Raw genomic sequence first — 144,179 nt, 5'->3', positions numbered from 1 at the left:
GAGTGTATTGGCTCATTGAAATGGCTGTTGTGTTAAAGCTGGTCTGCCTGCTTGGCCCCTGGGCTTGTGTGTGTGTGTGTGTGTGTGTGTGTGTGTGTGTGTGTGTGTGTGTGTGTGTCTGTGGGGGTTTGGAAAAAGCCAGGGGTGGTAACCTCTATATTAGTGAACAGCTGTAGTTCAGACGTGTGAAATTAGATGTAGAAATTATAATAAAATGTGACACCTTCTCCTTTCTCTCTCTCCTCTCTCTTTCTCTCCTCCCTCTCTCTCTCTCTCTTAGGTGAGAAGCCCTATAAGTGCTCATGGGAGGGCTGTGAATGGCGTTTTGCCCGCAGTGACGAGTTGACACGACACTACCGCAAACACACCGGAGCGAAGCCATTCAAGTGCAACCACTGTGACAGGTAAACATACACACTGTGCAAAAACAGTGACAGACATACGGTATACTTTACACTTACAGGACAATGATGTCCCTTATCTGTCAGTGACCTGCGTTCAACCTGCATGTCCCAACAATAAAAACAAACTAAAACAAATAGGTATCTTCTGGCAGGGTACAACATTAGCACTGTCTACCATCCAACTGAAAACAATGGTTATCTATTCAGTAATGGGTCAAATCTGAACATTCACCAGCCATTTGGCTGTTTTGTCAAATAATTGATACAGGACATCGGAAGGGGTTTCAGGTCAGCCAGTGCATCACTATTTGTTTTTGTCAACATGTCACAAATACAACCACAACTTGACACAGTAGAAACAGTACAGGTGTAATTAATCTAAATAACAATGGCTGAATTCCATTTAGCTGCTTCAGTTTCAGAATCAGAATCGGGTTTATAGCCAAGCAAGTTTTCACACATATGATGAAATTTCACATTAGGAAATAATCTAAATAAACACCTTAGTGACAAAGTACTGCAAATGAGTGAGTCTGAAGTTTAGAAGCGACGTGATCATTTTCTTAAAGATACTTTCCTCCTTCAGCGGGAGGAGCTCAGGTGAGATCTTATCTGGGCTCCTGGATGATAAAGGTTCAGGACCGTAGCTTATAGTGTAGTCAATTTAATGATAAGGAATGTTATTATCGCAGAGTAAGTTAGTTCCTAATGGATTCACATTATGTGGCAGCCACAGGAATGCATTCAAGATGAGCCTTATTTTCTTTCTGTTCAGAAATAGATTGGAAAATTACTGTTTTTCAAGTCATGTCATGTGGCCAATGGTGGAAGATTTTAGTCACTGATCCTGTGTCAGTTCATTATACCAACTTATTTCTGACCCAGTTTGACCTCAGTGGGGTGTGTGTTTGGAAACCAAACCAATTCTGCCGGTGGTTCAGGGAGTCAACTGGGTTGGCGATTCGATCCCCACCTCCTCCTGTCCACATGTGGAAGTGTCTTGAGCAAGAACCCCAATTTACTCTCGATGGTCAGGCCAGCACCTTGCGTGGTCAAGGTCGCCGCCATGAGTGTGTGACAGAGAGGCAAAACTGTAAAGCTCTTTGGATAAAAGCGCTATATCAATGCATTTGCCATTCAAATCATCTCAGTTTGGTCCTCGAGGTAGAATGTGTGGTCGTGTTTATGTGTGTGTTGGTGTATGTGTATGTGTGTGCCTACTCGTGCCCCTGTGCTGGCAGTTAAATGGATTCTGGCTATTGGCAGGCTGGTCGCAGCTAATTGAGTGGCACCAGATGCCAGCTCCACTTTAACATACACTCTCTCTGTATGTGTGTGTGCCTGCACTACCTTTCTGATGAACAACACACACACACACACACACACACACACACACACACACTTTTGCCCTAGAGACAGTGTAATTGGCTGTTGTGGGTTCCCTCTAGTTTGGGTTTTAGACATAAAACCCTCCAGAAACCCGCTGGAAGCTTCTAATCCTGGCTGAGAGCTGGGACTGTATTAGCTCCTTTTTGGCACACACACACAAACAGTATGTAGAGACACAACACACACACACACACACACACACACACGCAGAACACAAAGACGTTTAGATGCAGAGTCATATTGACACACACGAAGTTCAGACGTAACAACGACCCACTTGGACACACAATGACACAGACATAAGCTGTGTCACAATTGAAGTCTACATAGAGTATTGAAGTGGGATTGAAGTTATTTTGGGTGTTCAGTGCTTCTGAGGAAAAGGTCCTGTTCATTGTCTGAATGTGACGAAACTCTCCTGATAGAATAATCAAAATGTCAAAGGTGTTGACCTACGCTAGCGGCGCTGGTTGGTCAGTCGTTCGACCCACCACTTTTAGCCCAGACTGAATTTGTATTAAGTAAGTAAGTATTGGATTGATTCCTTTGAAATTTTTTACTTTTGAACTTTGCCGATCCCCACCATCATAAGCTCAAAGTTTCAATTAGTCCGATACTTTGGTTTATTCATCAAACAGTTTGGTTTTAATACAATGCGAAATACCATCTCACAGAGCGCTAGTGTGACTGCAGACACCAAGCAGTTGCGCATTGCTCTTTGCCGCATGATGGCTCAACTTTTTCAACTGGTTGCCATGCCTCGCGGTGTGACCACGGCAACCACTGAAACTATAGAGAGGGTAGTAGCAGATTTTACAGATATTTGAGTTCCCTAAATTATTCAGCACTTCATCAGCAGAGAATAGAGGTACTGGAGCAATATCATCTTCAAAGTTTATCCCGTCTGGGACAATAAACAACGTTTAGTTACCAAAACTTGCAATATTAATTGTGTCATTTTGCGAAACGTTTCCTCTTCTTTAAGCTACAACCCGCTCTATTTATCTGCGTAATGAGATTACAGTAGATGAATAGCAGCTGCCTGTGGAGTACAGACGGTAGACGGAGGTAGACGGCGGTGGCGCTGAGCCCTGCTGCCGCCGATCCAAAGTACAGAACGCCAATGTTGCCGCGGCAACCGCTCACTCTCTGAAAGCACCTTCAATATCGTTTTCACATTTCCAGTATTTCCTCCAAGGTTTTTTGATTTTCAAATTACAAGGTGGATGGAAACATGCTTAACATAGCCAGGATGCACCTCAGTCTGTACAGCAACACACACACACACACACACACACACACACACACATCTGTGGTGGGTGGAGCCCACCAAATATTACCATGAGAATGGCAAAAAGTGGCAGCCATGGAGAGGTTAACATTAGATAGAATGTTCAATCTGACACAATTTCTCCTGGGGAAACACACACACACACACACACACACACACACACACACACACACACACACGCACGGCAGTCTGTCATTAATCCTGCCTAATCAAGCGGGGACCCCCTGATGTTTCCATGGAGCTGGAAGAAGGAGGATGAGGAGGCGGACAAAAAGTGAGGAGGAGAAGGGAGAGTTTAGAGGAGGAGAAGAGGAGGATGAGAAGGAGGGGTCTGTGGTGGTGGGGGGTGGGGGGGGTGGGGGGAGTCGGCGTGGTACCAGCTGGTCTGGCTGCTCCACACCCCCAACAGTGACACAGTAACTGGCATGACCATCTGTCCAGCCCACACACACACACACACACACACACACACACACACACACACACACAGATTGATGAAGGTGTACAGTAGGTACCACACCACATGGCCAGCCAAAGGTTAAGGGGAAACACTAGACCACAGACAACAGAGGTGAGAGCAAAGTTCAACTGTACACTCACACCATGTTCACAGTAATGCTTTGAAATCTGAAAATGTACATGTGAAAGGGGGTTCTGTCCACACTTTGTGTACGCAACTAATGTTCTAAAAACTCACTGTCCACACTGAAAGAGCAGGAAACGCAGCTGAATCTCTCAGCAGCATCCTTTAGGCTGATGATGTCACTTTGTACGAGTGAACATCGACATATACAGAATCCGTCCGCACGTAGCACAGCAGGACTTTTAATTTCACAAAACTTCAGGCGTGTGGTCAGAGCTCTGCTTTAAGCTGATTGGCTTGTCAGTTAAACTTGTGAGGACAATTTCTATGCTCAAGTTGAACATTATCAACTGGTTTCTATGCAATTCTCCCAGCTCAGTGTGAAGCTGCTGCCTAATTACTGTACTCTGAATGAGGTTTCCTGCAGCATCTGAAGACTGACATTAAGAGAATGGATCACAGTGGAAGCATCTGAGAGACAGCACGTTTCGCTGCAGCGTGACAAACTTTCTATTGTGCTTTCGTTTTTCAGCTCTGTCTACATGTATCTGGAAAGAACAACAGCCTGCCTAAACACACACACACACACACACACACACACACATAGATTGCTTTGACTAATTAATAATGAATAAAGCCTCTGGCAAATTGAATTTTTAATTTCTCATTTTATTCTCGCCCACATTTTGTTTTGCCTCTCCTTTAGTCATATCATTTGTGGTTCATTTTATTGTGGATGTTCAGCTTTAATGCCCTCACAATAGTGTAATAAAATTAAAATACTCATGACATTGCAGTGTGTATATTAAACATCACCAGCACCTGGTTTTATGTCCCTCTCTCTCACACCAGGTGCAGTCACTGCTGAGTTAAATGACCCGGCATCAGAAAGTACTGCCAGCCTGTCTGCATTAGTGTCCGTGTTCACAATGCATATCTAATTAGTTTCTTCAATAGTACTCTACTCGGAGCTTGAGAGCCACGGAGGTCTGGCTGTGATTTATGGCCGTGTTTGAGTCGTATTTAGGAAATCACTGAGCTTCAATTCCAAGTCCTCTCGTCTGGGTTTTCACTGCTGTGACATAATGAAGTAGGACTACAGAAATTCGCTGTACATTTAAAATGAACTGGTTGAAAATCTCTGTAGTTCTCTGTATTACTGAATTTGTGTGTTAAGTCGTGAGTCATCTCTTATTCTGCCAATCTCTCTGTCTGGCTTCATGTTGAAATAATACTTTCAGTTGGCTATGCTATATCCAGTTAAATGTCTTTATACAGTGCCTGACATGGGCCAATAATCAGAGCTACTGAGTGCCAGCACTTAAGATTTTTGCCTACAAGTACCCTTACTTCTTACTGCGTATTACCACCTCCTGGTGAGTTTACCTATGCACCCCTAAACACCCCTGTAACACTTTTTTCCCCAACCTACCCTACCTCTGGTTTGCTCGTGTTGGTTTGGTTGGTTAGGTTTCGGCATGAGGAATGAGAGGGTTTGGGGTAAAACATGTCAGAGCCAATCAAAGCCAGCGTAATTGAATCTCTATGTACACATAACTAGCTTAACGATGAGAAAATAACACTGAAAATGGCCTTGTCAAAATGGATAAAAACACCAAAAGTGTTGGTTAGGGTTGTGCTGAATTAGGATGCTGGCATTTGGTATTCGGTCCAATTCAGGCACTGAAAATCAATGCCATAGCCATAGCAACTGTTTTTAAAAAGACATATCTATTGGAATTACTACTACTAATATTCAAACTTTATTAACTGTTTAATTTCTATTTAAACCAAAAGGCTAGCGTAGCGTGTACTGTTGTATGTTCAGTATTTTCAACAAATATTAGCTAGTTAGCTTAAGTGGCTAACATTGGCTGCTGTGCCTCGCAGGGTACTGACCAACAAACAGAATGCCAACTGTGCATCAACACTGAAGTTTACACCACCTTCAAAACACTGCAGCAATGTAATCAAACCAGAGCACATGGTGGATAGTTCAGGGGCCTTGGGACTGACAAGAATTCCCAGCAAATACCCAGAGCCAGGGAGTATTTCAGTGGGCCTAGCAGTGTGGAGCATTCCCAGCAAACTCACAAGAGCCAATGTATAGTGCAGGGGGGGGCAGGAATTGTGGAGCATTTCCAGCAAATACACATTGCTGGTGGGAAGTTCAAGGGGCCTGAGATTATGGAGAGTTCCCAAGAAATCCAGTGGGTATTTCAGGGGGGCTGGGAATTTTTCCCATTCACAGCTAATATACAGAGCCAATGGCATTCATCAGTAACTGTAGCTTGATACAGTACATTGTGGTTATTTTGTGCAAACCTCCCAATAGAATAGGACAATTGAGCATTTGCATGTCTGCCCATCGTTCATTTATGTAAGCTGTTTTGTCTTTTATTTGTTCTGCTGCGTCCTGTTTTTTTGCTGCTGCACTGACACAGTTTCCACACATTAATAAAGTTTCATCTTCACATTTCCTGTCTCTGATTTCCTATATTTTTCATGCATATTTGGGATATTTATGACACAGTTTCTCTGTTTGTCTCTGCAGGTGTTTCTCTCGGTCAGACCACCTGGCCCTGCACATGAAGAGGCACATCTGAGGGCAAAAAGAAAAGGAGTGGGAGAGGGAAAGAAGCAAGAGGAGAGAGAGGAGGAGGAGAGGTAGGAGGAGAGAGGGATGGGCAGTCGAGCTACCAACCACCCGCCTCGTTCACCCCGTCTATAAACCAGTCGGCGGCCATGACGCCTGCAGGGCAGCGCATCCATCTGAGAGGGCCATGAAGATCAAACGGACTGACGGCCTTCTCATTGGAGACGGGGATTGGAGGAAAACGAGGAGTAGCTAGATTGTTGTTTTTCTTTAAAATTACACACTCACACACTCGCAATAGTGAACACACCTGTCTTTGAATGCATCATCCCGGTGAACCCCGGCTGCTCTCACGTGGCTCTGGGGGCTTGGACACTGCCAAACCAACATATACTTAACTCACTTAATGAAACATTACGCCGCCTTTTTTCTTTCTCTGTATTCAGTGTGTTTAAACCATAAAGTCACTTTGGGTGAGGAGATAGTTCAGTGGGGAAACTTTAAATATCCATATAGTCAGTTGTTAGTGCTTTACCGGCTTTTGAAATCAAATACTCAACTTTTTTCTTTGTTTTTTACTGTTTCTCATATACGGAACATAAGAAACCATCATCTGCCGCAGTCAGCTTCAGTAATCTATGTGAAGAAAACAACAATGCCAGATCTGCAGGAGAGTGACTGTACAGATTGATTCTAGCATAGCTGACAATCGAACCCAGGGCCCGGACGCTGGGTGTTTTGGTGCACCCATGGGACCTCGGTCAGCGAGGTGCTGCTACAGCTCCCAGGCTCTCCTCCAGTGGGTGTTTGCATCTCTCACCTTCACTGAGACGCCTGCCGCCTCCGCAGGCCATCTGACAGAAATGCGCAGCGACACTTTCTTCCCTTTTTTTCTACTTAGAGGACGATAATTCTTCTTATTGTTGTTATTACAAAGAATGACACTTTGTTATTTTCTCTCTTGGAGAAAATGTCTTAAAACTCACTGAATTTTGTTTGAGAGAAAAAAAACTGAGAATCTAAGATGACTTCAACAGAATGTGTGGGATGAGAAGGAGAGCGTTGTTGGTCTTTTAAATCCCCATGTGCACCGGCTGTGCTTCTGCAGTCTGCAAGCAACCAGTGGATGAACAAAACAAAAAAACCGAATCATACCAACTCTCAGAAAAGGGATTTGTATTTTTTTGGACTATAATGAAAGCAGAGAGCGGAGAGGTCTTCAGTTTTTTGTGCTGCTCTTTCTGCCCTGCGATTCACTCCAGCTGAAAAACAAAACCCTTGCATGACCCTCCGTGGTCTCGCGCTCTACCGGAGTCAGGCGGAGGACTCGCTAAAAACTGGAAACCTGTTTTCTCTTGTTTTTTGGTTGTTTTTTTTTGCTTTTTGTTGATTCCAAAAGTCATCCTGGAGCGTTTTCACAGACTCACGGATCCCATCTCCCTGGCAGCACTGCGGGGAAAGAACGGAGGCCGGAGAGCTGCTTTTTGGTTATTCACGTGGGACTTAACGACGCCAGCCAACCTTTGTGTGGTGGCGCTGAACAGACACGGTCACATTGGCCCGGTCAAAATTTGCCTGTTTCATATCCATTGACTGCACTGACTTTTTTTCAATGTTATCTGTGCTTTTTTTTCTACAGCGAAAAAAAGAACACAAAGAAAAAAAATCATAAAAAGACTTGAAAACACAAAAACAATTCTGTCTCGCTCTACACATTGTATACAGAACAAGCACACATACTCCGTCAACACGCATATACACACACACACACACACACACACACAGACTTACACTGCAGTTTTTTGCTCACGGCTCCTCTTGAGATAAGACTAATAAGATTTAGGAAAATAATTATTAAACTAATGAACAGAGTTGGAAAACAAAACACTGCATGGCAGGCTTTATTGCAAACACACACACCAGCTCATGTGCGCACACACACACACACACACACACACACACACAGACATACACACACACACACACTCTTCCTGGAATTATATGTTCTGCTCCCAGATCTTTTTTCACAGTAGGAATTTAGCAACTGTTGTTTAGTAGAAGAATATCTTAGCTCTCGGCTGGAGGTAACAAACGATTCCAAATCCTTTGAAGTGAGAAATCAGCTTGTTCTCAGTTCCAACAATCACCCACATATCCCTCGCTACAGTTGGTGCCTCTCATTTAATCAGCGTTTTTACTTCAGAGACTCTGCTTACATTGTTGGTTACAATTGATGGAATAAGCCCCTGTTTTCATCAAAAATAAATAGAAGTAAAACAGTTGCACCAGGTCTTTTATCAAAACCCACAACATTGTTGAAAACATGTTGATAATCCACAGAGACCCTTCAATCCTGCCTATTATGTACAGTACATTTGAATGTCCTCAAGATGAATTAGATAGCAACCAGAAGCATCAACCCAGCAGGTTCCTTAGAAATCTGGTAAATCAGCTTTCCAATCATGCAAAAGTGCTGGAAGAACGACTGAAACTTTGGAGAAAATCTGGTTTTTAGGTAAACTGTCATTGGGATCACAAGCTCCTCAGACTTTTTTTTATGTTTTATGTCCGCGTAACTGCGTCCATTGCTGAAGCTTCCATTTCATAAGATAAAGCAAATCAACTTAAAGGTATCCTGTGATATTTTAGGCAATTGAGTTTTCATTTGGTTTATATTGTGAACACACACATTTATGTGTGAGCACACACAATACACATTCCTGCCATCGGTTTCCCGGTATTCCCGCTGATTAAGAGTTGGCGGCAGTAATGTGCAGAGAAGCGTAGGAAGAAGAAGACTGCTAGCTATAGCCAACAAGCGAGTAAACAATGCAGCATTTGAAATATTTCAGGAAATTGGCTTTGCTGATGTTTCATGAGGGAGGAAATACATTTTTTGGACCTTTTGGTGTGAGTTTACTAAAAGCAAACATAACTTTGTTTACAAGAAAACTCCAGAGGGTACCTTTAAAATCAGCTTCACCGCATCTGGCTAATGAAAGTCAAACTTCAATCTTTTAAGAAATACTCACATCCCAACATAACTTTCTTTTAGTAGAGACTTGCACAACGTCTAGGTTGACAAAAATGTCTCGGAAAATGATTTCCATTAGCATGAATAGGAACCCAAGTAAAAGGCTCTTAGCCACTGTACATTTAAAGTAATATTGTATATTTTGTTCTTATGGTCCAGTTACACCAGCATTTATGTTGGCGATATGTTGCACAGAATTCATTGGATTTTGACAGAAAAGTCACAGAAGATTTTTGCCAAATTTAACTTTGACTAAGATGAATACATTTTTATGCCAAAGGCTGGTGCGATGATGCTAACAGTTGTGTGCTAACTTGCTGGCTAGTAATTCAGCTTGCAAACAAAAAAGTAAAAAGCAATGTCGTTCTGCCACTTCTTATGGGCATGTGTTCAAAAACACAATAAGGTTGGTTAAATCACTTGCGGGGTTTTCAAAGATACACTTAACGTTTGAATTCTAATGTGAAAAATGATACATGAGAGGTGAAAACTGGGGCGAGCGCATATCTACAACGCCTGCTTCCTTTGTTCAATGGTTGCAGAAAAAATAAACTTGCCTTGCAATCAGGGCATTACTGATACCGCCAACACCAACACTGACACCGCTGCTCCATCCGCCCACCACCCCCCTATATGCCCCGTAGCACATGCAAGGAGTCTAATACTCACTGCTGCTGACTGGTGCGGCTGGGTGAGGGTGCAGGGATCCTGAAGCTGGCGGGGGATTTCACATCCCAGCATGCCCAGTCATCATGCCAGTCGGCCTTGCCAACCTTAATTAGGTGAAACGGTGAAAACATTCCCCTTCAAGAGGGTTTATGGTGCAGCTTCGAACAATCGATACCAAAAACCTCCAGCGTGGAACTGCCCTTTAGCCATGGGCAGAGTCTCCCCGGTCAGGAGAGATCAGCGGGAGACCGCCTCCATATGAGGTCTCTGTATCCAGCGGCAGCTTTCTCTACTAACTCTATCTTTCTGCTAAATGTGACGTAAAGCAACCCATGTTTGGGATGAATCCAGTGTTTCACTTTTGATTTAATTTCATTGTTAGGTTTCTGTTACAAAAGCTGTGTTGATGGTTGTTTTCTTCAGCTTGGATGATGCAAAGTCATGCCAAAATGTTGAGACATGCAATGGGATGTAGAAAGAGCCCTCCTAAACAGGACGTACAATCATAGAGGGATGGGGATCGTAGCACTTTTGTGAGGCTTTTGATGGCATGAATGTGTATATATGTGTGTGTATGTGTCCCCATTAGGCATACTGTGAGGGAAGCAGTGATTCAGCAAAGTGGTTGATAACTGATTTTTAACTGTTGAACACGTGTGCAACCATGTGGGACAAATGTTGTTTGGTACATTTGCTGTTGGAAAATGCTTTTAATCCAAGCAATGGCTGACAGTGTTTATTAGGTTTTTTTATGTAGACCCTTCATTCTTACATTGATTCATTCATTCATATAAGTCATGGAGCTTGATGACTTGAGTCAAAGAGATGCAGAACTTGCACTTTGTATTAAAGCGCACTAATATCCAACTCCTCTCTGCCAGATTAGTTGTAATGACAGTTTTCTGAAGGACATTTAGGGCCCAATATTATTTGTGTTTCTCTTCCCAAAAATCTCAGAATCTATAAAAAGTATTTGTTCAGATTATTAAAAATATCTGGATAAATCAGATCCTTGAAAAAACATTTGCGCCATAAACACTGTAGTTTAACCATTTTATACTTGGTTAAAGGTAGTCAGATGCATAATGAGCAGCTCATTAGCATTTTGTCCCCATTTGTCTTGTCACTTTGTATTACCTCATTTTCTGCTAATCCCACGAGAGGACCTAATTTACGGAAAACTGACAGGATGAGTGTCTTCTTGATCAGCTTCTTTAAAAAATCATGGTATTTTTAGATACAAATCAATAAACAATGAAAATGATGAGCCTTAAGTACACTCTAAAACGAATGTGTTACATTCAGCACATTTCTGTGTTGTTTTTAGGAACGCATTAAAAACAGTGTGCCCAAAACTACACAGATACACCAAGATTTCAATACCATTTAAAGTTTTTAAATGTAAAGTTAAAACTGTAGTGCTGGCCAGCATGCAACAAACACAACTCACAGTTCTTCACCTCTTTAATTGAAACCCTCCTGACATCGAGCAGACCTCAAACTTCAGATACAATTTCACATTCAGTTCCCTTCATGTCTCGCAGCCTGCTGAAGCAGGTTTTCTGTCACAGTGTTGCTCCAGGTCTCCTGTCGTCTCTCAGGCTCCTCCAGGCCAGCTACCTGCTGTCCCACAGCTCTGATTAGCATTAGCACTATCGGGTCCTCTTCTCTAGTTGCAGCTCAGCTAATGAGATAGCTCTGAGTCACAGGGAAACCGAGTGGTCTGGAGAAAAAAACAACAGGGACCTTGAGCCGGACCGATTCCAGCGCTCTGTACCCAGTGGACAGATTTGATGTTGAACAAACAGAAGATCCCGTTAGCATAGAGAAATGCCAGGAGACAGTGAGATATTTGTCAAAGAGCCTAAGCTGTGATGAAAAAAAGGATTTAAAAAATCATTTACCCACATGAATATCCAAATCATTAAATCAGCCCTTGCATTTTATCTCATGGATTACAGATTAAATAAATTACCATTTATCTGCAAAGTCCCAACCCTCCCTTTTCCTTCACAGCTAAAGTGCCATTCTTGTTTCCCTCCATCCCTCCATCCTCACCCCATCTCTCCCTCTCTGTCCACAGCAGTTGTCCATGCACTATCAGCTGCAGGAATGCTGAATGCACACTTTACACATTTTGCCCAAAGATTTGCATATTTGCAAGTTAACTGCTGTGAATGTAGTAGATGTAGAGGAAAGAGCGGCGAGGCAGAGACGCAGAAAAGGATTAGTGGATGGAAGGTGGAAGGAGAGGGATTGTTTTTCTTACATGATCGTCCCATTAAATCTTAATTACCGGTATGCTCCGACTCTTCATGCTTCATAACATTCTCAGTCTCTTGTCTACTGTCAGCTGGAGCCGAACTCATTACTCACAAATGTAAAATAATGTTCTCATGGTCTTATAGGGTGCCCAGTATAGTGGCGCTAGCAGCTTAAGCAGGAGTGAAGAAGCTTTAGTTTAAGTTAGCTTCTTAGCACACTGAAAATAGCACTGTCAATTCTCATATTTCAAAGTTAAAGGTGGGCTGGAGTCTCTGGAAATGTTAAAGAGTAGACTGTGGAAACCTATGTTACATCACCAACTTCGAATAAAACCATTCCCATACATCAAATGGTCACTGTTCATTGAAAATCCAGAAGAGTTCTGTAGTTTGGGGGTCACTAAAGGCACTTTCACACTGGCAGGGTTGTCCAAATCTGGGATTGGTTTGCCTAAAAACTCCAAAGTCAGATGCAGAAGCAGAAATTGCACCCAAATCCACCCAAATAATGTGCTGTCTGAAATCACTGCCTGATGAACTGAAGTACGATTCGGGGGCAGTAGTTTGTACCCAAAAAGGAGAAATTTGTATGCATGCATGTCATGACAACATTATTACTGTTGCAGTATAGTGCAACAGGAACTGTTGAGCTTTGGTAAGGGATTTATGCAAACATACCACAGATTATGGGCTTGTTGCACCAAATTTGCAACATCCGAGCTGCAATTTGCAAAGGTAGACCATTTCCTCTCACGTACATTTGCCATTTGTAATTGACCATCATTTATAAAATGGAGAACTGCAATCGGTGTTTTAGCACTGCTCACAAATTGCTTCTGTGAAACGGACAAGTGTGACAGGAGACCAGAAGGGTTAGGAGAAGAAAGGCAAACAAACTCATCTTTGGACTCAAACCAACAAACCCAGTGTGAAAACTGCCTTTAGACATCGTCCCCAGGAAGTTGTTTGCACACAGTCCTTTGATGGACCAGGCTTTAGTCTCCACAGTTTTCCACCATATCACCCTGAAGAAGGATTGTCACTTTAGGCAGCTTTTGTAAATAGCGTGAGATCTTACATACAGACCGCTCTGTGTGAAATTAACTGTACGTGGCGACAGCACCGTCTCAGACATTTCAGCGTTTCTATAGATCTGCTTTAGTTCTTGCAAACATTGCACTACATGATCATACTTAGCTATTGCACTCTCCATGTGCACGCACTGCTAGCATAGTCTGTTGGAGCACTCTGTCAAATATCCACTTAACATTTGTTACACGTCCAGGATGCACTTTGCCACCAAGAACCATTTACTACAGGTCCACTCATGATAGATCAGAGTGACATATCAACTTAAACCTCCAGTGAAATGCCTTTTTCATCACCGTTATTCCGGGGGAATGTGTTGTACTTTAAACATTCAGTCATGCTGTGACTTGGTTAAACTTTCTTGGTAATCAGTGGCATCCCGGAGTGACTCTGTCTGTCTGTAACTACTGTGTTTGTCCATGCTTGATGTGTCAGTATATAAGAGATTCACAGATCTTTACCCCTCTCCTTGTGTGTATATTTCACCTCACCCACACCAAACCCTCTCCACGAAAACCACAACCGTCAGAGCCCTCTGGGGCCAACTATAGTCTTCAGATATCCAGCTGTACTAGGAAGTATTCTCAAGAGCTATGCAGCTTGGGAGCTCCAAGCAGTTCTTTGGTGAGACTGCAATAACCTTTCCACCTTGCCAGCTAAATGTCCTCGGTACAGTTTGTTTAAGTTCAGTCGACCCATCCTTGTAGGTGCTTTTCCATCTCTGTCAGTTTATCTGCTCAGTTAGACCCTAATGCCTGACGCAGAGTTTGGCCAGATGTTCCCCCTCTCAGTATGTGGAAAAAAGATTGGTATCCAAAAATGTTTGTTTTTGGTACATAACTCCATAAAACAGTACTGCATCATATCAAAGGAAATCAACAAACTTAGTGATCGAATGTGGCATTCAATTTTTTGTCAATTAACTTAAAGGAAGGTATCGAAGATCACCGGCTGGCCAAATGTGTTATTTCTGTCACATTTTTTTTTCAAATTTTATGATCCTCAACAAGTAAAAAAGAAAATATTCAGAATGTGTTGCTAACTAACCATTACAATTACAGAAAATGTCTTTTATACCATAAAGTCTTTTTGACAGTTGAAGTATCAAAAACTCATGACAATGTAGAAACCGAAGAATCCCTGATACTGTCAATCAACGTCGCTTTGGTCCTCAGACCTTCATAAGTGACTATTTACGGGATTCTTTTGTTTAAATTCTTACTTAAAATTTAAATTCAGTCCTCCTTATTGGTTGTGACCACATGTTGCTGCTCACCAGCTGTTTTTCAGAGATCGAGGACACGTTGAAGAAGACACAGAACAACTTTAAATGTCTCCTTCAGGTTCAAGTGCCAAACAAACGTTTTAAGGTAATTTTGGTGAAATTTGACATTTAGAAATGTGCATGATGCTAATCTTGCTTGCCTAAGTGGATGTTGTTATAAAGCTGTATTAAATGGAGAACCCATCTCCAAAATCTCTGCTAAGCATTTGGTGAGTTACATATGATCATAATCAATAAGATGGATGGCCTAAATAAGCCATATTAAAAGGAATTACATTTTGGTGCCAATCATCCTGCCACATACTGGGAAAAGTGACCAATCCAGTGTCACCATTTAGCAAAAGCTGTATTTTAGCACCTTTATATCATCCAGGGTGTGTACAAGGTGAGCTCAAAGCATAATTGTTAAAGGATCACAACTAAATATTTCCTGGGATGAGTTGAAATGTAGACGAAAGAGAAAACAGCAGATGTGTTTTACGTCTCATCTGTCCTACAGGGGCTCTGTTACCGTTCATATCAACCTTCAGTCCATAAACCTTCACTCCACACCCGCCTTCCTCTCCTCTGTCACCGTCACTTCTGTTGAGTTTTTTATTTTATTTTTATTTTGAGTTCTCTTGTTTTACTTACAATTTTTTGCTGTACAAAGTGTTTAAAATATTATTTGTATTATATGATGTTAGTATGGTAATGTTCTTTATTAAGGAAGAAGAAAATTTATTTTTGTTACTGGTCTGTTTCATAATTCTTTTCTAAATTGGTATTGTAAGATATCTATGCAAGAACTGTTAAGTGGAGCATTTTTATTTAAGAATGTAATATGTGTAATAAATGGTAGAATCTGGTCATGGCTTTGTTGTATTTTGTTCCATTTGAGGTTAATTAGAATAACCTAATTGGAAATGTTGCTAAGCTCTAGTACATTAACTTGTCCAAGTTTGCTCTGCAGGCGATGTCTAAATGTGCTGCAAAACACATTTATGTTTAAAGGTCCAGTGTGTAGGATTTAGTGATGTGCAGAATGCAACTCACTCACTACACCCTCCCTTTCCGAGCACAAAGGAAGAAACTACGATGGCAGCGAAAAGTGCAAAAAACGCCCCTATCTAGACCCAGTGTCCCTTCTGGACTACTATAGAAAAATGGCAATTCAACTTGGTGGGCTCCAAAAATTTATTTAAAGTACATCTGTGGAATTAAAGTTACATAAAGGAAAATTCTACCTAAAAAACATCTATCTTTATTTTCATCTCAAGCACAAAAAAACGAACGAATATGCGAACATGGATTTATTTTCAGAACTGTCACATTTTACATCCCACTTGAGTTTACAGGCTTTCACTTTAAACAGGGCAGGCAGAAAACTCTGAACATAACCTTCTAAAATGACTGAAATCACCCCTGTATGGACACCCAGATGACTTTAATTATGAGTAACATGGTAGCACATTATTCTTTCATAATGGCCATTTAAGGCAGATGGACACATCCTGTCCAGCCGCTGGCAAGAGCACAGACGTACGGAGAAGCAGCGTCACATTACTACAACAGGAAGCCTCATATTCTCAACACTGCTGGTAATTTAGGTCTTTATTACAGATTAAAACAATCTCATGAATATCTATCGCTCTCCCCTGCCTGCAAATGGCTTCTCCTCGGCTGCTTAAAGTGTCCTGGTCTTTAATTAGAGCTAACTTGTCACTGACATACAAACCAATGACATGCAGACTAAATGAGGTAATCAAATAATTAATGGCTAATTGGGGATCAATTAAGCAGAAGTAAGGGAGCTCATATACAGCGTATCTGCTCTGTGAGTTTGTCCTCTTACATAGAAATTGCTAATTAGCTAATTAAAAGGGACCAAATTGTGATTGTATTTCTCTGGAAGGACAGACTTGATATTCATTCCTCAGATTTAAATTATCTTAAATGGTCACTTGGCTTTTCTGTAAATACAGACTTTGCATTTGCACACATGCTTGTATTTTCTTTGCTTACAGAGTGTTTAAGGTGCCAGATGAAGACATTTCAGCAAAGCCAACGCAGAGGATTATTATCATTTCTCAGCAGTGGGCTGTGTTGGCTAGAAAATGGGAATTCACAATGATGATTAGTGTGGGCATTTTGAAGTTTTGCAGGCTTATTCAGTCCTTGTCAGAGGTAGAGAAGGAAGGCGAGTGAGCTGTTTATAATCTTATTCAGCAGCATTAGCCTGTGTAGTGTTGGTAAGTGTTTACAGAAACAGCAACCATCAGCTTTCCTTAACAGCAGAAATACACAGAATTGTGGTGAATTGCTCCATGGCATATTCTATACTTATCTCCCAGAAGGACCATGTCAGCTCATTTGGGTGACTCTTCGACCGCACTGTCCATTGCCACCTACCCGTATAATGCTGCTTTGTACCAAAAGAGGAAAAATATCATGACAGCTGTGTGAAGAACAAAAGCAACTCTAAAATTATTCTTGATGGCTGAAAAAATAAAATAAATCCAGCAGCTAATTTAATGCAATAGCTGTGTTCCCACTACTACTTTAAAGGACTGAATTTACCAACCCTAAAATAAGATGAGACCATCAATATTAGACAATTCTGAAAAAACCCTGGATTAGAGTCATTTTAATGTTCAGAGGCAATGTTTGCTTTCTTGTTTTCTACAAATGGCAACTACTGCAAAAACTGCAGTACTGATTTCTTTATTTTTGGCTACTTGCGGACCTAAACACAACACCATTACCATTACCTTTTGAGTTGGCATGGCAAACTTGTTAGCAAACAGTTGCTTATTTACACATCCAGCGGTTACAGAGCAACATTAGCACAGATTTAAAGTCGTGTGTGTGTGTGTGTGTGTGTGTGTGTGTGTGTGTGTGTGTGTGTCCAATAGTCACTCTCTTTTAGCTCTGTTTTTGGTCTCCACCAACTCCTGATTAAAATATCTGTCTCTTAAGCTGCTAAATGCTCCACTATGTTCATCAGCCAGTGTATGTGTGCTGTTTGTGCCGGGCAGGTAGTGAACAGTGGGTGAGTATTTTTGCTGAAAACAGCAGCCTGCTGCAGCAAACATTAATGAGAGCGGTGAGAGTGAACTAAACAGTAAAGTCGCAGCGGGAGAGCTAAACAATCACTTTAAAGCTTCATAAAGCCGAGGAAGCTGCGGCCCTGTAGGCCCATAGTCACATTGTCGATCGATTATAGCTGCTTTAAGGTTAGGGAAAGATTGTGGTTATAGCAAATTAAGTATGGTTAATGTATGGTTTAGGTTAGGCAACTAAAAGCTTGGTTTAGGTTAAAGACAGCTCACATACAATAAAAACATGAATGTTAATTGCGGGTCTGTGACAAGAGGTGAACTCCAGTCTCCTACGTGAAAGTCAAACACACTGCACCATCTACCACCACGACCTCAACACCTCTACTTTCTGCTTCACTTCATAAAGGGCACATTACTTCTTCCATCGGCACTGGACATAAATCATGTGGCACGAAATCCTCCCATTCCAAGGGTTACTCGGCTGGTTGTACCATAGCCTCGCTGCAGTGTTGCAGAAGTGTACATCACTGTTGGGTTAACCATTAGAGGTCAGTCAAACAATGCTGTTAAGCCTCGTGTTACAGTAAGTTATCCTTCTAGGTTATTAGCCACAAAACAGCTACAGTTAGTGTGCAGTTGTAACTTACAGTGTGTGAGCAATGAGGAGGAAGACTTCTTCTCACCTCTAACGTGACCAGGTGTAATTCATACCTTTGGATTATAAGGGTGACTCCCCAGACACACCTCGCTGGTTTGGCTTCCATGCGAAGCCCATATGCTGTCTTTTGTTATTGCTTCATCGATGTCCGGTAGCCCGCCTCAAAATGTGTCACTTTTTATCCTTTTAGAAAGTGCTCTGCTGAATGTGTACTGCTTTAGATTGGTTTACAATTGTTGTACCACATTTCAAGTAGTCTCCTACAGAAACAGACAACTGCATCCAGAAAGTGAAACAAGTCTGTCGGCTCGAAAGGTAAAATAATGTAAAACATAAATGGGGTCTATGTTTAATTCTAAACAATGTTAGTGGGATTTAGAATTCAGAGACGTTTGGTTTATTATAAGCTGTGGAAGGTGTGTACTCGTTTTGGTTTTTCTTTTGTAGCGACTTAGCAAAGTATCTCATCAATCTGAGCTGTGTGAGTGCGCCGCAGTCTGCCCAAACACACTGATCTAAAAATATAAAGGTACATGCGCAACCTCACAGCCGCCCTCACACTCACACACACACTCACACACACACACACACACACACACACACACACACACACACACACAAACCTCCACTACCTGCTTGTCTTCCTAAATATTATTTTAGCAGTGAAGCTTTACAGCCTCCTTGTTTCAACAAAAAGACAGAACCAGATTGTAAATTTACTAGTGGGTGTCTGGGTGGATCAGTTTTCATTTGTTCATACACAAACCAAGAAACTGATTTGGAAAGCATCCCTTTTTTTGGAACGCATCTGACCCTGAGTTTGATGAGATTTCATGTCTGCTCAGTTCAGTGGGCCAGGATGTGTTTTGCGTAGCTTAGCAACAAAATGAAGAGTTGAAAGAAAAGAGGAAAAAGTATACCTTCCAACAACTTACATGACAGTCAAGCTTTGTTCACCATTTGGGCTTTGATCAGGGTTAGGAATAAGTCTAAACCTGGCAACCCCATTATGAGGGCAGGACTTTGAGATGTTGCCTGCAGTCACTGCATCCAGCAACTATTGGTCAACAAATAGCTCCAAGTGCTGTTGCTGGATTTATACTTGATGCAGGAGGTTGATGGCAGTTTAGTGAGAGTGTAAAGCTTTACCAATACATTTTAACATGATGGAACTACATCGGTACGCTGACCCCTGGATTGATCTAAACCTACCATAAACCGGTCAATGGTCCGGTTCTAAAGTTAAGAAATGGTTGACTGAGGCAAAAGCACGCAAGACACAGATAAATGATTAATTATTATTAAACACTTTCCAGCAACAACTTAGCAATAGTTCATGTTATTTAATTGACTTTGTAATACAGACTAACAGTGATAAGGAGAAGATAATTAAGTATTTCTTAATACTGTGTTCATGTTTGTTTTACTCTCAACAATGTCCACCATCAGAAACATCATCTACACCATAACCCCTTAATAATGCACAACCATATATTCATCTGTACTGCTTATAAAACCCACAATGTGTTCTCCTGAAGTGAAATATGAAAGATGGAATAAGTAAATCAGACAATTTGGAGTTGTTGACAGAGATGAACTTGCGTAGTTTCTTTGTGCTGGCTCTTGAACTAGACTAAACACGTCTTGGACTGAACGTGCAGAGATGAAACTGATATCCATCTCATCTGACTGGAGAAGAATCATAACAGCAGCACTCCCAAGAATTTTCCTTTCAGCCTAAGTGTACACATTAGTTACTTGAAAATTGATGTCTACTCAGAAAATTTGCTGTATGAAAGTGTCCGTGCTTAGTTGCTTAGACAATAAATATTCAGTTTGAGTCCATTTGGATTTGACCCCCCCGTGAAGCTTTGGCGATCCCTAGTGGGTTGGGAACCACTGAACTAGGCTATCTGGACTGGATAAACATTTATCTGCAACAAAGTCTCATTTATTTGCCTGTAAAAGTGAATGTGCCAGAAATGTACTTTCTATGGATTCTAAACACTAATGATGATGATGGATCATTTATTAACCCTTTATAGATCAACAATATGAATGAATAAATACACAAAAAACATTTGGGTTGCTAAATTGTGGGCCCGCATAAATGCAAGAGACTGGGGTTTTTAGTTATTTAACAGTGAGACGTCCTTCCATATGCAGTTATGAAAGTTAGATAATAACTTACTAACGTAAAATATTAATAAATGTCTTTCGACCAGATGCTCTGCAGCCAGAAGCTTATGAATCCTTTATAAATATGCTATTCCTTCTTGTTTGTTTTAGTGCTCTTGTGATTGTGTGTTTGTGGTGAATAAAGGAACTGTGAGCTCGCACTGTGTTGCTCTTGGACAGGTGTGTTTCTCTGCTGTTGGATTCCCGATGTTTTGGGCCGTTTCGGGCTGCCAAACTCAATACAGCTCCCGCCAGCTTCTGGAGGTGGGAACCCTGATTAGTTGTGACTCTGTCTTCCTGAGTTTCAAACACCAGCGTCATGATGGAGTCAGTGTTGATAGCGTTTGCCTGCTTGATCTTCTGAGCCAGGTTTTTTTCCAGTCTTGCAAAAATAGCTCTAATGTTTCACCATAAAATTGTCCTTTAGATTTGTGCCACATTTTTTCTGTGTATGTACGACTGCTGGCATATATATATATAGCACTGTTAACTGAGCAGAAAAAAAGGCACAAAAAAAAAGGCACAAGAACTTCCCTGGCAGCTTAGTCTGCAGAGGTCAAAGGTCAAAAGTCTGGACTCCCGGGCGTCACTGTAGCAGAGAGAAGTGGTCTGTGTAAATTCTGTCTTTACATGTTCAGATAGATGAACTAATTACAGCGAGTGTCTGCGGAGGTCCACAGACAATCAAGTCTTTAGCTTATCTGCTGCTTACAGCCACTCAGGAGGTCAAACACACATTAGCCCACTATCACAGCTAATCTCTGTCTCCCTGTCAGTCTCTGCTTTCTCCTCACTCCACTTCAGTAGCTCTGCACACACATACCCAGTGCATGCATACCTACCGAAGTAACCAGGTTGTGGTCGGCTTGCTGCGATAAACCGATTTTTTAAACATCAAGTACATTAGAAAACGTCTTTGAGAAAAGTTAACACAGGTATTTCTGATGGATTTCTTCTCCATGTAGACACATAAGCAGGTTTTTAAGGGGTTTTTCATGTGCACAAAGCTGGGCTCAGACTACGGGAGTTAGGCTTTTTTCTGTCTAATCTCAAACATGCACACACGACAAGATTTGAAAATAATGGTAAATGGTAATGGTCTAACCTGATCTGATGAGGAAGCAGAGTTACAGAAAATGGAGAGTGCTTTCTGGATGAGAAAATGGTTGGACAGACAATCTGTCAACAATACCATACTAGCTAACATAAGCCTTAAGGGCTAAAAAGTTTACCGCTGTTTTACAACACCTTTCATTCACTTCTGTACTGATATATTCATCCAGATTTTAACTTGAAAATTATCAGGGCGGCCCTGATGAGTCTGTGAGCATGCCGGGAGTTTTAAGACAGGATCCGTTGACCTCTCATATTACCAGAAAATAGGCTGAACATCGGTGCCAACCTAGGTCCCGGACCAGATTTTGTCCTGCAGTTGTCAGGAGAGGTAAATGTAAAGGAGATCGGCCCAAAACTCCTGTAGTCTGAACCCGAATTTAGAGGAATTACCTCTGTGTAACATTTTGGGAATAAAATAGAACAATGATTACTCAAAAAAATTAAATTCTAAAATAATTACACCCAAAGAATTATTCAAACCAAAAGTAAAGGTTTAAAAAGGTTTCCACAGATAATAAGAAAACTATCATTTACAAAGTGCATATAACCTGTGGGCTCTTTCACTTCAGAGCCTGTCCTCTCACAGCTACATCAGTCCAAATGATCCCACCAAAAAGTTCTCAGTGTTATCTCACTAATACATTTATAATTAGCCAACCTTGCTTAAAGAAGAAGTTGCAATGTTATGAGAATAAAGTTGTCATTTCCAGTAAAGGTCATGATGTTGCAAAAATAGATTTTATAATAAAAAAAAAAATAAAGAGACTTCATATGTTAAGAATAAGCTGATAGTAATGATGTTGTAGATTAGTGAACATATGAATACATTTTTTACCTCAAAATGAACCTAAAAAAGCTACTCATCATAAGTTATAGCGTTGTGTAGTGTAGGGGGCACAGGAGAAATCTGTTTACTGACCAACTGCATTTTAACTATAACTGAAAATCATTCCACTGCAGAGGCTTGCTCTTATAATGTCAACATACAATCACACAGCCTTTTTTTGGCCAGGCCCTCCCTGCATTATGTCCCTACTGACACTCTGTATAAACATCACATAAAATACAGTGGGGTATTTCCTTGCGGTGTTCAGAGCTCAAATATTAGAATTGAAATGTAATCAGGTAACAGAACAGCTTTATCAGTGATCGAGGAATCGCCCGCTTTGTGTAGACGATGAACGCTGCATGTTCTGCTTATCACAGAGAGTCAAATATCGAACAGTGATGTTTGTACCTTCGTCTCCCTCTGTCTCAGTCAGAGCTTCTGCCGTTTGGTTGACTTTATCACCGGCTGTACTGTAAAGCTTTAAATTATTCAGTGCATGCACAGATCGAGAGAAAGAGAGAGGGAGAGGGGGGGAGAGACATTATCTTTGACAGCGGCCTCTATTTCTCTCCTCTTCCGCCTCACTGCACATCAGTTCAGACAGTGTTTACCAGAATAAACCCTGTCCCCCTTTTTCCTCTTTGCTTTCCTGTGGATGCTCTCTCTTTTCCTTGTTTGCTCTGGAGTTACGTTACTGGACAGTGTTAAAGTTCCTGATCCTGATCCACATAGTATAGTGAACCATTCATAATAATAATGTTGATACAACCACAAGACTGGTACACACCTCTGCCTTACTCACCTTAAATGGGGTTTTCTGAAGTTGGGTACTTATTATCCTCAGCATCTGATTCACTGTATTATTTTTACCTTGCAATTTTAAAATTTCAAGTCTCCAAACTGTACACTGCTACCACAGAATTTAAAAACACCACTTTGCCTTGCTTGAAAATACTGTGTGTGGTCTTATTTCAACTCTAGGCAACATTCAAAGAAATCAAATGTTGTTTACTGCCTTATATTGTTTTCTAAAGTGTTCTTATTTAATTTTTTTTTTCATTAGTGTTGCCTTGTAGTATCCTATAATGTGTCTTCTATAATTTCCTATTGTTATATAGTCCATCCATCAATTTTCTGCCACTTATCCAGGACCTTGTCGAGGTGGCAGCAGGCTAAGCAAGGTAGTCCAGACATCCCTCTCCTCAGTAGGGTTGCATCAGTATGAAGATCGGTCTTGGAAAATATCATGGTATAGCGGTTTACACAATCATTATTATTATCATCATCAGTTACAATGACCCTTAAAGTCCAGGTGAAATAAAACATTTAATTTTAACCCTTTAAGGTTGCAGCCTCAGTTATATTGTACCCCTATTTAAGAATGAATGGCAAAAAATGTACAAAAACTCAATTATTTGTATTTCTATGTCAAAATCCGATCATTTTGTCTTCCTGTAAAACAAAATGTGACGCCTGCGTACATAAGGAGCTAACCGATTTCAACCAACAATATCAGGACATTCACTCGTCAATGAATCTTCAACTTTTAGCGACACAGAGCGAAGATTCTTTAGTTAGCTAGCTAGCAACAGCATGATTGATTACTGTTACCCTACAACTGGATCACATTTTATTTAAAAAAATAAACTACGCTAACTGCTAATGTAACTGCCTCTGTTCACAGAGCTAATAGGTCCAGGGGACATAACACACAGTCCTATTGGCTACTATTGGTCCCTCCCTAGGTGCCTGATTTTACAGGAAATACATAAATCTGATTCACTGAAATAAATAAATAAATAACACTAAATCAGTAGAACTCAAGACCATAGATAAGTAAATGTAGTCAGCAATAAAAATAATAAAGTGTTGCCAAATGTTCTGTAGTCTAGTGTTTTCTGTAATGTCCTAAAGTGTCCTATAGTGCCCCACGTATTGTATCAAAAACTGAACTCTAACTGGATCATCAGCCAAAGAAAAGTCACTAAAATGCAGACAAACTGACTGATTCTCACTCAGAAGCCTCTAGTTTCACACCAGCAGTACAGCAGTGGGAGCCAGGCATTAGCAAACTTTGCTGATGTCTTAAAAGATACCTGAGGTCAGTGTCTGACTCATGACTTCGGTTTTCTTGTCCTAATGGACTCTGCTCTAGCAGCCTCATTATAGCTGCAAAGGTTAGGGATCAAAATGTTATCACAACCCAAAGGAATAATGGCCAACAAATTTTCCTTTAATCAAAAAGCTATCGACGCTCCTCAGATGTTAGTTTGTACTGGCACTCCTGCCTTTGATAAGAGACCTGAAAGAGCATCATGGATTCCTCCTGTCCATGCAACTAAAAGCCTCAAGCTCTTTGTGTCCCTTCTGTCAGTCTGTAATCATCAAACATGAAACAGTATAAAAAGAGTGAACGACAGCGCTGCTGAAGGGCCCGTTTCTCCTCACAGGAAGATGGTTGAAGAGAAGTAGTGAGTGTTCAGAGGAGAACAATAAGGCCCTGTCCTCATCTGGATCGATAGATATCTACAGCACCCAGTTTGAATATGTTTTGAGAAACTGATTATACAATTCTGCCTGAGGACAAGATCAATTTTAGAAAATCAACCGATCAACATTTTCCAGCTGCAGCTGACACCTTTGACAGTTCATAGTGTATGTCATAATTGTATCTTGCTGTACTTGACATATAGCGTAGAAGTATTCTTTGGGGGGCATCATTTATAAGAGTTAGTTAAAGGTTATATATATATATATATATATATATATATATATATATATATATATATATATATATATATATGAGATTCAAAACATTAATATATATTAATATAGTGGGGTCATGGTGTCCTGAGCAGTCCTTTCCCTGTGTTGCTATCCCAGTCTTTCTGTGCTTTGTACATAAATCTGGTCTGTTCACGCATGCATGTTAGTGCACTTCGTTCCCAACTGAGGACAGCGACTGAAACTTGTTTGTCTCATCCACGTCAGTGAATTAAGCAATTATTTAAGTTACATTAATATACGAAGTAAACCGAGTACCATTTTTGTCAATTGAGTGTGGTCATTAGCTGTAGTGTCTTACGGCTGCTTCCAGTGAGATACTGGTGCTCTAGTGCAGGCAAGTGAATGCTGTATATGTGTAACCTTTAACACTGTGAGTCAGTGATTAATGATGCTGATCGTTTAATTTCATGTCATCTAATTATCACAGTCCTTGCATGCGTGGATAAACAAAAGGAAAGCTAGACAATAAGCTGCAATTATACAAAACAATGTTTAAAATGTTGAAAACAAAGATATATTAACTCATCTCTGAAAGTGGAAGAGAAAAGTGACAAAGGGGAGCAGTCAGAAAGTCTTATTGGTCATTCATTTATTCATTCATTCAGTCTTCCCTTGTGTGTATCAAGTTCTGTGTGTGTGTGTGTGTGTGTGTGTGTGTGTGTGTGTGTGTGTGTATGTGTGTGTGCATTTTCTGCACCTGGTGCATCCTGCTGCAGCCCACCGTGGAAGGGGAAAAGGAAGAGGAAGCCTGAACCAACACACACACACACACACACACACACACACACACACACACACACACACACACACACACACACACACACACAGCCTATTCACACATGTGCACAATCAGTTTCTTCTGAGTCAAGGTCTCAGGTCATCGTTGGAGTATCTGCTCTGATAGAACTGGAACAAAGAGCACAAAAACAACAACAGCTGAAGACTCACCAACACAACACAATGCCACATTCAGCACAGTGTGTGTGTGATGACTGAATCTACCCACAGTATTCATACACATGCACTCAAAATCCTTCATGTGTAAATGTGGACATATATGAGCTGTAAAATGTGCTCAAATATTAAAAGTAAAAGCAGCAATTGTGAAGAAGATTCACTTTTAGATGTTTGATTACTGATGTTTAAGTCCAATGAGGTTGGTGTCTCAACACGGCCTCTGTGGATAAAAACAGCTCATTCTAAGGTAACGAAAACACAACAATAATAATTTTTATCTGATTATACACTAATAAAAACATACCTATGAATATTATATTAGATCCTCCTAAATGTTACACACTGGACCTTCAACAATGAGCCAGAACTGATTTTGATTCTCAGTGGGTTCTATGTGCTCCGAACTACTGGAGACCTGTGACTACAGACACAAATATTAGGACTCATCTTAAGCTTTCCTAGCTAGCTTAAGCTCACATTGACTAGTACTACTTTTAATGTACATCCTGTAAGGGCAGGTGAGCATTGTGATAAGAGTTGAAAAAATGCAAATCTATCCTTCAACCCCCCAAATCTTGAGACTTAAAAGCAAAAAACACTGAACCAAGAATTAACACGGCTTTGAAAAGCAAATGTTTAAATACCTTGTTTTAAAGGTCAGACTTGTGAAACCTATATCTTGAAGCATCTTGACAGTTTACTTCTGAAGACTTGAGACGTGACTTGGATTCGGCCCATTACAGTAAATACACAGTAAGTACATAATACAAGCAGCAACCCTATCGCCCTACAGTGAGTAATGTGATTCAGTGATTGTGTCAAAAGTAATAACTTCCTGGAGCATTGAGAATAAAAACTCAGATAAATTCTTATGTTGTTATGTGTGATGTTGGTGGTGTGTGTGTGTGTGTGTGTGTGTGCTGTCAGCCAGTCGTCGCGGTGTTCAGCGTTGACAGCAGAAGCTTTGGTCCTGTCACTGCTCATCGCTGCTTCACATCTGCAGCGCTCATAACGTGTGAGGGTTTCTGTTCCACATGGGGGCCAGTGGGGCATCATTACCATCTGGCTATAAGGCTATACTGATGTCAAATATAGGCCAGTGAACACACATACACACGCACACACACACGCACACACACACTTACACACTGATCATCCACACAGTGCGCTGTTAGCACTTGGAGAGCAACAGGGGGAAGGAGGCGACGTGGACATGAGGCATGAGCCGCTGTGACAGTCCGTCCAAATTGACCGCCAGCGCTCTGGTGGCAGTTGGCCTGGTTCCTTCTCATTGCTCTGTGACATTCCCTCAATCAGCACTATAACACGCACACACACACACATGCTCACGCACACACATGCTCACACTTGCAGAGCGATATCCTCCAGCGGCCCTCATTGTCTCACTAGACTATCCATATGAGTCACTCTTCCCCTGACTACAGTTTCCAGTAAAAATACACACACACACACCAATTTGTCCCTTTTTATTCAGCAACAATGTACATCAACACGTGTATGGAAGCCCTGAGAGGTAAGTGAGAAAAGAAATTCTGGTAATCCTTTTTCTAAGTCTGATCTAAAATGTCTAATCTGTGTTATGACTTAAAGGTCCAGTGTGTAACATTTAGGGAGATCTATTGGTAGAAATGGAATATAATATGCATAAGGTATGTTTTCATTAGTGTATAATCCCCATATCATAAAAATTGTAGGGTTTTTACTTAGAATGAGCTGTTTTTTACCTACAGAGGGAGCGGGTCCTCCTCTGGGCCGCCAGGTTTCTACAGTAGTCCTGAACGTACAAACAAAACACTGGCTCTGGATAGGGCCTTTCACGCTTCTGTTGGTTTCAATCCGCAACTTCACCGCCAGATGCCACTAAATCCTACACACTGGTCTTTTAAGAATAGGGGAAAAAAACAAATTTTGTCTGGATCATCAAAAGAACTAAAAGTCTTCCAGCTTAGTTTTAATTGATCCATACCTCTAAACACAGTGTACATACAGTATATTGTGTGTTAGCAGTTATGTAACATTACTGGCATGTCTTTCCTTTCACTTTTTTTTTTTATTTTTGATCTTTTTTTTTTTTTTTTTTTTAGGAATAAATCACTCCCCAACATTCTGGTAAATAACTTTACTTGCTGTCTTACTCAGAGTCACATTAAACCTGCATAAACCGTAGCTGTGGACACAACAATGCAAAGACAGTTCCAGGACATGTTTTAACCTGGTTCAACATCTCAGATTGATTTTGTTAATTCAAATTCACTGTATGATAACCATTAACAGACCAATAATTTCTAAAGACAAACAAGTGCTGTACATGGTTATAACATTTCAGTTCATTGAAAGCTCATTAAAAGCGGTTTCCCTGGTTGGAGAAATAATCAAGCCAATCAGAGTTTGTATAGCGAGAGGGACACGGCTGTACAGGTTGATGTAAGACGCTCTTTGTTTGAGGTGAAAATTGTTCACTGCTAATAGAAACCGCTACCATATCAAGTGAAAATGACACAAAAATGACATTAATACGTAACTCGATTGCAGCAAAACAAAACATCCCAGCAGACAATTGCCAACATCCAGGAGACACAGACAGAGCAACATTAGAATTCACTCTGTGTTGTATTTGTGTCCAACTAATGAATATTCACTCAGCCTTTAGCTCTGTTTTGGTCTCCAGAGAAAAATATCTGGCTCTTTATAGATGTCCCATTTACCTCACCAGCAAGTCACTAACTTTGACTGTTTGCTGCTTGCCGTTTGGTGCTGGGCAGGTAGTGTGCAGAGGGTTTATCAGAGAAAACAGCTGCCTGCTGCTGCTGGAAACAAGGTTGGTGCACTAAGAACCATACAGTAAATGTGCTGTATAACCAAAACTGGTGGCTAAAAGAGGCTCCATAGAGCTGCAAAATTACGCGATAATTCTCTGTGGGCCGTCGCTGCGAGCAACCACTCTCATTTTATATGCAGTCACTGGATTTACTGAAAGATATTGATTAGGGGAGCTTTCAAGTTAGAGTGCATTTGCATATTTTTTTTACGAGATTTAAATATCCCAGTCACCCATCGCTCAGAGTATTCTTTCTTATAGCTGCCCTGAGAACAAACCAGGCTGAATGATGAAAGATCACCTATTATATTTAGCAGGATATCGACTGAATTCAAAAAGCAAACATGGTTACAATGTATGTACTGTTGTTGCATAACTGGTAGAAAACAGATGAATCTACAGCACTTATCCCTGGTGAGTTTCACCTTGCCCAGCAGTCTTCTGAGAGCTGTTGGTCTCATTAATCTCCTGTTTTCTCTCCCCTGCCTGCTTTCCTGTCTTTTTTTCTTCCCTCATCCCTCGCTCCTCCTCTCTCCTTTCCAGACAATGATCCAATTAGCTGCTAGCTGCCGTGGCACCAGTTGCCTACAGATGACAGATGCCTGTGTGTGTGTGTGTGTGTGTCTGTGTGCTGTGTGCTGTGTGTGTGTGTGTGTGTGTGTGTGTGTAATTACCAGTCTGATACTCCTGCAGCTCAGTAACCTTGTTCTGAGTTCTAACTCCATGCCTCACACTGCTGGTGTGTGTGCCGCTGTTTAAAGGGTACGAATCAACTTCACTGCGGTAAAAAAGTCATGGATGAACTGACGCTTTGGTCCATAAAGGAGCAATCACAGTAAAGTCATAATCAAATACAAAGTCAACAATAATGGGGTCACAGTTGAAAGCACAGTTTATGTGTGAAAAAGTTCTGTTGATTTCTTATGTATGAAAATTAACTTGCCACTGGGTGGTGCACAAGAGCACCAGTGTGTCAGACCAAACCAATGGGACAGAAGCAAAATAAAACCGAAAACTCAAAGTCTTTCCAAAGTCTTTCCAACAATCACCAATGCTGGTTTGGTCAAAATAAATTCTTAAATCACTGACTTATATGCAAAAATATTTGTGAAAAGGGCAGCAATGGCTAATGTTCATCCTTGGGGACAAATGCGCCTATAAAAGTACGTCCACTAAAAATGCTTGTTTTTGCCACTGACAGGCTCAGATTGTTATTTTAAACCAGAAACAGCCATAATATCACTAACACTCGCCAGACAGACATTTTACCTTGCATGCATTGCAACCTTGTAATTTCATTCAAAGTGAACAGAAAGAAAAAGCAATGTACCAAAACTGTCTCTGTTAGGCATTCTACTGTAACAGTAATCAACAACTCGGTTCGGTCAAAATAAATCCGTATTTAACTGAGGTAGATGAAAAAACCAGCAGTTTCCATCACTCTGCTCAGCAGTCCGGCTATGTAAACAAACCACAGAGAGGCTGCGATAGCCACACAGGCAGAGGGAGTGTGACGTCCTTGTCTGCGCTGGACTCCATGACTCCTCTATATCTTTACATAGCAAATAGTTATTTGCTGCTATACTTATGTTCTAAATATAACCTTCAAAGCTCACGTCCACCTGAAATTAAATACATAATTGATCTGTCTTTGTAAGTCTAAGTCGTAAAAGCGCTCAATGATTTTCTATTTCAGAGCAAAAAACAAAAACTCTTGATGTTTCACTGGCCATGAAAAACTCTCTACAGAGGAGGTTATAACACAAAACATCAGGAAAGAATGAAAGACTTGAGATTGACAGGCTGAGTACTATGGTTCCCTCAGGCTTTAATCACATTTTCAGCTTTAGATCATTCTTCTGATTTTTCTTTTTTTATCATATTGCCTTCATGATAGTGACAGCTGAAGACAGACAGGAGAGGGGGGTAGAGAGGGGGGATGACACGCAGCAAAGGACCGCAGTTCAGATTTGAACCCTGGGCCGCTGCAGCAAGGACTCAGCCTCGGTACATGGGTCGTCAGCTCTACCCACTGAGCTAACCGGGCACCCCATTCTTCTGATTTTTGACTGAATCTTCGTTAATGACATTATTGTTGTTGTATTCTGGTTCTTTTTACTAGATTGTGCATTGCTGGATCTACTATGCAGTCAACCGTAGACTAGAAATTACATTTATATACACTTTGTTTGCAACAGGAAATACATTTGGGGAGAAATGTGATGCAGAGTCCAAAGTTACTAAGTGTTCATACTCAACAGTAAATGCTGACTGACATATTTTATTTGTATTCCCGTCGGTATTTGCTTGTGGCAACTAAAGCGTGATTAATGCGTTTTCATGATTAGGTTTGAGCACTCAAAGCACTTGGTTAGGATTAAGGAAAGAAATCAGGAACAAAGCACTTCCTTGACGGAAAAGAAATATGTTCCAGACAAAAATTACATTTTCATCAAAATGTTTTTGGTAAGAAAAAGTCTCTGCATATAAATGTCATTTCTAGGAGACAGAGTTGGTGCGATAGAGACAGAAATGCCTGCATCTGCTTCAGATGCAATGTCCTTACTTGTCCCTTGTGGCAGTCTGAGAGTTTGATCCTCTATTCCAGTGTGGCCTACTATACACTTGTGTGGGATTAGGATACTCAGTTGATTGACTTGTATCTAAGTAACCTGCTGTTGAACACACTCATGCTCAGAGAAAGGCCTCTTGTCTCCTATTTTTCCCCTTCAGACTCACTACTACAGTACGTTCCCTCTGCATCCTTCCAGACATCCTCATTCCTCAGCGGGCCACTAGGTGCCAGTATCAGTGTGTTCCCACCTTTTCCAGTCACCTCGTCTGCACACCCACCTGCTCATCTGCTTCTCATTACCTCATAACAGCAAGGCTATTTATGTCGCTTTGTTGCTATTCCAGTCAGTATCCTGTTCCGTTGTACTACTATAAACCTGCCTGTGTCTTTTCATGCGCTACCAGTCTGTGACCTGCCTAGCTTAAAGATTTGTTTGCCCTCATGTTGCCAAACCACGTCTGTTCATTGACCACTTCCTCCTGTAAAGTCCAATTAAACGTGCAATAACTGATTTGTTTTCACCAGTATGACCTTTTAAATTGACATGGGGACACAGAAAATAGTTGCCTCTTTACACATCAAGCAGTTGCAGAGCAACATTAGCATGCATTTAGAGTTTTTCTGGCAACCTGATGAAAGTAAGTCCAATATTCATTTTCCGTATGGCTCTGTTTTTGGCTTTTTAAAGCTTCACTACATTCACTAGTCAGTCATTGTCCTTGAACAACCATTTCTTCAACAAAAGTTAAAAACCCCTTTTCGCCTGCTGTTCCTTAAGAAAATCTAAATTGCTGCAGTGAAAAAAAAAGAAAAAGTACTCTTGAGAACGGAACTCCTAAATTTGTGTGCTTTTATTTTACAATTCAACATGAGTGATTTATGTCCCCTGTCAGCATCAAAGCAGTTGTGATTTTGTTTGTTTTTGCTGGATTTAACCATGAGGGTGTTGATCTGAAGGTTTTCATCCTTTTTAAAAAGCTCAGTTCTCCTGTCCACATTGAAAAGCAAGGCCAGCATTTTCAAAATGCATTCACTGAAGAGCATTTTTGAAAAGCTTCGAGGGGGGGGATCTGCTGAGTGTGGACTCAAGGCCAAATCCACCTGAAAAGGAATCTTTTTCAGATGCATCTGCATTATTATGTACATGGTCATAGTGTGGACATAGGGAGAGAAAGATGTTTATTTGTGTGTTTGAAGGTGCATTACTGATCTATTGTCCATTAGTCTCTTCCTTCTTCCCTTTCCTTCCTTTGTCCTCCTTTTCTCTCCATCCTCCAAGCCTCTTTCATCAAGGTCCTCAGGTCAAAAGGAGCAGCAGCTGCTTGGGGCTGTTTAGGATCCTGAGGGTTTGACCTCTGACCTCTATGTTACAGCACCGTGCCATCCATTTATGCTCAATTTAACACAGCAATATGAGTGAAGACAGAGCAGGGCAGGCAGGATCAATGAGGGAGCATGTCTTGAATTCAGCAGCATGCCTCATCTTGAGGGGTTAGGTTGATGTGAGCTTTTATAGTCCCACAACAATTTCATTTTTTGGTGATGGAAGCTCTCGATATCAATAGATGTTATTCAGTGTTTTATACAGTGTTTTTATAGTGTCTCACAGAGAGAGATCACACTGAGAAGACACTAACACTGAAGGAAAAATGCAAATCTCCGTAGTAAAGCAGTGTAGTATCAAGCACCGACACAGTCATTTATTCATTGATTATTTGATGGATAAGAAATTAATTGGAAATGATTTTGGTGACTGATTAATCATTTGTTCATCATAATCATTTATTGAGCAAAAATGATGAACAAATTGAATTTTTCATGCTACATGAAAAATTAAGGGATCATCCAGAGGGAAGCGTGGATGTCTGTACATGTGGCTATCCATCCAATAGTAAGTCAACCTCATGGTGGCGCCAGATGAAAACTCATGTCACGTCATTAGGAATCAATGAAAATAAGTGGGATCATCAAAGTCAGTGAGGTTCATCTGGCAATCCATAAAACAGTTGATTGAGTTTAGTCTGGACCAAAGTGATGGACCAACCAACCTATAGAACCACACTGCTACCGTGGTCAGTATTACTAATCGCAGCTCTAGTAGTATCAATGAATTCTCAGAAAAATGTTGTAACATATGAAAGTGGATGACACAGTCCCAATTCCCACCTCAAGGTCCAATATCAGGTCTGTATATTAGTCCAACCCTGATCCTGACCTAACCATTAATCACTGGTTTCCATCTTTTTTGGCTTGTGACCCAATAGTGTCTTAGTCACAACCCTCCTTCCCAGGCTGTATCAGACTATGAGCTGTGAGCTGGTCAATCAAAGATGATTTTTCCTTTCTCAGAGTGAATTTTTTGTGCTGAAGAGGTAAAACTCTTCTTTTATTTCCGACCCATCTTGCAAGCCTTCAGGGAATCTCGACCCCCACATTGGGAATCACTGCCTTAAATATATATGCCTCAGGCTGTAGTTTATATTTGGCTAAATTACACACCTTATCAGGGCCCAGAATTCCATCATATATTGATTTATTTCAAAATAAATCTCTCTGCATTGCCTTGACATGTCAATATTAAGGCAGCTACATGAGAAATGTATTCAAAGGAGAATCGAGGACCTCCTGAAGAGTTTCTAAAAAACCTGGAGAGATAAAAATCACAGCTGCCAGATTCAATATATAAACAAAGTCTTACTTTGGAAATGGTAGACAGATAAAGGGATGTTTTGTCAAGCGCACATTGGTATTTTTCTCTGATATTTCTCTGTCAATCTGCCTGTGCTGAAATGGGAGGAGGGGAGCTAAGTCAGTGAAGATCTGCTGGAGCAGATCCTGTTAGAAATATAAAGTGTATTAATGTAGTCTGAAAGCAGTTTGACCTTTTCCATGTGGACTTGATCCCACTCACACTACAGGATAATTAGACCTCTAGGTTAGTTGTAGCCATGGAAATGGATTTTGAGCTAAGGCAGAAAATATCAACTTATATACTTAATAAATATTAGTGTCAGTAATAATAATATCACAATTTTAAAAAGAATAGTTGAGCCAGAGCCTGCATCTTTGTCTCCTTTATATATGCATTTGTCTATGAAGGTGCATTTACTCAAATACACTGATTTTGTGTGTGTGTGTGTGTGTGTGTGTGTGTGTGTGTGTGTGTGTGTGTGTGTGTGTGTGTTAGAGAGAGACTGGGTGGGTGGTTACCAGGTGTGGATCATGCAGAGACACAAGAAACACGCACAGATGGCCAAAATCTCCAGAGTCTTTCATATGCACATGTGTAAACAGCCAAACACCATGCAGAAGGAATACATTCTGTCTGAGAAATATTGAAAAAATATGGAATACTTTGTCATACACTGAAAAGCTTAGAGGATAAACCTTTTTTTTAACTGGGGGAAAAGGTAACATTTTGGATGCAGTTGCAGTTTGCAAACAATAATGGAGGCCAGCAATCCATGATGAGCAGTGCAGTTATCGAAAAATAACTCACATTCACAACATGGAAGCTAGTAATGTAAAGCAGAAGGTGGTTATTGGCTCAGTAGACTGCATTATTTTCCAACTGCATGGGTTGAGGAGGATTATCCTGCTCATACTATCGCCACCTGGCAGTGATCAATATGTATGTATTGATTGATGTATCAGCATAATATTTGTCAGCCTTGGAATAATTATTACTGCTCAAACAAGTGGTGGCTGTTTAACACCTTTCCAGCAATTCAAATTAATTTAGAACAAAGATATAGTAGCTACAGCATCCAATATTCCTCTCTCCATATACTATACGCCATTCGGTCCTGATTTGGCTGTTGTAACATGGTATAATAGTGATAATGCACTCTGAGGTGTTCTCAAATGTAACAACAAAACAAGGCAAGTTAAACAATTTAATTTCTTAATTCTAAATTTGTCTGAATTTTCTTCAACTTGGAGTAATATGTAATGTTATAAGGACAACTTGTTCTGCATATTCATTTAAAATAATATCAACTGGCATCAGCTTGCCAGTCACATTAAGTCTTGTAGCCATTGCACACATCCATGAGTAGTCACAAGCTGAAATGTGATGGCAAGATAGTAAGCTGAGGTAAAATGAATGGTTCAAAGACACAGCAATCATTGCTCTAAATGGGAACTATGAGGAAAAAAAGTGTGGACCAGAAGTTCCACCAGATTAGCTTTGGTTCTTGAACCGGTTTCATTCAGAATTCAACAACAGTCAACGATAAATAATCTTCTTGTTAGGAATAAACCTGCCTCCTGTGTGAACCGTCTGTAGCAGAACAGGGTCGGCCGACGCTACTGTATTCTAACGCCGGTTATAATGGTGGTACTTGGAGAGCTTAATATTTTCTGAGGTGGTATGGAATGGGGGTCATTGTTGTTCCACCTCTGAGCTGGCAGTCGAGGTAGTAACAAATCGCACACATCTGTGTACGAAGAGTAAGCCGGCTGGACAGGACACATGTTTGCATAGTGAGTGTGAGCTAGAGAAACAGAGAGTGGATGGGAGCAGAGCAGAGGAAAAATAGAACAGTGAAGCTATCAATCTGGTAAACGTTCAGTGTAAGTTACATTTTGTCAGTAAATAAAGGCTGCAGCTTCTTAAGACCAAAGTAAAGCTCCAGTGTGTTGTTTCTGTGACAATCAGCTCCGCCTACGTTAAGGGGGTACTGAAGTAGAGGTACCAAAACCATCTCTTTTGCTTCCGGAAACCGGGCATGCTTTATAAAATCACACACTGGGGCGGCATAATGCCACCATTGTTTGGTTTAATGTAAAAAAGCAAAGGCAGCACAATGGCGGTCATTCTTTAGGGTGCTGTAGTGGGATCTCTGCGTAAAAAGGGCTAGTCAGACCTGACTTCACCACTGATCAACAGTTCATCATAAACAGACGACGAGCGCTGATTGGTTCCCACTGCTGTGGTCTAAAGTCTTTAATTAACATGTCTGTGTGACAGTGGAGCATGTGTGTGTGTGTATGTGCATGTATGCTGGCAGAGGAGTGTGAAATTGGCTAATTAACGTGACCTCCCTTTGATCCGGGGAGAATACACATATGACATCTGAATTGGGGTGGGCCGGAGGGATGGGAAGGGTTTCTGGGAATTTGTAAAAGAGTGTGTGTGTGTGTGTGTGTGTGTGTGTGTGTGTGTGTGTGTGTGTGTGTGTGTGTTTGTGTGTTTTCAAGCTGGCTGTAGCTTTAAAAACTTTGTTTAGCCCTGTGTTAACCCTCAAGCTGCAAAACACAGGAAAGAACAGCTACACAGGCTGTTTTTTTTCTGTACATGAATTTGAGGTCAATGCTGACTCTTACCTAAACATTAAGCAAAATAGACCACAAAATGGAAAGCTCGTCTTACATTAGTACAGACATTAAATTTAGTACCCTTTGATTCATTCAATTTCAAATGAATCATGATTCAAAATATTGCAAAAATAATGCTAATAATAACAACTATGGCAGCCATTTATCTTTCCTCAGCTGCCATATTATGACATATTGACATTATGTCAAAATAGCAATGACCTTGATTTTGTTCTAATATTATTCCAGAAAACATATGACGCTTTCCAGGACACAAAGTTAATTCTTTAGCAATGAAAATAATCAGGATGGTATTTGTAGCCTTAGCCAATCCCCAGTAGTCATTACTGTGGTCAAAGTCTGAATAAAAATGTATAAATATTTGATGTTAAATAACTATTAAGTAGCACATTAACGTGGTTTTGGAAGATCTAGAAGTGAAGCAACATTGAATAAGAGAAATCAACAAATTAGCTGTTCTGTAAGCGTATAGCTGCACCAGATGGTGGGAGTTAAACACAAAACAGATGGACAATGAACTGCTTCATCACACCAATATGTAAGAACCATATTTATATCCACAGTGTGTTTCTTCCACCAAAGACACAGAGCCCGACAGCAGTAATAGCCAGGGAAAACATTATCATCTCTGTTCTATTAGAGAAAGTGTATTTTTCTAATCCTACAATGGTCAGTTAAGCAGACATTAAGGGAAACTAATGTGCCATATATGTCAGAGAGAAACATGGCAGCAACAGTCTGAATTTGCAAAAGCATCAAACTCTGTAAAAGGAATGGATGACAGAAGACTGTCAACTGAGCTCATTATAAATTGTCTCGTTAAGACCAAGGACAGGACCAAATTTCCTCTGGCTGTTTGAACGATAAAATGGTGTGCAAAAATGTTTTAATATTTTGTAACCACAAATGACTTTGAACTGTTAGGATGTTTAAAACTAACTAGTGATACTAATGATATTATTGGAGGCAAGAACGAGAACTTCACTTTTGTTGTGATTAACGAGATTTGAGAGCTTACAGATGTGTAGAGTAATAACAATAAGAGACACGGTCAAATAAACAGATAATGTGACCTAAAGGAAGGGAGGAAATAAAAGAGGTCCAAGAATTGAGCCCTGAAGAACTCCACAGAGGAAAATGAGACTCATCATTGTCAGCTTGTCAGATTCTCCCAGTCTTGCAGCTTGTGTTTCTACTGTCTCATAAAAAACCTATGAAAAGTGCAATACAAATGCAAAGTTTAATTGATTAGTTGTATTTAGAACAGTATTTGAATCAAGATGAATCTAAATAGTACATTTATATTTAGATAAATGTAGCTTACTTTTATGTTTGTGCCACTGAATTCTGCTGTTACATCCTAAACTACTGTTACATTTGATGTATGTCAGCTGTTTCTAAACATTTGCGTATTTAGTTACTGAACGCATTACTTGGACTCTATCCTTAATCTATTTTCACTTTAAGAGACTGTTGGGCCTCTCCATCTGTTTAAGAACTGCTCACCTTTCTTTCTTCGTCCCTGCTTTCACCTTCCCTCATCATTCCTCTTTGATCTGTCCTTTCCCTCACCATCCACATCTTAGTCTGTCCATTCTGATCCCATCTCACTGTCTCTGTCACATCAGGTCTTTTCTGCAGTCTCTCAATGTCTCTTTCAGGTTTCTTCACCTGAAAATATGTCACACTGAGTTCTCTGCTCTTTCTGTCTCTTTTCTTTCTCTGTTTATCTTTATCTCTCCTGTTTTCTCCTTTCCTTCTTTCCCCCCTCCTCTTCCTCCTCCCTCGTCTCCCTCTCTGTTCCCCTCCATCACCTCCTGGGTAATGGCAGGGGGGACAGGTGGAGACCAGACCATCACTACCACCAGTCTGTGTGTGTCATTTACACACACACACACACACACACAGATGGTGGACAGGGGTCCCTGCCGGCCAGCCTGCCTGTCTGGTGATGGGGTGTTGTTGTTGTTGAGTGCACTCAGCCACACATGATTAGCTAGACAAACACACACACACACACACACACACACACACACACACACACACACATATGTATTCCCTTCTACGTAGCACATATGGGGCTCAGCACCAAAACAAGTCACCTGCTATTCCAGTCACACACACACACACACACACACACACAGGACAGAAAAAGGATCAGAGGGCTGTGAGACTGTCAGGACTGATTATGCATCATTTTGTTTGCTTTATGTAACATTATCAGTATACTATTACTGTGATATCTTCTCACAAAATTGCCAACACGGCTGCCTGATCCCAATTGATTCTACAGACTAACTAGCCATGTCTCATGAAGTTACTGTGGTGGCATATTACAACAGTGTTGGAATAGTTACTCATTACCATTATTACTTATTACTCGTTACTCTTTTCAAAATTAATATTATTACTTTACTTATTACTCCCTGCCAACAGTAATTAGTTACACTACTAGTTATATTACTTTTCGGCTACTCCCCACAAAATTGCTAATCGTACTTCTTCATTGATTGAACAAGAAACATTAACAGGGACTTCAAATGAATGCTCTTGCCTAGGGCCCCGCTGAGCTTTTGGGTCCCTGGGCTGGTGCGATTACATAAACGAACAAGATTAAAAAACTGAATCCAGGGATGTGATTGGATTTCAAATCAGTAGGGCGGTGACAATAAAAGTAAGGTTGTAACTAATTATAACTTTGGGGCGTAACTTTAATGTTATTACTAAAATGTATTAGTAATTAGTTACACTACTAGTTACTGGGGAAAGTAATATTATTACAAGTAATGAGTTACTGCCCAACACTGCCACTGAACACTGTTTCATGGACTGTGAGAGCATGAATATTGACGGACCCTAATGTAAATGAGTGTGTAACTAACTGGGTTCAGATGGTTTTCTCCAGTGAGCTGATTTATTAATCATTTGAACAAAAAACTTGGTTTCTGTATATAGGTAGGGAATTGGAGAAACAAACTTATGATATTTGCCAAGGGAGAAAAAATAATGTTAACCCCACAACTCTCGTCCTGCCTCCAAAGGACGGATGTGTAAATGCTGTATAGTACAAGGCCTGGCACACAGTCAGTGTTCTATTTCCTCTCAAAGGTGTTGGATGGGGTTGAGCACAGGACTCGGTGCAGACCAGTCAATACCAAACTGGGAAAACCATTTCTTTATGGACCTGGCTTTGTGTACAGGGGCATTGTCATTTTGCTACAGGAAAGGGAAAAACACGAACTGCTGGCACAGAGTCCAGGCCCGACTGAGGTTGTATTCCATAGACAATAAACAGAAATACCTGTATATGATGAAATGTTGGATATCTTAGATGAGGAAATGTAACTTTTTGATTCTTTTGAGAGGAAAAACGGAGACGCAAAGAAAGGGTCATCAGTTTCTCACCTTCATACAACAATGGCGATACAGGAGAAAAACTGGCCTGACAGGAAGATGAGGGAAATTGATGAAGATAACTTCTATATGTCTGCTCTCCACTCTCCGCTCTGACAATCTGCTTCATTGCATTTTTCCAAGCATCGGTGATGCCAACCCTCTCATCAGTGAGCAGGTGCAGAGCATGTGCGTGACACCAAACGATGTGTCACCTTGACGTCAAAACTGTTGTCACATGTCAAACGACATGTATCTCACTAAACAGGAGGCAGTGATGTTCTAAAGGTTGGAGAAGTGACAGTGTCTTTGTGCAATACACTTCATTCCCAGACCGCCCTGCTGGAGGAGCTCAAATGACAACAGATCAGACTGTGGTTGAAGAAAAGTCAGTTAGGTAAATTATTCTTCATCGTGTTTTTATTGTAATTGTCCTGCTGAGCATCACTTCAAGAACAATGTCACCAAACACCCTCCCCTCCCCCTCCAATACTGTTCCAGGAAGACTATTCCCGTGTGTGTGTGTGTGTGTGTGTGTGTGTGTGTGTGTGTGTGTGTGTGTGTGTGTGTGTGTGTGTGGTGTGTGTGTATCACCTGGGACTGTCTGAACGATGGCGTCTGTTCTTTTGAAGCTCATTAGCTTCATTAAACAGAGTGTTAGTTTTACTTCTTGAAAGTATTGTCTCTGTTTAATTACAGTCAGATGTTGTTAAGTGGCATATAACTATAAAACCACTGCACACTCACTTTCATTGTATTGTATATAGTCTGAATGTTTGAGACTACAGACTAAGTATTCCCCAGTTGGCTTTTTAATGAGATTTTTGTTTTCGTAAGATTTTTACATGGCGAATCAATCAAGGAGTCAATCAATCAGTTGGTCAGTCAAAATGCCGAGAACTGCTTCATTTACTCGCTGTACTTTCATTTTATTATTTCATTTTATCAGACTTTGTTCCACTTTTAGAGAAAAAAAAAAAATATATATATATATATATATATATATATTTAAAATCCACATTTATCTGACATCTATAGTAACTGTAGTTATGTAACATTTTAAGATTTATACACGAAAACAGCTTATAATCATGCTGCACTGTAAACCACCCAACAAAAAGCCATCCAAGTCATATATATTAATCTACTGGTGCTATTTTTACATTTTAGTGTTGGTACTTTTACACTTTTAAATTTGGGAAACTCAAAATAGACAGATTTTAAAAAAGAATCCTCAAAATTCCCAACATATCCTAAAATTGTGCCCCTCATAAGAGTCAAGCTACAAAAACACTGAATCCTACATCTCCCATAGTGCAACTCAATAGTTTCAGTGCTCACATCTTTCAAACTCCACATGTCCAGTTTGTAATCCAGGTTTATCTTATAAATTTGTGACCCCAAGCCAGAATCAGAGAGTGAATGCTCTGTGAATGTAACTTGCGTTCAGATCAGTTTAGATCTTGAATAATAATCTAAACTTTAATAATAATTTAATTTACTTTTTTTCACAGAAATTAACAAAATGCTTAGCTATAGGCCTACTCTGTATATTTTTTGATTTTTCCTACACAACTTAAAATCAAGAACTCCTTGCAACCCCCTGTGTAGCTTTGGGAAACCCATATTGGGGGTCCTGACCCCCAGGTTGGGAACCACTCTTTTAAACGGCAGTTACAAACAACATATTTTAATGTTTTATTTGAAGAACTTGTTGGAATACTTCTTCCACAGCTTCAATTGACCACATATTAATGACAGTTCAGCATTTGGGTGTAACGTCCCAAAATCCTGAACTGTCTGTGGGATTTGGGGGGCGCTGCAACAAGACAAGAATGATGTTGAGTGTTTGTGTACGTGTGTGTGTGTGTGTGTGTGTGCGTGCGTAGCTCCTATCTCCTCTCTCCACCGTACATCAGCAGGAGCTGTCAGATCAGCATCAGGCCTTGCCAGTCAGATTAAGGATGTTACAGCAGCAGCGTCCTGGCCAGCAGCCGAGCAGCTGCAGATAGATTTCACATTCTCTCTGTTTATCTCTCCTCTGTCTCTGCCTCAGTCTGTGTCTCTCTGTCTTCTGTGTCTCTGCAGGACACTGCTGCTGCTCTGTCGGCTCAGGTCCCAGGGTCGAATGGAGGTGAGCTGAGCTAAGTGGAGAGGTGACGGGACAGGTGGCGCAATGCCACAGTTTCGCCAAAGCCACCGATGAATCATGAAAAGTCACGTTACAGTAAAAAATTAATTCATAACTCCGTGCCAGGTGGTGCAAGAGTGGACGGACAGCGGATAATGATGAAGAGGAATTTGACAAGGTAGAAGGATAACATTTCAAAAGCATATTTTACTGGTTTATTTTCATAAAATCATGTTAATACCTCATTTAGTTCAGATTAAACCACTTACTCTCTTTCAGACACACTGGTGGTTTCATATTCCTTCAACTGTTATAATTAAAGTTTCCAAACATACCAAATACATCTCGTATGAATCATGAATGTTGGCAAAATGTGTCTCAAATGATGCACAAGACATTTAGTATATTTCCGACTGAGGGAATAAAACAACTCTAAAAATACAGTAATATGTTTGAATATTAACTCAGTGTGAGCTTCATTCAGTTTGTCTTCAATAAAATGTTGGTGCAAACAGATATATGTTGGTTGCTGATGATCATGGCACCTCAGAAAATGTGTACCAATTCATAATCCTGCTGAATATGACTGTAAATGATGCACAAGAGGATGACTTCATTAATGTAGTTTGTGTTTCTCACTTTACTTGAGGGCTGTTGATGAGCTCTCTAATTATTTGAGAATTTTTAATTTTAATCATTAAAGACACATGTGAAGACAGTCCATCTGTTTTACTGTTCAACCGAAAAAGTTGTATACACTTTCAGATTAAATCTTCAGGTTTCATTTTCAATGGGAAAAGTTCCCTTGTATAATCCTCAGGACCTTACTCTCTTACAAATATTTGTAATATTAATAGTTATGCTCTGATACTTTTAATAAAATGTTTTTAACAAAAAAGTTTCTGTTTTTGCTTTTCTTTGAAATATTTACACATAAAATGTACCCCAGTCTTCCAAAAATCTCTCGTTTCTCATGTCTGTGCTGATATCTTTTATTAACATCACTACTTTATATTTAAAAAATGACTCTTTACTTTCTTAAAGGAACAGCAAGTTTTGCTTTTCTTGCCAGAAATGAGAGAGATGAGAAGAGCAATACCACTTTCATGTGTCTGTATGGTAAAAATTATGCTGGAGCCAGCAGTAAGTTAGCTTAGCTTAGCATAAAGACTGAAAACAGCTATCCTGGCTCAGTAAGAAAATCTCCCAACCAGCGACTCTAAAACTCACTTATTAACACTTATTATCCTATATTTAATTACCTATTATGATTTAATCTGTACAAAAACAAGGTGTAAAAAGGACAGTTTGGGAGTTATACTATCACATCTGCAGATGACTTTACCAGTAGAAGATTCACTGTTTCCGAGGAAGTTGCAAATAATTTTCCTTTAACGATATTACTCTACCTGTATAGTTCAGATAATGTCTCCCAGTTCTGTCCTGTCCTTTGTTTATTTTCGTGGCACCCTGGAGTATATTTAATACATCACATCACATTAGCAGGCAGAGTCTATTTATACTACAAACCCACTGCTGAACCTCGCTGTCATGTGAGTTTGAGAGACTTCTGTGTGTAACACAAAGCTGTGATGATTCTTGAAGCTCCATCGTGAGGAAACATGATATTCCTGCCAGCCTGAAAGAGGGAGTAGAGGGCTGAAAACTGTGCACAGTTACAGCACAGAGGGTTTTACTGAGCATGACACGACCCTGTGAAGGTCACTCATCCATGTAAATAATATGGCATCTATGAACAAACACACACTGACAAACACACAGAGTGCAAGACAGTGACGCAACGACACACAAGGATATCAGAGTATCAGATGGGAACATGAATAAATCCATAAACTTGGTGTGAAATATGAGCTGTATATATGACCTGAGAAAAACAGTTCATGGTCAAAAACACATACTGAAATCTAAATGAGGTACACACGCACATACACACACACACACACACACACACACAAATAAATATAAATGAAAACACTCCAGAACAGAGGAGCAAAACAGCTTTTAAACTGTAATATACATCATTATTTTACTTTAAATTAAATTAGACAGATACTCAAAAATTTAAAGTAAAGGTTTGTTCTGCTGTCTGTAGCTTACTTAACATTAAAGCTCCCCAATGTCAAAGAAGATAACTTTGATTACAGGACATTCTTAACAGCTAAGAAAGGACCCCATGTCCTCCATCTCCTGCTTTATGTGGGGAAATTTTTGAAGAATTTAAAGAAGAAATGGAGTGTGTTCAGAGAAGCTAAGCTAATTAGCCATGGGTCTGATAAATGCCCACCTTTTTGAAAATCACTTTAATTTGTAAGTCGGACTTGTTTAGGGTCGTTTTCTGGGTTTGCCTGGGTTTTATTCCCTACAAATCAACTGACTTTAAAGCTGCCTCAGTGAAACTTTGGCCATTTGGGGGCAGAAGCACTTTTGCCAAAAGTTGACAAAATTGTTTTGGCAAACATGTTAGCTGAAAACAGCTGCCTCCTGCTTCTGGAAACATCTGGTTGATGAGAGCACTGAGACTGAATACAGTAAATGTACCGTTAAACCTAAACAGAGGCACAGAAGCTGGTGATGACACTGCCTTTCACATTACACATTTGATTCATTGGTAACGTATGATTAGAGGATGTTTCATGTGTAAAATCAGTGAAATTCTCCTTTCAGGTTCCTGACTAGGGGATGTGTTATGCCAGTGAGCGTCCTCATAAGTACAAATGTGTGTGCAGGCTGACCATACTCCCCATGAATAATGCAGAACTCACATTTTCATACCACTTCCTCTTCCCTCCCTCCATCTAATTTTCTCCTCCCCCTGTGCCGTAGTAAAAATAGAACCACAGACCTGCAAGCTTTCGCTGTGGTGTTTACACCATCATGACCCTCCCCATTCCTCTCTCTCTCTCCTGACAGTAGGGTTATTACTCTCATTCATCTCAGCCTGTTCTCTCTATCCTCCACGGGAGCTGGAGAGCAGAAACAAGAGAAGAGGTTGTCGGGCCAGACTGGGAGCAGAGAGAAGGTCCTCAGGTAGCATATAGATGCTTCATCTCCATATCTTTATTATGTGCCTCATAAAAATAGCCCTGCTAAGGCCTCCGCTGCTCGCCTCCTCTCGCCTCCCACTCCTCCTCTGCATGCACTCAGTCTCTGCTCAGGGGAAATGAGGAGCTGCTCTTCCCAGACATTAAATGTAGAAACTAGGATGCACAGACAGAAAAATGAGATGCCTGCTCTTTCTGTGGATGAAAAGCAGCAATAAAAGTTCCTCATCAGTACGAGGAGATACTCATCAGGGACATAAGGTGCAGAAAACCAATGTTAACTCACTTTATCTAGAATTTTGTTTAGTACATGGATTGTTTCTGCCTTTTTTAGCCTGCTGTAGATATTAATCAGGCATAATTATCATTGTAAGTAATATTAAACTGTCTAAATGATTTGAGGGGATTTTCTCTCTTCCTTTTTTTGTAATAGTTCAAGAGTTTTGAGAGACAGGAAATATTCAAACTGACTTGTTGGTCTGAGTAACTTACACTTTCAACATGTATCTTCAGGTTTGATGAAAATGAGCAATTTCACTCAATCTGGCACATTTCCATAATAATAATAATAATGTTAAATAATGTGCGTTGTCCCTGCTAAATAAAGAAGTAAACTAATGTTACATTTCCTTGCAGGTTAACACTTGAAGTGAAGTAAAATTGGCCGTTCACCAAACCCCTCCCCCAAACAGCAACCGTCCAATCGTTGTTTAGCAACCGTAACTAGGCACAGTAGCCTTGTCAAGCTGTGGATTTTTTACCACGTTGAAGCGGTGTGTATGGAGAAATATTTAATTTAACCACAAGAGCAAAAGTCAGGAGTTAATGAAACTGTGTCTGCTCTAACGTTAGACAATAACATTAGCATGCCAGGCTAACTATACAGAAGTAACCTGGCAAGAACATGAGTTAGCATATCATTAGCTGACTACATTAGTATGTGGGGGGAACAGGTTACAGAGAAAGTGCTGTTGGTTGGAAACAAAGACAAATAGCATTCTTCCAGTGTTTTGTTGATCAAATCTAACCTCCCTACAGGCACCTCTTTTGCTCCTGTCATAATTACTACAGCCACTAGAGGGCTTTGTCACTTCAACATAAACATGTTTTGGGGGACAAAACAAAAACAATGTCTAAAGGCCTTTACACATCAGGAGCGACACAAATAAATGACATAAAAATGTGAAACACTCACCTGTGAATATGTTGCTATTCATACCAGCAGCAATGCACACTGAAATAAGAAATCATATCCTGACTATCCGACTGTCGGAAAAATGCATTAGCTTGCAGAGCTCCCGCGGGTCTTGGGGGTCACACTGCAGCACCGAGCGGCTCAAGGATAGAAAGGTCACATTCACCAGGTTCATCTCAGTTGCCTGTCCCAGGGCTCCGGTCCGTTAAGGTGAATTAATACATCAAAACACCGTAGTCACACAAACAAACTAATCAAAGCAGCAACATGACCAGTAACTCAGAATTCGTTTTTGTGAGCTTGAAAGAGAGCATAGACGGATGTAACAGCTTCAAAATCTCATGGATCATTTGCTACACATCACTGAACTTCAAGGTTTGATATAAATAATGAGCTGTTTATGCTATGAATACAGCAGTGAACAGCAGTCTTGTTAGTGAACACCCAGCAAGTTTTAAGGGAGACAATTATAAGATAAGGATACACTCCACTGCTAAAGGTCTCCTCTTGCTTCTGCTCGCGTCTCCTCCCCCACTCTTTTAAAGGTCACAGTGGAAACAAGGAGAAGATGGATGGAGCAGACAAAACGAGAGCATTTGAACATTATGCTTCATATGGAAAAGGCTTTTGAAGAGTTGCACTGACACTCCTCCCACACAAGATTCTCTCAACATACACACCACACAGCAGATCTGTGGCTGCCAAAGACTGAGACTTCAGGTACGTTGGTTTGAGCTGAGTTGATGAGATGAGTGTGTATGTGCGCTGTGCAGATAGAGGAGTGTAAACAGTAAATCTCTGACAGTCTGACACTGTTTGAACCCATGAGTCAGTTCAGAAAGCAGAGAGAGAGAGAACGAGACAGTGATGGCAATATATGGGCCCGAATTTCACGGTTTGGTACCGTTTAAGGTGACAACATTTTGAAATGATGTACAGTATGTTATATATGATAATGTGGGGTGTGTTCCTGAGTAGTATTTTTGTCACTGCTCATGAAGTGAACGACCCTCTACTTGGTGTCATCTGTATTTACTCACTTTAATGATATTTATTAATGTTTTAATTGTATGTACTATCATTCTGTGCCAGTTTTGAGTCGAAGGGACAGTTTTCAAATTGTTGCTTACAGTTATTTTTCCCTGCAAGTCCTCACCAGAAAAACGACTGTATTGATTGGGCAATTGTGCTTATTACGACCCATATTTATGTTTATTGTTAGACAATGACCTTCAGTGGCTGTAGTAATTATGATGGGAGCTGTATCAAGAGCGAGAAAGTCTGCATAGGGAGGGGTGGGTGAGTCAAACAAACGCCAGACTTTCACCCAGGAGACCAGGTTTCATGTCCTGTGTAAACCAAAAGTCAACATTGACTTGGTTTTATGTTTGTAAGATAACGTTATGTATGTGACTGACATTACTTATGTCACGTTACTTATGTAACATTTGTATTTTAACCCAAACCAAACTGCAGCTATTTCACAATGATAACCTCGTGTTTAACGTCAATTGATTTACCTACTGTTTTGGCAACGACCTATTCTGAAGAGCACTATAAGGGCAAATTATACCTTCCATATCTACATAGCCTTGAGGGCCTGTGAGACATAAAATTCCTCAGCTGCTCACATCCACGAGTGTCTTCAGACTGGACATGCCTTCATGCATGCTTTAGGACGGACTCTTCAAAAACTCAAGTTCAAACTAACGAGAACTAATTTATTCAACTTAATGTAATTTGAATGGCACCCACTTAGTCTATTTCTACACTGTAGTCTGTTCACTGTGCCTGGCTGTTCATAGCCGTTCTCATTCCCAGGTCGTCAAATACTAACGTGAATGGTGTTCAGTTAGTTGCAATCTGAAACGTAACGGCTAGATGCCACTAAATCCTACACACTGGTCCTTGAAACAGGCTTCCATTAATGTATTATTAAATCCATATATGGTGCTGAATGCAAAAGCCTCCACATGTTACTACTACTACAGACCTCTTGGCATCATAGTTATCTGTTCAGCACAACTCACTTCTTTATTTATTTTAAATGTGTTTTTCCCCCCAACAGGACAGCTTGAGAGAGATGAATGGACAGAGAGAGAGAGAGAGAGAGGGGACAACACGCAGCAAAGGGCCACAAGTTGGACATGAACCAATGGCCGCTGCAGCAAAGACTCAGCCTTCTAAGGGGTGAGCTACCAGGGCACCCCAGGACTCACTGGTTTACTCCAGTCTTGGTAGCTTAGTTTACTGATGATAACGTTTTATCAACCTCCTACAATATGATACATGAGCTGATGACAAAGTTTATGTTTACAAGTTTACAACCATAATAGAAAACTTTTGTTTTCTTAAAAGGTTCAGTGTGTAGGAATTAGTGGCATCTAGTGGCGTAGTTGCAGACTGCAAACTCCATCGCTTTATCCTCCCCTTCCAAGCACAAAGGAGGAACTCACACAGGATTATCTAGAGCCAGTGTCTGGTTTGTCCCTTCTGGGCTACTGTAGGAACACGGCGGTTCAACATGGTAGCGTCCACTAAAGGCGACCCGCTGCATCTGTAGATAAAGAGCTTATTCAAGGTAACACAAACACAACAATTGTTATTTGTAGGTTATTATACACTAACATAAACATACCTATGAATATTATTCAGTTAATATTATTAGAATATTCTTATATTCAGTTTCTGCCAATAGATCCTCCTAAATGTCACACACTGGACCCTAAAGACATGAGGTGACTGATGTCTTCAGTGAGCTTGTGTTCTTTTTTGTCTTAGAGGTTAGCTTGGTGCAACAGCTTTCTAAGGGTTACCAATGACTTTCACTGTTGTTCTGAATGAAAAGAAGCTGTTGTTTAAAGCTGCCCTCCCCTGTAAGAATACCAAAATGTTAACTTGCATCCCTTTTACTCAAAACCGTGTGATTTCGGGCAGGGAGATGAGAGTGGCACATTGGAAGAGAAAGACAGACAGAGATAATTAAGGTGAGTTAAGTGCACTTCCAGCAGTGACTGAACAGACATTGTGCAGCAGCAAACAAACATGCTGGGAAGAATCCACATCCATGGCATTATTTGAAAGGACAACAGAACAAAACCAAATAATGTGAAAGAAAACACAGTCTGTAACGCACTGAAACATGCTGATACAAGTGCTGTGAAGGAATCAAAGCGCTGTTTTCCGCCCCTTTGTGAATATGAAGCATATTGTAGACGGACTGTCACACCTTCTCTTTGACCATTTCCCGTAGCAGGATTTTTAAATTACCCCCCGGACATCCTGCAGTCTCCTAAGCTTTTCAAAGAGCTTTTAGTTTGGCATTTGATTCCCTGCTCTCCTTTTCTTTAGACATATCTGTGCTTTCTTTTCTTTTCTCTTTTCTTCTCGCACTTTGACTGCTGAAAGGGATTTGTTAGAGGAGAGCAGAGTAGACAAGGAGAGAGGTGGGTAGGAGAGGAAAGGAAACAAGGAGAGGAGATAAAATGGGAGGAGAGAACAGATGAAAGGAGAGAATAGGAGGAGAGGAGACAAGGAGAGGAAAGGACACAACGACGAAAGAGAGAGGAGCGAAGAGAAGAGGAAACAAGGAGAGAGGAGGAGAGGAGAGGAGAGGAAACAAGGGCATGAAAGAAAGAAAGAAAGAAAGAAATAAGGAAAGGACATAAGGAAGGAGAGGAGACAAGAAGAAACGAGGGGAGGAAATGAAAGAGAAGAGAGGAGACAAGGTGAGGGTACAAAAGGGGAAAGAAGAAGGAATGAGAGGAAATAAGGGGATGAGAGAAAGGAAAAGATGAGAGGAAACAAGGAGAAGCACATGAAAAGAGAGCAGGGGTAGATAAAAGCAGAAAAGAGGAGAGAAAAGAAATGGATAGGAGAAGAAAGAAGAAGAAAAGAGAGGACAGGAGGAGGATGAGAAGCCAGTCGTTCTTTACCCGGGGGGGAGGCACAGCAGGGGTGAGAGAGGTGAAGGGGGGGAGGTGGGCTCCTCATCCCTCTCTCCTCCAACTGAGCCTCCTTCCTCAAGGTCAATCACAGACACACACATGTACACACACACACACACACACACACACACACACACACACATGCACACACAGGCAGGTTGGCAGACGTGACACACACACACACACACACACACACACACACACACACACACACATTTAGTCGAGCTCAAGTAGAAAGACGCCTTCTGCCTGCTTTTCTCTCTCTGACTCTCTGTACCAACCAGCCAAGTCTCAGTCAACCATCTGGAGATAGAAACACCATTCTTCCCACACACACACACACACACACACACACACACACACACACACACACACACACACACACTGTGTGTTTATGATAATAGACCAAATGCCTCTATTGATTCTTTCTCTTTCTGTGTCTGTCTGTGTGTGTGTGTCTCTCTCTCTCTCTCTCTCTCTCTCTCTCTCTCTCTGTGTGTGTGTGTGTGTGTGTGTGTGTGTGTGTGTAGAATCACTTTTATTTCTACCCAGAAGACACTTTTCTCTCTCCTTCTTTAAAATATAACCCATCACTCCTCTTTTGGTCCAAAATCAAATACTTCTCCATCTTACCAAGTCCTTCACTGTCTATTATTGACTTGTAAGAATGTATTTTGTTGGATTTCTGTAGTTTTCTTTAAATACAAACACCTCAAATGACATGCACAAGATAAAACGTTTTTAGCTGCTGAGCAGTACTGAACACACACACACACACACACACACACAAGCTTGTCAGAAAGGTAACCTTTCACAGTTTCTTGTGAAAGTGTCATCAACACTCCGAGTGTTAGTGAAAATGAGCAGCGGGGGTTTGAATTCAGTGGAAATTGAAAAACCTTGTCTGGATGAAACAGAGCACAAACACAGAGAAACTGCTCATGAAAAATGTCAAACATGAACATGCTGTGAAATATTATGTTAGCAGTGGAACGCTCACCTGTTTTCACCCTGATTCTGTATGAAAGCATGATCCAATTTTACAGATTTGTAAATGGACAACAGCAACCATAGAAATAATGAAGGACTTGTAAATCCCCATGGTCACAGGAAGTTTATAAAATATTACCTCATTTAAACCTGGTGTTAACATGTGATCTGTATCTGGATATCCTTTTGGATAAGGAGAACCCAGAACCATTTTCTGTGTGCTCCACCTTGCACATGGTGAGCCTTTATATTACCGCATCTTTTTAATATTTTTTTTAATTATTTCCTGCCCTGCTGGCTGTGTGTTATATCCCCATTTCTGTCAGAACCTGGAAAATCTTACAGTCCACATTTGGTTTCCAGCCACTGACTCCAACATCCTCTCCCTAAATCTAATAATGGCTTGGACATCTTAATTGGCGAGACAGTCCTCCCAAGAAAGACATCAGTTATTACAGCAAATGCCCAAGTGACGACGCCCTCTAGCAACCGTAGGAATTGTGACTCTTGCCCTCTGGGAGCAAAGGAGGAGTTAGTGAGATGTTGTTATAGAGCCACAGTCTGCAAATGGTTGGATGGGTCAGTAATATGTTGGACTTTCACATGGGAGAGCCCTGTTTGTCTCCCGGTTCCTACCAGCAGTCAGTTTTGGGTGTTGGGAGGCAGCTAGGCTTACGAGATCACAGTATCACGTTGTTTTTGCTCTTCTCCTGACTTTGGTTTGACTAGTTCGACTTTGTTATGTGGTTCGTTGATCTGTTTGGAGGAAGTTCGGTCCATGATAGATGGTGATGGACAGATAGTTCCTCCAATCACCTGCCCAGTATTTTCTAAAAGGGCCTGCCCTTTTCCAGACAGTTTCCAACGAGGACTTCCAAGATTGGGTTCTGTCATTTGTCCAGCTAGCATTCTGCATTGCTTTAAGTACTTCAATTTAATATCACTACACTGAAGGTGATGCTAAATGCAAGTGATACTTCAGTGCAGTTCCAGGGACTCAGAGAACAGTGGCAGACAAATGCAGAACCTGTGACAATGAAGCTTCAGTGCTCCTTGTCATAGATTGTCCAAGTCTCTGAACTTGGCAGGAGGGATAAACACTAGAAGATGTTCCCTTCTCTGGTGCTTTGTTGTTAGTGGTGAAGAGTTCTGTCTGACACGTGGCTCCTAAAGGTGTTTGGCTGGTGAAGGCCATAGCATATGATTCATATTTTAATCATTCAGTGAGCCCTTGTGACCTATATGGAAGCCTCTATATCTGTATATATGTTTCTCCAGCTTTGTACTGCTGCAGTATTCCTACTGCTGATATTAAATTTAAAAACTAAATTAATGTAACATCCTGTTTTTTCCTTGTTGCTTTTTTTCTTTATATAAATGAATGTTGCCTAATGGACGACTATGCTGCAAAACCAGAAAACAACTAAGAACCAGTCATGTTGAAATGTCTAATGGGACGTGGAGAGCAGGCTTCCTCCCCCCTCCTGTAAAATATTCCTCCTCTCCTCTTTGGGTCAAAATTGTCTCCCCCCGTTCAGCCCCTCCACCCTCCTCCCCTCTTGTTTTTTTTTTTTTTTTTTTTATAACCGGCTGCAAATTCTCTGCTGTTCATTACCCAGGCAGGGTCAATTCCCCAAACAATGTGTTTGGTGTCACAATAAAAAGGGTGTTTTTTATGGCGTGTAGCAGTAAAATGCTATTAAACAGATAAAACACCGGCAACGAGCATCAGGAGGATTATAAAAGGAATTGCCTTGATAAACTCCACATATCTGCGTGATGACACACCAGCAGCTCTCTTCTTCTCTCTGTCGCTGGGGAGGAGGAGGGGAGGCAGAGACCGAGGAGCACATGGTCAGAGAGTTTGCACAGCTCTACAGCGCCACCACCTGGAGAGATGAAAACGAACAGGCTGCCTCCCTGTCCTGTGTCGAGCTCTAGCTGCTTCCATGGAAGAAAAAAGGAAAACCCTGTCAGATTGAATGTGATGTTTCATTCTGAGGTTGAGCTGGAGATGTAGACAGATGTAAAATAAACAACTTTTCTAAAATGGAAACTTTTTTTGCCTTTTTGTTGCATTTTTTGCATTGCGTAATTTTTTTGTACCGCTTTCTACTTTTCAATTTCACAGCAGTGTGTCTTATCTGAATGAGGGTGTCATACCATGAATGTGGTTAGATAGGAGATGAACCTATTTCTTATGTAAGGTATGTATTGCCAGTGTACCTACAGAGCCCTTACTGTGCATTAAAATGGTCTTATGCTTCCCTCTGGTGGTTACAGTGAGAAAACCAAAACGGGCCTTTTTCACAGCAGTCCCTTTGGCTTATCATACCAATAAGGGAAGCCCAAAGTTACCAACAATAACATCAACAACGGGTCTGTTATATTAAAGTGTCACAGTAAGCCGTGACAGTGTGACAGTGAGCCAGCATGCACAACACCTGGACCCTGAAACTGAAGCAGCTAAATGGAATTCAGCCATCATTAATTTTAACATTTACACCTGTGCCTCTCCTGCTGTGACATGTCAACATGTCTTCTGTGAAAAATGGCTATTTGTAAAAAAAAAAAAAAATAAATAAAAAAAAAAAGTATGCATGTGGAGGGATGTGGATGAATAGTGTTGAGTAGCAGAAGAATCTGTGTAGAGATGGTTTACACAATCCGTGTCACAATGATGTACACAGGCCAGATGGTGGCATGCCGGTGCAGTTGTTAGCACTGTCACCTCACAGCAAGAGGGTCCTAGGTTTCAACCCGCTGGGCATGTTGTCCTGCCAGTTAACTGGAGATGGATTTGCCCGTATGTGTGAACGTGAGTGTGAATGATTGCCCTGGGATAGACTGGCAACCTCTAATGGCCCCTGCTTCTCCCCAGGGTGAGACTCCGGTCTCCTTAAACTATGCACGAGGGCAGATATAGAGCTCTGCAATAAGAACCTGTCTCTTAAACCTCCCTGAAGGTTTCTAAATGATGAAGGGTTCTTAGTGTAAACCCTCAAGGCTGGTCCCTGTGGTGATCCATTAATATACAAAGCTTATACCTGCAACCCAGGTAAATGGTTTATTTTGCAAACTACAAAATAAGAGTGAACCCTCAAAGACCCCCTTCCTATATGAATAAAATTAATGTAGTATTCTACTTTAAACATAGTGTCGTAGCCAAAATGCAGTTGTTCGGGCGAGCAGTTGTATTTTAAATAGCCTACACCAGATACTGTATGCAAGCATCCCCTTTTTGGTGACTCAGGTTTCATTAGCATACATGTATCCTACAGAGTTATCTGCCTCTGAAGTGTTTGCCTCCATACAATGAAAAATTACATTAAAAAATGTAACATCTTACCAGAAACAATGTCATGGTTACTTTCACAGACCGCACTGTAAATGGACTATTTCAGTAGAAAGAGTTCTAATTTCCTTCTTTACTCCAACCAAGACTATCCATATCCTATATGTTCAACTCAAAATAAAAGAAGGTTTTACATTTAGGTGAACTGAACGACCTATGAAGTTGCATTAGGCCACGGGCACAGCTTTTGTGACCACCGTATTTAGCTAACAGATTACTATTGTTCTTGTTATATAATTATTAAACTGCTTATGAAACTTTATTGTAAAATGTTGCCAAACGCTTCCCGAGGCAGCAGGGTGTCGTTAGGATTCGGTTCTCCTCGGTATTTCCCGCCATTCTTCGTTCCCACGTCGGGGATTTCCGGCCACTGTCGCCATCTGCTTTCTCGTCCTTCTCCAATCTCCGTGTTGTTGTTCCCGGTGACGCGGCGGAGGTGTAGCCTGACGCGGGCTCTTACGTGTCGGCCAGAATAAAAGTGGAGCTCCGGAGGCCCGGGAGTGACGAGGGGAGTCTGTATCGGTAAGGACGGAGCGGTGTCCGGGGCTCAGAGAGACGGGACGCGGCCGTAGAAAGTGTCGGTCTGGTCGGGTTCGGCCCGAAGGAAACAAAGAGATCATGGCGCCGCGGTGTGTTTGTAGCAGGATGGAGGGAGGGGAGGCTGCGGCTGTTTGACAGAAACAGAGCCAACGGTGTGGCTGTGATAGTGAACCAGCAGGGACAGTTTGTGTGTTAACGCTTCAGAAACCGTGACAGGACTTTAGCGGTGTTCACGGGCTCAGCTGTCAAACGATGCCGTAGCGGACAAGACATATATGCGCACAGATTTTGCGCCGTTTTCTCCCTTAACGGTGCATTGAAACCATCAGCCGCGATATGCTCATTTATTCCCACACTTGCTCGACTCAATGTGATGTTCGCGAGGTCATAGAGTTAATTTGTGATGTTACACCTGCTCATATCACCTCAGCCTGATCGATAATTAGCTTTTCCCTGCTCTTCATTCATTTTGGTCTCCATAGAAATCGGCCATTGCAGGCCGTCGCGTTTGGTTGCACCATGAAAACACGAACTCAGGCCTGGAGATTGAGCACACATTTGGTATCTTGCGGTCAGATAAAGTTTTGATAGTCGGTTATCTCCCGGGATGTGACCGGTGTGCGTTGAGGGGGCGTTGCCCGGCCATGTGGCTCTGCTGTCACACAGAGCATCCGAGAGACTTTTGAAAAGCAGAGGGAGAAATGTGTAAAGCCAATCATGCAGCGGAGAGAAGCTACGCACAGTGTGAGATCACAGTGAACAACACGTCCCAGATCAACGCTCAGTGCACAGCCTGAAGTCAGCCAGAGATCACATCTTCTTTATTACAGCGGACATAATGATAATGCGTGCAGGTAGACTGGTTCAGAGCAGGAGTAGAGACCAGTGTTTCACTCTGGAGTTTGTGATGTGTCTTAAACAGGAGGTTTCACTAGTAGGATAAATAAAAATAATTTATCACTATTGGTTAAATATCTCCTCCAGACATATATTTAGACATAAATATTCTGCGTTGAACAATAATGTGTGTCTGATATGTTTATTTCTGTAAAAAGAAGTATGATTTCCACATTAAAATCCTTAACAAGAGCATCTACTCCTTCTACCTCATTAAACAACCCATGCATATGCTGATTTTGTTTGTTTCTAAAGTTTTCTTGTTGGACACAAGCTGTCTCCTACTTTCATTCTCAGTGTCTGTTCACTGGTGGCATCAACTTTCTACATCACACTTGTATAAGTTGCATACTGAACCAGGATTGATGATCCTAATGATTATATTATTGATTTTAAAGCTGTAAAAGCTTTTAGAGCCTGTTTGCTAAGAGGGGAAAACACATTTGCAACTTTCTGCAAACTTTTTAAACTCCTGATAAGAGATTATTAATATAAGTGTCCCACTTTATATGAGCTAATTATCCAGTAGTCAGTTATTTCTCTAGCTCTGCTCAAACGGGCTGGCATCATCCAGAGCATCACAATAACAGCATCAAGAGAGTCTGGCCAACTTTACTAAAACCTGACCTTGCTGGCAACAATGAAAGCTTTTTCAGGAGTGGTGCATTAAATGTATCACTGCCACATACTGTTATTGTAACAGTGGAGCCACCCCATGGTGGTCCTAGCTGGAAACAGGATGTAGCTGTAGATTAAGGCTGGTCATTAAAAGCATCACACTGCTAAAAAGATCTAACCAAGAAAAGTACATTTGTCAGTCCGACAGGAGACAGGAGGGAGGGACAGATAGTCTGAGTAGTGGTGTTACAGATCATCTAGTTTCCCTGTTATCTCGTGACTTTGCATGAAGGCGTCGGTTATTGTTCGTAGTGGTGGCAATGGTTTGTAAGCCAGGAGAGAAAATGTAGCTGTCCTTTTGTATTGTCAACACACACACAGTCAAAGTTCAGTGTTTAGATCCCAATTGGCTCTTCATCAGGTCCAGAGGTGTTTTTTATTAAAACTTAAACTTTTAACTTAAGCAAGACCCCGTCACCAAAAACTAACATTCAGTCACAGTCTGTTCATCCAGAAAAAGTTGTGCCTACTGTATCACCACACCTCGTTTTGGGCTTCAAAGTGCATTCTCCACTTGTTTTTATAATATTATATATATTTATTATATGATATCAATACAAACACCTTTTAAGTAAATGACTGTAGAGCTAATCAATACCTCTCTGATAGAGTCTCAACAGAAACTGAACACAATAAGTTAAGTTATTACGTAATGTTAGATTTGTGGGAGATTATTGTCTTGATTAGCAGCAGATTGTCTATTCCTTTTTTTATCTTAATGTATATATATATTGTATTATTTATTGTTGAATACCTTCTAATACACAATAGCCCATTTATTTTATTTAAAACATAATTCTTATTTTTTCCTTATAGACTTACTCCGTAAGTCATAGCTTCTTAAAGGCAGGCTTTCACATCTGCTTAGTATCTGGCACATGTTCAAAGTATTTTCTTATTTTAAAAAACCCCAGCAAACCAAGGTTCAGTGGGTCACAGTTGAGATACCACTTCACTTGAGCCAAGAAAAACCGTGTTTGTAGTGTAATGTATGGTGTAATAAACTTTGATGAAAGGATCAGTGGCAGAAATGGAACTATTTGTTCTGAATTTAGGGCTGTAACCACAATAAATATGATCAGTGAAGGAGGACAGACAGCAGTTGTCTCTCTGATGTCTTTCTCTCTCATCAGAATCATTCAGTTCTGTTTAATAGGTCCCTCAGAAGCAGTTTTCTGACATGTTTTTTCTCCAAGTGCTCCTCCACATAATTAGTCCTAAACAGATGCACATGTGCACACAGTCAGCCCCCACACATTTTCGAGTTGAGTACCCATATCATTTACTGAATTTTGTGACTGTACTACTGTGCAACTTTTCTTTTACTATAGACTAGAACTCTGGAAAATCAATAAAGACTTTATATTTAATAGTGACATCAGAGGGAATCTGGAAACACCCTGTTGAGGTTAGGTGAACATTCCTGTATTAAAGTTTTCTTAAGATGTCTGAATTTAATTTTCCAAAAAAGTAGTGACATGATGCTCCACTCACATGCTCACAGCACATGTCATTTAACTTGCACGTCTCAGTCTGCCTCAAAAAGCACATTTTCCTCCTGTGATTATTATGGCTGTGTATTGGCAAGCAACTGGCAATACGATATGTATTGTGATACTGTAAACAAGGCAATATATTGCAATTAAAAAAAGAAATGTAGGAAAACTTTCATAGTATAAAGAACACACCATCATATGCATAAAAAGTTTTTAAAAAAAGGATCTGCATTTGAATTATCAGTGTATCAGTGTCAGGTTACATTTACAACACTGCTATCTAGCAGTTGGGGGTTTAACCACAACCCATCCACTATTAGACACACTGAATGGAAACCTATGGCAATACTACGGGACCCTTTCTGACCTGATCAGTTTGAAAATAACTTGGTCCACATGACCAGAAACCATAGACTGTATACAGTGTATACTATATGTGTATGTATATTCTATGGCAGGAACTGTGGAGACAGCTAAACCTTACCAACTGCAGAACTTTATATAGTTACAATAAAGGAAGCTTCCAGGGACATTTTCCAGTTGTTTTATGGATGATAGAAGAATAAGTGTACATTCATTGATATTTTACATAACTGATGAAGACATATATATATAGACAACATATAGAGATCTTCAAGGAATGTTCTTGGAACTAATCAAAATGTCATTTTTTGGGGAACCTTGGTTACTCAGAGTTGATATTCAGTTGACGAATGGTGGTTCATGTTGTCATTAGTGACTTTATGGTAAGCCATTGAAGCCATTTTCAGGTTTGCATGTGCATTTCAAACATAAATTTCATAATTTCTTGTGTATTTTCTTTAAGTAAAGGTTGCTCATGGGCTGTGCAGTGCCATTAGTTTTTTGCCGTCTGCATGTGTTTTTCAGTTTGTAAGGTATCCTGAGGTTGCGGCACACAAACCACTGGCGATCCTGATCCTACGGATGCTGTGGCTGCAGCTCCAACGAAAGTTCAGTTTTAACAGCTTTTCTTCAAATCTTCATCCATAGCTCAGCCAATGAAGATGGAGTCAGCAGTGGAGGCTCAGCAGGGGGTGGAGACTGCTGTGACTGAGACAGAGACCCAGCAGATCACCCCGGCACAGATCGCTACTTTGGCACAGGTAACAGATGACGTCAACACTGCTTCCAGTTTTTTTTTTAAACTTTGCAGAGAAATACGTGCATACTCATCACTTCATTGCTATTGACGCTCACAAAGTCACATTGCTTCTGAATTTCAGGTATCCATGACAACGGGTCACGCCTCAGCAACAGGTCCCACAGTTACGCTGGTACAGCTTCCCAACGGACAGACGGTTCAGGTCCATGGTGTCATCCAGGCTGCGCAGCCGTCTGTTATCCAGTCCCCACAGGTCCAGGCTGTACAGGTTAATGACACACACACACACACACCAAACACACTCAATTCTTGTTTTAGCTGTTTCATATTTAGAAGCTTTGTTTGGTGCATTTGTGTCTGGCTTATTTATTGGTTTGTTTGTTTGTTTGTTCCAGATCTCTACCATAGCAGAAAGTGAGGATTCACAGGAGTCAGTAGACAGTGTGACAGACTCTCAGAAGCGCAGAGAGATTCTGTCTCGACGACCCTCATACAGGTAATTTGTGTGTGTGTTACTTCCTGGAGACCGCCAAAACCATCACAATATCCAACTTCTTTTTTGGCTTGATTATTTACATTTTATAAGGGCATTCACCTTAATCTTATAATATTTTACTATAATAACTAATAGTAATTATAATACATATCCCAGGGTGAAATTTGTATTAAAGAAAACACCAGTTTTTGATTTCTTTGTGTCCTTATCCTACTCTTTACTTTATATAACTTGAAGATTTTGAGCTGTGTTCACTACAAGATAATCTTATTTATTGTAAACTATGATGATAATCTTGAAACAAGACACAGCTTTTTTTTTTTTAAATCTAAGTCTCTAAAAATCTAAAATCTGGAGATGACAAACAGTTTCAACCATGTGCTCTCCTGGCTGTTTTTCAGTGAAAACCAGAAACAAAGTGAATATGTGAAACGTGTCCACCATGACAACCTCAGCTCATAACAACACACTAACACTGCCCAGTAGGTGTTGTGAGTAACTCCCACACTTGTTTGTCCCAATAGGAAAATCCTGAACGACCTTTCATCCGACGCACCGGCTGTCCCTCGTATCGAGGAGGAAAAGGCTGAGGAGGATTCATCTGCTGTTGCTGCCACACCATCCATCACCACGGTTACTGTCCCCACACCCATCTACCAGACCAGCAGCGGCCAATACAGTAGGTGATAGTTGGTGATTGTTACACCCCATTAGGGATTTTATCGGTTCTACTACTCTTATCAGTCAACACTCCTCATCTGTTCTTTTTTATTCCTAAAATGTGTTATTATTTTTTTTACATTATTGTTATTATTATTATGAAACTAATGTATACCATGGAAATCACAAAACATAGGTAGGGGGGACATCATACGTGTCTGTAAATAGTCATTGTTCACCATAACTTTTTAAGGCGATAATATTTCATGGCTGTGTATCTGTCTGCTTGTTTTGGAGTGTTTCTGCCCCGTAGTAGACACAAATAGTTAAATATTCCTTTAAAAACCTAATAAACAGTTGTGGTGATGAATCAGGGCAATGTTTTCTTTCACTAGAGTTGCTATTTGGAGTATTTTTGTTGACAGTGAGTCACATGACCAGTTTGAGCAGGTTATTCATCAAAATATGATGTGATGTGTCACCATAATATAAATAAACCCCATTTCCACTGTTCTTGTTCTTTTCTTTGATTTGATTAATTCTCTCATTTGTTCCCTTTCTCTCCCTCGCCATCTGTTCCTCTCACCAAACACACAGTTGCAATCACACAGGGTGGGGCCATTCAGCTGGCTAATAACGGTACAGATGGAGTCCAGGGCCTTCAGACTCTGACCATGACCAATGCAGCAGCAGCTGCACAGCCTGGAGCCACCATCCTCCAGTACGCACAGACCAGCGACGGCCAGCAGATACTGGTTCCCAGTAACCAGGTGGTGGTCCAAGGTGAGAGTGTGCTGTTTTCAGATCGTCTGGATTAATGAAGTGGTGTCATGATCTAAAAGGCTGAACCTGGTGATATCTTTTCCTTCCTAATCATGGTCCTTTTCTGCTGTTGTTAGCAAAAATGGACACACTGAAGCTGAAGAAACATTGATTTTCAAAGTAAAATGTAACTTCCACTTTCTACCAACCACACCTTTCAGCTGCCTCTGGTGACGTTCAGGCCTATCAGATCCGAGCAGCCCCTGCCAGCACCATCGCCCCTGGGGTGGTCATGGCCTCGTCTCCTGCCCTCCCCACCCAGGGCGCTACTGAGGAGGTCACCCGTAAACGGGAAGTCCGCCTCATGAAGAACAGGTATGAATAGAGGGCGGAATCGGTGTCATTGTTGTTTGTTTGCTTTGCCCAAGCTGGTGCCTTTTGTGAAGCTTCATGACCGAAATATGTCTCAGTGCAATGCTAACAGGCCAGGTCGGACAAGGTAAGTCCCAAGTCCTCCTGTGATGAAAAATGAATAAGAAAGACAAATTGTGTCTTGTTCTTCCCACAGAGAGGCAGCCCGTGAATGTCGCAGGAAGAAGAAGGAGTATGTTAAGTGTCTGGAGAACCGAGTGGCCGTCCTGGAGAACCAAAACAAGACACTAATTGAAGAACTTAAAGCACTTAAAGACCTTTACTGCCATAAATCTGAGTAGTTCCTGTCCTGAACACCGAGGTGGGAAAAGTAGCATTTCGGTTCTTTTCAAATACTTTGACTGTTTGATTCTGCCTGCCTGGCCTTCCAGTTTGCACATGGCTGGCTCTTTTTTGATGAAGTCGCCCTAATCCAGTTCTGCTTACACTACCTTCTCTTCAGGAGTCATTATAATACTTTTAAAATACACAAAATCGTTACAGTGTCACTACACTGAAAACACCCAGGTCTACCAATGTCTAATAACCAGGTCTGATGATGACAGTGGCAAAACCTTATAGTCTAAAACCTTAGCTACAGCCCTGTGCAACATCATTAAAGGGGCAAAATCAGCTGCTGACACAGGCTAACATGGGGCTTCACACATCTTTGATTGTGAGCCTGTGTCTAATTGTCATAGATTTGGCTAATACCCGTACAGGTTAGTGTAACACTGTACTCATCACGGTCATTGTAGAGATACTTCACTGTAAAATGAGTCCAGTGAGGCTGAGAAAATGCTGTCCTTAAATCAGCAACAAACGGAACCTCCCTGTGGTTCGTGTAGTTCAAATCTGTTCGAGGCTCATATTTAATCGACCTCATTGGACTCCAGTCGAGCACTTGTGTTTACTATGTAAGCAATAATGGCCGACAAGTTGTCCTTGTAGCATTACCTGCAGTTTAATTTACCTTCCCCTATGTTTTACAGAACTTATGTTTGACGCTTCCCGATATGTGACTTTACAAGCACCTGCTAAATATTGATGAATTAATACTTTCTGTTGCCATGGTGAAATGGTAACTTTATATTCACAGTGGTGAGTTCAGTGTGACCCAGATTGTAAAATACAATATTTTTGCCTGCTGTTTGGTACATTTTAGCATATGTTCATACTTTATCCTAAAATAATTTGTACAACAATTATGACTCTTGACATTTCTGTGTCAGGCAAGCTCAGTCAGTTGCAGTTAAAGGCTTTGATTGAATTGTGAATCTCTACTTGATCCACGCCCTGATGAATGAACCAACGTTCAGAGATACGGCCACTCGTATAGCGGACTCTACAGCTAATTCGGCACGAACACGTCTTTTTTTCTAAGTGTTTTTAAAGATGCTACCAACTGCCGATCTTGAAGGAACAGGAACTGTGTGTGTGTGTGTGTGTGTGTGTGTGTGTGTGTGTGTCAGGAGACAGTGGATGGCTGCAGTCATGTCTCTTAACAACAGGCGCATTGTCACATTTTTCAATTCTCTCATATTGTTGTTCTGCTTCTCCACAACTGACAGCTGTCAGAGATGCTAAAAAATAAGATTATTAGTAGGATGAGGCACACTTTTAAAGAAAGATTGCTTTTACTGCCTGGGGTCCCATTTTTATAGTTTTAGCCAATATTCCTATTAGTTATGGTAACATTTTACTCACTCAAATCCAGTAGGGGAACAACACAAGGGGCCATTTTATCTAAATTATTTGGAAGTGAAAACAAATCTATATGTTAAAGTAATTACGCAATCTGGTTGCTGTGAAGGAACACTGTACTTAACTGTAGTTCTGCGCAAAAGCAAAGCAAAGCACAAGTTTAATGGACACTCGGGTATGTTCATGGTTTAGTTAACTGGGAGATTGTTTATAACTTCTTGCTCCCATGGCTCACTGGGTCCCCAGATATCAGCACTTAACTGAGTGAGTAAAATGTCTTGTAAAAGATGACAGTGATGTCAAAAAGGATGAAAAGAAGATCCAATTGTACAAAAATGCACATTATTGAGTAATTTTAACACCACAGACTTCATCTCATTGTATTTTTTCAGTGTTTTCTAATATTGTGTCTGTTTTGCAATGTCTGTTAAGTGGTGGTAAAATATGGGTGGCAACAACATGTGAGATTGCAGGGCCATTTTTTTGAAGGGGACTACCCATTGTTCTGAAACCCTAATAGTCCAAAAACTGTCCTGTTGTAACCACAGCCTGTTGTTATAAAATACACACTGGCCCTGGAGTTTCTTTCCCCTAATCTATTTTATTTATTTGATAGGGACAGTGCACAGCTTCTTAGCTATACTAGCTGCGACGTTGTGAAACAGCCGCAGTTTGTTTAAGTTCACACACCAACACTACTTGGTCAGGGTAAGGAAAAGATGCTTTGGGTTAAAATAACTACATGAGTTATGTCAGTTAAGTGCATAAGTTAAATTACATTATGTATGTGATGTAAGTTAAAACACTACTTAAGTTATACCATGCTGGTATTTTCAGAGCAACGGGTATTTGTTTTCAGGCTGTCAGACAAATGGTCTTTCGATCCAATGGGACATTTTTCAGACTATTGGGGTTTTAGAATAATGCAAGTAAACCTGGCTGCTACCAGGTACTCCTCCAATAAGTGGCCATTGGAGCAATGGCATGGCACTTTTTCAACATGTAGCAGATTGGATTCTTTGTGAAATCTACAGAAGATAGGCTATAATTATTAGTTTAACACTAATAATGGAAGACGTATGTTGTGTTGAAAAGAGATCCCTTTTGTGGGACTGTGTGTAGTTTTTGAGAAGATACGTGTACGTATTCGTATAACGTCTGTTTATTTTTTATATTACTGTACATAGACTCTACAGCATGTGTAGACCTTGTGTATTTCTGTTTATTTGATATGAAATATGTTCTTATGGCTTGTATGAAACCAACTTTGCATATTTGTAACATACATCAATGAATAATAGAAGACAATGTATTTGTGTATTCATGTAATCCACCAGGCCTACCACCGTCATGGCAGCTAAGTGTATGAGAAAAGGCCTTTGCTGGAGATGTTTTATTTTGGAGTGTTGTACTCTGTTTAGGATTGACTGTGTGTTTTTAGAGAAGAGCGAGTCTGTTGGGGTGGACAACAAAACAATTTTTATAATTCTTTTTTTTTTTTAACTGCACAACAAACCCTTCCGTTTCTTTAAACTCAGCCACACATGTTCTTAACTGGAGATGTATTTTTAGCTCATAGGCCTAGAGAAATGGCTGCATCAGTAACTGTTCCAGTCAATCAATTGAATGAAAGCACAATTCTTCTTTAAGATACATGTGAGTTAGTTAATCCTCAACCCAAGTATTGGCTTCTATTACAGATGGAAACTAACTCTAATCCTCTCTAAACTGTGTCATTTTGTTACAGAAACTCCAAATTCTTAATTTTTTCCCCTCCAGCTCACTGTTGATTTGTGAATCTTATTCATTGAGTTGGAGTTATATCCTGGTAGCTACTATTTCTGAGCCCCATCAATGTTCATTCGTGCCCTTGGAAAGTTTAACTTAACTCAAGGTCCACTTACTGTAACAGCTTTGGCCAACGCTTCAGCTGATGGCGTTAACTCAGGTGTCATTACATCACAGCGCACCGTATGGGTACTATACGTATATGGGCGTGAGATAATAACCCCTTGAAAGCTCGGGAAGCTAGTAAGTGGACATTGAGTTAACATAACATGACTACAAATCTATTTCTGTGTTTCATAACCTCGATCATGTGGTGAGAATAAATTTGGGGGCATTAATGGTCACTCTAACAATTAGAGTGTTTTCCTTAAAATAGGTTTGTTTTGTATTAGTTTTTAAAAGATCTTCAGTTCATGGTAGCTCTGCCAGTTTTATTTTTCTAGTTTAAAACATTTTGATATTGTACAGTATACAGTGTGTATTCGTAATGTATAGAGGATTAAAGGGTTGAATCGGCAAAAGGAATCACACAGCACCTTATACTAATTTAGAAGGCTTTGAATGAATCATCACCTACAGCACGTTAGCATGTAGCTGTACATGTTGTCCCTGTTTTGCCGTCCTACCTGTCACAGCTTTAAGTTTAGAGACATAACAAAATGCAGAGGTAATCTTTCTATAATGCATTTGGAGGGATGAAATGAAGTCTGACAAACCACACCTTTCGTCTTGCTGATTGTAAAGCTGATTAATTTAGAGGATAAAATCACTATTTAGTATCAGAGCCGGGGGTTCAACAGCGTGCGTAGGGCTGGGTAGCGCTCCAAACCTTTAGATACCGGTGCCATCAGATACTTGAGATGAAAACTTTTGTAAGTATATTCTGAAAAAAAAAAATAATCATGTTCACCTCTTGTAATTCACACATCCAGTGCTGGTGCTGAAAAGAAAATCTAGTAATAATCTTTTTCTGTTGATTTGATATAGTGAGCTCAACTTTGTGATGTGATTACACAATATCTTTCCAACAAAACCAAAAGTGTTTTCATTTCTGTGCCAGAATAGTTTATTACCCACGGGCCTCATTTCTGCATGAAACAGATTGATTTCTATGTGTGTAAAATTATATATATAATTTCTAGAACAGTAATAATAACATTTTTCTAACTTTTAATGTGATCAGTTTATATATTGCCACTTTTACAAGTTATCAATTTAAAATGCCATGTATTGTATAGTATCTTGTGGAGACAAGGTAACTAAATGATTCATTATGTACTTTGTTTAAACATCGTCACATTATAAAACTATACCAGCCCATTATTTAAAGTGCTGTTACTCTGACATTACATCACTCTTTTGTAAACACTTGCTATGTCGCAATAAACTGCTCTTGAAGATTGTTATGTATTTTATTGTTAATCAATCAATCATATGAACAATCCATTCATGACAGATGTTGATGAATGATGAAGAGAAAATGTATACATGTAAAAAGAAACTAGTTTCCAGTTGCTCTGTGTTTTATATAATGGGTGATCGCATGACATTTACTATTCTATCTTACAGTTTAGTACATTTAATTATGTGTACAATGGTCCATTTTTTTAAATCTTAGAGATTCCACACATGTATTAAAATAGTCTACTTGAAACAACAATGTGTGTCTGATGTGTTCAAAAAAAAAAGTTCATTTCTATAGTTTTCGTGCTGGACACAAGATGTCTCCTTCATTGCCCATTTTCTGTGTATGTGAACTGGCGGCTTCAAGTTTCTACATCACACTATATCTACATCATCATACATAATTCTGCACAATGAAGCTCAAATTGTAGAACTGGGTTACCATTTGTTCACATTAGGAGACATTTAACTAAAATATGTATTACAAGTGAAAGTTCTGCATTCAAAAGTATATAAGTATTACCAGTAAAATATATTTGTATCAAAAGTAGAATACTCACAATGCAGAATGTCTACCTTTTTGATGTCGCAGCAGGCCACGGTGGAGCTACTACATTCTGTCAGGAAGTTAAATCTATAGCAATGTATCATATTTTATACATGTTTTGTTTGTAAAGTCTTTATTTGCAAACTAACTAGCAACCTGTCATAGTAGTAGAAAAAGTACAATATTACTCCCTTTAAGTAGTAGGACATATTAATGTACAATTTTTTTTTTAGTTCATTGTCTGGCTACTGTAAACACTACTACTATAAACATAACAAATGTTATCAATAGATATTTCAATATATAGTATATATATTTTCAGAAAGGGGATATTAAAAACAAATAACAAGTACAAGACATATTCTTTCATATGGCTTGAATGGGGGGGGGGGTGCACTGATTGACAGGTAGATAGTGCAATAGAGGACGGGCTTCTGTTTTCACTGTCAAAAAAGGGTGTGGATCGGTGATGATACAAAAATAGTATCGTTGTAAATACATTTCATCGGTTTAAATCGTCTCCAACAGGCAGCTCCGTTAACCAATGAGACGCGTTAATGGGGCCTTGTTGTGATTTCTCAGCCAATGGGAGTGAATGGAATTACTAGGTGGGCGGGGCTACAACACATCCGTGCCAAGCAGTGCTGTCTGTGAAGTCCTCAACAGATGGCGGCGGCGGCGGCGGGGCGTACATCCAGCACAAATCTGACGGGGTGGAGGCTCTGACGGGGGGAGTCCGGGCCAGCTACCAGAGTTGGTTGTCTAATGAGGAACAGGGATACGGCCTGGTCAATCTGACCTCATTGAGAATTTCTTGCCTACAGTCTTGGATTTTTCTCTTTTATCCTCGGGGTTTCTTCTGGAGGCCGCAGAGACCTCGGGCTAGATTTGTCTCCACACCGACCCGAGTGCGAGAAGACATCCGTGGGGTTGTTTGGAAAGTCTCATGAAATGTATTTACCAGAATTTGGCGGTTTGAGGTTGTAACATGTTTGTTTTGTAGAGTAAATAGTGTTTACACGATAGCAAAAAAGTGGAATTAATGTGAAAGAGGAAAAAAAAGTTCATGAGACAAGCTAACTAGTTAGCTAGCTTGCTATAATGCTAGTTAGCTACCTAGCAGCGAAACTCTAGCATGTTGAATGAATGAATGAATGAATTCGACCACTTGCATTTAACAGCTTGTTGTTATTACAACAAAACGTCGAATATTGCATAAAAGGGCACATATTTTGTACAACAGAGTGAGCCTGTCTGGCTGACTCTTCTTTTTACTATTACACTAACGCTACATACCCACAAATGGACAGGAATGCGATTCCTGGGAGCTGGTGGACAGCGGCGATTTAGCACGCAGAGATAGTGTCGTGCTAATACTGACTATAGCCTGGTAATGTTTATGAGACTGGGGGGAAGCTAACTTTAGCTAGCTACAAATATTTGCACTACACGGACTTGGCTGCAATAGTGTGAAGCTCACGCCCGGTTTGGGATGGGGAATACGGTGTCATGCTGCGTCTCTCCCGAGTCGAGCCCCAAGCTGCCGTCGAGACAACCTGCAGAGCGGCTGGAGGAGTTCCAGACCAGCACCGAAGTGAGCGACGACAACACCGTGCCCTATCTGCAGCATATAAGCGACAGAGAGGTCCCCGATGGTAGGTGTCTGTCTGATACTCTCCGCACCTGTGATGGTTTTTCTTTTCCTGTGTTTGAGTCCTTGAAGCGTCACACCCATTATTGTTTGTTTAAAGGGACGTTTCACCTGAATCCAGTCACACAGTGAGGAAGCTCCCTCATATGACCCGCCTTCACTAATATTGACACACAGAGTCAATCTTTAGTGCAACAACATACAGCAACTTGATGGTATAATCTGTTATTTATTTTTATTTTTTTTACAACAGCAAGGAAATGTACACACAGACACTCTAGCTATTGCCAAGTTGCCGGACTTGTTTATTACCATCCTGCTGCCAGCAGTGCGTTGATGATGATGATGATGATGATGATAACATTCTTGGCACTCTGTAGTTGGGCACTGCATCATGTTGATCACACTGGCGTCACATTACCAAGTCAGCCATTAGCAATAAAAACAAGCCCTTCATCATTACTGTCATTTCTTTTCCCTACCACACTTTTATTTACAGGGCCTGTTATTGAGTGTGGTTGGAGAAGTAGAAATTGAAAGAGACCTTGGCATAACTGGAACAACCAAGATTTTCTAACCATGTGTATGTACCTGTGAACAAACTGCATCTTCTAATGTGCTACTCAGTGATATTCATTTGCTATCACCGTGCCCACTGTGACATAGTCAGAGTGTAAATTAAGGTAGGGTTAAGGTTAATTAAGATTAGCAAATTGGCCGTGTCTTCAAACACCCTTCAAAGTTGTTGGTTTGTTTTGCACACGCTGTGATACAAACCCCGGACTGAGAAAGCATCTCAGATATTTCTCTGTGATAGCCCTGAGCTCAGTTTTGTACCATCAGTCCTTGTGTTGCCACTCCTCATTGACTCCCAGATATGCACAATGTTCATTCCATTCATGTTGTTGTGGGCTAAAGTTTGTGAGTGCAGTTTGGAGAGACCAGCTGTTGGCAGGGCGAGGGTCAGAATCTGTCCAGCAGCCCTTTCTACATTCCTCGTGTCTCTTCTTGCTGTCCTCACTACACAAATGCTGCGATCACCTAATCCCCTGTGCTTTATGTAATGTGCTAGTCTGTTTGCACAGATTTGGATAAAGGACACAATTCTCTTAAGTCACGCTTCTGTATGAACCAGTGCAGTCTTTACACTATTATCTGTAAAGTATCTTACTGTACACAAGCAGTTAGCATACTACAGTAGCTACTAATAAGTCTACAATGTAAACTAAGCATACTGGACAGTGTCCAAAAATAAAATCCTGTAATGTAATTGTTTACATGCATTTGCCTTAATAAAATAGTATAGATTTATATTTTGGACAAAAGGCAAATTGGATTTGAAATGAAAACGCCATTATGAAGGTGAAATTCTGACTTTCAGCTGAAAGCAAACAGTGCAGGAATTGTAGCCTTTTTATAGGCAGTCGACCAGGCAGGCCACAAGTTAACAATTTATCTTGAGTCTTGTTTGGTGGTTGGTGTTGAGTCTTTCACAGTCTCCAGCCTACAGCGATAATCAGACAGCTGACATCTTACTGCCTGGTAAGGCTCTGCCAAGTCTGTATGCAGCCACCTTCACTTCCTGCTCGTCTCTGAGCCTTTTTGTTGTGAGGTTGGTTTATGCACAAATCTGTTGACTCATGTTTCATTATTTCATCATAATGGATAACGACAATTTACAGAATTGTACTGTGTGCTTCTCTCAGTGTGTTTGATAGATATGTCAGCTAATGGCTTCCTGTTTTCTCCTTTAGATTCATCCCTACCCAGGACTGGGGGTTAAGCAGCACACAGAGTGCTTTTGTTGACAGATTGTCATTATAAAGCGCTTACGTACACTTCTTGTTTTATTAGAGCTGGCCCTGGAGTCTAACCCGTCGGACCACGCCCGAGCGAGCACCATCTTCCTTAGCAAGTCCCAGACAGACGGTGAGCAATCCTAACATGACACACACACACACACACACACACAGCAGGGATTCACATTAAATGTCTTCCCTAAAATCCTTTTGAAGCGCAAACACACCTGAAACAGATGATTTAGTGTTGAATATTAAGACGGATATGTTTTCAGAAGTTAATTCTGTACTACATTGTTTTTCTGTTCATGCAGTTATCTAATCCTAGGCCATGTTTTTATACTTGTTGCGGTCCTGACAGTGAGGTTAAAATGTTCATGACCTAATTCACTGTAGAGCTTGATTAAGTTGTGCGCATCACACAGCCACTGGTGCCACAGGCATCTCTATCAATCAAGTCGATAGGTGATTATAACAGGTTCTTTCTATACTTGGACTCTTTACTTAGCAGTAAGGAAACAATCACAAAAAAAAAAGAAATCATGTTTAATACTTCATTTGAGTCTGTACATACCTTGTTTTGTAAGACAGTGAATTCAGTATGTACTGAGCACTCATTCTTCTAGCTTGGCTTTATTGAACACATTTCTTCCTTTACAGTACGAGACAAGAGGAAAAGCAACCACATAAATCATATCAGTCATGTAAGTGTGAAAAGTGTGTCAAAAAGTTGATTATAAATCTGATTGTGGAATTGACTGTATGCTATATTCTCTTTACTGACCTGGTGGTGAGTTCACACTGTACAATGGACAAGGTTTCAGTTAGTTTCATGAACTAACTAATGCCTCTTAGTAGATATTTTGTGTTTGTATTTAATATCTCTATATTTGCAAATGTTTCTATCAAATCCAGAATGCCATGCAAGTATTCAGTGTTAATCTAGAATTGTATTGCTGTCAGTGTTGAAAAACCCATGGACCACTATTCAGAAAAGTGGAACCAGTCTAAAGAAACGCAGCCATCAAGACTGACATTCCCGTCCCTCCGATTAGTTCAGGTTGTTGATTGTGTGATTTCAATGTCTCAAGGTATCTCCTGGTCCACTGTCAAAGAAATACAGCTCCTGTTCCACAATCTTCATAGACGACAACACCGTCAGCCAGCCAAACCTCAAAAGCACAATCAAATGGTGAGAGCCTTTCACACACACAGAAACACACAATGCGTGCTGTCCAAAAGTCCCTCATTTCACATGAGAAAATCCTGTTACATCACAGCGTGGTAATCCTGAAGTAATACTTGATGAATGCATGACTTAAACAGATGCTCTCACGCCTAATTTAGGACGGTCCTCTCTAATGGCATTTGTTAGTCAATCTGAAAATCACATTTCACAAGGATTATCTCGTTAGGTTTAAATGAAGCCTCCTTGCTAAATGTGTGCAAAAAAAATTACTAAGCTTTTAAACACAAACACTAATCCACACTTTAAAAAAAAAAAATTCCCTATTCTCTCTTTCTCCAGTGTCACGTTAGCAATATACTACCACATCAAAAACAGGTAGGTGTACATGTACATTTTTGTGGCATATTATGTAACCAGAACTGGTTTGTGCGTGAAGTACGTTGACAGATGTGTTATGTGTTCTTCAGGGACTCAGACAAGTCACTGGACATCTTTGATGAGAAGTTGCACCCCTTATCAGTGAGTATGTTGATGAGATTTCCTCAAACAAAGTAACAATGAGTTCTGGTCCCATCAGCAAAACAGTCGGTCTGAGCAACTTTAAGATGTTGCTTTATTTGCATTTACTTACCTGTTGAATCAACAACTGGAGAACCATGACCATATACCATACACCAAGATCCGAAATTAGATCTGACACAATAGTTTACCTCTTCAGTACATACAATCTGAATTCATGTAAAATAAAAAATTAAAGTTCAGTAATTTGAGACTGTCCCTGAAATGAAATACCTGAACTGACCTGGCATTGAGGGCTATCTCCTAAGACCTTGGGACAGAAAAACATTAACAGTATTTGTAAGTAGTGCATCATTAAAATGGATGTGATTCACTGGCTTAAAAAAAAAAAAAAAACAAGAAGGAGAAAAAAAAGTTATTTGTCATTCTCTCTTGTGGTCTTTTTTATAAGTGGTTTCCATTCAGTTATAGACTTGTGGTAATGAGGCATGAGTGCAGTCTCATATTACAATGAAGTTGTTTTAAAGCCGACCATAGCTCCATTTTTGGAGGGCCACTCCAAACTGAAGATGACATCAAATAGAAGGGAGGGTTAAGAGGAACATTTGGGACAAACTCAATATCAGTGTTGACAGTCTCGCAAGTGCCTTTCAGATGAAACAAACATTACTAAATGTCTGCTTGCAACAAGCATGTTTGTGGCATTTATATTAAAGGAAAGTTCTGATGTTTTTTCCAGGAATGTGGATATTCTCCCTGTACGGGTTGTGCCCCTACAGCTTTACTATTAAACATGGTTTTTACATAAATAGTTTCAGACATCAGTCATGAATCAAGAGAAGAATCAAGAAGCAAATCATTCTAGATGAATCCATAACCGTACTTGTGTATGTGTGAACTGTTTGTCCCCTACAGAGAGAGCCAGTGCCAGACGACTACAACCGTGTAGACCCAGAACACAAACTGATCTACCGCTTTGTCAGAACACTCTTCAGCGCTGCACAGCTCACAGCAGAATGTGCCATTGTCACTCTAGTAAGTCTGCCTCTGTAATACTGGGTAGTACACACCTAATTTGGCTTTAACATAGATTGTTAGAATAATGATTTTATTGTTGGAATCCTGGGAATCAACGTAGAGATTAATAGGTTTTAGTTGAGTGCAACATTCTTTTTAGGCCTTTTGGCCCTGCAGAGAATGAAACTCTTAGAGCACCTCTCAGTTTTGCTGTAAAAAGTTCAGATTTAATAACACAGAGCTTTGGTATAAGCTACACAGTCTTGAATGAAATTAGACACATTTAAGTCTATAAGATGTTACTGTGGACCTTTTTAGAACCCCATATATAACTCTGTTGAAACCCTGTCTGAAATCTATCAAGACATTGAAACTACATGTGGTAAAGTGTGTGGTAGAGTATGTAGTTAGTGGTGGAGTACGTGTAAATAAATACTGTGCTATTACTACAAACTAGTCACCAGAGGGCAGTACACCCTTGCAAACTGACATGTCCCAAATAACACAGTGTCTGTGTTATGATCACACAAAAAAAGCATTTGAGGCTTGTAGTAGACGGATTCTTGGTTGCATTAAAATTGTGATTTTTACAAGACAGACAGGTTTGAATTTAACATTTATGCTCTTTTTAACACAATTTTACCAAGTGAGGTGCAGAGGCAAAAATGCATTGAAATGTTCTATTTTCAAAATGGCAATCTCGCTTGAATGACTGTCACCAGAATTTGGGTTAGTTGTTCTGTTTCCAATGAATTATGGATGATCATCCTCAGATGTAATCCCTTTTGCAAGAATAAAAACAGTTTTAATAGATACAACACTGAAGTAATAAAGTAAGTAGTTGGTCTAGTACAGTATGTTTATTACCACTAAACACAAATATAGGGTAATTTACTGGTACATAATATGTGGGCCAACCTGACTTTTGTTCCTGGTAATATTTAGTGAACTAATGAGGAAATTATCATTCAGTCCCCAACAAAAATTTTGACCATGTAAACGTTCTTCTTCAAGGTGTACTTGGAACGCCTGCTGACCTATGCTGAGCTGGATATCTGCCCCGCTAACTGGAAGCGCATCGTCCTGGGAGCCATCTTGTTGGCCTCCAAAGTCTGGGATGACCAGGCTGTGTGGAATGTCGACTACTGCCAGATCCTAAAAGACATCACTGTGGAGGACATGTGAGTTGGTTTCTGTTCAAAAACACACTGAAAATAAGGAAGATGGAAAAAGAATCACTACTTTCACTCAATCACAATCAATTTCTGAAGGGGGAGGCATTAGTAGTTCACTGTACATGCCATGTTCTGACAATAGAAGTTAAATAGCCTTCCGTAAGTATGATAACCATTTCCAAAAACACAAAGAGGGTTAACTTATTTTGTGGACGTTCTCCAAGGCACATCTTGTGCACACATTCCCATCGTATCCCATGTTAGAAGAAGGGGCCACAGTGATGAGACATTACAGATGCAGCGGTGTTTCACATCGCCAATGAGATGGTGTCTTTTGTAGGTTGAGTTCTGGATTTTGCACTTTGGGTTGGGAGCGAGTTTCTGCTTCAACTGAAGCAGTTCAAGTATCTTGGGGTCTGATGTGAGCATGAGATCATGGATACAGATTCTTGTGCAGGGTGTCTTTGCTGACCCCGTGGAAATCCAAAAAGGACTGTTTAGTAGTGTAAAACCACTGCTCCTTCATGTTGAAAGAGTATCAGTTAAGGCGGTCGTGTGTCTGCTCCGGAGATCTCCTGGACTCTCCCTGTGGATATATTGTAGACGTGTCCAGGTAGGAGGAAACTCCAGGGAAGATCCAGAACACACTGAAATGAAATGGAGTGGAGTGTCCTACTTGGCCTAAGAACGCCTTGGGATCCCACAGGAAATGCTCGAGGATGAGGTTAGGAAGAAGCACATCTGGGCTGCTTTGCTGCCACCATGATCCAGACCTATTTATTAAGGATTGCATTCACAGTTGAGTAATGACATAGCTTTGTATTTGTCAAGCTTGTTATTAGTGGTCTGGTCATTTAACTAATGCAGCAAAATAAAAATTGACCTTAAATTATTGTTTCCTGAGTTGTGGCTAACATTTCAATTTCATCTAAATCTTGTTTGCTGTGGGTATGTGGGTTTCTAAGCTCCAGATACTTAGATGTAGAAACCCCCCCCATATAAGAAATATAACAACAAAGATGCACTTAAAGGAGACAGAAGAAGAAGTGCTGGCAGAGATGGAAGCTGTAGCATCTCTGCTGTCGCTTGGGCTATAAGCCAGTGAAGAGGCCAGGGGCTGCACTTGGAGCACCCAGCTTTATTTCCTACTGTGTGTGTGTGTGTGTGTGTGTGAGGTTGGAAGTGCCTCCTTGCTTTTTGTGATTTGGAAAGGTGCGTTCACTGCCTGCATGCGTGTTTTCTGTCTGCGAGCCCCCATCCCTCTCTGACTCTCTCTTTCCCCTCATATATCTCTGACCCACACTCTCTCTGCCCTGTTGTCATTGCTGCCATTGAAGTGTCTTTGTGAGCCTGGTCGGGTCTGGATGGAGGGATGGGAAGAAGGGTAGAGAGAGAAACAGAGAGACAGACAGAGAGAAATGCAGGGGAGGGTCTCAAGTGCTCTCACTGCTTCTACATAATGGCCCTGGCTCTCGCCCACTCCATTAGTTGCCCTGGGAGACCAGACATCACACACACACTCACGCTCACTCTCACCACCTTTGCTGACCAACAAAGCATCCTAGATGCTGTCTCCTTGGCGACCACCTCCCTTAGCTTTTCTCATGGCTGTGTGATGAGAGGAGGAAGGATGATGGAGGCTGTAGCTTGAAAAGGTGAACTGTGATACTGATACATGTCTGATTACCTGCGTTTGTGTGTGAGATAGAGAGAGAGGTAGAGAGAGAGAAAGAGAGATCTATGTGGAAGAGATTTTCTTCCATCTCCATAAGCATTTCCAATGTTAAAAGACATGTCAGACTCACAAATAACTGTACACATAAGCAATAAGACCATGTCTTCAGTAAAATCATATCACCGTGCTGCTCAGATGAAGAATGACAGCTTTTCTGTAGAAGAAACGCCGTTTCTAAAGGTTTGCCCTCAGTATCCCAAGTGTGGATGATCAAATTCATACACAGGTCTTAATGGCATGACTCCTGAGATTATTATTAAATTATTTTAAATTATCATATGTGAATGTTGTTCTATTGAGTGTTGACTGTATTTGCTATGTTTCTTTTTGAATAACTGCATGTAGCAAAAGCTCAGAAATGCAGATGAAATGTGGCTCACTTTAAATTCAAGTTAGAAATTGCTTGGTGAGATTTTAATTGTGGAGCATCCTTTGGCAGTGCACTTTCTTTACTGGGCATCTTGGACTTTTATCTTCTGTTCCGCTGTTGCACCGCTGCATTCAGTATAGTTTACTATAGAAGAAAGCTATCAGCTAAAGGTTTAGAGTAGAGTTAAGACTCTGCTTGGACGTTTTGACTGTCTGGAATAACCCTCAGGTCTCTTTCCACCCACCAGGAATGAGATGGAGCGCCACTTCCTGGAACTTCTCCAGTTCAATATCAACGTGCCAGCCAGTGTCTATGCCAAGTACTACTTTGATCTGCGGCAGCTGGCTGATGACAACAACCTCAACTTCCCTCTGGAGCCTCTCAACAACCAGCGCGCCCAGAAACTAGAGGTAAGCTCCTCAGACCTCGACTAGTAATTTCTGTTCTACCAGTTTGTCTCATTATGATGCGCCTGAAATATTTCCTCACCATTCTGCAGCAAGCAGACTTCACTCTTCACTCTGACCTCAGATTAGAAGCTGTCTTGGTGAAAATGGTGGCTACTTCAAAGGATAAAAAAAATACTTATTATACTTATTTTAGCAACTGTTTCAATTGGTTGGATGTTTTAAGCAGTTTGTGCTGTTTGACCAGAATGAACTGAGTAAGGCTTTGTTATAAGGCATCACACAAACACAGTGAGTGATGTACTAAACTGCAGGAGCAGAGAAACAAAACAGGAATTTCCAGTTGAGCTTTCTGCAACAAGAGCTGACTTTTTTTTTATTTGTTATTCTGCAGAGGGAATCAGACACCTCTAATTAAAACACAATGATCAAGTTTATTTTATTTTTTTTGTCTTTGTGCGTTTGTCCACCCAGGCCATTTCAAGACTATGTGAGGACAAGTATAAGGACCTGAACCGAGCAGCGATGAGACGATCCTTCAGCGCAGACAACCTGATAGGTATACGACACACCAACGCTGTGCTGTCATAGGTCAGACTGCTGCCGTCTGATTTCCAAAGCCCAGCTAACCCACAGCCAACCCCGGACAAACATAGCCACCTCACAGGGTCAACGCAGCCACATCGGGCAGGATTAAGGCTTGAAAATGCTACTGTATGACCGGCCCTAATGGTCATTTGCATTACGGCTGTAGAGTTGCGTGATTGTCAAATTAAACTTGAAATTGAGGTATTTACAGAAAACTCACCGAAAACGAAACCCCACACAACTATTGTTTTTACCAATCCCTTATTTATTTCTTACTTGTCCCTTATTTCCAGTGTTAAGTAGGAATTACTCTACTGCAGTTAAATCTGAGGGGTAGTCTTTGGGTTTTCTTAAAAAATGTTAATTTTTGCGGAAATATTTTAATTATTCCATGCAGCCTTAAAGGATACAGCTGGTCTAACTTCTGTATTATATTTGTCACCAAATTCCATGAAAAGACCAAAACCAAGAATGCGTTTGTCTGTCTCTCTGTACTTTCTGACTTCCATACCCTGTCTGTAGCTCTCGGCCCCAAACCGATTGGATCCTACTGAAGACAAATATTTTATGTGGGCCACAAACAGTTTAATTATTAAAAAAGGCTCAGTAATTTCCAAGCTGCCACTGTAGTTTCTTTCAAACTTTAACTCAAACAGAAGCACGTGGTTCCTTTGTTGGGGACTATGTTTAGCAGTGAATTAATAGTTGGCGTTCCTAGTAGCAGCAGCAGGAGGGTGTGTGTGGGACATAAAAATAAACTGTGCAGTACACAGCTACTACAGTGTGTGTGTTTTTAAATATTTTATGAACAATGTCACTCTATGGCCCAGAGGAATAAGGTATTTCAGGCTTTGGATTGATATTTGTCAGTCTGATCAATTAATTGTTGGTTTTGGTCATTTCATGGGATTTGTTGACAAGAAAATGTAGAATATCAGCAGACATATCCTTTAATAGGCACATCACATCAAATGCAAAAGCTGTTTCTTTGTAAATTAGAGTTATTACCAAAAATTACTTTTGAGAGTGTAAAAAAAAAAAAAAAAAAAAGAGGCTTGTTTACTGTTCATTCCATTTCAAAAAATCTGAATTTGGATGGAGCATACTGCATGTCTCAGATGACAAAGTATTGGACTATTCCGCAGGAGATGGCTGTTGTCGTGTCTGGGAATCAGGAGTGCCAACCTGGGGTCAGTTTTACTTTTCAGATAAACTTCAGGTGGTCAAAAAGGTTCTGGATCAGTACTGCTACTGAGTGGCTCGATAAAGCAGTTAGGTCGACATAATGACAAAATATAGCATCCTGACCCCCCCCTCAAAGAGCCCGTCAACACAGTACAAAGCGGGTGATTGTCCAAGACCCCGACCAGAGCTTTCAAACAAACTACATAGATATTGAGGGGGAAAAAAGAGACTGATGGATACTCCCCTCCTTTTTGCTTACTATGTAGGCTACTAGCTGTGAAATTTGTCTTGTTTTTAATTGAAACAAACATTTGCAGATGGAGTATTTTAAATAAACACTAATCATGTAACGAAGATATGTTGTGGTAATTACAAATTGTGTTGTATGTGTGATCTGTGACCTTCAGGTGATATGTGTTTTTGTGAGCGTTTGATTGGCTCTGGCTGTACTGGCTAAATCAGCTCTATCTACAACCAGTCCCAGTTGCAAGGTTTGTTGTGGTGTGTTGTAGCGGAGGTGGGACACCTCGCCCGGAACGAAGACCTCCTCACAAAATATCAATATATACACGACCTTTCAGGAAAAGAAGCAGAGGTGCTATTTCACATAGGTAAAGCCATTATATTCAGTGTGGCAGTCACAGTCCATTTTCTAAATAAAACTGATTATTAAACAAGGAGCAGCCTCACCTACCATGGCGACTAAACAATTTCCTGGATGAGTTGTAAGTATTAGCCTTTCCAAATGCTTCCTTTTTTCACCAATCAGAATGTGCAATTTTATAAGGTATTTATGCGTGTATGTAGCTATATGTTTGCATCCTGAGGCAGTGGTTGACTACTCAGATCTTAATTTAATGCCATTACAGTATGGATTTACCAATTATTCCAATGTTTTTTTTAATCATAATTTAGTTTTTAGGAAGCAGTTGTAACCATAGACTGGTTGTAACATTGTTCAGATGCTTATGAGGCGTTCACTGATCATTACATTGCAGCAGTGCTTCCTCTGCTGTAGTTGTTTAAAGTTTAAAGTAGGATCACATTAATGCTTGAAAGGCTAAAAAGCAGTTGTTTTTTTGCAGAGATCGTCTGTGTATAACTTTACTATTATACAGCTAATGCAGGAATATGGTGAGTTAAACACAATTTCTGAATCCAGTACTGCATTCTAGTGTCGCTGCAGTCTACAAAACCATGGGGGAGTTTGATTGTGATACAGCCTGAACTAGGTTTGGGTAATATGATGTTATATATGCTGTGAGTGTGAAACAATACTTATTTGTCAACTGTTGTAGACTGTGCCTCACTGTTTAAACAATGTTATCTCTCCCCTAATATCTCTGGTTGCATTAGCTCACTGTGGGCAGTGCTGTAAATCAATAAGCAGGAGTTCTGTATGACTATTTGAGTTTTCAATCTGATTATGTACCATGATTTTGAAGGTATTTAATATGCCCATCTATTTTATTAATAAACAGTTCTTAATTACAAGAAAATTGTAAAAACAATACCATGATGTATTGACATAGTGATAAAGTTACAGTATACTGTGAGAGAGGATTTGACCTATATTGCCCTCTCCTAGTTAACCCTAACCAGTTTGCGTCCTAGTAGACTGTATTTCCTATCCAAATTGAATGCAACACTTTGACCTGCCAGTGATGATGGTTCATGAGTGTCCAGAATTACCTGCATACCAGAGAGTAAACAATAGGTGTGAATGCATTGTGTTCTGGTCTACGAGGTTAATGTCAGGCAGCGGTTTAAAGATGGAGGATGGCCCTCCAAGCAAACGACCACCATTATGACCTCACATGCTCAGCGACACATTTAAGGAACTCCAGAGCCTGCATGAAGTGAGTAAGACTTTGTTGATTTGAAGAACAAAGTTCCTCTTAATGCCCTGATGGAGTATCACAGAATGAAGGAGCCATACTGGCATTGTAATTGATTACCATACATTTTGTTCTGTTGTCATATTTAGGTCACTAAAGGGTTAAATTTCCACCGGAGATTATAACGGAAGCCAAGTTCGCCCTGCATATTAAACTTTTAAATTGTGTTATTTAACAAATATTGGTTTCTTCGAGTTGAATATGACCACAAATTCAAATGTAGTTCATACATCAGCAGACTGGTTCACACGTCTTCAAACTGTACAAACCACAGTAAAAATACATCACGCTCTGCCAGATATACAGAAACACACAGACGCACACGAGACGTGCACCAAACTCGAGATCAACTCAGTTTTAATTCCACAATATGAATCAAAATCTACAATATTTTTATATCCTTTGAGGAACTGTATCCATGTGAAAGCAGATTTACACTTAAACAACATTCTTCATCACTCGTACAATCACATTCACTCACACAAATCAGCCTAATAAATTAGAGATCTCATCTAGCATGTGGACACACAGTAGTCTAAACAACACAATTGGTCAACAACAGAATGAAAATATCACAGACCATCACAGCAGGGAGGGAGAAAGCCGAAAACCATAAGTTTCATCCCAATCACAGATATGTAGGGAGTTTGTGTCTTTAAGGTTACGTTAACAGTTAATTTGTGCTCCCCTCAAACACACTAAGTGTGACCTCTGTATGGAGAGACAGCAGGTACCCTCAGTTTACGCTGTCAGGACCCCTAAAAACAGATGACCCACATTAGACCACAGCTCTCTGCTGATAAGACTTTCTTCTCTATAACTCATTTATAGATAGTGTGAATACAGCCAACTGTGGATGAACAGCAGCATCCTCCAAAAGTGCTTGTTTAAAATAATGAAAAATGTTCAAAGTGCTTATTTTGTCCAACCAACAGTTCAAAACCCCCAAAATATTAAACTTGGCGTTTTGAATTTATACAAAAGCAATATTTTGTTTTGTCTTCTGCACAACATATATAGTGTGTGTGACTATATAAGGGGCTGCCACTAATGAGTATCAATCAATGTGCTGATTTATGAAAATGTATCAAATATCAGAAAATAGTGGACATCCCCATCACTATGGTAATGTCCTCAAATTGCTTATTTTCTCCACCCAACAGTCCAACAGTCAAAGACATTCACCTTACAATGTATAAAACGGATGTAAGCAGCAAATTCTCACATTTGAGAAGCATTCTTACTTTAAGTCGATTATTAAAACTGTTACTGGTTAAATTTGTTGATTTTGTTTAATTGACTAATTATTTTAAAACGATATCAGTCTATGACTCTAACATCTTTCTGAGTCTATGGCAACAATTAACTAGAAAAGTAGAGCAATGGTTCTCAAAATGAGGTCCAGGGACCTTTTTAGGGGTCCTTGAGTTGGTTTCAGAGAATCCACAGGAGAACTGTCCAAACAGAAAACCCCAAAAATACGAGAATACAAAAGAATAACTATTCCAATAGTGGATTTAACTGTTACCACTTTGTTTGTAATCACTTTTTGTCTTACTCAGCTGAGGGTCTGGGGTCTAATGTTAATCTGGTTTGGGGTCCATTTTTCCCCCTGATGTGAAGAACATCAGTGAGCAGTTCCACTGTGAACCAGCAGATGGGGGTAAAGTCCATGGTCAGTTTCATTGTGCAGCTTTAACCTGATCACTGCCTGTTAGCTCCTACAACATGGACAGAACAAGTTCACTCAGAAACAGACTGTAGTGACTTTAAGTGTGATGCAGCCTAACAACAGAGCTTAGAGGTCATGACAGTATCCATTATAACGAGTGAACTCCTTTTTGTTTGCTTCCCAGATAACTTCCACGTCTGAGAAGACCTAAAGAAACACACCAGATATCACACTCAAACACTGACTTGAAACAACACATTTATGTACAAGTTTATACAATTTGTTTTCTCTGGTTTCTTACACTTAGCTTGTGGCAGTGGCATTGGTTGGTTACAAACTAAAACATATCACACTATACACCTAATTTTCCTTTCTTTCTTTTTTTTGTTTTTACAGAAAACATATAAACAATATATACATAAATAAATATTTTTCTTCTCAGTGCTCAGGTTAAGCCGAATGTGTGTTATTCCATCTTGAAACCACGTAACTGTGGGGTTTGAAGATCTCAGTAAATGTCAACTTTGGTCAGCTGTCTCTACTGCTTACACATGCAGTTTCAATTGTTGGAGTCAGACTGTGTTTTAAATATATATTCTGTGTAGAATTTTCTTCAGTTTAAATTCCCATTACCCAGGTTGTTTGTTTTCCCTTTTTACACTCTGAATCTTTTGATGCATGGTGTTTCATATTGTCACAGTTGTCTAGTTTTTGTTAGAGCTGAAATTCAGAGCACAGCGATACACAAGCACGCAGTCCTGCAGACACACTCTGGGTGGTTGGATACTTTAGCTGAGGTGACCACACAGACTGTACGAACATCAGTCCCCTAAAAACATGTCACTGTGCTGCTCAGTTCATATATGGGATGGAGCAGCTTTATGGTAGATCCCTGATGTCAGACCAGTTCCAGTATGTCCAGTTAAAGCAGTACTGGCCTCACTGTACATGGAGGGTGGTGCAGTAGCTTTCTGCAGCCAGCAGGGGCAGCATCGGGCCACAAACCTCCTCCAGGATTCCAAGGTCTTCCCTGACCAAATCCAGACCCCTGAGGTGATGCCCACCACTAAGCACATGAAGTACTTGAGCATGAAGATCGCGTAGTCTGGGCCCACGCCTGAGCGCTGGCGCTCGGAGAGGCAGGAGCAGGCCAGGGCTCGCTCCCAGCCGGGCCGGTAGTACTGCTCATAGACCAGGCAGGCCACCACGATGGTCGCGGGGACGGTGTACAGCACCGTGAAGAGCCCAATGCGGATCATCAGCCGCTCCAGTTTGTCCGTCTTGGTGCCACCTTGTTTGATGATGCTCCTGATTCGGAAGAGGGAAACAAAGCCGGCGAGTAAGAAAAGGGAGCCGGTGAAGAGGTAAACCACGAGAGGTGCAAGTACGAATCCCCTGAGATTCTCCAGACTCTGGTTCCCCACGTAGCAGATTCCAGCGACGGGGTCCCCATCCACAGAGCTGAGAGCCAGGACAACGATGGACTTAACGCTGGGGATGAGCCAAGCGGCGAGGTGGAAGTACTGAGAGTATCCTGCGATGGCCTCGCTGCCCCACTTCATCCCTGCTGCCAAAAACCAGGTGAAGGACAGCACCACCCACCAGATGGAGCTGGCCATACCGAAGAAATACACCAACAAGAAAACGAGGGTGCAGAGAGCCGGGCCAGTGGTGTCATAGAGGACGTACAGCTGGTCACCACTAACACTGTTGCTGGCGCCACACGCCACTCGCTCATGACCTGCCACCAGGCGGATGATGTAACCCAAAGAGACAAAGAGGTAGCAAGCAGCCAGGAAGATGATGGGCCTCTCTGGGTACTTGAAGCGTTCCATGTCAATGAGGAAGGTGGCGACAGTCGTCAAGGTGGAGATGAAACACAGCACCGACCACAGTCCCACCCAGAAGCTGGTGAAGGCGCGTTCGTCAGCTGAGAAGTAGGGCTGGTGGCAGGGCTGGGCGCAGTTGGGTATGGGGCCGGTGTGGACCTGGCTGTACAGAGTGTGGGACTCCCTCTTGATGGGGACCAGGGGTTCTCGACAGCGGCACTCCCTGTCACACTGCGGTGGGCTGGGTGGTCTGGTCCGGCCTTTAGGGGTGGGCTTGGGGAAGGGTGGAGCCAGGGTGGTGGTCTCGCTGCTGTTCTGGTCCATGCACAGGGTCTCATCGCCCAGCTGGGGCAGCTGTTCGCAGCTCATCCTCTCGGGCCACTCGAAACCGTACTGGCTCATCAGAGGGGAGCAGCCTCGTTTGGCCCGCTCACACACGGAGCGACAGGGGGGCAGAGGCTTGCGGTAGTCCGGCAGGCAGATCGGGGTGTACATGCTGCAGAGGAAGAAGAGCAGGTCTGGAGAGCAGCGGATCCGGACCAGGGGCCAGAACTGGTGGACCTCCAGCCCCACCTCCTCCTGGGTGTCATGGTTGAACTGATTGGGCATGTAGGTCAGGTTGTAGCCGATGCCCCTGCACATGGGCACATTTATAGGCTCACACACCAGATCCTTGGAGGCTCCTAACGTGAGACCTGGACACTGGAACAGCAGCAGCAGCAGCAGGAGGGGCCGCTGGAGCACCGGGCTGCACGGCGGGTCCCTCACCGTGGATGCCATATAGACAATAAATATTAAATTATTTTAAAATTATTAATTTAGAGTCATTAAAAGAAGGAAAATAAAGAGAGCAACGGAGGGAAAAATAGCTTCTTCTAATGTATGAGTCGGTCAGGGAAACTTTGTTCTTGTGCTGGACAGACCGGCTCCAAAGGGAAACACCTTTCAGCCTCTTAATGATTGAAACCGAACGAGTTGAACTCCTGACAGTAAATCCAGTTTGTCCATAAAGGTCCACAGAGCGCCAGGCGAGCCTCTACTGTCAATCATTCACCGGAGCTCCGCAATCATTACGGAGAAAGTTCATCTCCGGTGGTCACGTTCCAATAAATTTAACGACCCTGTAACATTTTTACCAGCCCGGTTTGTTCCCGACAGCTCGCAAACGCCAGAAAAAGTCGCATCGTGAGAAAAAAAAGAGTTCCAAAAAAAAAAAAATTTTAAGGAAAATGTCTAAAAGTGTCCGGTCTCTGCGGCCGCAGCCCGGTGTGTAAAATCCACTTGACCTCTCGGTTTATCCTCTCAGTGACACTGACACCGCTTTCAGACACATGTTCTTCTTCTCAAAGTTTTCACAAGTTGCTTCCTCTGCGGGGAACCGCAATAAAACAGTCATAAATCCGGAGAGTCGTTCAGGGTAAAACTTATCTCGTGTTATCACGTAGAGCAGCGTGCCGTGCGGCGGCTGCAGCCTCCACTGAGCCCCAGGACGGAATAAAGTCCGTCTGAGGCTGCAGCACCTCCTCATCACACACAGGGACCGCTGCGTTCAGGGGCTGTCGGACGTGTCACCATTAGCGCTCACTGAAGGGTTTTCTAGCCAGGCGAGCATGAAGCAATGAGATTTATAATGATATCCTCCATACGGAAACAAATCTGAGATGAAAGATGAGACGTTAATAACTATTTTTGAATCGGTGTTTAATGATCAGTTATTAGACCCTCATCATCAACAACAACAACAGGTGAATCAAGTCAAGGTTATGTGTATAAAGTGCTTTAGGAGTGCAATTTAAGACACAATGAAGACTAAATGGACGAATGAAAGCAATTTAAAGAATAAACTAAAGACAAAAAAAGCTTTAACTGTAATCTCAGTGCAGTAATAGAAAAAAACTCTAGTCCTCACTGTGGTGATTTATTTACTTTAAGTGTCCTTGTAATTCTGCAGGAAAGTAACTAAGTACATTTACTTCAGCACTGTAAAGGTGCAATCTTGAGGTTTTATGCTCCTGTTATTTTTTGAAGTTTCTTGATACATGAATTAAACATCAATTATTAAACGTTTTGAGAAAAAAAACATTTTATGAATTGATTAATCAACCCTTTGCTTTATAAGTAGTTTTCAGATTATTTTTTTACATGAGCTCCACCTCAACCATCTATATCATTCAAATTTTAACCAATAGTAATCCAATTATAGCCCGTAATATACTGCATACAATAATTTGTCACTCTACAAGGAGCCATTCTGCATAGTAACAGTCAGATTTGTCATTTATAAACAAACTTCACTTCGAATCCAAACGAGTTGAATACATTAAAATGTGAACTTCCTGATTTGTGTCTTTCCTTTTCATTCTGCAGCTCAGTGAAGCCTGACGTCTACAAAACTGCTTCTGACACAGTCCATGTTGTACTTGTCTCTCACCAACAGCACCTGAACGCATCAGTGAGTTGTATTTATGACTTCCTGCATTAAGAGGTAGGAGTTTACCAGGAGAACTTGAAGGTATCAGATGATGGATTAAGGTCTTGCCTGTCTCTGGCAACCCAACCAAACGACCACACACACACACACACACACACACACACACACACACACACACACACACAAACTTTTATAGTAGTTTCATGTATATATTCTGTGGCATTTTAAATCATTCATACTTGCAGGCTGTTTTTCACAGTTTTGTTTTTCATTCTGTGAATATTCGTTGCTCATTGCTCGTGTCTCACTCTAACAATGCTGTGATTCCTAATTTTTTATCGAACACAATGCCTGTTTTACATTTGTTTCTATCAGATTATCAGTTCAGTTACAGTCCTTTTGTTTTGGTGTTAATGTATTGGTCTTACTGCGTGATACATGCCCTGGTGTATGTACAGAGGAATACTGTTCACATACACTGTCCCTGACTTCTGACAGGCCGCTAATCTCAGTTTGTCATTAACATGCACCAGCAGTGTGTGTTTGTCATTTCCTGTTAGCTCTGCATACACTGAAGATGACAACAGGACATGATGGAATGACACATTTAATACAACAGAAATAAAAGCATGTACATTCTTCTGATTAGCTATTTATTTATACATATATATATAAATATATTACATTTTCAGACACTATTTTTTCTTGCCAAAGAAGACCCCAATTCCCATCAGCGTCTTCTTCCTCTGTCATTTCATTGTTGCCAAGTCAGTGTTACATCATAGGGCTGATTGATCAATCAGAATAATTGAAAAAAAATCAGTGGTGCTCAATAACTGATATGACTCTGCTCTCTCCCGCTCTCTTTCTACACACAGACACACACACAGCCATATCCACTGGACAAAGGTCACAACACTGTCTGGGGGACAAAGGTCTCAAAGGGTGTGTGTGTGTGTGTGTGTGTGTGTGTGTGTGTGTGTGTGTGTGTGTGTGTGTGTGTGTGTGTGCGTGTGTGTGTGCGTGTGTGTGTGTGTGTCAACATATCAGCCAAGTTTTTTTTAGTCTGATTTACCTTCACTCAGGTAGGTTACTTTGATAAATGAAAGCAAGCGGCGAGGATTTCATTTGTTAAGCCTGGACGGCATCAATCTCTCATGTGTACACACACACGCGAACACACACAAACACACACATATGTGATTACTTTTGGTGATTTTCCCAGGTGCCAAGCCTGTTTGACTAAGACTTAAGTGAGAACACAAGGAGACGTGACCCGCATCCCTCGCTGATCGGGTAACCACGAGATACACACACACACACACACACACACACACACACACACACACACACACACACACAGAAATATGTACTTCTATACCGTTACCTTAACCTACTAATTTTAACCTTCTGTAACCTAATATTTAAAGCACCTACCAAGAGTTTCTCAACCTTGCCATACAGATGGATCCAGATAGATTTCTAAGACAGATTATCATGTAAAGCTCACTTCTTGACAGTAGAACTACAGAGCCTGTGATCATACAGAGCTCAAAAGGTCCAGAAACAGTTTTAAAAGAAAATTCCACCAATTTATTATTGCAGTCTAATAACATCATCGGACTCACTATGGACAGTGTAAGGTTTAAAGTATTAAAACTGATGCAGCAGAACCAGAGATATCATCTATTTTATTCCACTAATTCTTCTTTGTCAAAACTTGCTGTCTACATTACCCACAATGCAGGTGCGTTATGCGAGTAGCAGCTAATGTAGCCTCGATTAGAGATGGGGAGGTGAGGTCTGGTTAGCTCTTCACACCCCCAGATCTTTTTCACTTTCAAACATGTGCAGCTCCCTCTGGAGCCACAAAAGGCTTTCTGCAACTCTTTTCACATATGCAGTCGTTCTCCACCTGGAAACACACTTTGATATGTAAAATCAGTGGAGTGTTCCGATGGATCATGAAATCCATTTTCAACTCCTTTTTATTCATGTGAGGTGCGTATGTCGCCCGCGTTTATTCACCCAAAACAGACAGCTAGCTGTAGCTGTTAGCTGCCTTGCATTTTCCTTTCTTTCCTCTCTGTCGTATATGAAGTCCAACAGATCTGGAAAACTGCAGAGTTTTTGCAATTTTTGAATCATTTTCAGCTCCTTTTGGCTAAATTACCACGTCCTTAAACAAATCCACATCTGTGTCCTTATGCCTTCTTCTCTTCCAGTAGAGACAGAAAAATAACTCCATATCCAAATCCATGTCTGTCAGTGTCCACACGTGATTTTCTGTTGACTCTGTGTAATCTTGCTGCCTGTAACCCTCCCTTTGTGTTCAGTCTGAACACACCTTTAGGCTATTTACTTACAAATGATGTAAACTTTACTACAGAACATATTGCCAACGCATACTGACTGTTTTTCAACCCTCCCAGGCAGCCGCTTTCATGTCAGCACTGAATGAAAATCAACATGCAGGGACTTGGAGCTTGTTTGAGCGAGGTGATCCGTCACTGTGAACAAACTTCACGTCTGCTTTTGTTGTCAGAGTTACATTATTGTTGCGGTGTTCAGACTCTTTGCATCAATCTGTATTTACGTCTGGCTCCATTTATGCTCTGCAAGAAACCAATGGATGCCTGGAAGGGAGGAAAAACACATTAAAAGCTCTGAAACAGCACAGCATGCTTGAAAATACAGTAAAGTCACACACCTGTGATTTATAGTGAATGCTTTCATATTTAAAGATGAGATCTCGAGGGTTGTGCATGGAGAGGTGTTGCAACAGACTGTTCGTTTTGTTTTGTGATACTAAAATACATAAAGCTGTTCATCATTAGGACAGGACACAACAAGTCAATCAAAAGAGTACAAAGAGTATCTGACTGTAGTGAATGTGCTGGTTCATATGTTTTACCGAACTCCACCGTACAGAGGGATGTAATAAAATGTTCTATTAAAAACTTTACAGATACCACTTGCATCCCTTATATCAAATATAGGAAGAAGGACCTTAATCTTCACCAAGGTGGAAGGAAGCTTTGCCAAGTCTGGGTCTTAGCTGGGCATATCTGACGTTCTCACCAGAGACAGCAGTTCATGTTCAGACCAACAGGTAAAAGTACACAGCCTTCCTCCTCTAAATGAACAGCTGAACGCTCCGCTGTGTTCACCAGCTTGTCTCTAACTGTGTCTGTCTGCTGTTCAGTGCTGGGCTTTTTAGAGCTTTTTCATCGAAAACAGCTCTGAGAGCGGTGAGAGTGAACCAAAATAATGAAGCCGTGGCCGAATCTCGCTGTAGATCTCCGTAAAGCCGAGGAGAGGTTCAGGTTCAGGTGATGGTTCTCTGTAGGTTCCTCAGGACGAGCGACCACCATTCAGTGTTCACATTATTTCATACATTGTTATTATAAAATATTGATTATAGACACCTCAGGGACTTGTTGTAGCTCAGAATTACATTTCGCCACTTCTTAACAATTGGCAATAAATAACAACATGTGCAGCTTCTGGAACAACTTTGGAGCCATGAGGAGGCGAACCAGAGACATAGAAGTCTCTTTCACAGAACAACCTACGGGTGTTTGAATCGTACTGAATTTACAGATTAAGGGTGAACAAGGTGGTTATCTGAAGCTGGTTTCTAAGTTTCTAATGGATGCTTTTAGGCTTTTTTACCCAAACTCTTTGTCTGTGTAACTGCTGTGGAGTTACTGTCCTCCATGAAGCCTGCAAGGTCAGAGCTAATGTTGGCACCTCATTGTGATATAGTTTTAGTCTGTTGACATAAATGTACATTAGTTTTAGTCAAACTTTATTATTGAGATTTGTATTAGTGTCAATCTAATATGTATAGACTGCACTTGTTCTAACCATTGTATTGTTAATCAGCACAAACCCCAAACTGCCGGCTTCAGTCCACAGATATTAGAGTTGTAAAGTGTCAAAGCCTTTTTGAAACATCTGTTCCTGTGTGGTTTTATTTCTCCTCCCTGTGGGCTCGTACAGGTGTCTGCACAAAGCCTCTGTCCTGCTGTACACACACACACACACACACACACACACACATATTTCTCTCTGTTGATAAGGGTGACAAATGTTTAATTATAGTTTATTTAATCTCTCATTAATCATTTGTTATCGGTTCTATTTGGATTTTAGTTTATTGTTTTGAGTTTTGTTTTCTCCAACAAAGGTGCAGCTACAGTATATTGACATCAATGATAAGTTTAAATGCAGTCAGTTCCGCCATGAAAATAATCTGGTACCATTCTGCCCACTGATTTAAAGGCCAATCAGTCATTTTATGTTCCCCATACTACAGGTATATATACATAATACTGCATTATATAACCAAAGATTTTATTACTGATGTAAACAACACTACATCAGCAAAAAGAATATCCTCAACTGATTTGATTGGTAGTTGTTTGTCACTGACAAATCAGGATAAACATGAAGCCCATAGTAACCTCAGACATGTCCCGACTATTGACTGTATAGAATTAGTGGACAGATCTTTAGGGTCTGTGAAGGGAAAACAACCCACCTGCATTATTTCTAATGGCCAGCAGAGGGCAGCTCCATGGGCTGCAAAAAAGATAGTATTGAGTCTTATGGGGAAACAACTCTACTTCTCTCTTGATTTATTAGCTCATTAAACAGTTTCTTAAAGAATGTATGGTGTCAATCACTAGTTTCAAAGCTTCTTCCATACAGCGTGATGTTCATTTAGTGAATTATGGTCCAGTTTAGAGTAAAATAGACGACAATAGAACAGGGTATGCTTTTGGGTGTGGCTACCTTGAATTTAGAAAATCTTTTCTAAAACATATTTTAGTGTACTGTTTATCTGCAATACGAAAATGTGTGTGACTAGGTGAGCCACCGTGGTTGGACAAGTCAAATCTAAGCGCAGCCAATGAGCACAGCTCAATTCCACAGCACTCCACAAACCAGTGGGTGCCGTCACGATAGATTCACACTCGGAGTGTGAGATGGTCCTCTTGGCTTCCCGAGACATAAATTTCATCTTCAGAGGGTGTATGTGTAGGCTCTGTGTGGACATCCGCGTACCTCCAATCTAAAGAATGCTCGCACAAGTCTGCGTGGTCACTACGCTACAACAAGCTACAGAATACATGGTGTGAAACACATCTTCAAAGCGAGCTCCAGAAAGTAGGATGAACAGGACTACTACCTGGTGTCTGCAGTTTAACCTGTTTATAGACCAAAACAGAACAAATCAAAATGACAATATATGTGCCAGTATAGATAAAAACCTTTAGACAAACAACAGTTAAATCATGTAGGAGATACAATAAAACATTGAAATTTTGTGATTTTCTTAAATACTAATTGTTTGGTTGACAGGAAATTAAAGTTTGTTGTAGTTCTGCTGGTTGTTGTGGTTCTGATGGTTGTTGTGGGTCTGCTGGTTGTTGTGGTTCTGATGGTTGTTGTGGGTCTGCTGGTTGTTGTGGTTCTGATGGTTGTTGTGGGTCTGCTGGTTGTTGTGGTTCTGATGGTTGTTGTGGTTCTGATGGTTGTTGTGGGTCTGCTGGTTGTTGTGGGTCTGCTGGTTGTTGTGGTTCTGCTGGTTGTTGTAGTTCTGCTGGTGGAATAGGGTTTCTTGACCTCAGCATTTGAAAGGTCCTGACTATGCCCCTGCCTGTGAACTTGGGGAGAAAAAAAAATGCATCCTGGTATTGGCAGGCTTCAATAACTCCCTATTGGGACTGCGTCTAAGCCTGGTGAGGAAGTTGTTTTATGCTTAATCGCGATTGATAGAAAAAGAGAAGATCTACCCTTTAACACTGATAAAAGCACACGGACAATCCGCTCGGCTCAGACCTGCTGAAAACTTCAGCGTGGCCAAACGAGCCTCTGAACAACCAGGTCACTGGGAACACTGGGGCCCTGCCAGCTTTTGTGTAGCAGCTCGCTAAATGTCAGGGGGGCCACTCTGTGTGTGTGTGTGTGTGTGTGTGTGTGTGTGTGTGTGTGTGTGTGTTAAAGGCATACACCCTGCTCTCATGTTGGGAGAGCAGAGGCCCGGTCCTTCACTCCTCTGTGACCGTTGTCCACCTCCCCCTTCCTCCTCCTCCTCCTGTCTTTTTCTTTCCTCCGTCCTCTTTTTCTCCCTAAACTGTCTTTTGTTTTCATTTTCGTTGGCATTTCTGCTCCGTCGTTGTTCAGGTCCTAAATGAGTCTTGACTGGCCTGCAGGCCATTGGAGAAGCACAAAGGACTTCGTTCTACTCGCTACAGTTGATCCATTGTGGGCGTCCCACAATGCACTAATTGGCGATGACAATTAAGCGCGGTCGACACTCAGCTTCAATTTGCCCGCTGCTCGACATACATCACAGGCAAATGATTCAGCCTCTGAGCTCTAGGCTCTCAGACAATATGCATATTCACTCAGGCAGGTTTACATGCACCTTTTATTCACATGAATCTGTTTTTTTTCTTCTCTCAGCTCAGTTTGAGGTTGAGCTTGTTACCTGACAACCGGTCGCAAACTGACACATTATACGTTTGTCATCTCAGCAAACTCTGAACTCGTTTGGAAGTCTCACCCCAAGGTACAGTTAGTGGCTGTTCTGGAGCTTTCAATCATATCACACAGTCTTCCTCAGCAGATGGAGTTTACTCCGGTGGTCATGAAATTGTAGTGGGATAGAAATGTAAAAAATCCCATTTGTATTTCCGTGTTGGCTGGACGAGAAGTCGTGAAAACAGAAACTAACACTCAAATTTCATGACGACTGGGAAAACAGAGGAGATTGTGTGATATGACTCAAATCAGTTGTGGAAAAAGTACTGGGATCCTTCAATTCAGTAAAAGTACCAACATTCTCTTTTTTATTCTATCTATTTCATACTAACTTTACATACTATCTATTTTATGAAATTCACATATGATGCCATAAAAGAAAATGGTACTTTTTAAAGTACCAACACAACTGTGTAAAAATACACGTTATGAGTAGAAGTCCTTAACTCACAGAAGCATTATTATGGACTCAAAGTCTCAAAGTAGTCGTTCTGCCCCTATGAATGCTAACTAAATGAAAGCATCAGTTTAGAGGAGAAATTATCTTTTTAGTGGAACTGTCACATTTTAGATGTCTGAGTTGTTATTAAAGGGCCCTTCCACTGCACTATACACAGCATTGTATTTAGTAAACTTATCAATATTTCTGTTAATCTTAAAGTACAGCTGCCAAATAAATGCAGTGGAGTAAGACTGTATCCAAGTACATTACTTGGATAAATGTACTAAAGTTACTTTCCACCATCAAAAGCGATCGAAAGCTTTAGAACAGCTGCTAAATGGACCTAGTGGCGAGCTGGTTCACATTCCTGCACCACTGACCCGAGACTCCCACCTTTCCCCTCCGTAACCTGGGTTGGTCAGTCATTTCGGGGACGACCCAGTTCCTTGTGAGACCCCACATGGGGCTCGAGTCAGACCGGGTCTAAAGTGTATTTAGTCTAATCAGATCTGGTAGGATCCTGTTCTGTGGCTGCTGATGTCAGGTCTGTGTGTCTAATACCTGAATGGATCCTGACTCTGATCACCATCACGGGAGGAGAGTGTGTTTTGAGGTGGACTCGCAGCGTAAACCGCGAAGAAGAATGCCGTGTTTGTGTGCTCGTTAACTCGGAGCATCATGCTGCTGCCACCGCTGGTCGTTTTCTTTCTGTTTGGGTTTGTTCAGGCTGACTGCATCTGGGATTGGGTCTAATTATCCTCTGGTGTATGTCGGACAGGTTTTGACAGTCCTCGATTGGATTGATTTATGCAGCTTGAGTTCTGGGATTGGTCTTCCAGTTGTTTATTACGGATCGGTTTCAAAAGCCTTCTACAGGCAGGTGCTGAGCGTGAGCCTCAAACTATCACATTTTAAAGCAACACTCCCTGAATTTGTTGCCAAGCCCGTAAATCCCATAATTTTGTCTGAACTTGCTGCTGGTGTTTGGAATCTGTTGTAGTAGTGCCTCATGCTGCACTAGTCAGTATAACTACTGAGTCCAGCAAATAAAGCCACATTTTGTGTCCTCCCTCACTGTGGAATGATCTGCCCCAAACTCCTGTTTCTATAGACACACACATCATACATCCGTCCCTCCAGGAAGTTCAGAATTCAACCAATCCCTGCACATTGTCACACAGCAACTTTTCCGCACATTTGACCGATCATTGTAGTTTCCTGCACAAAACTGTGAGTCATACGTCACCAAACGCACTCCTTTGTTTCTAGTTGTGAAGATGCAGACCGGGCAGACATGTGCCACACAGACACCTCACATTTACCCTGTCCAAACAGTTATTTTATTTATACTCGCCTTCGATTTTTAATGAATTACACCATAAAAAATTACTTTTTTTGCAATTTTGACTTTCTCCCACAATTTTGTTGCAAAAAAAAATGCATAAAAACGTTGCAACATGCATTGTAATTGTTTTAGAAAAGCTACTGTAAAATCACTCACAACAATCCCCTAAAGCGCCTGCAACATCCTGCAGGGACTGATGTATCATAATACCATTTCATGGGACCTTTAACACTCCTGTGCTCCAGTGATGGTGAGACTCTAACACACCGTGTTGTTACAGATCTGTAAATGGAGAGCTGTTGACATGGATGCCAGTGTGAAGCAGGAGTTCAGTGAGCGCTACACATCAGGTTTAACTGTGAATGCTGAGGTAAGCAGTTTGCTTTCTTTTCAGTTCTGGTTGCGATTTGCCCGGGAATTACACATCTGGGGCCAGATGTATAAACCATGCTTACACATGAAAAGATACATTTCCAAATGTATAAAGAAGAGAAGAAGAGACTTTATTTCCAGCGTTTTTCTTTCACTGCGTTAGGATGCAATCTGTAGTTTAAAAACTAACACTAACATAAGGATGTGTGTGTGAACAACCTTTTTGACCACCCTTAATTTTGTTTGTCACTGCATTATAATTATTATGATAATAATCTATATATAAATAATCAAATAAATACATGATCTTGACATTATTATCCTGTATTATTGACAAATAAGAACAACCTAGACCTTCAGGTGAGTGACCAATTAACAGGTAATTAACTGCCTCTGTTACCATCTCCCATTCACCTTCATTCTATTGTTCACGCCAGAGTGTAGGGGCCCAAATAACTTGTTTTTGTTACCACCATTACCTCCAGTTCACATCGCGCGTCGTCTTCTTCTTCAATTGCTTCTTCAATGCTTCCGCCATTTTTCCTCAAAACTGATCTAAATGCGGTTCCTAATTTTTCAATTCAATTCAATTCAATTTTATTTGTATAGCGCCAATTCATAACAGAAGTTATCTCAGGACACTTTTCAAATAGAGCAGGTCTAGACCGAACTCTTTAACATTATTTACAGAGACCCAACAGTACCACCATGAGCAAGCACTTGGCGACAAGGGCAAGGAAAAACTGCCTGTTAAAAGGCAGAAACCTAGGACAGATCCTCCGGCTCTAGGTGGGTGGTCGTCTGTCTCGACCAGTTGGGGTGAGAGAGAGAGAGAGAGAGAGAGAGAGAGAGAGAGAGAGAGAGAGAGAGAGAGAGAGAGGGAGACAGACAGACAGACAGACAGACAGACAGACAGACAGACAGACAGACAGACAGACAGACAGACAGACAGGTGCACAGCAACAACAGTATTGGCAATGGCAGTCAAGCAGGACCATGGCAGGAGGCTCCACCAGGATCCATGAGAACCATGAGAACCTAATCAGGCAGTTGGGGTGTGTTTCAAGCCATTTATATTAAATTGTGAGAATGGTTTTAGGATGATTGAGCTGTATGAGGGAGAAACACGTGGGAACAGACGTACGTAAGGTTTGCTGCATATGCATGCTTCCTGTTTTGTGCGAGTTTTGTGGCAATCCCACAGCAAGGTCCAATAGTAGCCGATCTGGAACTTTTGATCCTAACATAAGATGTTGCTCAACAGATGGAGGTTGAGGAACCTTACAATTCCAAGACAACTGGGCACATCTGCTGACAAAGATTGTGCTGTTGAACTATTTAACTAAAATAAACCCAAAGGAATATAAAAGCGACAGAAGTTAAAGGAAGTCAAACCTAAATGTCCTCAGTGGAACAACATGAACATTTCTCCACACAGGATTAAAACACTCACTATTAAGAAGTTTGTCTTTATTGGCATCAGTGGCTAGCGGACAAATTGGAACAAAACCAGACAAGAGGAAGGGCTGATTAAATCAAAAAACTCAACTTCCTGTACTTGCATAAGAGTTTGGCTGCAATGAAAACAAAAGAAAACAGATAAATAAAATAACTTAAGTGCAAAACAAGAAGATTTTCAGTGCAGTTACCTTGCTTAAATACTGTACAATATATTCTTCTCTAACACGTCAAGTAAAAACATACTGCAATGATCCTAATGTGCCTGCAACATAAAGAGCATTCCACTCATACACACTCCTGCTCTGATGTGACAACCTGTAAACACAGTTCAATGTACTCATCATCCACACTGACGCTCATTCTCACTCATAATATGGCCGTAAGATTTCACTGTAGAAGTTAAAGTTTAGTCAGACTGGGCGTTGTCACTCCAGAGAAAACATAACAACATATTCTTAAACCTGTTCAGATTAATGCTTCCAAATCCAGATGGAAATGAAATTAGAAGAAGGGCAAAAAATATGAACAGAAGAACACACCGCATACAACAGGCAAAGAAATGAATACAAGTTTTAAAGTGATCAGATGCACAAGTCGGCTACTGTCGCTACACGGAGGCAAACTACAGAACCCTGCAGGTTTTAGTGGTCTGTTTTTCTTTTTTAGGTAATTTGTGCTCACAAAAATTAAAATGCTCTCAAATAGGCATTAATATAATATATAATAATATATATACTGTAGCAATAAGAACTATTTGTCCCAAACATTTTGGTACGCTGTATGAGACTAAGAAATTGGCCTAAAACCAATATAATTAGGTCTATGTCTTCTAAAGAGCAAATTCCACTCCCAGAAACCTTCAGCAATATCACTACACGTAGGTTCAACAGTCTTAATCTGGATAAGCTTTTGGCATGTTTATCAAAAGCACTTCATTTTCAGATGTACAGAATCAGATGTTTGTTGAACAACATTAACATCCCCTAAACATATTTGACAAACAAACAGTTTATTTAAATACACATTCTATTAATTCGTACTCTCGCATTAGCGATCTTAAGAGTACTGCCACCAACTTTGCAGGTTGGAGCTGTTTAGCTGCGTCGAGCTTCGAGCTTCGGCCGGTTGAGGCTTTTCTTGGTGACAGTAAAGAGAACTATAGCTTCGGATTGTGGGTTAGGTTTGGGTCTCAAATTTGGCAGCACCAGTCTGGTTCAGCTCTCTGTGCAGAGCTCTAATCTATGAGCACAAATAAAAACAAATCCCTGAAACCTGCCGGGCTCTGTGGTAAACAAATGCACAGCATGATTTAAACAAACAAAAAAACACTTCACAAACACAAAAATACTTCAACCAAAGGCTTCATGACCTTTCCAGTATTTATGCAGCAGGCACAATCAGTCAACAATAACTTAAACATTTCATATTAATATCAGCTGACATGGCTGCAGGTTTTACCTTTCAAAATAAAATAAAAACAAAAGAAATGTAATCAGCTGACTTCAGTGCACTTCTCCTGCCTTACTTTCAACTACACTAGGTTATTTAGTTTCAGTCTACACTATCCTTCATGCTTCATAAACATGAATCTCTGATTTTATTTTTTACAAAAATACATATTCACGAAGAAACCCATACCCGGGGTTTGTATCAGCTGCTGATCACAGCAACGTGTTCATTCCCTTCAACGTTAACATGTTTTTATGGCTCAATCAAGCTGAAAAAAAAAAGTTAAAGAGGCGACAGATGAGTGAAGAATTAACACTGAAATAAAGATAAAATGAGTCCAGCTGGGCCCAGACTTCAGTTTGTCAGAAAAGGAAATAAGAAGAAATAGCAGCTACATTTTCCATCCACATCATTACAAATTCTACTCTATCGAATTGTAAAGCTGCAGTCAGTGACTTTATGATGCACGGGATTTGTTTTTCCTCCAAGCTTGTCGGATATTTAGAAACTTAAACATCAACTGATAAGAAGCTAAATCAGGGAGTGCAGCTTTATAGGATCCATGGAGGAATTGTTTACTCTCCCATAAGGTGTCATTTCTGATTGGAGCAACACTGTTTGTAGTTTTGTTTGTAGAAAAAATAAAAACCTTATTGTATCCAACTATAAAAATGAATTTTGTAGGATTAGCATCATCAATAGTTTCCAACACCCAGCAAAAACTTTAAACAAAGCCAAAAACTGAAAACAAAAAGTTGCAACAATAAAATCTTAAATGATTTTCTGTGTTGATTTGACTTTTGGAGATTTATCGGCTACAACCAGCGGTCAAAAACAAACCTGACTTTATTTACCAAACATTTCTTTACAGTTTTGCTGTAACACGGGATGGAAACACAGCCGGTGCAGCAGTGTTCAGAAAATGTAAACCAAAGGGTTTCCAGACCTTTACACATGAAAGCAGTGGGTTAGAAAGGCCATCTAGGTTGCATAGAGATACTAAAAGCTAAAGCTGCTATCATGTTCGATAGATTCTGCATGAATAAAGCACAACAGGAAGTAGAATCACAGAGGAGGAGAGGAGGGGAAAGGCAACAATGAAAGAATAAGTTACAGTATATTATTGCCCCTGTTATTTTACAGTTAGAGTGAAGGAGGGAAGAGAGTGTGCTCAGACGGACGGACAGAGAGTCCCTTTTGAATTAAAGTCCTTTACATTAAAAGAACACTGGGAAAACGAGTGAAATCGGTGAGTTAAAAAACATCTTTCATTCCACATCTACAAGTGAAATGACTCGGTTCGAGAAGAATGAGACCTGATAAAGGAGGGACAGAGACAGGATGGAGGGATTTCTATCCTTCAATCACAGCAATTACTTCTAATTATTTTATTATTAGTTGGTAAAACATCCCAATCCAAAGGCTCCAGTTACAGCCCACGTGAACCCCAAATCTAATCAAATACTCCCCGTGAAGACTTGATTATGACATTTTATTTGTTTTTTTGTAGTGTCTGGTTCAGTCAGTTACAATAGACTTCAGTGGCGACATGTTGTCATGGTTGGGCAAAAACTAGCAAAATGTCAAAATCATAGGATCTCATGAAACTGCAGCGTAATCCACTTCACGGTCATCTAGCAAAAAAGCTGACTCAACTTTTGGAGCAATGCATCGTCATCTGGGAATGTGCAAGCGTTACTTTGTGTTTCTGCTGTGACGAAAGATAAAGGGAGTTGTAAAATCCTGTCTCAGAGTACAATAAAGCACTCAGCAGTGTCAAATGAGCCCTAAAACGCATTAATCTGATACTCAAACTGGACTTCCTGGATTGTTTTCCATCCTCGCCAGTACCTAAACCAATCGACCTGCGACTCTCCTGGAGCTCACGCCAGAACAGGTAATGCATCCTTGGATTTATCCCTTGCACAGGCTTTCGATGAATTGTATTTAGCCGCATTACAGCAAATATAATGGTTTGTTTGGAACGTGGTGAGCTTACAGATGGACAGTGAAACAGTGGACTGTGCTGCAGGAGGGGTCTGAGAAGTTTCTACTGATGTTGAAAACTGGTCAAAGGATAGGTTCACAGTCCGTCTTAAAACAATACTCAAATGCCTCTACCAAAGTGTGTATTTTTCTCGCTGTAATCTTCCTCCTGTCCATACCGTTCAATGCGGGTGATGGAAGACAATATCCACAGCCCTCGTTCTGTACAAAAAGAAGTTTATCTGGAGTTAATGAGGCTTTAGCGGTCTGAATTAGACAAATCATCTGGGTATGTGCCAATCAAACAGCAGATTTAGAGTTTCATGAGCCAGACTGAACCTATCCTTTAATATTTGATTTCATTGTAACTGACGTGAATCCAAGCTGACAGCAGCTGCTACTCTCTGTATGGAGGGAGTCTACAAACGTTTTACAGCTACTTTTTCAAGGCTAGAGTGTGTGAGACTTTAATCCTGAAATGGTTTTGGCTGCTTTAACATGAGTAGAGCTACGAATAATGATTACTTTCATCATAGATTCATTCTCTGGTAATCAGTCTGTAAAGATAAAAAAAAACACCATTACATGTTCTCAAGGGTAGTAGACATTTTCAATTAGCCTTTTTTTTTGTTCGACTTATAGTCACACACATTACAGAACCTGGAACACTGACTAATTGTTTCAACACTAAACTTTAGTATGCCGTTGGAAGTTGATGGTAAGAATATACAACCAAAATGTTTCAAATATTAGTAGAAATGTCTCCGGTTTATCTGCTGTGATTTCATGCGTTCAACCCCTGGAATGAGAAATAAGTGAAGGGAGTGATGTGGTGAGAGGATGAAGCAGAGGGTTCCCTCTTGACGTGGGATGTTGGACTACAAAATACACGTAGTTGAGTCTGTAAAGCCTGGTGCAGCAGTCCTTCAGTCGGTTTTCTCCCTGCTCTTTACGGTAGGACAAAGGGGGGCTTTGCTCAGGTGTGTGTGTGTGTGTGTGTGTGTGTGTGTGTGTGTGTGTGTGTGTGTGTGTGTGTGTGTGTGTGTGTGTGTGTGTGTGTGTGTGTTAGCAAGTACACATACACATAAACACAAACCTGACGATGGATCAGACGCTCTGAGCTCGTCCTCAGGTCAAAACTGTCACCAAATCTGTCCTGGAGTCCCACACAAACACACACACACACACATCAGGAAAACAGGCACTTTGTCCAGAGTCGTGGCCTGGCAGCGCCTAACTGTTACTGTATGTGTGTGTGTTTGTGTGTGTGTGTGTGTCTCTCAGGTGTCTTGGTAGGGCAGGTGAAAGCACCCGGGGCTGTCGTCATCAGGCGACCAGAAGGAGGACGGCTTCTTGTGGTGGAGTTCCCGGCGAACGCAGCGAGGACACGGCTGAGCTTTCTGACGGCACTCGGTGTGGAACACGGCGCCGCAGCCGTCACACCTGCGAACAGAGCATCAAACACACTGCTGAGACCTGGGAACATCCATCACAGTTTAGAGTGTCACTTCCTGCTTCAACTTTGACCTTCAGTACCTGGTTTTCCTGTACATTTCAGGCGTGCTCACTTTCAGCTTGACCTCCAGATAAAGGGTTTCTTCTTGCGTCACAGTGTTACAACAGTTACCATGGAAACTATGGCTCAAACTACAAATATACTACAGTAGATTACAAACCTCATTTCAGCATTAATCCATTAAATATGCTTTATTGCTCATTTCCTGTACCCTCAGTGTTTGAGTCAACAGCTCAGCACAGTTCCAGTAAGTACAGTAGACAGAGCTGTTATCAGTTAACACTTCACACTTCCTTCACTAGTCATAAAACACAACTCAACAAGCAAGGTGTGTATGTGTGTGAGTGATAGTCCAGACTGTATGTCAGTGTTTCCCTCCTCGCCTCCGAGGCTTCTAGGAATCGGTCCTGATCAGCTCTTATCTCTCTGCTGTCTGTCACTCTGAGTTTCAGTGACAAGGACGAGGCTCTGGACTGTGTTAACTGTCCATGTCGTGAATAATCTTCTCACGCACACACACGCACACACGCACACACACACACACACACACACACACGCACGCAGAGCTCTCTCATGCCAACCAATGTCACTAACAAGCAGCAGGCTAAGTTCTGTTGCCCAGACAGAGAGAGCTCTTGCTCACGTACACTTTTCATCTCTTTGCTTTGTGTCAGACACAATGGAGGTGAATGGTTTATGCTTCTCCAAGCATTGAAATATGATATTTGTTTTCATATTCAGCTGGATAATCCACTGACCTCAGTATAGTCTGTTTTCATAGGGGCGATGGTTTTGATAAACTGTTCACAGCATGTTGGGTAACCAGAACATTGCTGCTGCCAGGAGATGTTGCTGTTCATTTTCTTTTAAATGTTCTGTTTCCATGATGTGTGCTCCACAGATTCCATTCACTTCCATTTTATTGTGGCAGAGGCATAACTCTCAGGGACAGATGTAGTAAAAACACAGAAAAATAAAATCAAACTACCTGCAGGGCGAGATACCACGAGAGGGAAGTTGAAAAATAATAATAATGTTGTTGTTTTTTTTTATCATGTGGAAACGACCCATCAGCCCTCAAAACAGCCCTTTGATGAAGTCAGTAACAACCAAAATGTCTTCACTTCACAAACTTAATTTGGTCCTCACAAAGACAGAAGTATATGAGCAAGCACTCAAGTGTTGAGCGTGTACAAACACAAAAACATACACATACTCAACCTGAAGGACTGAAACTAAAGTCAATGCAGCTCCTAGCTCACGCAGTGACGTTATTACTGATGTGTCCTCTCACTGCTGTGAGTTTCCCTGTGTCTCCGTACTGCTGGACTTTATGTCACATTATGTGTGTTTTTATACAGACGCTTTGCTTTTAGGTACACTCTTCTTAATACAACTCATCACCTCGTGAAGAACCTCTCCAGGCGCTTCTGCTGACAGATTTAATCTGGTCTGCACAAAGTGAGACAAACACACATTACATTGTAAACTAGCTAAAGTTTGTACAGTCTGGTAGCTCACCTGGTGGAGCTATGTACCAAAGGGAGAGTCCTTGCTACAGCGGCCACGGGTTAGACCCCAACCAGTAGCCCTTTGCTGCCTGTCCCCCCTTTTCCTGTCACTCTTCAGCAGTCACTATCCATTAAAGGCAGTAAAAGCCCCACAATTATTAGTTTTTTAAGTCTGTACTTAAAAAAGTTGACTGTTTGTGAATAAAAACACTCTCATGGTCAAACTTTGTAAACTAAAGTGAGGCATTTGCTCCATGTTCAATCTGCACCTTTAAAGGTCAGTGATTTTAGATAGAAGCCTTCATGAGAGTGCAATGTTCCTGAATCAACACCAGGAAATCATAAAAAGTGACACTCTTGATGGCACTGAATCAAGACTTGTGCCAAACGGTGATTAATGTGTTTGCGTCTATATACTCCAGTGCTTGTTCTGCTTTGTGATGTTTATTTGACATTGAAACATGGCTCTGTTCAGTTACATTTGCTGGGAGCTATCAGTGCAGTGTTTAAGTAAATGTTCAAATGTATAGAAAGGTTCTCTGTACCTCTTGGTGGCACTCTCCTGGAAGGGGTAGATGACCTGTCCGTTGTGGCAGAGCTCACAGATGAAGCCTTTCTCTCGACACAGACTGCAGCTGAAAACATGGGAGCTGGCGAATTTGATCACTTTGGACAAGAAGGGAGCCAGTTTTCCATCAATCACCTGGAGCAAGAGGACAGAAGAGGGGGAGAAAGGACATGGTGAGCAACCTCAAATGCCAACATTAACTCTGTGACAGGCTACATGGGTCTGCATTAGTGTGGATGAAATATGAGAAACTAAAAATGCCAAACAAGTAATCTAGTTTGAAGACCCTTCCTTAAGAGCAGTTTACACTCCGGGAACTTTTCATGGCGGCAAAATTGTTCTCCTCCATCTTAGGGATACAAATACAATTGCAACAAGGTGATTAAAGGTGGTAAAGCATGTGTGACAGGGACAAAACGTCCAGGTACTGTTTGACAAAGGATCAGAGTGGACACGCTGATCAATGATATTCAGCTACATATAATTAATGTTTAATATTAATGTAGAAAGCAATTAATTAAATGAGACTAACAATTGACAAGGGGAATGTCCCATGTAGTATCTATGACCAAAATGTTTCACAGAAGCCAATTTGACAATAAAAAAATATAATTTTTTGTCAAAGCCACAGGAAGAGCATGCAGCTCCAAAGTCGCAGGTCACCTACCATTGGTCTACAGCCTAAGGCAGCTGTTTTTCAAAGGAAAGATTTGGCCTACAGAAAGTCAGATTGAGAGATACTAAATACACACAAAGGTGGCCTTTGGTAATGTTTCACTGTGGCAGTGTGAAGAGACCTGGAAGTGTTTAAACGTGTGGCAAAAACTTCTTGTGAAAAGGGGAGTTGAGAGAAACATGAGGAAAAAAGGAGGAAAAACTGGAGGAATATTACAATTAGAGGAACTGGTCGGTTTTGAGATGAGTTAAAAATGTCTTTATTTTCAATGAATTCTTTTAAAACCACTACAAGAAAGAAAAATGCCAAAGTAAAGCAGGAGGAGAGGAAACTGAAGGAAGGAAGGAAAGAAGACAGTAAATGAGGTGAACGCCTTTTAATGGCAACGCTTGGCAGGTTCCTTAAAGAACTGGGGTGGCGGGGGGGGGGTTTGGTGGCGGGGGTCTGGAGTTATATTCTAGTGAATAGACAGTGGATGACTCACCGGGAAAAGCAGTGAAAAGAAAAGCCGCGCAGAATGTTACAGAAATAAAAACTCAATATGGTCGTATGTTAATAACGCAGACAGAGCTATACACGTAATGAGAGAGTGCATGTAAGACAGGGAGGGAGAGCGTAAGAGAGAAAAACAGAGTATAAAGTATGAGAAAGAGTGGTAGAGATACAATATGCAAGAGAGATCTTGAGAGAGAGCGAGAGCCTGTATTCAGATACAAGTGGTTCCACCTGGCAGAGCCCTGGACCTCCCAATTATAACCTCCTTCATGCTGTTTGTTACACGACAAGGACGAGAGGAGAAGAGGAGGACATGAGATGGAGAGAGGAGGAAGAAGCCACACACACAGAGGAAACATTGCACACTGAGGTATACTGGTCCTGTTTACAGTAAATCATGCGCCAGTGCCCAAGTCAATTAGACTTTACAGTGAAGGCTTTTACCATAACAACCCATACTGTGCCCTTATGTGCAATCTATGATATCAAATGATCAGTCTCAGGCCAACAGGAGAGGGATGTTTCAGACCAATATCTCACTAAAACAGGATCTATTCCCAGCGGTGTCGTCAGCCTCTAGCATGACTTGGTGGGCTCCAGATTTACAGTAGAACAGTTCAGGGCTGCAGCCGCGGGTCATTCATTTTGTGTTGTAGTACAAACATGAGAAAACAAGCAATTTGCTACGAGAGCTAAAATGTGTCCCAATATCAGAACAGAGCTCTAAATCAGCCCCCAGATCAGATCAGACGGCTGTGTCCCAGGTTGGAAAAACCACTGTCCAATCAGAGCTTTGTAGGTTTGATAAAGAATGAATGAATGAATTCCTGCACAGCCACATCCACGACTGTTATGAATGAGTTGAGAAATAACACCTCAAAGATGTCAAAGGTGCTTTTGCTCTTTGACTACATTATGTGGTTCATTGATACACAGTGCCTGCTTTTTTTCCAACCACCAGAGGTGACAAATGTACACACATTCTTTACTCAAGTAGAAGTACAGATACTTATGTAAAAAAAAATAAGTACTGATTCAACTTCTTTAATCAAGTAAATGTGGAAAAGTATAGGCTCTGAAATCTACTCTAAGTATAAAAGTAAAAAGTAAGTTGGTTTCTCTAAAGGACCAGCTGATTCTGTGCAAAGACATCAGAGGGTCAAGTCTCACTCTTTCTCTCGTCTTGTTATTCTGTCATGTGTGATATGCTCTTGTCCTGATGTTGGGAAGGCATACAATGATGCAAAAAAAATAATAATCGATTATTAGTTGGAAAATGTAAGTTACAAGACAGTTTTGAAAATGTAATTAGATGTATTAAATGTACAGATATTTAAAAATGTAAAAACTTAAGTAAAATACTTAAAATATTTTTAGATAAAGAACATTTTATCAATCTGCACAGCACTTCTGTGTCTCTAGCTCTGGTTGTCTGGAAACCTGTGGCAAGTCTCTGGGAAGTGCCGGGTTGTTAGAGCATGTAAATCCATCTGGACCACAAATTCTTGTTTTTACAATTCTGTTTGTCTAGGGATTAAACAATCGAGAATTAACTTATTAGTGAGCGTTAGAGGTTCGGGTAGGATGTTTCTGAACTGTGGAGAGAGTCAGGCTGTTGACCCTGTTTTCAGTTGTTAGGCTGAGCTAGGCTAACCATCTCCTTGCTCAAAGGTACCCAGTGGAGTGTATGACCCCGGGAGGAGCTATGGAGCTGTTTTTGTATGTGTGAGTCTCATGCACACGGCTGATGTTACACGTTCCAGAGTTTCATTTCTTACTCTTGGCCGGACAAAACAAGCAACTTTAAGATGTCACCTCGAGCTTTGGGACATTTTTATTATTTTCTTACAATTTATCATTGCTGATTGATAGCAGGTGTTTTATGTGCATACGGGCAGCTCTTACAGTTGTTCTATGCACACTGTGATAAACATGGACGCCAGTCTGCAATGAGATCTGAATTTTGATTCAAAAATGGTCTTTACAAATGTTTTATTAGGTAGGAAATGCTTTCCACGTGTTGGACCTTAAGCAGAAAGAGAAAGTGTTGTTTTACAGTCTGTAAGTGTCTTTAATTTAATGTTCTTCATGTGAGGGAGGAAAAGCTCAGTCCAGCATGGATGATAAATGTTTCCAGGCAGACAGACAGGCAGGTACTGAGAGTGACAGACAAATATACGTGTCCCCCTCTGCCCAGCACAGCCCACACCAAGCCTAAGCCTAAGCAGCCCCGCTCAGTCCGGTCCAGCCCAGTCCACATGACGAATGGCTCTCCTGATGGAGGCTGACAGGCTCAGGAATTAAGGCCCTCTATAATTGGACTGGGCAGAATCAAACGACTGGCAGCACAGCTCTGGTGGCTGACTCTGGAGGGATGGTGGGAAAAAAGGAGGGAGGCACAGAAAGATGGATGGATGGAGTGACAGAAGTAAATGGACACACAAAAGAGGAATAGGACAATATAAAGAAAAAGCCTGGAGACAATCTCACATTATAAATGCAGAAATACTCGATTTACCAGCGATATCATCACATTTATTTCTCTAAATTCACAAACCTTTACCTCCATTTACTTAAAACCCGTATATCCCTGCTGTTACTGCTAGCTATGAATATCCAGAGACCATTTTATTAGCTACACCAAAGTAGCAGTGGGCAGCAGGGTCATACTGGGACAGTCATTCAGACACTTCCAACTTCAACCCTTTTAATTTGTACACTCGCCCACATCCAATAACGAAGCAAAATATTGATGGCTGTCCTGAGTGTCTGGGCCAACCAGTAGCAGGGCTGCTGGCAGATCTCTCAGAGCTCAGATGGGCGTTCAGGATCAGCTGGGTCGGACTAACTTCTGTCTGTCGGCCTTATGGAGCCCACACTGAATGGACAGCACAGTACAGCGTGGCTACAGATTTTAAAGTACACATTTAAGATGTCAGTGTCCCCTTTTGGAAGAGAGGGAGAGGCGATGAGAGAAACAAAAAGCGGGTGAATAAATGGTACATGGTAAGGATTTATATAGTGCTTTTCTAGTCCAATGACCACTTAAAGTGCTTTACAACAGACGTCAACATTTACCCATTTACCCATTCACACACACATTGACAATGACACCCATTCACACATACTCACAAATATGGGGTTCAGTATCTTGCTCAAGGATACTCTGACATACAGACTGGATGGAGGAACCGACCCCCTACTGATTAGTAGACTACCCCTACCTCCTGAGCCACAGACGTCCAAGACAAATAAAACTCTATTAGCCAATTGTTTCTTTTGTCTTCTAAAGTAGAAATAGATAACCATCAAACCCTCTACAGACAGTCTACTTTGGAGACAGGGGGTCTGTCTAAATCAAACATTTGAGTCTCCAAGCGCAACTCAAGAAAGAACAACAGGGTTGTTATTTCTTTGGAGTGTAAAAATGTGTGTCAAATGCCACCATCGTTTTTTATTCCACAGTCTAATTTTGGATTATTCACGATTCTCCAGATGTGTTGGAAACGCAATCAAGAACACGGAAAAGGGACTTTTAGTCTAGTTCCTGTGGTTCAATAGTTCAAGGAACTATGTAGCTGTCTGAATATTCTGCTTTGGGGCACAACCCAGACTTACAGTAATTGGCATTGTCAGTTGGAGCTGCTAACCAGAGCAATGACACTGGATCAATCCCAGTAAGCTTGTCTGAACTTTGCAGTAGTACCAAGATTAAAACACAATGCAGAATTTGTGAACAGTGCAAAGGTGGAAGATAACTTTTAAGTATGTTTGTAATATATTTACAATATGATTGTAGAGCAGAATACAGGACAAACCCTCCAGATGTATTCACATTCCCTTCACCCTCTTTCCCTCCAAACACCCCCAAACACACACACACACACACACACACACACACACACACACACACACACACACACACAATTCAACTCCTCTCCCTCCATCCATCCTCTTAAACTCCTCCCCCTCCAGTTCAACCTCTTTCTCTACTCCACGCAGAGTCTTTGTGCTCCAAAACCTCCTAATCCCCTAAAACTGCTGTTTAACAGCCGTTCGCCTGCCCTCCTCACTCGCTCTCTCTCTCCACACACACACACACACACACACACACACACACACACACACACACACACACACACACACACACACACACACACACACACACACACACACACACACACACACACACACACACACACACACACAACCGTAGCTCCATTGAGGAACTAGAAAGCCAGCTGGGATTACATGGCTGGAAAGACCAGGGTGAGCTCTGTTTGGATAACACCTCTCTTTTTTTTTCTCCCTCTCTCTCTCTCTCTCTCTCTCTCTCTCTCTCTCTCTCTCTCTCTCTCTCTCACACACACACACACACACGCACACAGAAGATGTATGTTGTTGTCAGTGTATGCATGGTGGAGCCTGTCTTATCAGGGGATTCCCCAAAATTTGGAGTAATGTACCAGATGAGAAGATGTACACAGCAGAGGGGCACATTTTGAAACCTTCATAGATGCATTGACCAACCTTAACAGCCTGATGAAAAAATCAAAAACAAACTAAACTGAACAAAAAAGTCCAGAAACCGGATGTTGTGTCCAGTGATAAAGGGAATGAGATGTAGCAGCTACAAAGAATTAAAATTGTATGCTTTGGTATTTTGACAATGAACAGCAATAAAATTCTCTTTAAAACAATGAAGCTGGATCACTGCTCTCAGAGGACTTGAATCATGGGAAGTAAAGTCCAGAGGAAAACTGGAGTTTTTCAGTGGTTATAAGAGGCATTTAGCGTTTTGTGTAAGTGCTGTACAAAAAGAGCTCAAATGACTCCATAATGATGACAATAACTGCAAAGATATTGACACTCTCCTTCCTTTGACGGACAGGAAGATGACTCCACCACAGTGGTGTGAGAATAAGCCCTCGAGCTATTACCAACATATATATGAAACACAACATGAATACTTTTAAGGACCCAACCCTTACCCGTAAACAGGCTCTTCTCTTCCAGCTTCTGAAGTAAAATTTAAAATCTTAAAGTTGGTTGCTGAACATTCCCAAATAATCCATCGATAACGGATGGATTAATATCTTACCAGTGCTCTACGATGGGCGAACTCTGAAATGGTGACACTGTTTTCTAAGTTACCTCAAACCAAGTTTGGCATTTCTGTCCTGCACCTTCTTGTGACTCATCAGCCAAACTGTATTTTGGAAATAAGCTGGTATCGGACAATATATCGACCTGGGTGATTTATTGATCTAGCTCTAATAGGATGGGGTGTTTTTGGGGCGTTGGATTTCTCATATTAATTGCACCACTGAAACACTAGATAGATATATCAAGCTGTATCATGTTTTAATTATATTCCACACAGTAACGCTCACACTCTTTTATTTACTTTATGCTGAAAGTGACAGTGGGACGCTCCAACTTGAGTCATTACTGAATATAAGTCTATTCCGTGCAGTTGCAGTATTTATGTTGTTTCATTCACTGTGATAGTGGAAATGGTTTTTCCAGATGTGCGTTACTGAAAATGAGGAGATAACTGAGCCTTTTTTCAGCTTGCATTATATGGTAGTCACTCTCAGCCCCGACGTATAGTTACATTTTTGAGGAAGCGCAGTCAGCTACAGCGTAACCTCTTAACGCGAAAACAACGCTTCCTTTAATGTGTTGTAGCATTGAAGGCGTTAACTCTTTAAACCTTAAGATAAATCTTTTCCATTACATAATTGCTGCCCAATTTCTACATTTACATTGTCTTATTTGACCTCATTATATAACTCAGTATTGTTTGTTTTTTTCCATTTGAGAGTAAAAGCTCCACTTACACTCAAAGCCATGAGCAGAAACGGGAAATCTTTCTGAGAACTTTTAACATTTACTTAAGAGGCCTCTGTGTATCTGGACAAGTGTGAGTGGAGAGGCATGCCTGGCATAGAGGGAATGCCAGGGTGTCACTGTGGGAAGCCTGCTGCACGGACACACACACACACAAAAACGGACACACACACACACACACACACACACACAGACACAAACACTCACACACACTTACTTTCCTACTGCTTTAGTCCTTAGCCCTCACACAAAACCCTAGAAACAATCCTTAAAACCAGCAGAGGAAAAGGGCAGAGTGTCCTTAGACAAACACATATGTTTTCTCCAAATGAACTGGCTCCTAATAGGGGATATGGGTGGAGGCTATTTGTCGGGAGGTGAATAGACTAGTGTGGTCCAGGGTTTAGCCAGGGGAGTTGAGCCTGCACTGACCTCTGAGCTGGAACAAAAAAAGCCATGTTGATTAAGAGCGTCATTTTATTCAGGAGGTGAATCAAAAGAAACAAGCTTGTTAATATGGAAAACCAATTAAGAGGCACAGTGCTTGAGAATCTCCATGAGAGGGAGGGAGGGGAGGTTAGAGGGGGAGGAAAAGAGAAGAGGGAGCTGTGCAGACTCTACCAAAGACACCTATTGTTAAAATTAGTACTCAATGACTAGCTCAGGGTTTATATTTAAGTCAGAGTTTAGTATGGAAAAAGAGAGTGAAGAACACACACACACATAAGACACATGTGTGTTGAGCGTGTGTGAGGCCAAGGGGATGTTGGGAAGAATGGAGGGATGTCACGCTTTGTTTTTCTGCCTGTTGATTCTGAATGTGACCAATTAGTGAAGCAGAGAGACACAGAGTGTGGGAGTGGAGGAGGAGGAGGAGGAGGAGGAGGAGGAGGAAGAGGAGGGGGTCCAATCTCTTTCAGCGTGAGAGTCTGTGGCCAAGCTCTGAGTCAGAGAGGGGTGAAAGAAAAAAAATGGGGCAGGGTACAACATAATGAACATAATGACAAACAAAAGAACTTTTCAGTCATTTGCGGTCGCTTTGCTCTGACCCCCAACTCAGTTCAACGACTAGATACTGAACTGCTGAAAGGCCAGGATGTTTCCTTTTTTAAGGATCTCAGCTAAAAAAGAATTTCTCTACTTTCATATTAAAATAAAACACATTTAAATGATCCTTAATACATGCTCCTGATAACAAAATTAAAACAGATGTGGGCGGTGTAACTGGTATGAACAGTTTGCTATTTGATAAGAAAATCTGCTGATCAAATAAGCGATAATGCAGAATGAGGTGTCTTGATGTTGGAAAATAATGGACAGAGTTAAAGGTTTCCACGACGCCAGATATGAATTCTTTCCACCAAGACCATTGTTTTTCTGGATTATGACACTTGAAAGAGCTAACCCTGTTCTAAATAGGGCTATTAGCGGGTATTACCCTCTCTTATCACTGTTATGAGATGGACACTTGCCAAAGATACAAAAGGAGAGGTTATGTTTCCTTAAAGGATAAGGCAAGGGTTATTCTATGTTTTTCCTATTGTCAACAATAGCAACAAAAAGTCCAACTAGTTTGTCTCTTACTATTTCATTCTCTACTCTGTCTGTGGCTTTTAATTCCATGCCTATTATTTTATGCTGAAGATAAATCTTTAAAAACAGGTCGTTCGGTATTAAGTTTCCAGAAACGTTACATTACATTTGATGGACTATTTTCAGGGGCGGATTAATAAACTTTTGGTGCACTAGTGAGTATTTGGGGCAGCAGGACGGGGAAAGTGGGATTCAGTCAAAGTGTGTGAACATGTCACCCAATACAACAGTGTAGCTCGCTGATGTGTTAACAATCGTGCCGCATGGCTGGCGAACATTTGCAAGCTAGCAAGCTAAATTAGCTAACTTGTCAGCTTAGCTGGTGTCAACTAATGTATTAGTGTTCAGCTATTTTCTCATGTTTTTCTCATTTGAATGATTTATTTTAACATCAGGAAACAGATTGAATAGTGCAGGATAAAAGTCACTAATGTTAGCACATGTAGCTGTAGCTAACTTAATTAATTTGCAGCAAACAACAATTTGCTATGTAATGATATATTGGAGTCATGATACCCAGTGCAGAGAGTTACGTCACTCTCCCTCTGCCTGTCTTGCTATCGTGGCCTCTCTGTGGTTTGTTTACATTGAGGGTCCCCCCCGTGTGGAAAAAAAAAAAAAAAACCCCTTTTTATCTTCTCTTTTTGGGGGGGGAGGTTTTTTTTCCCAAACCACAGAAAAAAAAAAGAAGAAAAGAGGAAAGAAAAAAAAAAATGGGGGGGAATTATTTTTTTTTTCCCCCCCCCCAAAAAAAAAAAAAAAAAAAAAAAAAAAAAGGAAAAAAAAAAAAAAATTTTTTTTAAAAAAAAAAAAAAATTAAAAATAATTTTTTTTTATAAAAAAAAAAATTTTTTGTGGGGGGAAATTTTTTATAAAAAAAAAAAAAAAAAACCAGCAAAAAAAAAAAAAAAAAAAAAAAGTAGAGAAAATTATGTGGGTGGCTTTCCTCCCCAAAAAAAAAAAAAAATTTTATTTTTAAAAAAAAAAAAAGATTTTTTTAAAATAAAAAAAAAAAAAAAAAAAAAAAAAAAAAAATAATATTTAATTTTTTTTTTTTTTTTTTGTGCTCTAGAAGGACACCCAGAGGCAAGTGAATATCATATGTATAACCTTTAAATCTTCATTTAAACTGAATCTTATCATAAAAGGGCAGAGAACCACACCGATTTAAGGTCAAAACTGAAAGGGATGGATGCTTTCTATATCTGTTTAGTTTTGGTTCTTATAGACATGTGAATGACATCGCTGTAACAGTATACATACAAGCGTGTGTGTGTGTGTGTGTGTGTGTGTGTGTGTGTGTGTGTGTACCTGTTGCAGGTCAGCCATGGAGTACAGGTGAATGTGCTGTAGCAGGTATTCTCTGGGGAAGATCCTGTGAAAAGAAAAGAAAATGTTTTAAGGCATCATTGTCTGTGAAGCAAGTGATGTGTTTACTTCCCTCCCACTCCAAAAACTGATGTGTTTGTGGAGGCCAGTTATGTCAGTTAAAATGTAGATAAGATCTGTAAGTATGTTCAGCATATTTTCTTAAATGCCACAACATATCATCCTGCAACTTCAGTCAAAATAATAACCACAGTTCCCAGCTGGCTTTTACAGTCATTATTCCCATATACAATACTCAGTATACAGAGGAGCTCAATTATGATACTTCAAAGCAATGTACACAATAAAGAATAGAATAAAAATTAATATACTTCTGAGCAAAGCAGGAAATATGTATTTGGAAAACTTAAAAGGTACAAAAAACTTTAACCAGCTATAAAGAGTCCAGTTGTGCCCATTAGATAAAGTACAATTTCACATATAATGATGTGCACTGTTTTCATTACATACAATAAAACTGACTCAATGTATTGCAGATAATCACTTTATGTCAAGGAGTGCCTGTTAATTGCAGACATATTGTCTTTTATATTGGACACATTCATGTCTTGCACCACCACCATCACCAAAAACCACCGACAACCTTCAGGCAACACTGTGATGAGCCTGAGATGGCCACTGTGTCCCTGTGTACTGCCAGCAACCTTGGTGTTAGGTTCATTTCTTCTTCAGGAAGCTAATGATGTAAGCCAAGGTCATTAGCTGTCTGAGCTAGGTGACTGCCTGCCTCAGTAAATGTGACTCTGATTACACACAAACTGAATTCAGGTTGAAGTTAAAGTTTGTATTCTTCTTTTGTAAGTGAAACCTGTTCCTAATACTCACCGTGCAGGCCAGTTTCAAAATAAAAGGCTCGGTCTTGTGAGCATATAAAAATGGAACAATGATCACATACTGTAGTTAAATATGAGCATTACAGTGACTTAATGTTTAACCAGCAGCCTTTCAGTCCACGGTGCTAAAGAAAGTAGTGACATTAATCTAGAGTCAGTAGCATTCCATCGTCTAATATGTGACAAAACACAGACAGGAGAGAGTGTGTGTGTGTGTGTGTGTGTGTGTGTGTGTGTGTGTGTGTGTGTGTGTGTGTGTGTTGTGAGGCCTCCTCTCAGATCACTAAGATTGATGGCACCATGTTAAATCCTTTTTAAGCTGTGATGAGTGTCACCAAAACACAAGTATGTGTATCTGTATTCATACGTGTGTGTGTGTGTGTGTGTGTGTGTGTGTGTGTGTGTGTGGGGAGAGAGGAGAGAGAGGGGGGGGGGGGGGACAGAGAGAGAGAGAGAGTGAGAGTGTGTGAGAGAGAGAGATAGGTGTGTGTGTGTGTGTGTGTGTGTGTGTGTGTGTGTGTGTGTGTGTGTGTGTGAGATCCAGGCACCTAATGTTGATAGGCACCACTGATAAACTTCTCTGTTTGGTATGTTACCAATGGTAACCACATCAGCATTCATAAGACACACACACACACACACACACACACACACACACACTCTCAGCTCCAATAATCAAACACACACATGCTCCTTGTTGATTGTGTAGTCAGTGCCTAGATGAACACACCCTTAAAGTGTGTGTTGATCTTGATAAAAGTGCTTGAGAATGACCACATTTTAGGATTAGATTACAAACAGAAGATACACAGATCCATGCATGTATGCTGACCATATTGGGATTATACCTGATAGTATTTAATTCCATATTTTATTCCACTATTCTCAGCACTCTTTTCAGTCCAACAGACACACCTTCCATTAAGATTTGCTATGCGTTATCGCTCCGTGATTCTGATCGTGTACTGAAGGAGGGTCTGACCTGAGTAAGTGTGTGTGAACCAGCAGATGTAGGAAGTCCTGCAAATATGTGTGTGTGTGTGTATGTGTGTGTGTGTGTGTGTGTGTGTGTGTGTGTGTGTGTGTGTGTGTGTGTGTGTGTGTGTGTGTGTGTGTGTGTGTGTGTGCGTGCGTGCGTGTGTGTAGGGGGTGGACAAACACATTACAATCTAATGCAAACCGAAAAAAATATCTCAGCAATAAATCTTATCTTTGTCAAACGTCAATTTATACTTACACAGTGTCAACAAGTGCTGACACAACTTACTGTGGTGTTAACATTTTAATTATATGTCAGTCCTCAGGTTTGTTTTTTAACCAGAAATTATTCTATAAATATATAAATAAATATATATATATATATTCTATAAAACAATCAAACTTCATAATCGAAAGAAAAAAATACTTTTTCTTTACTGAAAATCACCCACCCAGAGCAGAGGAGACAGAGGAGTTAGCTATAGTAATGGATAAACTGACTAACACTAACAAATAAATAGTTTTCCAATCCATGTGGTTGTAGTACAAATGCAAACATGACAGTTCAAATGTATGAAAATATTGTAACATCCACTATCATATCCACTTTTATATGAATAATAATTAAGGACCAGTGTGTAGGACTTAATGGCATCTAGCAATAAACCTGCAGTGTACAAGAAACTAGGGCTACTGTAGAAACATGGCGGTTCCACATGGCGACCTCCATGGAAGGCGACCCGCAGTTTGTGTGGATATAAAAGGTTCATTCTAAGGTAACAAAAACATAACGGTTCTTATTTTCAGGTGATTAAACACATTGTCCTATATATTATATTCCATTTCTGCCAATAGATCCTCCTAAATGTTACACACGGGACCTTTAAATAACATGAAGTCTGATATCAAGTACCCATTGTTTCACTGGTAAATCTGCCACCATTATCATTGTAAACATTATTTAGTCTGCTAGAATGGAGGTTTGACAGGTGCGGCAATGGGGGATAAGCAAACGTTTAATTGATTTGCTCAGGCCTGACCTCAAACAGTGTTTCTTATCCGGTATAAACCAAGACTCCTTGTGGTCAAAGTATGTGGCGTGCATATGAAATTCTTATTTCTGTACCTATAAGGACACATTCTACATCCTCCAACCTCATTTGCTACAAACACAATTACCTATGAGCTTTATATACTGAGATCAGTTCACACCTTCACTGAACTTTGACAATAAAATAATAAAAGATGTCATATTAAGCCAGTCAAAGATTCCTTTCTGTCACAGATGTAACCCTCTGATAGTGTTGGAGTACTGCTGCACAGGGCAAAACATGCATTGTTTTCTGCCTTACAGCCTTTAGTGCCTCATGTGGCTGTGTGTGTGATTGTGTATCCATTGCTCTCTGCCTATATGCACCAGACATCTCTCTTCAGATCCCCCCCTGAAGTAGACTGATGACAAGGGGAAGGTTTTAGCGCCATGGCCCTCATCAATCCTGCAGTGTTTAGAAGTTGCGGGGCACTAGCCGGCACTAGCTAATGGGACAGAAGTAAACACAGAAAGCCATGATGCTGCTCGTCTCTGCGTTGCAACAGGGTATGACTAATATGGGTTTTTTTAAGGCTCATAAAAACGTCAGTAGTTTTGGTTTGAAGTTGCTTGGCAAGTCAAGAAAAAAACATTTTAATAGTGGGACATTAAAACTCCTTAAAAATAAGGATGTTTATACAAATCATACTGTACAGTTTAAGCATCTGATGTTGATATAATCGATACATTTTCCAAACTTTCTTTTAGCATTAACATAAAAACATGGCTCAGAGGAAGTTAAATACGCCCAAACCCGCAGTGAGCTTCAACATGTTCCTTTATTATCCCTGCATTGCTGCAGTTAACAGCTTCAGGTTTCATTTCATTTTATTTATAGATTTTGTAGCATTTTTTCCACCTTCTACTGTCATAGGCAGAGTTAACAGCAGATGTGATCATACATATTTAGCTTAGATTTAAAAATAAAATATAATATTTTGCTTTTCCATTGATTTCTATTTACTGTAATTAATGGACAGGAATTACAGACACAGATCTCAGTCTTTGAGATTTCTGCTGCCACCTGAATACTATTGAAGCGTTGGTGGTGGTGTTAGCTTTCAAAAATTGACATAAAACAACATCCTTGTTACTCCTGATAATCCACAGACCTCGCTGAACACATGTCTTTGTAACTACCTTGAACAAAGAAGAAAGAATGATTTGTATGACTAGATAGTGTTGCTGGTCACTGAGATTTTTCTTTTTTTTTTTTATACATTATACTGACAGAATATTAATCAGGTTCTGCTGAGGTGGAAGATTCTCCTTTAGACAGAGTGGATCAGAGTGTATTAGTGACCTGCACAGGGGCAAGGAGCATCAATCAGCTCATAGACAAGGCTTTCAGTGTGGGACCCCACTCAGATAAACACCACCCCCCCCCCCAACCAACCCTCCAACCAACCCTCCACCCATCACACACGAACATATACACACAGGCACACATCTTTTATGTATATGCAGCACATACTGTATATGTATATGTGTGTGTACACAAATGCATTAAGTGTCAACAGAGTAATATAACAAATATTTATCAGTTAGTGTGACACACGCAGTTATTGTTAACCATGAAAATAATAGCTGTGCATAGAAAATAACTTTAAATCCTAATTCCCTTCACAAGATACATTTTAAATGTATAAAATATGGAAATGAAATGGACTGTACTTATATAGCGCCTTTCTAGTCTTTCGACAATTCAAAGCGCTATACACTACATGCCACACTCACCCATTCATACACTGATTTATCACTGCTCATTAGAACAGAAACTACACATCCATACATATTCAAACACCAATGCGAGCAAATTGGGGTTCAGTATCTTGCTCAAGGACACTTTGACATGCAGCGAGAGGAGCCGGGGAACGAACCACCAACCTTTTGATTAGGGGACGACCCGCTCTGCCTCAGAGCCAAAGCCGTCCCATGTGTTCCTATTTGTTATATTGGACTTCTGTTGTGTTCAGTTGTACTGTTGTGCTCTGTGTTTCATACCTCTATATCAGGGGAACCCAGCTGGGTGTCAGATTCACCCAAGGGGTTGCAAGTTAAATCTGAGGGATTATGTGAAAGGCAAGCCCAAAAAAGTATACCTGCTATACAAAATATTGTATTTCAAACTTTATTTCACGTGAAATATTTAATAATTTGACTTCTATGGACCTCTCAAAAAGAAAAAAAGAGTGTTCACAACCATGGACATATTCAACCTATAATGATGGTTTGCAACTAGACATCGCTTCATTTTAAGGGGTTACAAGATAAAGATGTTGGGAAACTTAATTAAGAACTCCACAATAGACGTCACCACCAACCTACCTTCGTCTGAGGTCCTCTGCGATGGTTGCTCGGCAGCTGAACAGGTAGGCCCGCAGTGACTGGAGCTGCTGACGGAGACGCAGCACAGTGCTGAGAGGCTCACAGTGCTCGTACAGACAAGGGTTGAGCTGCTGGACGTCCAGAAGGGGCTCCTCATACACAAACTCCAGGAACTCCTTGGCCTGTTTAGACACCTTGAGGAGCACAGCAGAGTTTACATCAGGGTCACTGCACCAAGAACCTCAGATATGTAACGGACCAAACCTACCAAGTTGTACAGTCAACTATGCTAATGAATGATACAAGGCTATGAATATTAACAAAACTTTTTCAAACAGATTAAACAACTGAGATATGATGTATTAATTAGCAAGCTTTACCTTTAGCTGTTTCCCCTTTTCCCAATCTTTATGCTTAAGCTAAGCTAACCAAAGCTAAGCAAGGTAGCTTCACATTTCAAAAGTAGAAATACAGCTTTCACGTTGCGTGCCCTTGCATGTATTTGATTTGCCACTGCAGCACCTTGCTGAATGATGTTACACTGCGGCAAAAGTTAAGCCTGGTTAAACTTTACTGCTATGACCCTCTGTGTCATCGGACTGGCTCCATTCAAATGAATGAAAGGGCTGCATTTTTTCACGCAGGGCTAAAGTGAACGCAGCTTTAGAAAATTCCATAGGGGTTTGTTCAGAAAACTTTCTGAAATAAAAAAACTGAAACTATTTAATCCTTATTTAACACTTTTATTTGAAGAAAATAAGACTATAAAATGTGATCCAGATTAAGGGGAATTTGTTAAATGGGGACAACTTGAAGACTACATAAAACTGAGTACTTACACAGCAGTGGCTGTTTAATGGTGCCCTAATGTTTATATGTTTCCTAATACTTAAAAACATTACAAGGCTTTATAAGACCCAAAGAAACCCTGCTGATGTTCCAATCACTGTGAATAAGAAACTGCACACTTTGAGAGCTGGACACTTACTGTACCAGCTTGAGATGGTGAGTATTTTCATATAGTTGTGTGCTTTCCCACCTTGTGCTTGCTGGTGTCCCAGTTGTGCAGCAGGCGTGCTGGGATGAGGAAGGAGTTGTCCTGATGGCAGCTGTGGCAGTAGTACCAGCCGCTGTAGTAGCAGACCTTTGCTTTTCCTCTGGAAAGACCCACTGGACGCTGACAACCTGCAGAGAAAGTCACTGGGTAAGTATGTGTGCGTGTGTGCTTACATTTAATTGATAAACACATGCACAATACTCTATAGTGTCTTAATGTCTCTGTATTTACAAGGAAACCAGTTAAACCACTTTTAAGTGTCAAAGTGGGATTCAAACCAACACAACAATCTGAATCTTAATGGGGAATAAGTGCACATTATCTCTGACTTAATGGACACACTGCATGCCATGAAATGATGGCTACAATAAAGAGATCCATATTCGCTCTATCCTTTATGTGTCCTAACTGGTTTATCAGTCCTAAGGTGTTGCACAAGTCAGCTTTTGGCGTTATCTGGAGTGGGCAGGGAAGAGAGAATCAGGAGAACACAAAGGTTGTAGAGTAAACCGTTAATATGTGTCAGTTTATGGCCCCTCATAAACTGACACATATACCACACTAATCCAGCCGAGCAAACCTGCAGATAATAAACAAGATACTCTAAGTTTAAAAGGAACTCTGACCCCAATAAGGTAATATCTTGTATCATGACACATATAAACTGGATGAAAAAAATGAGTCAACTGATCAGAGAATTGTAGAGACTTTGGGACATTTGGGATAAAAAACATGCACATCATACAAATAAAACAGACATGAGGGAAAATAAAATGCAATAAAAAACCAGTAAGCTCCACATTCACCGCAAATGACTGAGAGCCGCTGAAAAGTCAGAATGGGTTTCTTCATGAACAGCAGCGTGCTCAAAACATCACTCACTCGTCAATTGTGGTGTTAATTAGTAGCTTTTGTGTTGGGAGCTCAGTGTGGGTTTCACATCTCAGACAGCCCTTCCAACAAACAGCTTACACTAACTATTTGATTGGTTGAGCTTGTTGAAAGCTATACACTAGTGCTTGACAGATATGGCTTTTTCAATGGCTGATATTTAGAGATAATGCAGATATGTGAATTTCCCCTTGGGGATGAATAAAGTATCTATCTACCTATCTATCTATCTACCTATCTATCTATCTATCTATCTATCTACCTTCCTACCTACCTACCTACCTACCTATCTATCTATCTATCTATCTATCTATCTATCTATCTATCTATCTATCTATCTATCTATCTATCTATCTATCTATCTATCTACCTATCTATCCATGTAACCCTAACCCTAACTCCTAACCCACATTACAATCTAATATACATGGTTATCTAGTTGTTGTAACTTGTTTTTTGATGGAATTTGTATTAATTAATGAAGTACATTGGGTTATGTATATTATTAATATGCACATAAAATGTATATTTCAGATTGTGACTGGTACAGTATGTCAGAAGAAACATCATTCAACCGTATTATTCTAAACATTACAGCATAATACATATTTAACGCTACCCAGTAACGGTATATTGCTGTCATTTAGGAGAAACGTGTTAACATTTACAGCAGGATGCATTGAGAGTTATAGTAAAGGACTCTAAACTAATTTTCCCAAAACTCAAGAAGAGGAGCGTGAGCATTGTTCCACAGCAGCCTAATGTTATTCTGCCTCATGAGCGCAGGCAACGGCCGATGCAGATTATCCCAAAATGACAATGATAATTGGCCTGATTAATCGGCCGGCCGATTGATCTATCACCAACCTTCACTTGGCAGTAGCAGTAGGCTTTGGAGCCTGCAGACAATATTCAGGGCCAAAAAAAAAACACTTGGACATTCACTTTCTCTACCGCTTCTACGTACTGGGGACAACGTGCAATTTTAACATAGTAAAATGGACATAGATGAACACAGGTAACAGCCATCAGTATGCTTCAACCAAAGTGATTGTGATTAAAGTTCTGGTTAAATGAGCTCTATCTCAGGTCTCTAGCCACACAACTAAATCTGGTGTTCTTGACGAGTTAGTGCACAAATGATGCCATGACTGACTAACACGACCAATTTCAGGATGAGCAATCTTATAATGATGGAGATGATGGCTGAAGATGCAGGAAATAACAATAACATCCTTTTATTTTTGGGGAGGAAGCCCACCTAATTTTATAGTGTCCTCAAACTCCTGAAACCACACATACGTCCTTCAGTATGTCCAAAACTGTGAGCTTATCATTTACAGTTCAAATTCCTTTACATCTTCTTGTTTAGTATTATTATATCCATGTTTACCAAAATCTACATGCCAAATTCATAAGTAATCCCTCAGATAACACAGTCTTGGTTCTTCCAGTAGTCACAACACAGCAGACTTCAGTAAGAAGGTGTTTTGTAGACCTAAAAGACCAACAGATCCTCAGCTCCATTCAGCCTGATAGCAGCCCCACTGTCTGCTTTGTCTTCTAGACTCTTTAAAGTTCATTCTTCACCCAAACACCCGGACCTGATCTATGATCACACACACAAACGCCACAGCACTGCGACAGGTGTCCCTTATCCACACAATCTCGAGGCCTGGAGGAAAACAGCAAATGAAGAGAGGTGGAGAAGAAAAGAAACAGAAGATTGTTATCTAGGTTTTGGAAAACAGAGGCATGGAAAGAAACAGAAAAAAAGGAGAGACGAACGACAGAGGAAGAGAGACGTGTGTCAGCCTGTTTGTCAGTGGTGCTTCAACACAAGAAACAACACAGACTGAAAAAAAGGGAAATAGAAAAAACAGAAAGAATGAGTAAAAGGCTAAGATGAGAGGAAAGCAGGAATTGCATGAAAGAGAAGCGTGAGATCAAACAAGGACTGATGAAGGCAGACAATAAAGAGAAGTTAGTCCAGCTACTTTTCTATCACAGACAAGAATCTGACGTCTGTAAAAAAAAAAACACACAATGGTCTAATCAGCGCCGAGAGTTGGATTCCTGTTTTATCTGACTAAAAGAAAGGAGAAAAAAACTCATGCTGGAGCACCAAGCGGCCACACACAGACTGAATGACAGACTGAACTAGGGCCGAACTAGCAATTATTTTAATTATCAATTAAAGGTCCAGTGTGTAGGCTGTAGTGGCATGTAGTGGTGTAGTTGGAGATCTCACAGATCCCTCATCATCCCCTTCCAACCGTGTAGTAGAAAATATGGTGTCTGCGAAACACGCCAAAAAACGTGCAAGGCCCTATCTGTAGGAGAAACTGCGGTGGCTGAAAAATATCTCTACAGCTATTGCTTGCTTCAGTCTCCCCTTCCAAGTGTGAAGGAAAAACTATGGTGGCCAGGAAACTCACACAAAAACGTGAAAGGCCCTATCTAGAGCCAATGTCTGGTTAGTCTTTTCTGTACTACTGTAGAAACATGGCGGTTCAACATGGCTGACTCCAAGGAAGGCGACCTTCAGTAGATAAAAACGTCCCAAAAAAACAAAACAATTTTTATTTTCAGGTGATTATACACCAATCAAAATATTATATTTAATTTCTGTCAATAGATCCTCCCAAATGTTACACACTGGTCCTTTAAGCTTTAATTTAACTTTAGATTACTGATTAATCCTTTAGTAAATAAAATGTCGGGCCAAGTGAAAAAAATGGGGACGTCTTTAAATTGCTTGACTTGTCAGACAGGTAGTCAAAAAACCACAACAGTACATACTTTTGGCCCTTCATTGGTTAAGATCTAATGTTCTGACCGATACAGACCCGACCTATAAATCTTCTGGAGTCGCATTACTTCATTACATAGTTTACCCACCAACAAGAAGAAGCCAATTTATTTTTCAACCCTAAAATGTCCCACTCATGTTGACACTGTCACTATCAATAAGAGTTACCTTTATGTAGCTTTTCCCGCAATCTCATTATGCAAATTATGTAAGTGGGGCTGGCAGGCTTCTCGTCAATAAACACGGTGCATCACAGATCAAGGGGAGCTACTGTATGTGTGATACTTAAGGTAATGGTACGTAAGGCGAGGGTCGTGAGTGACAGGTGAAGACTGATCTGTAGCCATGCTAACAAAGCTAACATTATTTACAGTGTAAAAGGTTTCCAGCACTGGTGCTAACCCAGCAACCCGTGTCCGTCACATGACCCTCGTCCTGCACATCATATTGGTCCCTTGTGAATTTTGTGAAGCTATGCCGCTGTATGGGCTCTACTCACTCTTCCTTTGTTAAGGAAAGGGTTGTCTGGAGCTTTTTCAGAGGGAGGTGGAGTTAAGTGGCTTTAAATATTTTCTTTATGAGTAGGGCTAAACTTTACAAACTCACCACTTTCCAAGTTTAAAGAATGGAAATTTGTTTTTCCTTTGAATGAAATGATTGCTTGTGGATAAGCTTGAAAAACACAACAACAAAAGTCTTATCTTTTTGAAGAACCCATGATCGAATACATATGTGTAACTCTGATTTCTGCTAATTACAGCAGTGAGCTCATGCTGTTGTTGGGGTGGATGCTCTTTCAAAAAAACCACAGTCCACTGGTTGAGAGCCAGCAGGCAAAGGGGATGGTCAAGAGTCAGAGAAACACTGTGTCACTTCGAGGAAAGAGCTGACCACCGGGCCGGCTTTCTGGCCAACTCTGGCCTCGATTTTGGTCTGCTGCTGTTGGGACCAGAGGAACAAAGACACAAACGTATGTAGCTTGAAAACATCCGCAAACTAAATAACAACCTTTAACCTTAACCTCAAATTCTATATCATGACTCGAAGAGAACACACCCACCGCGCACGCACGCACACACACACACACACACACACACACACACACACACACACACACACACACACACACACACACACACACACACACACACACACACACACACACACACACACACACACACACAGGCAGATGTACTTCTACCACAGCTGAGGCAGCCTATAACGTGCTCTGCACAGTAAAACAAGCAGTAAACCTCAACAGATAATGCATGTGGGACTGTGGCAGAAGACAAAGAATGAAATAACACCAAGCATATAAATCTTATGGTGACCTGATCCTGACCAAAACCTCAAGAAGCAGCAAAACAACCTCAAAACAAAGACAACCCTGCAGGAACTCTCACCATTGAGCAGAGGGAACATTTAAGCAGACTTCAAAAGCACCAAAAAACTGCACTAGACTGTACAGGTGTAAGAACTAAGTATATATGTTCATAAGTAAACAAAGTATATTTAAGTAGCTAGATCAAATATATAAGTAAGAAAGTAAATAAAGTATCTGTAAATATACACAAGAATGTTTAAAGTAAATAACTGATAGATTGTCAGTAAAAAATAATCTGTTTAGTTCCAAAATAATAATAAATTAAACAATAGGCCACAATAAATATTTGTATAAGATATAACCCACCATACCTGATGTGTAATTATTGCTTTTTATTATCATTACTGTTATTATTACTTACGGTCGATTACAGTCACATTTCACCAACTACAACCAACACTGAACTGCTATTTTCTCCATTTTCAGAACTGACGACCACTCATTTTTTTCATTTTCAACCAATACTGCAACCCTCATGAATGCTACTTTCTTAAATTAAGAACTATTAATACTTTCTGCTGCTAACTACTTCCTCCATTATCAGCACACAGTAACAACTGCTTTCTCTACTTGTCTCTGATCTTTTATGGGTCTTTCTGGGACGGAGAGAAAGAGGGACAGAGGGAAAGATGAATGGGAATTCAAACGCAGCTCAAAGGTCTACCGATTGTACTGCAGCTCTCTGTAGTGAGAGGGGTCACTTTGACCTGCCCAGGGTGAGTGTACGGTGGAGAGAGAGAGAGAGAGAGAGAGAGACACAGAGACACTGAAAGGGAGAGAGAGATGACATCGGGGCAAAAAGGGGCTCCCGCTTTCATCTGCCCGCCGCTGGTTTTAAACCACCACACCTCTGAGAGGACAACGGTGTGTGCGCGCGAGTGTGTGTTATGTACATGTGTGTGAATTAAAACTGAAAAGACGACAGAAGCCTGAGCTTTGATGTGTCTCATTCACACAGACCAAACACTCCAATGAAAATGTGCACAAATTGAGAGTACTGTGAGTAAGACAGTGAATGTGTGTGCGTGTGTTAGAGTTAGAGAGAGAGAGAGAGCGAGAGAGAGAGAGAGAGAGAGAGAGAGAGAGAGAGAGAGAGAGAGAGAGACTGTCTATCTTTTGATGTGAGCCCACCTCCTACTTCCTCGATTCCCTCATATCTACCGATTCCCACTTCACCCGAAGCCCCCGTCCAACAGATTCACATGGTCTGTCGGGGGCCTGAGAATGTGCTCCCGTGCAACAACAGGGCTCACCAAACCCGAGGACACACTCTGCACGGTGTGGGGGTGTGTGTGTGAGATGAGGGGTGATGGGGAGTCACGGTCTTCAAACGAACACTAACCGTTTCCTTCAAAAGGAATCAAAATGCACCAATTCCCATTTGTAATTAGTTGAATACATTTTACATTTTGATGTTAAATAACCAATCACTCGATATGTATGTATGGACGTAGCATGCATATGCAAAGGGCAGACTTGAAACAAGTTCAAAGAAAGACAGTCGACACTAAAGTAGCACACTGAACATCAAGAGATCTTGTTTAGATTAGTGGCTTCATATATGAATGAATGAATGAAACAACAGAGGATGAATTTGGTGAATTAAGCGTATGGGGTTTTCCACTTATCTGTAAATATTCAACAATAATAGACTACTACAGCCAAAGCACCAATTCCAGATGGATTTACAAATAACACTAAGAATGAGGCTGGCATTATTGTTTTTTTGTTAGGCTCAACAAATCCCATGAAAAGACCAAAACCAGCACTCCACTGACAACAACTCTGGGATATACACAACATTACATTCTCCATTCTTTAATTCAGTTCAAGTTGGATTCACTTGAATCCTGGCAGAAGTCTGACTCTTCTTTCAATCCTCTCACTACACTCCTCTTGACCAGTTCTTCCTCTGACAGTGCGCCTTAAAGGCCATGTTTATTTGTTTAGCACAGAATAATTGAAGTGTAATACAAGAGGCCGCATTTCGAGAAAAAGGAGCTTGGCATGCTACCAAGGAGGGGTGAGAGCCAGGGGAGAACAGCGGGCAGAAAAACAGTAAAGCTGGAGATACGTTGTCTACAGTTACATTTTAGGCTCTTATTTTAAAGCTGGTGAGAGTGAAATTTAAACCAATTTCCCAGCTGAAAAAAACATGGAAGTGAAAACGATGAACCTATAACAACACAAGAACTCGAGCTATAACTTGTGGACTTAAATGCAATTTTATGGCCTTGAATTTAAACGGTGTGTAAGACTTTTTTTAACACTGCAGGAGACTAAGAAGGGATACAGTCAAATAAATGAGGGGGGAACAGAGGGAGAAAGGGAGACAAAAAGAGGGAGAGGCTGTGAGTCTGAATGAACTGGTGAAAGGATAAAGAAAGAAAGGGAGGTAAAGGAGGGAAATAAACGGACTGAGTGAGCAGAGGTGTGCTCTGTATAGAAAATGGACGTATCCAGCTGTCCCTCCCATCCAGCTCTACCCAGAAACCCTTCAATCAAACAACTACGATCAAGCCTGACCACTGTAGCATCCCCAGGCGGCTTTCATTCGTTCTCATTCATTCATTCATTCATCCATTTTTCCTCTCCTCCGGTGCTTTAAGCCTACCAATTATCATCAGTTGCCCCCAGTCGGCCTCTGTCCTTGTTCCTGTTTCAGCTGGCCTTTCAAACAGCCCTGCATTAATAAGCCAGTTGTTACAAATAAAAAGGGAGGTGAGCGGTGATTATTCAAAGCCCTCCTACGAGAGAGAGAGGAAGCCCACGTTTCACACCCAGGGAGAGTAAAAGCACCGCCTGCCATTTATGGGGCTGTCCAAGGGCCTGGCATGGAGACTAACAGGAGCAGCAATAAAGGAGGGAGAGAGGCTGTAATGGTTCAGGATGTGAAAAAGGGTACGGACTAAATACTGAGAAACACCCAAAATCGCTGACTGACAGCAAAAGGTGGATGTGTTCAAAGAGATAGCATCCTTCATACATTTCAACCGTTTTTAGCTTCATATTGAACAGTTAACCCCACCTCCAGTCAAAATCAGTCCTTATAACAGAAGGTTGTTTTCACATTTACCTGTTGAAGAGAGCACGTTTCTCTGTGCTTCATTTAAATCTGAAATCAACATGTACAAGCAGCATTTTGTAATATCACAACTCATTTGGAAGCCAATCGTGGTTCAATGTGGAAATATGAAGCCTCCAGTTCACGTACATGGACTTACAGTGAGAAAGAAGACATTTTGTGTCCAGTAGTAACCTTCGCAATGAAAAAGAATTGCATATTCATAATTAATGAGTTAATAGATTATGGAGAATGAGTTGAGATAATTTAAAGATTTCTTAACAAAGTAACAGAGCTTTTTTGGTAGCAAAACCACATCATATAAATGATTATTCAAAGCAGAGTATTTTTATGCTTTTAAAAATGTCTGAAGGGGATCAGGGTGAAATATTCGTAATTGGTTTTCTAACATAAAGCAGAGAAAACTATTACTAAAGCAAGAATTTGAATTAAAAAGTAGCAGTGCAACAATGAAAAAAATGCTAATTGTGGGCAGTGAAGTTTCTTTATAGTACAAAACAGTAGTCTGCATTCATTTTGTGTATACTATCTGCCAAAATAAAGATTAGTATAAAGTGTAGGATTTATAGTATGAACAGTAGAGTGGATTTGGCACACAGCTTCAGATGTAATTTTATCCTATAAGTCTGTCCTGCATTGATACCTTTTGTGCACTATCTATAAATACATTCAGTCTGAAGGAACACACTTGAACTGGTGGTATGCGCACCATAGCTTAACCCCTAAGCTACAGGGTCTAATCTTATGGCAGAAAAGTCGTACTTTCTCTATGAAGGTGCTACGCAACAGGACCATGTATCAGGAGAAGAGTGAAAGCAGGCCAGCAGGGTTTGAGGGTATAATTGAAATCTGTTTCGGACTCAAACAAAGAAACCCAGCATACCTTCAATAAACTGTTTTGGAAGCCAGTTAGGTCTTGAGATTTGGGATGCCATGCGGAAATTTCTAACCTTTGTGAGTAAATTTGTTTTGAAAATGTGACCTATGTACACACAAACTAATTAAGCTACAAGAAACATGCAAAATAGAGAAAATCATGGCTAATATTTACTCTAACTGCCATGTCATCTTCTTTTCTTCTGAGCCTGTGTGTGTTTGTGTGTGTATGTATGTGAAGGTCATTTACCTGCACACCTGAAGCTCTGAGCAGTGAGCCCCTTTTCCACAGCCAGACAGGTGAGAATACTGAGGAAACTGGTGGTGACTGACTGCCGCTTTGCTCTCTGGGCCTCCCGCTGTCTCCTTTCCCTGGATGGTTTTGATCTCAACAGCACTACTTGGAGGCCTGGAGCACCTTCTCCCGATCCTCCCCCGTCTTCTTGGGCAGGCTTCTGCGCCCCGACAGCATCCCGCAGGGCCTCCACCCATTCGTGAGCCTTGAGTTGATCGTCTGCCCGAAGTCTGAGTACATCTTTGGGGAAAACTACCTGGAAGCAGTCCCTTCTATCTGTCCATGTCTCTCCGTTCTCCAGCTCCTGGTCATGCTGCACGGCCAAGCAGGAGGCAAGGGAGTACTGAAGGGCAGGCTGGGACACGGACCCACGGCCCTCGGTGGGGAAGGCCCGGAGAGTGGATCTGGTCAGGACGAAGGTGAAGGCCCGCCAGTTGTTCTGATCCATCAGCTGGTAGAGCAGACCAGCTTTGAGGACGTCCTGGCAGCGTTGGGTAAACAGAGGCAAGGTAGTGGGTCTGCTCAGGATGCCAGAATTCGGCTGGAGAGAGAGCGATGCCTCCGCCGAGGTGGGGGTGTCGCTGTCACCATCAGGCCTGGTGTCGAGCCCAGATGGAGATGGCGACGAGGAAGGTGACATGGGTGCAGGAAACTTTGCAACCTGTTGGTTTTCTGCTGCGTTCTTACGCTGGCGGTTCTCCTGCCTCACAGGTCTGGCTGCCTGCACCTTCTCCCACATCAGCCGTCTCCACTCCATGGCCTCCCATTGGCTGGCCGCCCTCAGCTGGAGACGTGTGCTGTTGAAGAACAAAGCCTGGAGTGTGCGTTGATCGGCGGGTTGAGTGATCTGGCCGGGCTGGCTGCATGGAGCTGGGAAAATGACGCTCTGGCAGTGTGACAGGGAGTAGGCGGTGCCCAGCTGGCGGTTGGCACTGCTGTCCAGAGTGTACAGCCGGAGCTCACAGGGTGTCAGCTCGACATGGCAGGGTGTCCAGCGGCCTCGGGGCCCCTCGCGCTGCTCCATCTGACCCTGCTTCACTACACTGCCACTGCTGCTTTTATCAGCTGGACAGAGATACAGAGTAGGAGGGAAAACAGGGAGAAATGAGACACAGAGGAATAATGTGTGTGTTCAAGAGACAACAACATTCTCATTGGTACAGGTCATCTGATCTTCTGTAGGCACAACCGGATGTCTTATGTCTTGTATATATGCCTGTTTTGACCATGCTGATATTGATACCTTGTCACTGGATCCATGTGACTGTAGCAAATAAAGAGATCAGTTATAAGCTTTAAATGAGTACTCCATTCAAAAAACACTTGACAGCTTAATCCTTGGCAGCTGCAGTTCTTGGATGTTTCAGTGATTGCTAATGGTATTTTCCAGCTATATACTTCTAATATTTTAGTGCAGTCCTTCTGAACAACATAATGTATCTTCTGATGTTTTTTTGAGACAAAAATATGGAATAAGGATAATAATAATATTTCACTTTAAGAGTAATTGTTATTTTAATCTACATGAAAATTTACTTAATAAGCTCCTTAAGAATGTAAATCTGATGGTGTAAGAGATACACTTGTATTCCAAGAAAGTTATATCATGACTGGAGAGTATTTCTTCATTGAAATAAGAGCAAAGATCTTATGAAAACTACGTTTTTTCTTGATGGAAAAGATGTTTTCACTCTTCTTCAGATGGAGTTTGTTATATGTTGTTGATCTGATTCGTTGAAGTTTGCCAGAGAGAGGCGGTGATAGACAGATGGTTGATCTAATCACCTGCCAAGTATTTTTTTTGAAAGCCTGATTTTTACTTTCGCATTGAACCAAATGCTGTTGGTAAGGTGTAGCCTCAAACCCTACGTCATGCACCTCTCCAGAAATGTACCCAAGCCTGCAGCGACACAGACCACAACAACTGTAATTGGTCCACTTGTGTGTGCATTGTCCTAGAATGGGAACCCAAATTATTTAATAATGCTGTCTGAGAATCCCTTTTCACTTCACACAGACACATGGGACGCTGCCCTGCTGCATAACATGCTCACCTGTCCTCTTGTATCCCCTCGTCCTTTCGTTTCACAGGCAGAGCTATTTGCAAAGGAACGCAGACACACCACTGCACAAGTATAAATGCTCATAACGGCGCAGGTAACTTAAGTAGGCTCAACGTCGAGTCAACGTACAAATATAATTCAGCCTTTATGCGTCTTCTTCTCCCAGTTTGCCTGAATCCTTACAATTCTTATTAATGTCAGAAACTTTCATCTAGACGGGCAAGTTCCTACACAAGGTAGCTTATCGGAGGATTGCGGAGCATTTGTATTTTGTTAAGAGATAATCATGAGTGGGTGTTAGAGGTGCTCCTCTGAGAACCTCTCTTGTCACCAAGGCAGGAAGAAAGAGTATTGTTAAAGAGGCCACTAGGCAAACTGTCCCACTTTCCTAATCTTAAGACTGATGGAACAATCTCTCTCTATTTTGGCCTTTTCTCTCCGTTGTTTCACTCTCTGCTGCTCAGGGGTTTGGTTTTTCCCTCCTTTCCTCTCTGTCTCCTCTTGTGATTATGGTGTGTTTTCTCCTTGATTAAGGAGGGTTCAGACTCAGGTAGACAACAGACGTGACCTCTGATTGGGACATAGAACTGGGCCAGTCTTTATTATGAGCTATGCTGCATTCACTGCCCTGCTAGAAAAATGGCAAAAAACATACTGGTCAGATGCCAACCAACAGCAAATCTATCCTATTGAACAAAACGTTTAATACACTGGTGAAACATCCCCTTTTACCCAAAATGCACCTAATCGCTCTATACCTTTTACCTAAAAGGTGAAGGTAAAACTAATGATAATGTTTAAAGTCTGATGGGTACTGGATTTTTGGGGCAAATACCTAAACACATTTTCTGATATGCTGATGAAAAGATATTTTACACTTGAGTAATCAACTTTAGTAAGGTAAGCAACAGTAAATATAGACAACAGTAAATACTTTACAGTAACTTCACTGAATATCCACCATCATATTTGCCTATACTAATATATGTGCAAGAGGTATATTGGTTGGGCCCTAATACTGTAATGATACTTTTCAAAATGACCATCACAATCAGAGCGAAAAGAGAAGAGCATTAATAGTATTAACAATTCTTATTTAAACCTCAAATCAGCTGCCGCCATAATGCTTTGTTGAAGTCCATACACCTGCAGACCTGTGTATGCATTTCAAAGAGTGCATACAAAGGTCAAACTCGAGGTGGAGCAATGACTCAGCTTGTCAGGTATCCGAATCATTTCGAAAAAGAAACTTCACCACATGCCAGTGACCTGCGGAGGAATATTTGGGACCTTTAGCCACATTTCAGCGGTTTAAGCACCGAGCGTTTCACATCATCACCCAAAGAAACCAAATACTGGACAAAGGTTCCTTTTTTTAGTTCAATCTCAACCCAACCTCCAATAAAAAGAGGAAGAGAGAGATGCACCTGCAAAACAGAGCAAGCAGAGTATGAAACTGGTGACAAACAGATGAATCTTTGGGACTTAAGACGGCGCAGCAAAGACTGACGACTGGGGTCTATTCTATGAGCTGTGTGCAAACAGACTAATTTGGTGCTGTCATCTGACAGCTTTGCAGCCTAATTTAGCCCAGTTTTAACTTAAATGTCTAGGCGTCTTCTAATGGATAGGCAGCTTTACTTAAAAATAACAACAATCACCTATTCCCATTCCCTAAACCAATCCCACGAACTGATTTAATTGTAAACCTCCCCAGGGCCAGTCTAATTGGCATTTTGTTTCTTTAACGTGCTAAATCACTCAAGGAAGAAAAAGGAAAAGCTAAATCCTTCACAGCGCCTGTTAAATAGATGGCGGCGAGTCAAGTGCCTCATCAATCTTATAAAAACAGCAGCAGACACGGTGTCACTCCAGGTCTCGGACTTTGCATGTTAACAAACCTTACAAAAGGAACAAATGAATATGCAAATACGTTTAGCTGGAATCAAGTCTGGCTGATTGGCAGTCTTCACGCTTGGGAGGGTAGAGATGAGAATTAGGCATTGTGGTGAGGAAAAACTGCTCTGTTCAATTATCCTTCATCTCCACCTGGTAGGTTTTGACATCAACCCTCCAGTAATATACACATGCAAGCCTTCAACCAAAATTAACACTTTTCTCACCATCCAGTGCCGCTGCCCTCAAGTCACACAAGGCGTAAGCCTCCGCTTCAGACTTAAACAAGCAACCGCGCCCACTGATTAGGTAGCCAATCATAATATTACGTGCTGCTTTGCAATATAACAGTTTCCTGCATACCAAAGTACACATTCACTGCAAATGAAAAACCAGGAGAAGGACCCTGCAGTCACACACAGGTACACCGTCCACTCTACACTGCAGCGCTTATCCCATTCAGGAAGATATCCCAGCATGCACTGGGTGAAAAGTACAGTAGGGGTACATACTGAACAGGTGGCAAGCTATCACAGGACTTTAACATACATACCTATATACTAACATATTTACATCCACAGGTAAATGTAGGTGTATTTTTTTCCGTAAGTTAGACCTTACACATTAACGTCAATATCTAAAGCTGCATTTGTGTGTGTGTGTGTGTGTGTGTGTGTGTGTGTGTGGGCGTGTGTGTGTGTCATCTGGGACTTATGGTAAATCCCCACGTTGAGTAAGGCCAGAAATGGACGTGTGTTTCGTATTACAGTGCGTGCAGGATTTGAAAAATAGAGGAAGCATGAACGTACATACAGAGTCAGCAGAAAGATGCAAATGAAAATGAACAGAAGCAGATTGGGGCTCTAGACAGCGCAAAGTATGAAGAAGATGCAACCTTACATTTCAAAAGAAGAAACCGACTACTTCATTTCATATTTAATACCTGTGGCTTACTATTTTTTCTTTAAAAAACAATCAAATTTTCTTTTTACTTAAAATTAGGGCCACGTGTAATGATTGTTTTCAATTAATCTACCAGTATTCATCATTTCGACTTTAAAATATCAGAAAACAGGGAAAAAGCCCCAATTACTGGGGCCCCAGCTGACATCATCAAATTGGTTTTCCAAGTCTAAAACCCAAAGACATTCAATTTGCAATAAAACAGAGAAAAGAAACAGATCCTTATATTTTGGAAGCCAGAACCAGCTGATATTTGGCATTTTTGTTGCATAAATGACTTGTGACAATACTGTGGGGATGTTTTTTTGTGTCTCATCATTCAGAGGACTAGTCCTAAGCTAAAATCCTAAAAAACTAAAGCTTCAATCCTTAAATCCAACTTGGCGTTTTAACCCTTTCAGAAGCTTACCTTGTCATTACACTCTTTACATTTTCATTAACAGGTGCAGGTTTTAACATTAAAAGCTGCCAACAAAAGCTATTTTCTTGCATGGATCTATGAATTTTAAATTATTGAGGAATGCTTGCAACAAAAGGTGCACCCAAAATTACACCTATTATATATAAGCATGTTAATACACAAACAGATGAATGCAGCCTTTACAGTTCAGTTTGAGATGTTACAAAACAAAGAAGAGCTTTCATAAAAGCTACAGATACAGCCTGTTTGGTCCCATATATACATGCATATTGTGTATATAACAGTGATGATCATTTCCATTTACCATCTAAACATCCCCAGCTGTCACTAATGGAACAGGCAACTTTTTTTTCAGTGTGAACGAAGAGACATAGCGAGGCCGAGCTAAATCATTCTGTCTTCTGCTTATTACCTTCCTTCTCTTCCTACTTCCTTTCAATACACATCGAGCCAAACTAAATAGCCTGATGCCTTTTCACACATATGCTAATACTAAATAATCCTGCCAGTATCAGGGGGCGGGTAATTGGGTTGCCTCTTCTCTCGCCTCATTTGAGTCCATTTGCTGACAGGATTACGGGCTATTATCCCTCAGGATCCCTTAGGATCTCCTTAGGCCTTCAGATGGCCAAAACACACAAACAAATGATGTGAGTGTGTGTGTGTTGGGCTCTCTGCCTGAATACTGACTGTCATAGCACAGCTGTGTCATTTCAAGTTATCATCATCTTCTATCATTATTGCTTTCTCTGAGGATGCTTCAACATAAGTACAGCGTACGCCCCGATCTGCAGAACAAATAGTCCAGGACTTCTGTCCTCCGAAAGCCTCTCAAAGCCTTAGAAAGCTTTCCGGTGAATGGACGGTCGATCAGAGTACAGGAGGAGGAGGTGTGCATGTTTCTGACAGTGACCGGCCTGTTGGCTAAGAATTACTTCAGGTTTAATGAGTTGGTCACCAGAGTACGTGGCATCATCTTTAATGAGACAAAGCAACGATGGCTCTTCATGTCACAAATGCCCAATTAGGCAAATGTAATGCGATTAAAGGGTCACCTAGATTAGAAAACATATATTTTCCCACTCAGCTTTAATGATAGTACTACTGATAGTAGTTTGGGCTTAATTTCTCAAGGTTTTGATAGATGTGTCGCTGAGACTTCGGCCACCACCTCGATACAATGTGGGTTAATGTAATTTAAAATAATATTTAGGGCTTTTTTAAGGCCTAACATTCAGATTATCACTCCCACAGCCCAGTGGAGGTCTTCAAATTGCTTGTTTCGTCAAGTCAAGCCAGTTTTAGTTATATAACCCAATATCATAAATCAATAATTTTAGTTTTGTTTAATTAACTGTCCAAAACCCAAAGACTGTCAATAATTGATTAATCAACTAATCTTTCCAGCTCTATCATAGACCTGAAAGATTTGAATGATCACCATGTATGTGAACTCACCCTCTTGCTGGTGGTTGAGGATCATGTTCTTCAGAGTGTTGCAGTCCACAGTGGGCAGTCCGTTGTCTGTGTAGGCAGACGGCCGGTAGTTGACGTCTGATCTGGACCGGCTGTGTCCCTTCTTGAAAGCAGAGTTGGACGAGGAGTTGGCGGTGTTGTTGGTGCACTCCTTGGTATGGGCTGCCAGGTCGTTGGTGGAGCGAGCTCGGCTTCTCTTGCCATGTCTCAGGCCCATCCCCAGTCCCAACACGCTGAAGTTGTCAGCCCAGGCCAGGCCTAGAGGCCCCACCTCTGGCTGCTCTCCAGCCAGCAGGCTCCACACGCCGCTGGAGCTCAACTTCCCCAGTGCGGCGCTGGAGACCTCCTGCAGCTGCTTGGGCTGCCTGGAAGGCTGGAGGGTCCCTGTCTGAGCTTGGCTCGGACCTTGGCCTTGCATCCCATCCATGCAGTGGATAAAGTCCTCGGTGGCCTCAAGAGCTGGGCTGATATCGCTCACTATGTCAAGCTGCTCAAGACCCTCCATGGCTGGGCCTTCCCCTCAGCTACAAGTCTCACAACTAGATGATTTTCCAAAATGGGCGCAAAAACCGCGTTAGCAGCATCCACATGTCCAACAAACTGACTAGCTGTCAGCTGGTCAAATGCAGGTGTTTTAGGTATGTTGGAAAGCTGGGAAGGGGTGAGGAAGATCCGAGCAGCCTGCAGTCTGAAGCCAAGTCAGAAGCCTGTTCTCCTCCAACAAGTCAGGCCCTTCATTCACTCTGGAGGGGACGTCAACTCCCTCTCGGGGGAAAGCTAATACAGCTTTATGCCAGAGCTAAACTTATACTCCCCAAATCGAGCCAATTTGGGTGGCAAACTACATTACTTAGCCAGATACACACTCTGGGCAAGTAATCCCTCAGCTCCGACTGAAATGTTCAGGGGCTGGAGACAAAGTCTGTGAGATGTGAAGTCAAAATCAACCCTCCACTTTATTATTTGCGTTCTTTTGGCTCGTCAGGAGGCTGTGAGGTCATCAGATGTTTGTGGCTTCACTGTTACAAAGGCTAGAGAGAAACAGGAAATAGTAAAGAGGAAGCATGCCGAACAAACACAAAAAATGGAAACACAGCTGACAGCAAGAATACTGTCATTAGTTCTTACATAAAACCAACGCTCTCTTAAAATTTAAATAGTGGCTATGCCAAGAGAAAAGTTGGACAAAAGCTGCATAAGCTACAATCTACCTACCCACCTACAGCATCTTCATCACACACTGAGACTGGAGCTTCACAATTCCTCGTCAGCAAATACAACCGATCTTCTACCCTCACATGTCCTGATGAAAGAGTGGTCGACTTCCTCCTCAGCTGCTTATCACTGGACTGAGCAGACAGAGAGGAAGCAGGCCTGGGTGGGGTTCCCATCCATCTGCCTAAACGCCTGTCTCTTCTGATTCTCTCCACTCCTCTTTCTCCCTCTCTCTCTCTCTATACCTCTGTCTTTCTCATTTATGCTCTCTCATCCTCATTGATTTTCTTCTCCTCCACAGCTCAGCCTCTTTTACTTTTCCTCCATATATGAATTATTTAAAGACCATTACATCACTCCAACTCAATTTCTAGTCTGGCAATTCAATACATTGAATATTTACAATTGATCCTATATTATTGTTTGTTGGAGATTCATATTGTCATAGATATCACTGGGATTTTAATGATCCTTATGGATTCTATGTGGGCATTTATTAACTTATATGCATTACAATTACACAAGTAAGCCCATACATTCCACTACTGCAATGGCCCAGGACATTTAGTGTTGGTAAACAGTAGCAACATTACACTGAAACTGCTGATATGCTCAGTTGTTTGTGCATTTTCGCAATTTCAATCAAAAATATTGACTTTTCAAATCTATTTCTACTTAAAAGTCACTTTCTACCTAATTCAGAATTCAATTTTATTTCAATATATTACAAACAAAGCAATTTAATTGAGATAAAAAAAAAATAAGATTAAATGCACTAATCCCTGGATGACATACTGTTAGCAATGCAGTTTGTGTGTGTGTGTGTGTGTGTGTGTGTGTGTCTGTGCGTGTATTCAATCTCGAATAATTACAAAGCCTTGGTTGCAAAAACACAAGGGTAGCAACTTTGCTGAGACATCCACTGTAGTACTGATCACTAAAACTGATTCCCCTTTTAATTTGACAAGCTGTGTAATCATATACCGACATATTTACCATGACATCATCCGCCTGAAGCTCCAGCTCTGACCTAACTGAGCATCGTCATCAGGGTTAGTTACTCATCGAGCTTCCCAACTCAACTCCTGTCGACTCACTCACACATGCTGTCAAGCCTACAGCCAACATTAGCCGTGAAAGCACAGATTAGAATACTTTTGATCAATGATTATGTGAACTCAAGAACAAAGCATGTGTCTAAAATATGACCTGGAGACAGCCAAATGGACCACAATCAATACATTTAATTGATATTGTACACAATATACTTATCCCAACTTTCACTCCCGTCACTATTGGCTAAACGTGTACATTGCTTATGATGCATCTAATCTGGCCTGATAATCAAACCGAACTGCCATTTTGTTTCTCTTCCTTACAATCACTAAGGAAATCTCCGATGTGCAGAGATTCAGAGGTCTCTAACAAGGCGACATCAGTTTGTGTTTTTGTGCAGATACAAAATGTATCTTTATTTCATGTGATATTGCCTAATTGAACTTTACACATTACATGTACATTACTTACGCATTACACTATCTTTATTGCCACATCAGATATGTGCATGAGGAAAGGTTTATGCATTTATATCTCGCTCCATGTTTTTATTGGGCTATATGCATATTATCCCAATTCATGCACTCATAAAATGTTGTTGTTTTTATGTTTTTATATTCTGGCTTTGAGAGCAATCACCCTTCAGCTGTACTTTAGTTCATAGGTGGAATGACAAACTTCACAAATGTAGAAAGATGCAGAAAGTGGCAGCAATGTTCAGACTTTGAACCTCTCTCTGGTCCTCTGCTCTAACTCTGGTTTGTTTTCCTCATCTTTAATAGCTTAAATAATGTTACACAATGATACTATTTGTGTTTATTGAAACCAGAAGCAACTAGAACCCCCCCCCAAAAAAAAAACCCAACCGGATTCAAGCCTCAGTGCTGTTGCTTGTGTCTGCCTCTGTGCCTGTATCCATAAACACACAGTCAGCCTCTCAGCAGTAAACAGGGACAGAGGTGAAGTCACGGTCAGTCTTTCGGATAGCTACATCCACTTGCTACATAAGATAGCTCGATAATAGCCCCTGTTCATCACGACACACATACTGCACATAGCTCCATCTTTAAAAGCGGTCAACTATTCAGAAAGCTGGCTGAATACGGCCTGTTTTTATCCCCAGCTGATGTGAGCCGGGGCTAGTTAGCCAGCTAGCAGCTAACGCTAGCCTCTCTCTCTCCATCCTTGAGCAACGTCACTTTAACACGAGATAAAAGCTGCCCGCTCCCTGCAGCCGTAGCCCTCAAGCACCAGTGACTCTGTACTGGTATTGTCCTGTGGGGAAACTGGTGCCGTTCACAAGCTGGAAAACATAAATCGAGACTCACCTTACTGTGTTTACCACTATGTCATTTGGACAGTCCGTCACAGATAAAGTCCCCTGAATTCAACTGAGGTTACAGGACAAAGGTTCCGTGTAACGGTTGTACATTATACTCAGTATGCAGTGCAAGGTACACAGTGGTATTGATTGTTTACACTCACCAATCAATACATTATGCAAGTCCTTATAAGCCAGCATTTTATAATAAAAAACTATTTGAATGAACCTCTAAATAGTGAAATTATTCAGGAAATGATCAAACATTTTTGTTTATCATTTTATTTATGAAAGAACCAGGTTACGTTTGCATATTGCAGGTGTTTCTTTTCCAATCTTAAATATTTACCCCTGAAAATCCTCACAGTAAGTGGAAGAGAAAAAATACAAATAGATTAATAAGCAAATACAGACATATATAAATATTTGTTAAGGCAATTACTAAGGCAAATATGACAAACAAAACAACACATACCCTTGATAACCTATACTGTCACAAAACAACAACATCATCATCACCCCTGTCACATTCAACTCACACCAATCAAATGTAATTTCTTATTATCACAAGGAGGCATAGTGGCTTAATTACTTTATTGAATTTTTAATTTAAAAACCTAAAAACCTTTTGAAGTTTCAGTTCAAATGACATGTTGGAAATATGCTAGCCCATTTTCTCTAATATTTTTCATTTCACTGCCATCTCTAATGACCCAAAGGCTGCACAGGGATCAGAAAAGTTTTACCAAATCTAATGAGCTTTTTACATTTTCCCAACACCCACTCTCTGTCTCTCACTAATGTGTTCTGTATTAAGGCTATTTTGTTATACACCGGCCATTTCCATTATTTTCATTATCATGAAATGGGATAAAAATCACTAAAAGGTGTAATCAATACCGCAGCTGATAGCAGGAGGTGGTGCATTTATTTAATCTCACAAAGGAAGGTCGTGACAATCGTCTACACAGATGAATTTGACCACGATGGGAAGGGGACTGGAGAGTGGAGGACAAAGCAAAGGTGGAGAATAGTTTCCCTCTAATGGGCTGCTTGAAGCTGCCCCAGCTCCCAGTGTCAGTGTCAGTGCAACGGAGAGAAACATCTTTCAAGAGGGACAAAGTAATTCTCCTCCAACCCGTTTTCCAAGATAGACTGAATCAATATATGGGGCCATAAAGAGCTCCTTTATCAAAAACACATCTTTGTGAATCAATATTGTCCACGTCAAATATCTTAGTCATGCAGCTTCACTGATTAAATCTGAATGAGATCTGTATTAGATCGGTTTGAGAAAACCTCCTGCACTGCTGCACCCCTTGAGGCCCTTTCTCTAAGAGGGATCTGTGTCAGAATCTAGTTTTAATTTGTTTAATAGTTAATTAAAAGTTAATTGTATTTTTTTAATTAAGAAATTAATTAATTGCATTTTAAACATTGCACATAAGTTATTCTTTCAAACGTCAATCAAACATGGTTGAATTAATCTAGATTAACATGCTGTTATGATGCTAAAATGATCCTGTTAATTCTCATCCAGCAAAGTTGGTTCTTGGAGTGTATGTAAAGCAATGATTTGTTAGTTCTGGATGAGGTTATGTCGAGTAATAGTGCGCTCTTTTTTAAAAAACAAAGGAAAAGTGAGTTCTTTTTAGTGTATAAACCTTTTTCTTGTATATTTTAACACATAGCATTATGTAATAATATTATTATAGTATAGTATTATAACATTAGTATATTTATGTCTTCATCGTGACATTTTAATTGTTGTAATTACTCCAAAACATTATAATGATTTATCAATAAATCACCATGTTCTCAAACCTAAGACAGAGAGACATTTGTATATGAAAATCTGTTCACCCTAAAATGTCTTGGTCATGATTCAGCTAACTCTCAATAAGCTGCACTTCTGCAGGTTTGGATTTAAGCACTTGTTGCTCTAACAACAGTTTTAGATTAACTTTAAACCAGCTTCGCAGATCCACCTTGTGCAAAATCATCAATATTATAACTATACTAGTTTATTATTAAACAATATTAATAATGGCCTTGTTTCAAATAGAGAAATGTCGTCCCATGATAACTGATATATCCTGTTTCACAGGCATAAGCAAATGCTGATAATGACTTTTTATGAATATTTTGATAAGTAATTGGTAAATTTGATTATTGCACATTTAAGCACAAATTACTGATTATCAGCTGAAATCCAAGAAATATCATTATCAGCTTTTAAAAGCCCATTTGAGAAATCCCCAGTTGGGCCTCTTCCTCTTCTCATCCTTTCTCTGAATGCTCTTTGTCTGAATTTGTTTCAAAAGTTCTCCCCAGTGAAGGAGAGGAGGGCCAGGGCGTCCTAATGGGCTCCACTATGTTACTCTCTCTGCAGCAATGTTGCAGGATAATAGTCCGAGATGTGTCAGGTATAAATTGGTCGATTTAAGAGATTTTCCGATTTTTCTTTTCTTTTCTTAAGAATTTGTTAATTCTGGAAACATGTTTAGCAAAAAGCAAGTGAATGAAAAGAGGAACGCCATCCAATGTTTGAGATTCATTCTGCAGTATACAACACAACATCTCTACATGGACAAATCCTTTTCTAAATTCAATCAGAGATCAGGACCTTGGAGAAGATTTTTATTACATTCATACCATTTTCATGCCATTTCTATTCAGCTTTTGTAATTTAATTTGTCGTGATTTTACATTTTTAAAAAGGCATGAATGGAAGTCCGGGTATTGGCGGTTATGACTTATAGTCCAGTGTCTTCGTGGCAGCGTAGCTGTGTCTGAGCTTTAGAAATCCTTTTAGGCTAAGTGCCTGTGCCTGGATATAGGGATTGATGCAACAAATAAGCATCAACTTTAGGAATAAGACCATCTCTGTCCGTGAGGCTCCATCATTTTCCATCTAACAGCAATCTCACATCCCCCTTCCCTTGACTCGTGCACTCAGGTCTCTCTCTGTCCTGTCAGTCTTGCCTATTTCCTTCTTTATTTTGATCATAGCATCTTCTAGTGATGACTAAATTATGATTAGATTTAAGGATGTGCAGTGCTTTCATCTGTCTAGTGCGTTGTTTAATATTGCCCCCCCCAACCCCTCTCGAACCGCCACCCCGACCCCCCAAACACACACAACACAATAGCCATCTACCTCGACTCACTCAGTCGCTATTGAAGAGCAGAGTGGCTGCTTGGTTCCCATGGAAACAACGCACGTGTATGTGTGTGTTCAGTAAATGTTTGTCCCTTGCTGAGATTAAGTTGGACCTGCACACGCACACACACACACACACACACACACACACACACACACACACACACACACACACACACACACACACACACACACACACACAGGTACATTTTTAATATGCAAATCTTCTCCTCTCCTTGAATGCAACATGTTTACTTCTGCATCACACACGTCCCTCAATGCTCCTGGAATTCAAAGGGAACAAAAGTACAACGAATTTGCATGATCATTTCTGTTGTAAATCCTTATGTGAAGGTTTAGTGGGCAACAACTGAAACACTTTGACTGTTATGCTATATATATGTATGTTGTTTATGGGAAAAAGTGCTGCTGATAGGTTCACAGTCTGTCTTAAAACCATATTCAGGTGCCTATGTGAACACTGAAGCAGGTTTTGCTTGCTCTAATCATTTATCCTGTTCATACTGGCCACTGATAGATCTCTTCTTAATGCACTTTCAATGTACGTGATGGGAGACCAAATCTAAAGCCCTTGTTTCTTACCACTAAAAATCTCAGCTTTGGCCTAAGTGTGCATGGTATCAGAGGAATCAAAGTGTTTATCTTTACTGTGACCATTTTTAGGAAATCTCAGACTCAGCTTGTCAAACTAAACTTCTCAAAAGTCACAACAAGTGTACATTATTGTGGAAAAAACTGGGTGCTCAATATCAAAGATTTAAGTCCTGAAAGTAGAA

The 144,179-nt window shown here is 40.8% G+C and overlaps 5 protein-coding genes and 1 long non-coding RNA gene across 9 annotated transcripts in view; 4 read left to right on the top strand and 2 right to left on the bottom strand.

Moving 5' to 3' along the window:
* klf7b (Kruppel-like factor 7b) overlaps positions 1 to 15,451 on the top strand; it is a 69,837-nt gene extending 54,386 nt beyond the window's left edge. Inside the window, exons 3-4 of the mRNA XM_051403160.1 lie at positions 281 to 404; positions 6,222 to 15,451. Of these exons, the coding sequence (XP_051259120.1) occupies positions 281 to 404; positions 6,222 to 6,273 (176 nt within the window). The 3' untranslated portion in view covers positions 6,274 to 15,451. The remainder of the gene's footprint in view (positions 1 to 280; positions 405 to 6,221) is intronic.
* A 39,933-nt stretch (positions 15,452 to 55,384) lies between these two features.
* On the top strand, positions 55,385 to 66,954 carry creb1b (cAMP responsive element binding protein 1b). The gene is made up of 8 exons (XM_051403159.1): positions 55,385 to 55,519; positions 59,620 to 59,732; positions 59,853 to 59,999; positions 60,127 to 60,227; positions 60,752 to 60,906; positions 61,485 to 61,670; positions 61,871 to 62,024; positions 62,218 to 66,954. The coding sequence occupies exons 2-8, from the start codon at positions 59,628 to 59,630 to the stop codon at positions 62,360 to 62,362; spliced, it is 993 nt and encodes a 330-aa protein (XP_051259119.1). The 5' UTR covers positions 55,385 to 55,519; positions 59,620 to 59,627; the 3' UTR covers positions 62,363 to 66,954.
* A 1,210-nt stretch (positions 66,955 to 68,164) lies between these two features.
* ccnyl1 (cyclin Y-like 1) lies at positions 68,165 to 79,492 on the top strand. Its single transcript, XM_051403158.1, has 10 exons — positions 68,165 to 69,158; positions 71,009 to 71,083; positions 71,614 to 71,657; positions 72,045 to 72,145; positions 72,482 to 72,517; positions 72,610 to 72,661; positions 73,577 to 73,696; positions 74,693 to 74,859; positions 77,206 to 77,368; positions 77,840 to 79,492. Exons 1-10 carry the CDS (start codon positions 68,996 to 68,998, stop codon positions 77,954 to 77,956), a joined length of 1,038 nt encoding a protein of 345 aa, XP_051259118.1. The 5' UTR covers positions 68,165 to 68,995; the 3' UTR covers positions 77,957 to 79,492.
* A 1,884-nt stretch (positions 79,493 to 81,376) lies between these two features.
* On the bottom strand, positions 81,377 to 86,133 carry fzd5 (frizzled class receptor 5). Its single transcript, XM_051403149.1, has one exon. The coding sequence runs from the start codon at positions 85,315 to 85,317 to the stop codon at positions 83,566 to 83,568; it is 1,752 nt and encodes a 583-aa protein (XP_051259109.1). The 5' UTR covers positions 85,318 to 86,133; the 3' UTR covers positions 81,377 to 83,565.
* Positions 86,134 to 88,237: 2,104 nt separating this feature from the next.
* LOC127365268 (uncharacterized) lies at positions 88,238 to 95,653 on the top strand. Its single transcript, XR_007885166.1, has 3 exons — positions 88,238 to 88,264; positions 89,968 to 90,080; positions 95,591 to 95,653. It is a non-coding gene; the product is annotated as an uncharacterized LOC127365268 (long non-coding RNA).
* A 1,484-nt stretch (positions 95,654 to 97,137) lies between these two features.
* Positions 97,138 to 140,275, bottom strand: plekhm3 (pleckstrin homology domain containing, family M, member 3). Of its 4 annotated transcripts, none has more exons than XM_051403141.1 (8): positions 140,227 to 140,275; positions 136,610 to 137,658; positions 129,764 to 130,873; positions 120,448 to 120,593; positions 119,409 to 119,602; positions 114,102 to 114,165; positions 104,151 to 104,308; positions 97,138 to 102,021 (listed from the first exon to the last, which is right to left on the bottom strand). In XM_051403141.1, exons 2-8 carry the CDS (start codon positions 137,130 to 137,132, stop codon positions 101,859 to 101,861), a joined length of 2,358 nt encoding a protein of 785 aa, XP_051259101.1. In that variant the 5' UTR covers positions 137,133 to 137,658; positions 140,227 to 140,275; the 3' UTR covers positions 97,138 to 101,858. The 4 variants fall into 4 exon arrangements, with proteins under 4 accessions (XP_051259101.1, XP_051259102.1, XP_051259100.1 ...); XM_051403142.1 differs by lacking the exon at positions 140,227 to 140,275 and adding an exon at positions 138,839 to 139,711; XM_051403140.1 differs by lacking the exon at positions 140,227 to 140,275 and adding an exon at positions 137,843 to 138,786.
* Between the last annotated feature and the right edge of the window lie 3,904 nt (positions 140,276 to 144,179).

This window comes from Dicentrarchus labrax, unplaced genomic scaffold (genome assembly GCF_905237075.1).
Source record: "Dicentrarchus labrax unplaced genomic scaffold, dlabrax2021, whole genome shotgun sequence".
Lineage (NCBI taxonomy): Eukaryota > Metazoa > Chordata > Actinopteri > Moronidae > Dicentrarchus > Dicentrarchus labrax.
This window is presented reverse-complemented; position numbering and strand designations above follow the sequence as displayed.

Coding starts and splice junctions, on each gene's coding strand:
- creb1b (XM_051403159.1), top strand. CDS start 59,628: ATGAAGATGGAGTCAGCAGTGGAGGCTCAGCAGGGGGTGGAGACTGCT. Junction 59,733..59,852: donor AGATCGCTACTTTGGCACAG/GTAACAGATGAC, acceptor TCTGAATTTCAG/GTATCCATGACAACGGGTCA. Junction 62,025..62,217: donor GTCCGCCTCATGAAGAACAG/GTATGAATAGAG, acceptor TTCTTCCCACAG/AGAGGCAGCCCGTGAATGTC.
- ccnyl1 (XM_051403158.1), top strand. CDS start 68,996: ATGGGGAATACGGTGTCATGCTGCGTCTCTCCCGAGTCGAGCCCCAAG. Junction 72,662..73,576: donor AGAAGTTGCACCCCTTATCA/GTGAGTATGTTG, acceptor TGTCCCCTACAG/AGAGAGCCAGTGCCAGACGA. Junction 74,860..77,205: donor GACATCACTGTGGAGGACAT/GTGAGTTGGTTT, acceptor TCCACCCACCAG/GAATGAGATGGAGCGCCACT.
- fzd5 (XM_051403149.1), bottom strand. CDS start 85,317: ATGGCATCCACGGTGAGGGACCCGCCGTGCAGCCCGGTGCTCCAGCGG.
- plekhm3 (XM_051403141.1), bottom strand. CDS start 137,132: ATGGAGGGTCTTGAGCAGCTTGACATAGTGAGCGATATCAGCCCAGCT. Junction 104,309..114,101: donor CCATGGCTGACCTGCAACAG/GTACACACACAC, acceptor CTCTTGCTCCAG/GTGATTGATGGAAAACTGGC. Junction 102,022..104,150: donor CAGGAGAGTGCCACCAAGAG/GTACAGAGAACC, acceptor CTCTGTTCGCAG/GTGTGACGGCTGCGGCGCCG.